We start from the raw sequence: 124,063 nt of genomic DNA on the forward strand, positions 1-124,063 counted from the left end.
CTATTTAGTAAACTAACAGCCATTTTTTGGGTGATACAAAAGGTTATCAGTAGAGGGTTTGCACCTATGGTTTGCACCAAGGGGCAACCTCCCGCTCTCTATTGAAACCTATGATTGAAACCAACACGGAAGTGTCTTAAAATGCAATTCATCGACTGGCCGCTAGAGACTGGCTGCAAAAGAGAGTCAGTCCCATCCATTGACTCCCCATGTTAAAATGGCCAACTTTACAGCAGAAAAAAGTATGTTTACTGCCTGGTTCAAAAAATGGTTTTGGTCTATATAGCTGGTTTTGCCCTTCATGTCAACTGTGAGGGGGGTGAATTTTTTTTATAACTCATCCGTTTAAGTTATATTAAGCCTTAAAATTCAGCATAATTAAGGGCGTGGCCAATTGAGTGACAGGGGGATTGCCGCTGCTGTCACCACTGTTGCGCTAGGCGGGCGTGGTTTCAGCAACCAGCTCCACCCACGTCCCGCCTTTTTGCCCATTTTTGATTATCCGGGAGTGACGCGATTCCAAGATGGCGACGGCCGAATCCCGCCCACTATAAGCTTCAAAAGAGCGCTTCAGAATCCTACGGGTGACGTCACGGATATACTACGTCCATATTTTTTACAGTCTATGGTTTGCACTTACATCATGATTTGGTCAGTTACCCGGATGCATGGCCATATTGGCTATACTCGGATGTAAACAACAGCATGGATTGCAGTTAATGTACTACTAAACACTTTGTTCTGCTAATTTATGCTGTCTAAACCATGGGAAAAAACGCATGGAAGCTGCTAAATCATATAGGGAAGTAAGCAGGAAAGGGCGCAATATTTTGACAAAGTAAAATTAATAGGTAGTAGTAAAGATACCTACAAGCAGTATTAATTAAAATATTAGCCTAATATTTCACCTACCTGACTGGAAATGATAGGAACAAACATGAATGTTGTACTCCAAGTACTCCACAAATGGTTTTTCTTGATCCGACCGATTAGTACAACCCAAAACATGACAATAATTGACCATTTTCAGCAGCAAAATTATGCAAGTTTTGTTCGGTTCAGTGGCATTGTTCACATCCAGTGCCATTGTAGCCAGAAGTTCTCCTGAGGGGAAGAAAGACACATGGGGAGACAGAGAGAAGCTTAGGATTTAAGGTTGTCTGAAGCTTTTGATGTACAATGTTAAGGTCTTTTCATGTTTGCGAATGTTCAGCGTGATGACGCTTTTGAATCGAAACAATAGAATCGAAAGAATTTATTGATATACTTGCTTTATTATATTTTCCTGCTACTGTAGTTATCTGGGAGTACTACACTGATATGAGAATCAGCAGATGCTCTCCATTGGAAGTATAAAAACCAGAAAACTGTTGTAGCTACATGAATTGCAGGCTCCTTTTTTCTGTCTACTTATAATCTGAACAATAATATATTGTAATGCTCCTGAGGCCTTGACACATCAGATTCACTTTTACAGGACTAGCAGTGAATTCCCAACAGATGTTTGCAGTGTGCAGATGTAATGTCATTAGGCAACTGCAACAAAAATACACACTCACTGAAAATTGTCATGGGAAACACAGTGTAGTACTATAGGATGATAAAAATACATGAACCATTGGAAAAGGTATTGGATGAAAATCCCTTGTGACTGTGATGAGGGTATGAAAGTCGAATCAATGTCACTTAGAGACAGTAACTGTGGATTCAGTCTTGTCTTAAATAGAAAATTAAAATATGATTATTGAGAAATTAGTCAAGTAAATCACACTCAGGACAGATTATGCTTTGGAAATTTTATTTACAATTATTACTGAGTACGCTGTTGTTGTTCTAGATTCATCTTTTCCCCCTGCAGAGAAATTGCTCAGATGCATAAAATAAATGTGAAGAGTATATAACTCATGAGTGCTGCTTACTAACCATGCCACATTTAAATAAATTCTTAATAGATTTTTCCTTAATCATCTTTTCCCATCAGAACACAAAAAAGGCACACAGATGAAGTGGAATAACAGGATATTTGAGTTAGCAAACCCTTACATAGAAAAGACTGCAGGAGAAACCTAAATAAGCAATAACAATAAAATAGCATATTTCTATTAATCACTATAAACACTTTCAGGACCATACAGATGTCAGTTAGCCAGCCAGAAGTCATCAGAAGATTCAATCAGTGATGATGAAAAAGACAGTGTATGAATTATCTTTTCAAATGTATAGTTCATATTTAGATACATGCACATCCCTTTTGTACAATTACTAATACTTTCAAATAAACATAGCCTTAGGAATCTCCCCCTCTCATAAGTAGAAAAAGAAGAATAGAAGCTCATTGAATAATCAAGGCTGGCTGTTCATCACATCTCCAACACACTCTTTGCGTTCACAGTTCCTTGTCTGTGATTGCTTCCTCCTCAATCTGCTGCAGACCTGCAAGATCACATGGATGTGGGCTGCCCAGCTGAAAAGAGCGAAAAATCATCATAAATGACATCAGAAATCTCTTGGTGAACTTTGTAACTGAACCACATATACTGCAGAGATGTGTGGCCTACTTTTGAGTCGCACATAGCAGGAGTTACAATAGAGCTGTTGGTTTCGTATTCTGACTTCTGCTCCTGCTTCTGAGCCTCCCAAATCAGACCTGCAGTTATAGCACTACAAACACAAGATGAAAGAACACATTGTTAGAAAGACGGAATCTCCCATGTAATGCCGTATCGTTCACTCACCTCCATGTAAGAGTGAGAGAGAGAATCCTAGCTTGAGGTTAATGGCAGCAGCATAAAAGGATATGAAACTGAAGTAATAACACCAGCCAAAAGACCAGAAATAACCCGACAACAAGATTAGCAGGAGGACAATGCAATATGAATGAGAGGATGAGCAGAAATACAAATGATTGGCATTTGGAGAATGAGGTATGTGCGAGGAATGAATAAGCTCTAGGTGAGTCACATACAGCTGCTCAGATAGTAAAGGCATTGGAATAAATTCAGGAGAAAATTCAGTAAGAATGGAATTACACCCACTGACAGTGTCATTTATTTACAAACACTTGTCTGGGCTGTTTAAGCACGCAATTCATTATAGAAATGTGCTAAATGCATTATGCACGGTGCAAGTTCCCAGTTTTGAGTGCAATTTACAGTTGAGGCCAAAAGTTTACATCCCTCTTTCAGAATCTGCAAAATGTTAATTATTTTCCCAATTAATAGGGATGAATAAGGTATTTCACATAAAAGATGTTTACATATAGTCCACAAGAGAAATTTATAAAAAATGACCCAGTTCAAAAGTTTACACCCCCTTGATTCTTAATACTGTGCTGTTACCTGAGTGATCCACAGCTGTGTTTTTTTTTGTTTGGAGATAGTCCCTCATGAGTCATGAGTCCCTTGTTTGTCCGGAACAGTTAAACTGCCCGCTGCTCTTCAGAAAATCCTTCAGGTCCCACAAATTCTTTGGTTTTTCAGCATTTTTGTGTATTTGAACCCTTTTCACCAATGACTGTATTATTTTGAGATCCCTCTTTTCACACTGAGACGAACGCTCACTGATGCTCCAGAAAGAAAAATTACGCATTAGGAGCCGGGGGTTAAAAACTTTTGAACTGAAGGGAGATGTGTACACTTTTCTTATTTTGCCTAAAAATAATATATTTTCATTTAGTACTGCCCTTTAGAGGCTACAGAAGAAACTTGTTTCCCAGAAGACAAAATGAGTTAAATTTACCCTGATCTTCAAATTAAAAAAACTTATTGCATTGTGTTTGCTTCTAAAGCATTAGTGAGCGTTTGAACCTTCTGTAATAGTTGTCCTCAGTGTGAAAAGTTGGATCTCAAAATCATACAGTCATTGTTGGAAAGGGTTCAAATACACAAAAATGCTAGAAAGCCAAAGAATTTGTGGGACCTGAAGGATTTTTCTGAAGAACAGCAGGAAGTTAGCTGTTCAAGACAAACAAGGGACTCAACTATCACTAAATAAAAAACACAGCCGTAAATCATTCAAGTAAGAACACAGTATTAAGAATCAAGGGGATGTAAACTTTTGAACGGGGTAATTTTTATAAATTTTCTTCTGAGGACTATATACATATTTTATGTGAAATTTCTTATTCAGGTCAGTACTAAATAAACAATAACATGCATTTTGTATGATCCCTCTTACATTGGTAAAATAATTCACATTTTGCAGATTCTGAAAGGGAGATGTAAACTTTTGACCTCAACTGTATGGAAGATACAGCAGATTACTTCAATTTGGAGTACTTAACTAGGATCCAGACACCGAAATTGCACATTAAAATGCAAAAAGTGTGCTTGATCATAGAACATTTTTAAATATATGTCTCATTTGAACACTATTCTCCGCTACTTGATCATCATTTGATAAATTACACTTGTATGTACAAAAAAACTTGAACAGAATGGAGATGTGTACATTTTTCTTATTTTGCCGAAATATATATTTTTAATTAGTACTGCCCTTTAGAGGCTACAGAACAAATTTACATGTATCCCAGAAGATAAAATAAGTTAAATAACTTAAATGCATCAGTGAGCATTTGAACCTTCTGTAATAGTTATATATGAGTTCTTTTGTTCTCAGTGTGAAAAGATGGATCTCAAAATCCATCTACAAAAACATCTTTTGAATACAACTCTGAAGGCAAATAGTACTTTGATCTCATTGAATAAGGTGCAATCTATCATTCTATTCTAATTTGCCTATAACTTACGCTAGTTTACGCTAAAACTGGCACAGTGCTAAACCAGCGTATACATGATAAGCTACCTGATCTCATGACAAAAACAGACCTGTGGGCAAACAGTGAGCAGTTGTAATCGTTTTCGTACCAATTTCGGTACGAATTCCACGAAAAGAAAGCTAAAACGGCATGGTTGCTATTGCGTTTTACGTCACATTCGCTTTTGTTCATACTATCTAGTAGGTTTAGGTGTAGTGCAGATGGTATGTTATTATTTAAAACGTCACGGAGCATTAGAGTTATAGCGCCACTCAATGGACATTTGAAGTCAGAACTGCTGTGACATTCAAAATCAACGTCACATAATACGTATTGCATGTACGTTCATCTGGGAAAAAGAGAGAAACTCATTTGAGAGAAACAAATGACAGTCTTTTAGGAAAGAAAGATAAGTCACAAGGTAGTGCTGTCAGTGCTGTTATCCATGAAGCAGCTAGAACTGGCATTTTGATTCTCTGGGTTGACATTTTGATTGAGTTTATACGAGCAAAGAACAACTGATTAGAATAATCAGAAAAGCAGAGCAGAGCACATTAGTCAGGTTAGTCACTGAATGAAGCCAGGCTGTACCTGACCTCCGAGTAGCTGAACGCTCACCTTGAAACAACTCAAATGATAACAGAGCCCCAGGGACTCGATGATCATGGCTGCTCCTTTGCCCAGTGGTGTATTACACAACGAACATATTTTCCTGCCACTCACTGACCTAGATTACAGAAAACATCATCTGAAGCCCAGCAACATACACTTGCACAGCCCAGGGCTCATGTGGGGTGCAAACACATATTGAAGACAACAAGAATATGGGAGACACATTGGAATGGATAGATGGTACGGTTTAGATCAGTGGTTCTCAAATGGTTTGGTTTCATGAGCCTAAGACAGTATCAAAACTGTTTAGAATACAAAATGTCAACAACAATGAATTAAGGTGCGGTCACAATAGTAAAAATTCTGTAAAATTATACACGCATAGAAAGTCCACTGTTCATTGACAATAGTTAATAATTTTGACAATTTTTTAGTGAAAACATCTACCTATCCTTAGTGATGGGTACATAATCTAAATCAGATTCAGATTGCTCTGAATTGTCAAAACATCTTTTAAAATGCTTCCTGCGAATGCGAAAAATGCTAAAAAATTTAACCCACTTCAATTTTTTTTTATGACAGATGAAACATGATTGTCAAGGTAGGATTTTTTTTGTTGTTGCACACATTAAAGAACACAGTCACAGCTAGATCATTTAAGAACCAGGCAAATTTTCACCTGCTTTAAGACATGCTTTTTTTGGCCATTAATAATGGCGCAAATACTAGTAATTTGACGAACGCAAATGTTAGTAAATCACGTTGGGTGATTCATTTTAATACTCTCCTCCTATAAATTTTTCGTCTAAAAGGGAAACTCCCAAAAATGGCAAATTTAACAAGGTCAGACGCAAATTCTTCCCTTTTCAGTGCTAATTCTTCACTGTGTATTTTTAGTAAATCCTGACAGTACTATTTTAACGGCAAAAGACGGTTTGCGCTGACACAACTGTTAGTAAATCTGGCCTTAAGATTTGTCATAGATTTTTGTTTTGTCAATATAAGTGATTTTTTATTAATGCACTGTCGGGTTTCTTCATTTACATTTAATTTGTCTTTAAAAAATCTAGCACATGGCCTTTGACGTTGACAACAAAAAATATGGAAGGTGATAAGGCCTGAGGTGTGCAATCCAGAATTAACTTCATTTTACTATTCTACTATTACTGACCAACCAGTTGAGAACCACTGTTTTTGAGTGCTTATAGAACAATGACAATTGCCTTTTAGTGAGAAATACCTATTCCGTGGTGGAGCGTGAGACTCTGGTTCTGGTGTAGTTGCAGATGGGGACCAGGACGGCCTGAGGGAGCTCATGGACTGAGATGACTGCATGATTGCAGACCCTGGACGTCCACTCTGATACAATGAGGAGGAGCCAGAGAGGGACGAATGAGGCCGACTGTAGTCTGGTATGGACGAGGTGCTGTTAGATGTACTCCAAGATGATCTCCAAGAGGAATGAGGCATATCAAGGTTGTCAAGAGACTCGCCTCTGCAAGCAAAGTGAGTTTGTTAGTGTTTATGTTTGAAGATTTTATAACTTTGTCACAAAGTAAGAATAATGTTGGTCAATACTGACCTCCTGATGGGCAGATCAGTCGGTTCTTTGGCGGTGACACTGGCAGAGCTCTGCTGGCGAATCCAGCTCTTGTCTGTGTTCAAGGGAGTCTTCTTTCTCATTTCTTGAAGGATCTGCTGCCTCTCCAGCTCAGCCTGAGACAGAGGCTCTTTCTTATAGTCTCTACTGTACTCACCCAGACCACCGCTCGCTGCTCAAACCAACAACAGACAAAAATTACAAATTAATAACAAAATGACAAGTAGTTAATAGACTTGGTAGAGCATCAAGAGCAATTCATTTCAGATCATCTTCATTCGATTATATATAGTGGGGCCTGAATGTTTGAGACCACATTGGATACACTCTGAAAAATAAAGGTTCCATAAAGAACCTTTAACATCTGAAGAACCTTTCTGTTTCACATGCACAGATAATTTCTTTGTGGCGAAAGAAGGTTTTTTTGATTATAAAAAGGTAAGAAAGAGATGGTTCTTTAAAGAAAAGGGACTGAATGGTTCTTTGTGAAACCAAAAATGGTTCTTCTATGGAATCGCTGTAAAGACCCTTTTAAAGCACCTTTATTTTTAAGAGTGTACCTGCGATTCAAAATATAATGTAAACCTAGAAATAAACAAACTGTGTCAAACGGTGTCAACATTCTTGAGCATGAAAATATGTAATATATACATATATAAATATGTATGTGAGAGTGTGTGTGTGACACCCTGGACCACAAAACCAATCATAAGTGTAGATTTTTTTCTTAAATTATTTATACATTATCTGAAAGCTAAATAAATAAGCTTTCCATTGATCTGGAATCTGAGGGTGCAAAAAGATCAAAATACTGAGAAAATCGCCTTTAAAGTTGTCCAAATGAAATATTTATCAATGCATATTACTAATCAAAAATTAAGGTTTGATATATTTACAATAGGAAATTTACAAAATATCTTAATGGAACATGATCTTTACTTAATATCCTAATGAGGTTTTGGAATAAAAGAAATCTCGATAATTTTGACCCATAAAGTTTATTTTTGGCTATTGCTATTAAATATACCCATGCTACCTAGGACTGGTTTTGTGGTCCAGGGTCACATATATATTTTTCTATGTTAAAAACAATTTGTGCTGCTTAATATTTTTGTGGAAACTGTGATACTTTTTTCAGGATTTTTTTGATGAATAGAAAGTTCAAAACAGCATTTCTTTGAAACAGAATATTTCTGCAACAAGGAAAAAGTCTTTCCTGGCACTTTTGATCAGTTTTATCCATTCTTGCTGAATAAAAGAATTAATCACTTTAAAAAAAATCTTACTGACACCAAATTATAAGAACAAAATTATTACCAGAAAAAAAAAAAAAAAAAAAGAAAAGAGGCATTTTCACTAGTGGCCTCAGACTTTTGGACCCCACTGTTTTTATATTACAGTTTTAAAATCAAATGCGCACTGATCACGTGGACACAATCTCGATTACAGTTGATTTTGCTGACTTTGCATCTGTCGAATTTGCATAAATCAGGCAGAGCTGATTGATTGGTTAGGCTGATTGATTGGCGTGGGTCGAGCCGCGCCCACCTCTCTCTGGTTCTCTGTATTTCATGGCATTGAGGATGCTCCTCCTTTCAAGCTCTAGCTCACTCGCTGCCTGCTTTTTCTGGATCTGAGGGTTTTTCTTTCGCCTCAGTTCCTCTTCTAGCAGCCATCCTGCCAAACCCCTGTGTCTGCCGTACACACCTGTAGAGAGCCGCAGACTCTACAGCACCGACCTAACTCCAGCTGTTACAATGTGTGGCACACTGACACACGCTCTTGACACAATCTTTTACATAGTGCTGTGTCAGCGGCTTCGTATTCATCAAACAAACAATAGACACACAAAGGATTAGGAGCAAAGGATAAAAGCTGCACTCACCTTTAATATCTGGTTTTGCAACCTCATCAAGTTCTGGAGTAGATTTGGAAATTGATCTGCAAACCAAATTGGATGAAATAAGATTGCTCAGTTTGAAAAAACACAGATGAAAGATCTTATCAATGTAAAAATCCTATATGGATGAATAGCCTGAAAGCATTGCATTCATCTATGACTTTATTAAATACAAGTGTGAGTGCAAATAGCTTAGTCCTATTACCTGTGTGAGTAGGATAATTGAGGGTAAACATTGGTATAGCCAAAGGAGTCCACCTTACTGTGGCCAAACAGCAGAATCAGCACAGACAAGCAGATGTTCACACAGTCATGATTGAACAACATTAATAGAAGACAAATTAGTGTGGTTAATAATGCATGAGTAAAATAGAAGACTAGGGCTGGGAAGTATGAGCAAAATCTTTTGTATCACAGAAGTGGCATGTATCATCATGAAGTTATTGTTGCTGCAAAATGATGAAAAATTGTTTTACAATAACAGTTAATACACTAATATATTACTAAACTAAATCTAAACTAGATTACAATTTTTTTAAAAGCTGTTCTTTTGAACTTCCTATGCATCAGAGAATCCTGAATTTTTTAAAAATATTGTTTAACATTGATTAGAAAATAAAATGTTTCTTAAGCACCAAATAATCATATTAGAAATTTAGCTAGTTTTAGTGCCGCGCTTGATACTATAGATCATGACATACTCATAGATCGAAAACTTTACGACTATACAGGTATTCAAGAGCAGGCTTTAAGATAGTTTAGATCCTACTTATCTGACCGTTATAACTTTAATATGTTTATTTTAATAGGGAATCACCTCAATTAATGCCAGTAAAGTACAGAGTGCCACAAGGATCTGTTTTAGGCCCTCTGCTATTTTGAATATACATGTTGCTGCTAAGTAATGTTATTAGATTTATTAGATTTTAATAATTATTACTATTAAATAACCTTTTTGGTAACTCAACTTAAAGGTATTTTATCTTATTTCTATTTAAAATTATATATTTTTTTCATAACAAATGGGTGATAGGCCTGTCATCAGTGCAATAACAAAGACTAGAGAGTAAAACTAATTAATATAATTATAAAATGAACATAACCAGCTATATACTGTCAGTCATTTATACTTTTTAACTCAAGATTTTTTAACTCAATTTCAGTCATAATTTAAAGGAGATTAATTTACTCACTCCCTTATCATCCAAGATGTTCATGTCTTTCTTTCTTCAGTCGTATATAAATTGTTTCTTGAGGAAAACATTTCAGGAACATTCTCCATATAGTGGACTTCTATGGTGCCCGCAATTTTGAACTTCCAAAATGCAGTTTAAATGCAGCTTCAAAGGGCTCTAAATGAAACGATTGGTTATTTTATAAAAAAAAAAAAAAAAAAAAAGACAATTTATGTACTTTTTAACCTTAAATGCCCATCTTGTCTAGCTCTGTGATGTGCATGCGTACTCGGTGTATTCTGGTTCAAGGCAGTTAGGGAATTAGCATTTTTGGAAGTTCAAACTCGTGGGCACCATAGATGTCCACTATATAGGGAACATTCCTGAAATGTTTTCCTCAAGAACTGAAGACCAAAAGACATAAAGAATGACAATGGGGTGATTCAATTATCTGTAATTTAAAGTTTTGATCTTGTAAAATGAAATTACAGTGTATTTTATTACTGCAAAGCAGTCCTGCTCACTGACATACATGCCGACGCATAGGTATTGCAAATTTATAGTGTCATGCTGCCCAGCCCTAACACAGACAATGTTAGTTTAGTCAGGTTACTGTGGTATTTAAAGCAGTATTTGTCAAGCATGATATTCAGTGCCATCCTTGTTATTGTTTTCAAAGTAATCAAAACTGAAATGCATGCCTGAGAAAATTATGCATTCATATCAGTATGACAGATAATGAGAGACGAGACATGAATTATAGTAACCCAAACCAGGTAACGACTATTGAAATTACAAAACTCACTCTTGATCCTGAAACCTTCTCTGCTCTTCCAGTCGCCTCCTCTCCTCTTCTCGCCGATTCCTCTCTTTTTCCTGAAGCAGGCGCTCTTCCTCTTCTCTCTTCCTCCTCTGTTCCTCAAGGCGCTCTTGTTCCTCCCTCTTCCTCCTCTCTTCCTCTAAACGGAGCCTCTCCTGTTCTCTTTTTTTCCACTCTTCTTCTTCCCTCTTCTTCTTTTCTTCCTCAAGGCGCACTTGTTCCTCTCGCTTTCTCCTCTCTTCCTCTAAACGCAGCCTCTCCTCTTCTCTTTTTTTCCGCTCTTCTTGTTCTCTTGTTCTCTTCTCTTCCTCAAGGCGCTCTTGTTCCTCTCTTCTTCGCCTTTCTTCCTCTAAACGCAGCTGCTGTTTAACGGCAATCAAAGGATTTTTTAGTGTTTGATAGTGACAGTGTGATACGTTTATATACCCCCAGCCGTATGTGCTTGATGTGTACCATCTTAAAAAATAAATAAATAATAAATTGTCTGCAGGCCCTGGTGAAGGTAAAGGTGAAATAACAGACAAACTGCTGTTCAAAAGTTTGATCAGTAAGGTTTTTAATGTTTTAAAAGAATTCTCTTATTCTCATCAAGGCTGCATTTACTTAGTCAAAAATACAGGAAAAACTGCAATATTGTTACAGTTTAAAATAATGGTTTTCTATTTGAATGAGTTTTAAAATATAATTTATTCATGTGATTCAAAGCTGAATTTTCATCAGCCATTACGCCAGTCTTTAGTGTCACATGATCCTTCAGAAATTCATTATCAATGTTGGAAACAGTTGTGCTGCTTACCCCTATTTTCAGGATTAATGAATAAAAAATTTAAAAGGACAGCATTTATTGAAAATATAAATCTTTGCTTTCACTTTTTATCAATTTAACACATCCTTGGTGAAAGTGGGAATATTAAGCAGCTCAACTGTTTTCAACATTGATAATATATCAGCATATCAGAATGATTTCTGAAGAATCATGGGACACTGAAGATTGGAGTAATGATGCTGAAAGTTAAGCTTTGCATTACAGGAATAAAGTACATTTATATTCACATATAAATATATTTACAAAATATATTCACATAGAAAACTGTCATTTTACATTGAAATAATATTTCAAAATATTACATTTTTTTTCTGTATTTTTGATCAAATAAATGGAGCCTTGATGAGCATGAGAAACTTCTTTAAAAAACATTAAAAATCTTACTGATCGCAAACTTTTAAACAGCAGTGTACATACTGTATAACCCACAAGATAAAATAAAAATTTGCTGCAAAATTATCAAAAAAATTATTATTCTTATATGAATTTTTGAATTGTTAATTTCCTTATTTTTTATTTTATGTTACAATATTAATTGTCTCGTGGATGTGATCAAAGTCAAAGTCAACTTTAATGTCAATTTTGCCACATGTACAGGACATACAGAGAATTGAAATTGCGTTACTCTCAGACCCATGGTGCATACAAGTAACATTAAATACAAAGGTAGAATTAAAAAAAATATGAATAAATACAAATAAACATATAATATATAAAATGAAAAATAGAATATACAAGTGATCTAATTATTGTTGAGGTGTCCGTAAAAAACTGATCTGCATACAACAATGGTTATATTATAATAAAGAAATAAATATTACATATACCTCCTCATGTTTTTTGAAGCTCTCTTTCTGAACCTCTTGCTGTGCCTTTTTCCATTCCTCATCAAGTTTTTCCTGGTCCTTCTTGTACTTTTCCTGCAGCAAGCAGAGCAAGGGTAAAACAAAAGGGAGAGAAGATGAAAACAAAAAGAAAAGACTATTGATTTTAGCTAAACAATGCTTCAGAATTGCAAAATGCATAATTGCACTGTGCTTTTGTCATTCATTAACAAAACAATGAATTATTTTGCAAGCAATCTTCAGCAATCAAAATACAAATGTGCTGGATATGTAATAAACACACACACAAACAGAGAATAACACTGTGTTTTGCTAAATTAAAATGTCTATATTGTGCATGTCTAGTTCTGTATTCAGAAAACACAAGAATTAATCTGTTTGTATGCTAAAATTAGTAGAATAAAATGTATACTAGTTGAATTTGTTTCTACAATCTACTCGAAATACTCACCACAATTCACTTAAACCCTATACATGTTTATTTCATAACAATTACATTTAGTTCAGTAGCGTATAAAGCCAAATTCATGAGCACAGATGCTGTAATATTCACCTGCAGCAAACGCTCCTGCTCTTTCTGCCATTTCTCATTTCGTCTGCGCTCTTCTTCTGGGTCCCAGGACCAGCGTGTATTGGATGTAGTGATGGAGGGAACGGGCAGCTGCAGACATAGAACACTTTTAATTATTGGAGCCAACCATTGGCCAAATAAAACATCACACAAATCTTTTCGAAAAATGTGCATGATCACAAGCCACAAAACATCATATGCAAGCTAACAAACATTTAAAACACAACTTACATTTGATATTGCTGTATCAGATCCACCTGTAAAAAACAGCTACAATTAGATTCTTCTCAATAGATACATACATTGTAGTCTATATTTTGGATAGTATGAAGGGAAGAGATGAACAGCATTCCATTCCAAATATCTCATAAAATCTGTTAAAATAAGAAACCCATAATCCAACAGTTCCATAAATAAATGTTAAATTAGAACCCACATGCAATGGCTTGAATAAACAAACACATGCAAAGTCTTCAATAAATGAACCAAATGAATAATGCATAAACACCTTTGGCCAGTCTTCAAATGCAATGTCACATGCAGAAGCACTGGTTGTTAGTAAAACCAAACCCCACATCCATATGCAGCACAGCATGCACTATTCACATTCACAACACAATACCAACACACGCAACACTGATTACTCTTTCTTTCTCTGAGCTGCTTCTATAATCAGGGATATACAGCAAGACTGACTTGAGTGTGAGAATGTGGCACAGCCACATATTCATATTGTCTCATCCTGAATTCTTTCATTTATGCCTATGGGAAAAATTCTCTGATATTATATTAATTAGAGTGCTTTGTATGTTGGTATGGTTCCTGACATGCTGTCTTTAAGTGGTCTTTAAAAACATGACTGCATAAGAGAAAACGGGGGAGAAAACATTTAAGGTTTGTTCGCACTGACAGTGAAAAAGCAACTTAAGGTCAGCAATTTTTCAATAAGTTATCATGATTTGAGGTGATATAAGCAAAACAATTTAAAAAAGATCCAGTATTATTTTAGCATTACAGTCGAAGTCAAAAGTTTACATACACCTTGCAGAATCTACAAAATGTTAATTATTTTACAAAAATAAGAGGGATCATACAAAACCCATGTTATTTTTTATTTAGTACTGACCTGCATAAGATATTTCACATGAAAGACGTTTACATATAGTCCACAAGAGAAAATAATAGTTGAATTTTATAAAAATGACTCTGTCCAAAAGTTTGCACTCAATGCATTAAGGGGGGTGTATACTTTTGAACAGAATGAAGATGTGTACATTTTTCTTATTTTGCCTAAATATCTTTTTTTTTCATTTAGTACTGCCAAAGCTACAGAAGATACTTACATGATTTCCAGAAGACAAAATAAATTGCATTTACCCTGATCCTTAATGCAATCTTAATGCACTGTATTTCCTTATGAAGCATCAGTGAACATCTGAACCTTCTGTAATAGTTGCATAGTGTGAAAAGATGGATCTCAAAAGCATGTCTTTCCTGGTATTCAAACACAAACAAATGCTGAAAAAACAAAGAATTTGTGGGACCTGAAGAAATTTTTTTCTGAAGAACAGCAGGCAGTTTAACTGTTCAGGACAAACAAGGGACTCATAAACAACTATCACTAAACGAAAACAAAACAGAGCTGTGGATTATTCAGGTAACAACACAGTATTAAGAATCAAGTGTATGTAAACTTCTGAACAGGGTCATTATTTTTTCAACTATTTTCTCTTGTGGACTAAATGTAAATGTCTTTTTTGTGAAATATCTTATTCAGGCCAGTACTCAATAAAAAAACAACATGCATTTTGTATGATCCCTCTTATTTTGGTAAATAATTAACATTTTGCAGATTCTGCACGGTGTATGTAAACATTTGACTTCAACAGTTTTTATATACTGTTAAAGTATTCATTAATATTTAGAATTAGGTTTTATGTTGTACTTTCAGTTTGTTTTAATTTAGTTTTATGTTTTAGTAATTTTGCTACTGCTACTGGCATTTTTATTAGTTATTTATTTATTTTCATTTATTTTTTATTTTAGGTTTAGTCATTTAGTACCAAAACTTATTTCAGTAGTTGCCAAGGCAATATTTTCATTCAATTTTTGTTTTTTTTAGTCTGCTGTTCACAGAAAACTGAACTTGGAATTTATTTGTATGGACCATTTTTACTGTGCTTTTTATGTCCACTCTGAAGCCTGATAGCTTCAGCTCACAATAACTGTAATCACACTGAAAAGAGCATTGAAAATCAGCCTTCAAATGTTCTCCTTCTGACATAGTAGCTTTGGAAGAACATGAGGGTGAGTAAATGAAGGTGAACTATTCTGTCAATTTTCCTCTACTTTTAAAAGTACTCAGACTTATAGACAGCATGTCAGTGCTTGAGATGGAAGTGGACACTGCAAACTCAACCCCCCTTTACCACAGAGGTAGACCAGAGAACTGACTCTGAGCCCTGCAGAGGGAAGAGCACAGAGGTTATGAGGGGCTTCTGCTAGAGGGAGGAGGAGGAGGAGGATGGAAGGATGAAGACTTAGCAGTTTACCCACAGCCCCCGAAACACAAAGCCTGAACGCACCAGCACTGAACTGATGCTGTTCTGTTACCTTGTTCAAAAAACTCTGATCTCCTTTTTAAGTTTTTCAAAGTAATGGATTCAGATTCTACATGGGAGATAAAAATGTTAGAAGAAGTTGAATTTGTACAAAGGAAGAACGTTCCAGGCGCCTTGGAAAACTAGATTTAGCAATTAATTCTTAATTCACACTGCTTTCTTGTAGAAATGGAGGTAGAACATTTTTAGTTATATAAACATGTATTGCACTTTTTTTTTTTTACTTTTGGCTATCACACAGTTTTAAGTTAATCAAAAACAAGCATTCGTCTCAAGCTATTAAACAAGACTCATTTCCCCACAAATTTTCCACACACCAAGCATTTAATAAAACAAGCATAAAAACAATCTACAAAAAAGCTTCACAGAATGTTTTCAAGCAAGTAGCCGAAAAACATAATTTACCTTTACTATTCATACTCTCTGAATCCTCATGGAAACCACCATTTATCCCATTCAAACCATAATTCTGAGAAAAAAAAAAAAAGGTCATTTGTTTAGTAAAATACATCGAAATACCAAAGTAATATATAAGTGATTAATAATACTTTGCTCACATTGGCGGGCTGTGAGCTGACGTTCACAGTTTTCACGACCGTATCCTTGGTTTGTCGGGATGTGAAATCCAGGTTGGTGCTGTGGTATGGCTCAGAGGGACCTAGAGGATCCAGACTGGTCAGATTGATGGTCTTATGGCTTTTAAATGGAAGGGAAGGTAGGTCTCTGCCCCAGTCTGATTGTGGCATGTCGACAAAACCAATTAGCAAACTACGAAAACAGATGTACAACTACAGACAAAATACTTCTAAATAGTGGGGATGAAAGACAGACCACCTTTCCCTGCCATGCAGTCAGAATGAGCTCCACACACAACAGGTTTACCAGCTAGCTTACAGATGCCCTCTGATCTGGTCACAAACCATAAGCCTGATGGACTACTGACATTATAAAAACCACAAACTTTAGAAACTAAGATAATGAGAAATAATGCACACTGTTTAGGAGGAAATAAAAGCATCTACTGTAGACACCAGGCCAAGAAAAAGTAGACATCAAAGGAATAAATCACCCAAAAACGATTACTGTTACTATTACTGGTAAAAGGTGTTATTTCTTTCACTGGAACACAGAACTAAAAGATGTGTGCCAAAAATCAAATCAAATTAAATCTAATAAATAAAACAAAACAAAAAGTTGGAATTTAGTGCACACAAGTCATATGGACTTGTATGGTGTAAATGTTTTTAAGCATTTTTCTGTTTCACAGAAAAAACTAAAATATGAATAAATAATGACAGTATTTCATGTTTTGAGTGAACTTCTCCTTTAAAAGGTAAAAAAAGTGAAAAGGAAAACCAGCAACCAGAAAGCCAAACACACAATTGACAAACATAAGATGATATACACTACTTTATGTGCATATTACTACTATTGTATATTCAGACTTTAAAGGGATAGTTCAAAACTGAAAATTCTGCCATTAATTACTCGCCCTCATGTTGTTCCAAACCTGGAAGACCTCAAGGCCCAGAAAGGTAGTAAGAACATCGTTAAAATAGTCCATGTGACATCTGTGGTGCAACCTTCATTTTGTGAAGCTACGAGAATACTTTTTGTGTAAAGAAAAAACAAAAAATTTCGAATAAAGTTATTTTAGTTTTCTTTGCGCACAAAAAGTATTATCATAGCTTCATAAAATTACGGTTGAACCACAGATGGACTATTTATATGATGTCCTTACTACCTTTCTGGGATTTGGAGAATAGTTGTATTAGTAGTTGCATTGCTGTCTGTGCTGTCTATTTCATTCAAAATATCTTAATTTATGTTCTAAAGGTGAACAAAGGTCTTACGGGTTGGAAACAACATGAGGGTGAGTAATTAATGACAGAATTATAATTTTTGGGTGAACTATCCCTTTAACTACAGGGTCAACCAAGAACACAGGAACTTAGTCTGCTATATGTAGCAAAGTGTCTGGTAATGTTATTCCTGCTGCTTTTGGTTAAATTTTTCCAAGGCCTCTTGTGGTCATTACTCAAGTCTGAGAATGCTGAACTCAATGAGATGGCGTAGACTTACTATTCTTGCCATGTCTGCGGATGTCCATAAGCAGACTACCCTGCTGCAAGGCTTCCTCCATACTGTTCTTCCACTCCATGTAGCTCATGTCTGCCACCCTGTGGCCGTTAACTGTAAGGATCTCATCTCCAACCATTACTTGACCGAGCTCCGCTGGGCTGCCTTCTCACAAACATCCGACATACATAATCAAACATACAGGCAAAAATAAATAAATAAATAAAGCATATTAATCAAACGTTGTACACAAAACAAAACTTAAAAATTCTCAAAGGTCAACTACAGGCTCATCAGAATCAACCTAGAAAAAATCTGCCCTATATACTGTAGCAGCACATTTGCGTTTTATCAGCAGCAGATGCTCTCTGAAGCTGCAGGTAGAGCCTGTACTTCATGCTTCATTAATTTACTCTGCAGCACATGAGATCACTTTTGACACCTTTTTCTGAGGATTTTTACGGTTCTTTTACCTGGCACCACCGATTTGACACGGACGCCTGTGGAGTCCCAGTCGCTCTGGAAGCCAAAGTCCTGGCTGCTGTTGGGTTTCTGGTTCAGGCTGATCCGCATCTGACTGTAGTCCACCTAAAAGACACAGACAGGTCAGTTCTACACAGAAAATACACTGATTTCTATGTTAAATTTGACCCTGGACCACAAAACCAGTCATAAGGGTTGATTTTCTGAAATTGAGTAATAAGCTTTGAATAAATAAGCTTTCCATTGATGTATGGTTTGTTAAGATAGGACAATATTTGGCTGAGATACAACTATTTGAAAATCTGGAATCAGAGGGTGCAAAAAAAATCTAAATACTAACAAAATATCTGTGTATGGAATTTACTTTTGCTTTAGAAAACTGAATGTAGTTAGAATTAAAGTGTGTAGTTGATATTTGTGAGTTCAGGAGAGTCTTACTGTACCTCATTAGGAGGGATGAGCGGGGACGGAGATTTGGCCAGGGGGGACACCCTTCTGACCAGTGGGACAGGAGATGGGGCTTTCTCCTCTTCCTCATCCTCATCAGTGCTTTGCACAGGACTTTCCTGGGATATATCTTCATCTCTCATATATTGAGCATAGCGGTTGGAAACTGCTGTCTTCCTAAGGCTGTCTGTCTCTCCATTTGTGCGCTTAAGAGGGTCATCCACCTAAAATGTTTTTTAATACCACATAAGTATGCAATTCTATTCAAGGTATATTCATTCCTTGCTGTTTTAGTGAATAAAGCAGAATACATCATGACTGATCATTTTAACCAAGAGACACGTTTGGGTTAAATACCAAATAGCTCAGAGGAAGAGAGTGCAACATTCCCCCATCTACTTTTTAGTGGCCTTGATTTCTGAAGTATTTTGCCCCACTCATTTCTCTCAAAAGAATTTTAAAAATATCTCTGTGAGAGTTATAAGCAATTAACTAAAACAAACAGCTATGAGGTAAAACACAACATTACAAACTTTGATTTGAAGTAAAAAAAAAAAAGCATTTGAAAATTGAATGAATCAATGGCTTTAGTAGTTTGACAGCGTCAAGAGATTAACTCGATTACATCATTCTCAGTACTTTATGGGAGTCGGTGGCAGTGTTTCCAAGTCTGTGTTTTCCCTGCAGAATTAGGCTAATTTAACACTGTACATGAGATACAACCTGTGGGTTGATGTGACCTGAATAACATGATATTACTTAGCCCCTGGAATGTAAATTTTACCAAGGGAACCCACCAAAAAACATGCATTTTACCCCCCAGAATACGATTTTTACCAAGGGGACCACCCAAAATGCGACTGGGTTAGATTTAGGCTAGTTTTGAGTAGCAATTGGGTGGGTTTTGCTATTGTGCGCAGGCAATAAAGCATGCTTTTGGTGTTATTTGCTTCTTTCGGTTCCCTGATTTGTGGATAAATGATAATGCAGTTTGTCTCCAGGATTTCTGCTGTTAAACATGGCTATAGTGAAAAAGAGCATGGTTTAAAAACTTAAAATAATGCTAGCTGACAACAAAAGTGTATTTTTTTTTAAATTGAGATTTATATAGCATCTGAAAGCTGAATGAATAAGCTTTCTATTGATGCATGGTTTGTTACAGGAATGGTTTGGACAGGACAGTATTTGGCAGAGATATCTGAGATAGCAAAAAATCTAAATATTGAGAAAATATCCTTTAATGTTGTCCAAATTAAAGGAGAACTCCGGTGTGATTTTGACCTAAAGTGTATTGAATCATGATACCGAGTGTGAACGTACCTTGCATATCTCATCTCGTCTTGTCCACTGCTGTCCAAAATCTGGGGTCAGTTAGCCGATGCTCACAACAGCTTGTCAATGAAAGTCAATCGGGCATCGAAGGAGCCATGTAAATAAATCACTGTTTTACGCCATTTACGAGGCACAAAGTAGCTCCACACTTCATTGGTAGACTTCCAAGGGCCCTGACATTTAAAACGAGACATTGAGAACTCAGAAAAAGCACCGGTAGTTTATTTACAAGTAGATTTATACAGACAGTACCTGCAAGAAGTTTAGCGCCCGCCGCCATCTTAAATGTAGGCACGATAAGTCGAGTGTCGAGCACCAAGGAATTTATCAGCTTATCAACGTATCAGGTTGTAGTTTCCGTGGTGTTCGACACTCGACTTAGCGTGCCTACATTTAAGATGGCGGCGGGCGCTAAACTTCTTGCAGGTACTGTCTGTATAAATCTACTTGTAAATAAACTACCGGTGCTTTTTCTGAGTTCTCAATGTCTCGTTTTAAATGTCAGGGCCCTTGGAAGTCTACCAATGAAGTGTGGAGCTACTTTGTGCCTCGTAAATGGCGTAAAACAGTGATTTATTTACATGGCTCCTTCGATGCCCGATTGACTTTCATTGACAAGCTGTTGTGAGCATCGGCTAACTGACCCCAGATTTCGGACAGCAGTGGACAAGACGAGATGAGATATGCAAGGTACGTTTACACTCGGTATCATGATTCAATACACTTTAGGTCAAAATCACACCGGAGTTCTCCTTTAAGTTCTTGGCAATGCACATTACCAATCAAAAAAGTTTTGATATATTTATGGTAATAAAATGTACAACATATCTTCATAAAACATGATCTTTACTTAATATCCTAATGATTTTTGGCATAAAAGAAAAATTGGTAATTTTGACCCATATAATGTATTGTTGGCTATTGCTACAAATATACCTGTGCTACCTTAAGATTGGTTTTGTGGTCCAGGGTCCCATATTCCTTTAAATAACAACCTTGTTACTCACATTTGTTGTGTTTAGTAGTTATCATTAAAAATCTATGGAGAAAATTTATGAATTTTTACTTCCAGGACCGGACTGTTGCACTCCATAATGACATATGCTTTCTCAAAAATCAGACTTTTATTTTATAGTTTTACTTTCAGGGGTGTAACTTAGTTATATGCTTTATAATTCATATGAGCTGTAATTACATCAGTATTTCATTGTAAACTGATCACACACTACGGTGAGCAGCACAACGATCTTACAGAATAAAAACAGGTCATGATGTTTGAGACCATCAGGCCCACTCACCGTGAATGCTCTGGGAAGAGAAGCGATTCGGTTGGACTGTGTGCCGAATGGCCTGGGCGTGACTACAGAGGTGATTCTTGCGCTATCTGATCTCTGGTAGCTCCTGGGGAGGGAGGCAGAAACATGATCCAGCCCAGACGGCTTTGTATCCATTGAATTGGGTTTATACAAAGAGCTAATGGGGCCGCTGGAGTTCTCGACTGGCTTAGTGTTGCTAATCAACTCCGAGCTGCTGGGTTTACTGACGATGGTGGGCTTGATCGTGCTGGTGGGCTTAATCAGGCTGGTTTTGCTGTAGGAGAACGAAGGAACTGGATCGTCCAGAAGGCTTCGGGTCGTTGTCTGGCTCTCCTCAATGTTGTTTTTCATTGTGAGTGGGATCTCCGGGCTGGAGCGATCATATTTGGTAGGAAAATCTGTCTGATCTGATGCCAGAGTGCCAGCGACAGGTTCCTTTTCTCTCAGAGATGGTATGGAGGGTACTGAAGGTTTGTCCTTGGGGGTGTAAGGGGTGTCAACAGTGTAGCTACGTGCTGGCAGAGTTCTTCTTCTGGGTACAGGTTCTTCGAAGACATCATCAGAGATGGAGTTAAAGCTGTCCCTGTAGTTGCTGTGCTCTCGGCTCTCTCTGAAAAGGGGCAGGAGCGAGAGAGGCAGGACAAGAACCGCGATTAGATTACACTTTTACACTGAGCAGACAACGGATCAGAGAAAGTAGAACAGACTTCACTCTCTGCGCTAACAGCAGGCAACACAATGACAAAAGCAACAGTGACAGTGACTTTTCATCATAGTAAATAAAAATTAAAGCATTCAGTTCAATTAAAAGCTGTTTAAGCTTCACACAACTATTTGATTTAATGGAATTTATGTTCACCTCTCATCCTGCATTTCCTTGAAGGTCTTTGATTTCCTGCTGCTGCTGCTGCTGATGCTGCTGCCTGAAGTGATCTGCTCGATCTGTTCCCTCTCCTCTTTCTTCTTCACAATTTCAGAATTCACACTCTTGCGCTTATTCTTCCACTTTGTAAGATCCTGCAGGGACGAGAAGAAAGAGGCTCAGCCTCCATAACTAGAGCACAGGTGCTTATTCATAAGCAGTAACGGTAGGAGGGACGGTTGAGGGGAAGGGTGGAGAGACACAAGGACAGATTGAGAAGTGAGGGAGGACTAGATTTTGCCGGTGTCCTATTTTGCCTGTTTGGCTCCACCCAACTCCTTTTCCCGTGTGATTTAGGGGCCTGTATATGACCTAAATGCTGTACTGAAGCTTGGTCCAACCACATCCACACTACAAAGTACCACTGAACAGTTCCAGACTACTTCTTATTGATGTGATTGTGTGACTTGAAGTAGTCAAGGCCCTTATGAGGAAATCTTAAGTTTTATTGAACCACTGGCCAAACAGCTGCAGCTATAAACACGATCAATAACAAAACCATGTGATCCGATACTCACATCTTGCCACCTATCCTCATTCTCCTTCAACCGAGCACGCATCTTCTGCATCTCTTCAACGCGCACCTCCAACGACATGTGGCTGAGGTTCAACTCGCCGTCAGTGATGTCGCTCACTGATTTGCTCCTGAAAACGGATGATTTTCAAAAAACATTAGTAGTCATATTAACTCCTTAAAGGAGTAGTTCACTTCCAGAACTTCCAGAAAATTTTCCGTTTACTCACCCCCATGTCATCCAATATGTTCATGTCTGTCTTTCTTCAGTCGAAAAAAAAAAGGTTTTTGAGGAAAACATTCCAGGATTTTTCTCCATATAGTGGACTTCAGTGGTGGCCACCGCGTTGAAGGTCCAAATTGCTTGTTTTAACGCAGCTTCAAAGAGCTCTACACAATCCCAGCCAAGGAATATGGGTCTTATCTAGCAAAACGATCAGCCATTTTCAAAGAAAAATTATATAATTATAATACTTTTTTACCACAAATGCTCACGTGACGTAGGCGAAAGTACCGACAAAGGCAAAAGAAAGTCAAACAGCCTTTACAAAAAGGTAAAACAATGATGCCAGGTGATTTTAAAGTTGGAGGATAAAATGACATTTTCTTTTAGTTTTTCGCCCCACCCCACTTTTTTGAACCAAAGTACAAAGGACAGATTTTTCCGACATGATTATGCAATGCGTGAAGATGTGCATCGCAGAGCTAGTGCAAGACATGCATTTGTGGCTAAAAAGCACAGATTTTTTTTTTTTCTTTAAAGAACATGACCAATCGTTTCACAAGATAAGACCTTTATTCTTTCGCTGGGATTGTGTAGACACCGCAAAAAAAGTCTTATCTTACATCGTTTTTTTTGTCTTGTTTTTAGTCAAAATATCTAAAAATTCTTAAATTAAGATGCACTAAATAAGCTAAATGATGTAAGATATTTAGTCTTGTTTCCAGGGGAAAAAAACTAAATTAATTTGTATTTGTAAAATTATCTGCCAGTGGGGTAAGTAAAATACTCTTGTTTTCAGAATATTTTATTTACCCAACTGGCAGATCATTTTACTTGTTTCCATGGAGAAAAAAAGCTAAATTAAGCGCATTTTGCTTAAAACAAGACTAAATATCTTACGTCATTTTGCTTATCTAGTAAGTTCATCTTAATTTAAGAATTTTCTATATATTCTGACAGGAAACAACACAAAAATACTTTGTAGTGGAGCTCTTTGAAGCTGCACTGAAACTGCAATTTGGAATTTAAACCTGTTGGCCACCATTGAAGTCCACTCTATGGAGAAAAATCCTAGAATGCTTTCCTCAAAAAACCTAACTTCTTTGCGACTGAAGAAAGAAAGTCATGAACATCTTGGATGACATGGGGGTGAGTAATTTATCAGGAAATTTTCATTCTGAAAGTGAAAAGCCATGCACCAGGATTTAATGAATTGTAGCCATTCAGCTTTGTGACATAAGCAAAAGTGTTACAGCTCTCATCAAGCAATCATACATGACAGAAATTTACAAGACAAAATATTAAAGGGTTAGTAAAACAGCAGGCATGTCCCGAATATCCTTCAAGCCACAATTAGTTGTCTTAATAGACAACTAATAAGTTGTCACATATGTTATGTAACAACTCAATGGGTTAAAATTCCATGAGTGACGTATTCAATCACTTCCACTCATGTGTCTTACCTCTGAGAGCATGATACTTCTGCATTACAGAAATACCTGTGCTTCTCATGCTCTAGATTTTTCCAGAACGACACGACTGAACACAGAATTGGGTTACATTAGCCAGCAGTGTGTTATCTGTAGTCTACACTGCTTTTGAAGTGAAAGTCTTTGGGCAGCAGCCCATGGGGATCAAAGCATTGTGAGTACATTGTGAGTGTCAGTGCTTAATATAGGGGAGAGCAGAGGAAACAAAGGCCTACGCAGCAGGCGTGACCACACACACATACAAACGTGCTGTTCCTGCACAAGGCCACAACTCACCCTTCACTATCAGAGTTTTTCTGGAGGATTCTAGGGAACCAAAGAGAACCACAACAACAAGTCATATATTGGTGTGATGATTGACAGTTTTTATTGACTGACCAATAAAGATCAGTAAAGTGTTGTACGCTCACCAAGTTTGCATTTTTTGATCAAAATACAGTAAAAAAATGTAGAAGTGTGACATTTTATACAACTGAAAAGAACTGTTTTCAACATTATAAATGTCTTCACTGTCACTTTTGATCAATTTAATGCAACCTTGCTGAATATAAGTATTACATTTTGACTGATCTTAAACTTTTAAAAAGTAGTGTTTACAGTATGTCAAGAGCTTAGCCACACCGCTTCAGTTATGATCAAGTGCATAATAGTTATTTATTTTACAGTACACAGTCATGCCTCAACATTCAGTTAATTCTCTGATTACAGATCTGGCTGTCTGACTTGGTTTAGGTATAGTTTAAGGTGGAATGACATCACTGGAAACTTGTAGAATTCCCCACCAATCCCAGTGTGGTTGCACTTTTTAATGCCCCAACATTACATGGACTCTGATCAAATGAAATGTTGTACTTGGGATTCAAGTGCTAGGTGTGTTTCCATGGTCACATAAGTGTAAGTTCCAGCTTTCACAGGATCACAAGGGTGTGGGGAATTTGGAGCTAAAGTGCATTGTAAGCTCCCTCGTAAAGAGTGAATGTGTCTGACTGGATTATTTATAGACATTGCTCAGGTTTTAAAATCCCACCACAGCTTAGCTGGATACACTCGCACCTTATAAAGCCTGTTAGGATCCTTTTACTTTAACGAAAGCCACAGTAGTGGAATCTGTACATGATGTTTCAGTTTCTTAGATGCATCAATCACCAGAACTTTTAGTCTTTTTATTGAACACAATCACAAATGCAATTCACAGGTAATTGGTCAGTCTCTCCAAAGACAAAAACAGTCTATTTAAGGGAAAAATAACTTTCTTTGGTGTTCCTGCAAAAAGCAAAGCTTATGCATCTTTATACAATTATGTTACAGCTGAGGTCAAAAGTTTACTCCCCCTTTCAGAATCTGCAAAATGTTAATTATTTTACCAAAATATGAGGAATCATTCAAAATGCATGTTATTGTTTGTTTAGTACTGACCTGAATAAGATATTTCAGATGATGTTTACATATAGTCCACAAGAGAAAATAATGTTCTTCAAAAAAAATCCCTCAGGTCTCACAAATTCTTTGATTTTTCAGATTTTTTTTGTGTATTTGGTAAAAAAAAAAAAGTACACATATCAATTCTGTTCAAAAGTTTTCACCCCCAGCTATTAATGCATAATTTTGCCTTCTGAAGCATCAGTGTCAGTTTGAACCTTCTGTAATCATACAGTAATTGTTGAAAAGGGTTCAAATACACAAAAACACTGGAAAACCAAAGAATTTGTGGGACCTGAAGGATTTTTCTGAAGAACAGCAGGCAGTTTAACTGTTCAGGACAAACAAGGGACTCATGAACAACTATCATTAAACAAAAACACACTTCAGGTAACATTTTTCAGGTAACAACACAGTATTAAGAATCAAGGGGATGATTCAGGTCACTACTAAATAAACAATAACATGCATTTGTATGATCCCTGTTATTTTGGTAAAATAATTAAGATTCTGAAGATTCTGAAACTTTTGACCTCAACTGTAATAGTTAAACAAATTATAAAAATCTCTAAAATGATTTTTGTAATTAAATAAAGGAAACTTAAAGTTATTTGAAATATGTACCAATGACCAAATAAATAAATAAACCATTTATCCACCTTATTTTTCTTCACAAAAGTAAGCGTTAATGTGCTAGACTTCCTTTGCTAAAGGTAAATAACCAGAAGAATAAGTGCATTAAACAGCAAAATTACTTGTACTAGAAAAAAAGTGTATTTATGATTACACTAATAAATTAAAATAATATGATAAAAAATATAAGAACTGTTCATGTACAGTTAAAACTACTGGAAGAGGCTGACGCCAGAAGCCTTGCATGTTCAAATTAAAAATGTCTGTATCCGCTCTTATATTAAAAGTAAGGTGGATAAAACACAGTATGGATCAAATTTCAATGCTGAGATCCATTTTGAGATCAAGACTTCAAAAATGAGTGCACATTTTGTAGCAAGTCCAACATAATTCAAGAGAAAAAACAAATATCTCCCTGTTACAATCATTCACCAAGTGGTAGGTCTCATGCAATCAAAGTCACACCCATATTAAACTCACAAACATCTGCCATTGCCAGTGTAAGATCATAGTTAACATGAGAATGGGAAAAGTACACCGCAGCTGAGATCACGATGACAAACGCACACAGGCATTTCTGCAGGCTCAGAAACCTAACCTCTCCACCATGAGCCTCTTCCGGTATCGCACACGGCTGGCCTCTCTGATGGCTTGCCATTTCTGCATATCTTCCTCACTGCAAGAGAAAGAAACACTAGGAGCTCCGCTTTCCTCCTTTCCTTGGGTATTTAAAGCTCTTAGCTTCCTAAGTAGCATATCATCTGTTTTCAGGTGCTGTTCTGCTCCGTCTTTAATCTCTGGCCTGGTATTGCGCTGTTTGGGTTCAACTGGGTCACACATCAGCTTGGCCTGCAGTTTTGGTGGCAAAGCCCATGCTTCTGGAATAGGAACAGGGTGGTAGTTATCAGGGGCCCCAGACAGAGGGCGATGAATGATTTGCTGTTGAGCCCTTCGAAAAACCACATCATCTTTTTCAATGTCAGGATAAATGGGTTCGCTCTCACGGCGGGGCTGAATTACCACCATGACGTCGGCCTCTGATCTGCGGCGAGGCACCAGGAAGTTGCCATACTTCAACTTGGCCAGGTCATCGCTCGAGTGGAAGGTTTTTGTACGTCGTGTGAACATATCGTCATTTTCCAAATCAGGCAGGATGTCGGCAGAAACGTTGTAAGGGTCGTTAGGGTGCTCACGCCCAAGGAGGGGACGCTTTTCGCATTTTATGAGTCTGGGGCCAGAGGCGGGATCCGGTCTGGGCCAAAAATCAGGGGGTTTTAACTTATGCAGCTCAGCACTCTGCTGAGCAACCGTGAGGGGTTGCGTTTGAGAACTGTGGTAAATGAAAGGAGAAAAGAGTAAAGAAATGATTCAGAACATGCAAGGGGACAGTAGGAAATGCAAGTGTAAAAATTAGTAAGCAAGAGTAGTGCATGCGGGAGGATGCAGCTAACCATGTGATATATAAATAACAGCAGCATTATGTGGACTCTATTTGCTCTGGATAACATTACTATAAAGTTATATTTGCTAAAAGTTACATACAAGTCAGTATTTTTAAGAATCTTGATACAGGCCATACTTAATTTCATAGTGATCACAACTGTTAAAGGGATAGTTCATCCAAAAATGAAAATTCTGTGAAAATTACTCACCCTCATGTAGTTCCAAACCCATAAGACTTTCGTTTACCTTCAGAAGACAAATTAAGGTATTTTTGACGAAATCCAAAAGCTTTTTGACCCTGCATTGACAGCAAAGCAATGCCCAGAAAGGTAGTAAGGACATCATTAAAATGTCCATGTAAAATATTATAAAATAGGTTTTTCCTGTCTATGCAGGGTCGGAAAACTTTTGGATTTTATTAAAAACATCTTAATTTGTGTTCTAAAGATGAATGAAAGTCTTACAGGTTTGGAACAACATAAGTAACTAATGATCGAATTTTTATTTTTGGGTGAACTATCCCTTTAAGGCAGACAAATGATTATAACTACAACAATAACTACTGTATAAAGTTTTAATAATTGTTCTAATTTCCACACCACAACTATAATGCTAATGACACAAAGGAATCACTTTCAAAAAAATTTTTTTTAAATAAAAACACTAAAAGCCAATTAGAATCCCTCTGACTCTAAAGTGCTCGAGCATTTAAAGCGGCAAAAAAGTAACTACTTTGTGTACTTAAAATAAACATAATGTTATCATGTGTTGGTGTTGATGCCAATATAGTTTTTATTATAGTTATCGTTTTTGGTGTAAACGGGCCTTGAAGCTCCAAAAAATGCACCAAAATAGATCCACAAAAGTGGTCCAGACAATGATTTCATACTATTCCACATCTTCTGAAGTCATATGATAGCTTTGTGTGAGGAACAGACTAAAATTTAAGTTATTATTTACTGACAGTCTTCCTCTTCAAGTCAGTTGTGACAAATCATTCAAGAGCTGCTTTAGCCAGATCGCTGTGTTTGTAAAGCAATTGATCAGTCAGATTTATAAACTGAATCAGCTGTATTCACTGAAACCCAAAGAAATGAATATTTTACTGATCTGGTTCTTGAATTCAACTCACTGACTCATTACATAATATAGGGCCAGCACAAACTGTCTTTTGGCATTAAAATAGTACTGTCAGGATTTACTAAAGATGCCAAGTGTAGAATTACCCCCGAAAAGGTGTGGACACAGTTATTTTTACACCTGACCTTATTGAATATGCATTTTGTACAGTAGGTGTTTCCCTTTCAGACACAAAATTTATGGGAGGAGAGTATTAAAATGAATCACGCAATGCGATTTACTAACATTTGCGCTTGTCAAATTACTGGTATTTGCAGCATTATTTAACGCCCAAAAAACAGAAGAAGGTGGTAATTTGTGCTGCTCTTGGTAGATTGCGCTGCTCATTACGGAAATTATCTGGCTGTGTCTGTGTTCTTTAATGTGTGCATTGTTAGTAAAACATGCATATAATGTTCCCCTCCCATTAGCGCTTTTAAGGAATTGCGCTCTTAATGCTAACTTGCCCTGTTTAGTAAAACTGGCCCAGAGTCTCAATTATCTTTAAAGGAACAGCTTAATGGTAGGCCTTATTGGATAGCTTTGTCCTCTTCTCACAAAAATCGTATGGCTACAGAAGACTTGTAAAGAGTTTCATAAACCATTTTCAGTGTCATTTTTTGGAGTTATGAACAGTGTTTGGTTGGGAAAGTGCAGCACGAAGATTAAACTTTTTAGGTAAACTGTCCTAAATTATGAATGTTGATATTATACTGATGAACCTTCTCACCATTTCCATTTGGATACAAATGCACTTAATTGGTGAGATCATTAAGATTCATGATGATGATTTTGAATAAAAAAACACTACATATTAGTAAGCACCAGTTCATACATTTATTAGAACATGAGGAGAAGCTGTTTGGGGGAAGTGAGTAGATGTCCAGTCCTAACGCATATGCGGCTGTGATAAGGACCTGAGTGTGGGAGTGAGGCAGGACTGAGCAAGGCCTTCAGGTGCATGGGAGTGAGAGGAAGGGGGTTCAGACTGAGTGCGAGAGAAAGTAGGCACAGAGAGCCAGGGGTTGACGTCACCGTCTGATTCTTCAGAGGACGAACCTGACTTCTTGTGGCTGGAAAATGTGAGGTGAAAGAGCACAGAGAAAGACGAGAAGAAAGGTTAGCAACCATCACCACAAAGAAGACAGAGAGGTAACAGAGAAGCTTTAGTGACATTAGAAGTAAATAAGCCAAAATGAAACCTCAGGGATTACAGTGCAACAAAAGTATTTGGACGTTTAAGCCACACTTTTAAAGGAATAGTTCAGCCAAAAATGAATTTTGCCATCATTTACTCACCCTCATGTCATTCCAAACCGAAGTTTCTATCTTATGTTGAACACAAAAGATATTTTGAAGAACCAAAGTGTTTTTGGTCACCATTGACTTCCATAGTAGGGAAAGAAATACTATGGTAATCAATGAGGACCAACTGTTTGATTACCATCATTCGTCAAAATATCTTCTTTTGTGTTCAACATAAGAAAGAAACTCAAACAGCTTTGGAGGACATGAGGGTGAGTAAATGACAACATTTTCAATTTCAATTCAATGTTCAAATTTCATTTTTTGGTCGAACTATCCCTTTAAAAATATATTAATGTATGATCAAAACTAGTTTTCTGCTCAAAATTAAGATTAAAACTAACTTGGTCAAAATTTGGTTGGTCGATTTTGTGGAACATGTCCATATAACAGGTCTAGGATCATTTGATTGCAGATGCCAAATCATTTTGTAATATTTTATCTATGCAATCTACAAATTTAAGTGTGACCTAAGTGGCCAAATACTGTACTTTTTTGGAGTCAGTGTATTGCCAGAAATGTCTTTACAGTGTATTAGAAATTAATATCTGAACACCTAATGGACTAATTGAGAGGGCTGGGAATTGAGAACAGTAAAAAATACTGTAACTCCAGTTTATTTTTTAATTTTCATGAACAGTTGCCAATTACAATGATATGAATTGATGATTTATTTTGACTTTATTCTGTTAATATCTGAAACTCTTACAAGTTACAAGACAACAGCGCCTTACTGGACTAAATGCAGTAAGAACTGTCATTTTCCAAATATTTTCCATTCTTTCTTTCCTCAAAATTTCTTCCATTCATTCCTCAAAAATGATGAAATATGGTCAGGAACCAGAGAATCTGAATCTCTGGAAAGAACCAGAATCATTAACGTTCTTTATGATTCCCTCTCTTTCTGCATTCACATGTTTATTCATTTTAATTATTTGCAGTACGTTTTTTCTGTTTTTTTGCCTCAGTACCGGACAGACCTGAAACCTTGGATCTTCCTGTACCAAGGCCTGCGCTGGGAGCCAAGTTTGATCTTCTTCACGTGTGCATCCTCCTCAGGTGTCCAGAACTTGGGCAGATATTTATCAAAAGGCACTGTTGCAGACGGTTGAGGCGTCAGGCCTACTTTACGGGTATAGAGATCATCTTGAACGGGATCAGCATAGCCAAACTCGTCATCCTCTTCTTCAGAGTCATCATAAATGCAGACACCAGCAGATGCAGGTCTCCTGTAAGCCTGTGACTGACTGCTGCTCAAAAGACAGCCATTTATGTTACATACTGCCAATGATCAATGCACAGCAAACCATCCATGATTAACAAGCACAGCAAACCAAATATAAGGAAAAACATTTGAAAAAGTCCACGCTATAGGTTGAAAATCAAGCGAAATAATGACATCACAGCAACAAAGAAAATCCAAAGTTAGCACTGATAAAATGGCAAACAGATGCATGTCAGTGATGCCAGTTCTGACCTGAGATGGGTCAATGCCTGTCGGGGCACATTACTGACAACCACCTGTGACCTGGTGGTACAAGGGACAGCAGCTCCCTCCAGCTGGGTCATGGGTATGGCAAAGTTGGTCGGAGCGACAGGAGAAGGGCTGTGAAATCTACGGCTAGCAAGGTCATCTAGAACCACGTCAGGGTCCGGTCGGTCTGCATCCGAATCACTGCTCTCATACACATAGGCCAAAGACGGGTGAGCAGCCGTCTGGGATTTCAACCCGGTGATAGATGAAGGGTCTGAACCTGCCCTCTCATGACTGGGACATACCACCAATGATTGTCACAAAAGCACAATGCCAGGAAATAGTGGGATAAATAAGCAAACAATGAGAACGTTTATATTCCAAAAGAAGGAATATAACGATAATGAATACTGAAAAAGTGACTGACCAAGAATTCTCTTGAGTTCTCTTTTAAAACTTTTTCTTACAAACTTCTGAAAATTCTGAAAAGCTATAGAGACTAAAGAAAAAGTTGCTCTCATTAAAATTTTCTATCCAATGGTCTCCTTAGAGAAAAACCAAACCTACAGACAAACATTTTCTGCAAGCATGGTCTGGATAACACTGTATATCATTGGTCACCTTTCACCAAAGTAGGTGAATATTTACCGTCCATTGAAAGCCCCACTATGATTTGTAAAGTGTAGACTTGCATTACCTAGTAAAAGTGCCATCATCTTCTGTGAACATAGGGCTGGCCCAGCTTCTTCGGTTGTCGTCATCTCGCTCTGCGCGTTTCTTGCGTAATGGTGCTGGAACGTAGCCTGACTGCTTGTCCTTTGTTGGTAGGAACTGATTAAACTGAGTAGGGGTCTTTGGTGCTATGACCAGTGAACGGCGGTATTCTTTATTTTCTGACATCGTGAAGCTCAGATCTGCTTCAGGGTCACTGCCACAATCTGGAGAAACAGCACAAAGAGCCAGAAGTTTGAGCATACAGTATAAACACACACACACACACACACACACACACACACACACCCATGATTGTTTTTCTATCTTGGTGGGGACTTTCCATCGACTTTCATTGTTTTCATACTGAGCTAATGATGTTTTCTAACCCATAACCCTTACTCTAACACTTACAGAATGTAATGGAATAACTTCTTTGGATTTTCATATGGTTTACATTCACCTTGCAGAATCTGCTAAATGTTATTTTGCCAAAACAAAAGGGCTCATACAAAATGCATGTTATTTTTTATTTAGTACTGACCTGAATAAGATATTTCACTGAACAGTTAAACTGTCCGCTGTTCTTCAGAAAAATCCTTTAGGTCCCACAAATTATTTGTTTGTTTTTTTCAGGATTTTTGTGTATTTGAACCCTTCCAACAATAACTGTATGATTTTGAGATCCATCTTTTTACACTGAGGACAACTGAGAGCAGTTCAAACACTCACCGATGCTCCAGAAGGACAAACAATACATTAAGAGCCAGGGGTGTAAACTTTTGAACAGAACAAAGATTTTTTTATTTTGCCTTAATATCATACTTTTTTCATGTAATATGGCCCTTTAGACGCTGCAGAAGATTCTTATGTGTTTCCAAGAAGACAGAATAAGTTACATTTAACCTGATTTTCAAATTCAAAAAATGTTCAACCCCTGGCTCTTAATGCATAAATTTCCCTTCTGAAGCATCAGTGAGCATTTGAACCTTCTGTAATAGCTACATATGAGTCCCTCAGTTGTCCTCAGTGTGAAAAGATGGATCATTCAGGTAACAACTTGCATATGTAAACTTTTGAACAGGGTCATTTTCATAAATTCAACTATTATTTTCTCTTGTGGACTATACGTATTTTATGTGAAATATCTTATTCAGGTCAGTAATAAATAAAAGTTAACATGCATTTTGTATGATCCCTCTTATTTTGGTCAAATAATTATCATGTTGCAGATTCTGCAAGGTGTATGTAAACATTTGAGCTCAACTGTATTTATGAAGCCATTTTTTTAATAGATGTTAGATGTAGATGAATTTACTTATTTATTCAATGTTTTACTATCCTTATGTGGACAAAATTTGATCCACACAAAATACACAGTGCAAAATTGAATTTTCTTCAACAGAATTTATTTTACACAGAAATCTAATTTCTTAAAGCAAGAAAAGATACCAGTATGATTCTAAAGAATCAACTGACACTGAAGACTGGAGCAATGGCTGCTGAAAATATATATTTGCCATCACAGGAATCAGTTACATTTTAAAATAGCAAAGTTATTTTACTGCTGTTATTATTGTTTTACTGCATTTTTGATTAAATAAATGCTTATTTAAAAAACATGTTAAAATCTTTACCAACCTCTAACTTTTAAAAAGGTAGTATTCTCAGAAAATGTCTCCATTGTCCAAAAATAGACAACAAGACAACTTTTTTCTTTTTTCTGTGTAGTAAACATGGCAGTGGGAAGCCACTGACTCATTGGCAGGTCAGTGGGGAAAAAAGAAAAAAAAGTCTCACTGGAGTGAACGTTTAGACAGCCCAGAACACTAATTATATCGGCTGCTAATTACATCGGCACCTTCCTCATGAGCTGCAATTGAGCCCCTGAGACCGTGACAGAGTAGAAAGATGCTAATGTCACTAAAATGCAACCATGTAGAAGAGTATGAGTGGATAGAAGTTTGCACTTTCCACCAAAACAGTATCTGCTGACTGTCACAGACAGTAAAATATAGCTCATGACAAAAAACTTAAACGTATCACTTGTGCACCACTAGAGGGCACCAAGCATTTGTTTTGACAGGCAAGAGTTAATTAATAAACTACATTGCAGCTCAAGCTCAAGCAGTTTTTATTTTATGTGGCCAAGCTCTTTAAACTTCACAACTTATTTCTCTTCCTCTGGTTGAGTGTTTTCTTGTCTGAAAAGACACAAAATTAAATATCCAACTTCACCTTTCATACTCATCTCTTCTCATCTCTTACTGCCTCAAAGTCAAGCTAGGACACACAAGAGAGACTTAAGAGATTGAAGAGTCTTACCCTCGCTGCCGCCTTTGAGTGTAGCGTCTGATGATGTGCTGTAAGTTCTGGAGCCCAGTGAGTCGAGGCTGTCTAGAGAGTCTTCTCTCCTGTGTCCGGCCCGTAAGGGAAAGAGCTCTTCTTTCTCTGAGTACCAGCTATCTCTACAAGAGCTGTTTCGAACACTGCCCCGCAGTGATGTGCAATCCTCTAGTGCCTGTCGAGCACAAGGGTGTGAGTGTGAGAGACCAACACACAGCGTGCACAAGGGAAAAACACAAACAACAAACACAGCATACAGCCTCCATCAGTGCATAAACGAAGTCTCTTCCATCGTAAGTCATGCCACTGAAGCATAAGTGTTCAAACTCATGTTCTGATATGGGTGTGTATTACAGTATATTATATAAGTGTATTAAATTTAAATGGCAGGTTTAATGACAAGAAATATTTTGTTGGCACTTCTTAAAAAATATAATACGCATGGTAAAATTCCATTCAAATTCCAATAAATGTTTTTTTTTCCATACATAAGAAAAGTCAATATCAAAGCAATTAATTACTTTTGGCCAACTGTTTTCTTCAATGTTTAACCATGAGACCAGTATGCTGCATTCTTTGGCAGATATTTTAAATACCAAAATGGATACAATATGCGATTTACACGGTCAGCTGATCTGGAAGAATCCACGGTATTCAAGCGCTACAATTTAACATCTAAAAGTAAATACTACAGTCAAATACTGCATGTCAATACATATCTTACCTTATATAGTGCTGTGCCAAGTAATCCCTCGAAAGCCTTTAGTTTTAGGTAAGGTCCATTATAAAAAGGATCAGCATGTGCCTTTCTGCCCAACCAATATATGGTGATCAGAACCTAGGACACAAATCAACTGTATTAGAACAACAAAAGATTGCAACAAAGATACAATTCATCCCTGGCTGCATGCCGAGATATCAACAAAACTAGTTAAATCACGTTGTAAGATTTAAAGCCATTATTTTTACCGGGCTCAAAAATATTAGGCTACTTTTTACATTTAGTTAAAAGTTTTGAATCACTCGATCAACGATGAACTGACTTTATCTGAAAAATAATGTGTCCTTTTGTATTATCCACACACTATTTTCTTATTAAATACTATAAAACTGCTTTGACACAATCTGTATTGTTAAAAGTGCTACATAAAATAAAGGTGACTGGACTTGAATTGAAAAGTTGCTTTTTGAGCCGTTTCCTTTCTTGAGCCATGTTCATTTTAAAGCATAAATAAAGTTAGTTCACTGATATTTGACTGATATTTCAATAGTTTTAAATATTTCAAGAATATACACCATTCAAAAGTTTGGGATCATGATTTTTTTTTTTTAAATGATGAAAAGTGACAGTTAAGACTTTTTTTTATTTTATTGATGCAAAAAATTATTATAATCACAAAAAATATAAATAATTTTAAAACAATTTCAAACAAATGCTGTTCCTTTGAACCTTCTATTCATCAAAGAATTCATAAAAAATCATGGTTTCCACAAAAAATATTACAGAGCACAACCATTTTCGACTGTGATGATAATGATAAATGTTTCTTGAACACCAACAGCATATTAGAATGATTTCTGAAGACTGGAGTAATGGCTGCTAAAAATTCAGCTTTGCATCACAGGAATAAATTACGTTATATGAAAATAGCTATTAACAAAAACAGCTATTTTATTTCACAAGATTACAGTCTTTTTTGGTTAAAAAATGCAGCCTTGGTGAGCATAAAATAATAATGACCCCGATCTTTTGCATTGCATTTCTTCTCTAGAGAGGTGAGGGATGTCTTGAGCATCGTATTTGAGTTTTATATAAAGCCTGTTGAAATGTAACTATGATATACTGCCACTGAGCTACTTTAAGAGATAAACAGACAACCACAAACCACAATGTGGAAGCTGTAAAGTGAGCATTTCATTTGGCACTGCAGGAATGAAGCCAGACTCCCAAAGCTCACAGCATATTTTAAATTAACAAATTAGGAGATAAACATGATTGACCCAAATAATTCAGCATTAGCACTTACATTTTTGAGCCTCCTGCTGCTCTCCTGGCGCCTGTAGAAGAGAAGAGGTGTTTGGTTAATCACTCACAGCCTGGGAAAAAGACAATAAAAAACAGTGGGCATGTTTTGGGTCTCTGTGTGCCCTGGTGAATGAGCTAGAAGGTGAAAGCACAATCCCATCAGGCCAGCTCTATACAAAAGGATATGCACTGGAAACATGCTCAACTCAAACAACAGCCAAACAACCCTATTAAAATAAACTGACAGTATATATTTTATTTCAGAAATGCAATAGAAATAATTAAACACTCACTCTCTTGTCCTTGACAGGTTATTTATGAGCACTGTCAGGTTAAGACCAAATAGAATCACTATAAAAATACCACCTCAATGGAATTTTGAACCTAAGAACCTTGACATCCTGTTGCTGTGAGGTATTTCCTTCTCTGATGTTTTGATCAAACAGATTATGTAATACTTAAGCCATTTGCTATGTGAATGTTTCTTGCAAAAAAAAAAAAAAAAAGTATTTACAGTATATACCTGCAACTTTTAAATGCAATTCCGTATATATATAGGTTATACAATTGTACAGAAGCGCATGTCTGGGCCATGCATTTTAGTAATTGGACTGCCCAGAGCGTTTAATGACACTGGGAGTGCCTGCACTGTAGGTACATACCATCCTGACAGTCTATAATGACACAACATCTATAGAGGACATTCCGTACTAACAATACACTCTCAAAGGGAATACAATGCAATTTAGCTGTAACAGCCATGATGCAAGATTTATGACACAACCTACAGAGTTCAACAGCTGAGTGGTTAGAGAGCGATTATGCTGTGTGTTTTTCAAGCTGGTGAACCTGTATGACATGTTCAACTAGCTGAATGAAGGCGTTCACTGCTCCCGATAACAACAATTTATTGCTCCAATAAAAGTCGTATGAGGATAAAAAAAAGGTATGTGCCTGACATCGGAACAAAGTCCACATTTACAAAGCTGCTGGAAAAAAAAATATCCAGAACATTCTACCTTAAACGCTTGTTAGCTAATGATAATTCATGAGCCCTGAAAAATCCAAAGGACTCTTTGTTGGGGTGAGAAAAAATAGGGAACCTCAAGGGTGTATTTTGGTTTCATGTGATCAGCTGTTCTCTCACATGAATCAGAAGCATTTATTTATCAGCAAATCCTTTATGAAAAAAAAGATTCTATCTAATGGATATTCGAAAGGGAAAGCTAAATCTGCAAAATCTGCATTTCTGATACAATCTGATTAAAGAGAAAGAAAAACAAAAGAGAAAGTTTGTAAAATTACAGTTTTAACAGTGTCCTTGGGAACATTTCAGTTATGTTGCTGTCTACGCAGGGTTAGAAAGCTCTCGGATTTCATCAAAAACATCCTAATTTTTGTTCCGAAGATGAACAAAGATCTTATGGGTTTGGAACGACATGAGGGTGAATAATAAATGACAGACTTTTCTTTTTTAGGTCAACCATCCCTCTCTCATGTTGTCTTGAACTCATATGACTTCCTGTCATCTGAGGAAGATTTTTTGAAAAATGTTATCAATTTTTTTGCAATTAAAGTGACTAAACTTTTCAAACATTAAAGAGAATGCAAACACACCATAAAACAATAAAAGCATCATAAAAGTAGTCAGTAATGCTAAATACATTTTGGTTCCGTCTTCACAAAGACGTACATGAGTAGACACCTTTTCTAATACCTTGTTTTGGTGTTTTTTTTATTATTTCAGGGCTTGACAGCTTGTTCTAATTCATTATATCAATATATTAAGAGTGACCAGTATATTGACAGTTTGAAAGCTGTTAACAATGGGTTATGTAAAAAAAAATCAAAACATAACAGCCGCTCTTGCCACTCTTAATTCTCCATCCTTTAGTAAGAGAACTCCGGCTGGAACATTCCATTTGCAACAGCTCATTTTTCTACTCAAAACACTGTCAGACATAATCAGACGACAAATGCTTTTCAATGGGGTCCCTATTCACACAACAGACTTAAATGCTTTGAACTAATGTGTCTAAACAAGTACAAGACTGCGTTAAATTGCTTATAATCACCCATCTGTTCCCAAGGCAAAAGAAATGTTTAGCACTAATGACTGTTTGTGAGAATATAATGTATGCACTGTTACATTCTCACAACAGACAAATTCAACCTGCTGCTTTTTAAAATACTTGTGTGTCAGAACTCAGAATCTAAGCTGTATTCACCAAAGGCTGTTTTTTGAGGCCTGAAGATAGAGCCAATGTCATAAACAAGAGCCGTACTTGTCCGTGGGAAAGTCACGATGACATTTAGGATGTGTCTCTGTTTAGAAACCTAACCATTTCTGTATGTGTGATTATTGTGTCGTTACAAAGTAGAACACAATGGAGGTTTCTTAATGGTACTTTGCTTTTTCACTCTAAACAATGTCCAAACCACAGAGGCTGTGAGTGAAAAAGTAGGATAGTCTATAACAGAGATAGGATATTGCCTACGCATAATCTAAAATACTTACACATGGACAAAGTCCAACCCTTAGTTACACAATATCCAAAGCATATTTCTGGAATTTTCGAGTCGTATTTCCGTCTTCAGTATGAAAATGATTCACGTCTATAAAAATGTGGTACAAACCTGCCAGTCCCTTTTGGGTAATGCAATATAATGACGCAGTGACAATGATCGGGCAGGTTTGTGACACATCAACACCCCTTATTTACAAAGCCTAATACTAGTGGGTGTGTGTGTGCATAGCTGGGATATTAAGACCTCACAGCCCAGTTCTGTAACATTCAGCAGCTAAAGAATGTTCCTGGTTTAATGAACAAATGCTAATAATGAGTCATGTCAGATTGCATCAATCATTCTTTGTGTCTTTACTTCTTTTTTCTATAAAGAATTCACTCACACCCCTATGATACAACATAAACATTTCAATGGAAGCATCAGCTGTGACAGATTTGATGTCCCCAAAAGACTTGTTACATTCTTATCCAAATCACCAGCTATAATCCACAAGTAAACATTATAAAGATATCATTTGCACTAGTCTGATGAGCCCGTCGAACACACGCAGCTCTTGTTTGTCCGCTTACGACGTGGACAACTGAGCAATTCACAGTGAGAGCCAGTGTCCCTGTCACAGACACCACCGATGCCATCCAGTGCCACACGCCATTGAAAAAATAACTTATTCATTCTCTCACAATTCTTCTAATGAAAATGTTACATTACAATTCACAACACAGTGAATCTAAAAGGGTCTTCACACTTTCAGCATACAATAGTGCACCAAAAGTACTTATTTACTGGTCTAAACGGACTTACAATATTGATTTTTAAAGAAGTCTCTTATGCTTACTGAGGCTGCAGTTATGTATTATAATTTAAAATAACATTTTTATTACTTTAATATATTTTAAAATCTAATTTAATCCTGTAATGTCACACTTTCAGCAGCCATTACTCTAGTATTCAGTGTCACATGATCCTTCAGAAATAAATCTATGCTGATTTGGTACTCAAGAAACATTTTTTTATTATTATCAAAATCTATGCTGCTTAACATTTCAGCAATATTCTTTCCAAGTTTGGTTTTATGAATTGAAACTGCAAAAGAACAGCGTTTATTTGCAACATTATAAATGTCTTTACTGTCCTATTCAGTCTTTTTTTACTTAAAAAAAACTATACTGACTCTAAACTTTTGAAGGGTAGTATCCCAGCAAGCATTTTTTGGTCTAAAAGACGTCTATTAGCCGTGAAAACACAGCCCAGACGTCTAGGCTAAAACAAATTTGTATTTGGGCTGTCAGTGAAAATTTAATAGACGTCTACAAATATCCCAGTATTAGACTAGTCACCAATTTAAAAATGACAAATTAAAATTACAAAAATTAAACCATAAAACCTTGTAAACGCTGCTGAGTTTGCTTACAGGATGGAATATCACACATCTAACTAGTTATTTTGCCAAAAAATGGCATGCAACCAAATTCAAGATTATTTGGGCTGGAAGTGGGTTACACATAGCCGGACTATATCGGGTTTATAGTTAACCCAGATGGTGAAATGACGACTATTGCTTGCTGGGATATTTAAATCTAATAAAAAAGAATACTAAACTCAGCACGTCCATTTTCCAATATTTTCCCACTTAAATACAGCTAAAAATATCCAGTGGCCAACCTCAAACAAAGCATCTGTATATACTAAGAGAAGAGAAATGGTTTATCTGGGAATCAGTTCGGCACTGGAGCATAAGATGATAATATCTGCGGTTAACAATAACAATATTGGTAATGCTACACAACCTCTGAAACATTTGTGATCACATTTCTGTTATGCTATGTATGACTTCTCTTAAAGTCAGTGACTGATGATTGTCCATGTCCATGATTCTGATTCTGATGTCTGAAATCAAAATGTGAGGCTTTATCAACACTCTAAACCACTAAAATGCACACCACTATAAACTACTGGAATGCAGGAAGAGTTATAATTCTTTATCATTAACTTTATGTAATCGCTAGTAACATGGCAATACATTCACTGGCGAAGACAATAATAAAAAGCAGAGACAAAGTTCACCCAGCAACAAAAAGGCAAGTTATCAAACCTTCTGAACCATGATTCACCACTAGTCATTAGTGTTGGGCGATATGCTCAATTTTCACATCATCCTATCGTCAGCCTGTGAGATCGCCGATACACGATACTATCGTGCTAATTTATTTGATAATCTCTATGTACTAAATTCCTTATTGGTTTTGTAAGACGCAGTTGTGCGTGTACAGAGCGCTGACTGTAGTTTTGCCGGAGAAGTTCAAGTTTACTTTCGGTTTGATTCTCTGCTATCTTCAGTGAGTAGTAAATGTGCGTGCTTGAATGTAAATGAATGTATCTATACCCGTCATATTGCAATAATGTTACCGCTGTATGTCTGATTGTTGTCATCAGTTCATGTTGTAGTTCAGTTCATATAGAATGAGGAGAAACGGTGCCCATGTAATTCACGTGGTATGTTTAGCGTCATTTTATTGCATCGTAATTCTAGTTAACGCATATAGATGTTACTGAGGTGAGGTGAATGTTTATGTTTCCTATATACAGACGGATTCTGATATATGTATTTAATTCAGCCTAAACCACATTTTACTACCTTTATCCTAATGGCTGTGCAATGCTGGATAATATAATCCTTACATCATCTTAAAAAGCAGCTACAAATAACAAGCAAAGAACATTTACATTATCAAAGAACTTCATCACTAACTAGTGTAGCCTTGTCTAGTGCGAAGTGCACTTTAAAAAACACTCCCGTTATAATCAGTTTATCTATCTACTGTATGATGAATAAATCTCTTACCCATACGGCGCGTTAAGGCGACGACGTGGCCACTCTATGTGTGTTTATATCACGGCAAGTTTCTGAAGCATCCTAGAAGCGACTCTCTGCGCTGCATCGCTAAAGTTAGGCGCCTTTTTGATGGATAATAATAATAATCGTCTTGCTATCGTCAAAGGCATCAGCAACTGGTGATATCTCTAACTATCGTCGATACATGATACTATCGTCTGATTGGTACAACCCTACTAGTCATAGCTATACCATCAAATGTTTGTCCATTTGATGATACATTTTTAATCTAAGAATACCTATTTATAAAAAAAGATCCATGTCTGTATGTTCAATACATCCGACATTTACGCAGCACCACCAGTAGCAGGACAAAACAGTCATGAAAACAGTTTTCCAGAATCCTGTTCATCATCATTTAAGTTAATTTTTGAGTCTGTTAGGATAGGACCACTGATCTATATAATGACTGGATTGCTCATTGCGTTCTAAAATGCCGTTAGGCAGTGAAGCCACCGGAAGTGTTCGATCCGCCATCTTACTATTCCCTACCGGCAGAGTGCGCCATTGAATTCGCATGTAAACCACTGACCTAAAATCACCCGATTTGAAGCGTTTCATTCACACATCATTAGTTTTGAGGATATGTGTATGTAAATAAATTATACTTAAGATGTTATCTGGAATGTTTATGGTCTTTTCGGGCTGGATAAGCGATATATATTGAAATCGTTTAGGTGGGTGTGTCAGCCGCGCACTTGCAGACACAGGTGAGTTAACTGAACCAAAACGAAAATATATTTATGTACCCAATTATGCAGGAAATTATAAACAAAACCGTGTATATGGTATTAGTAGCCTACCTGAAATTGTTTCGATTGTACAATATTGCTCTTGTACTATAAATTAAAATCTTTGAAATAAAGCTTAATGTCTTTAAGTAGTCAGCGCGGTATGGTGCGTTTTTTTTTAATGAGCAGCATCTATTTCAGTCTCTTCAAATCACCAAATTCTGTAATGATTTACTAACATTACTGTTTCCATGTGAGTAAAATGCTGCGTATATATGTTGAATTAATTATTAATTTAACGAACAAATCATTACCTGCTTCAAAATTAATAATGTTATTAATGAATATATAATAATATAACATACAATAAACGAATTAATAACAAAAGTATTGTTGAAACATGCAGTTAGCCTACTGTACGAATAAATACAACAAAATGACATAAACAGTGATTATTCAGATTTATGAGCACATTTTCTTTTGTAAACATATGTTGAACGCCCGATGTTTATGCTTATCTGATGTACATGACTGTAATGTAGGCTTTATGAACGTACATTTTTAATAAGCAGAGGGAATTCCCGACAATAAACAAATAACCGTTTACATGCTTAGGACGTTTGCGTTGTAAAAATGCACAGTGAGACTTCAGATATAAAAACGCTGACTTGTTATGTGATGTTTTCTCAATGAAATCGTATGATCTCCTATTCATTCAATGGAATGTATGCGAATAGTAGGGAATACTAATATGGCGGCGCGGTGGCTTCACTTTTATGACGTCATGAGCAATCCAGTTCTCTATTATAGATCAGTGGATAGGACACTATTCAGCTGAGATACATTTTGAAAAAAAAAAAATCCAAATTAAGTTCTTAGCAATTTTAGAAATTTACAAAATATTTTCATGGAACATGATCTCTACTTAATATCCTAATGATTTTTGGCATAAAAAAATAATCGATCATTTTGACACATACACTGCATTGTATTATGACTGGTCCAGGGTCACAAATGTTACTTGAAATAAAGTATTAAAAACTTTTTAGGCAAGGCAACATGTCTAATTTCCATTGAGGTTAACTTGATGTAGTAAAATAACTAAAACTGAAATTAAAAATAATAACTACGCACTGGTGACTGGTATAATTTGCATAATTAATGTAAATAATTTTGATTGTATGGTACAATGGGGCTAAAGGCACACCCTAAGATAAATGTGCTTTTCGCTGCGCCCACAGTGTACGATTGCAGAGAAATATATACGTTTATATTAAACATTTATGAAATAACAGATTTTGTGTGAAAATAAATCATACAAGTTGTCTATTTTGTTTAAAAATCTTATAAATGTATGAGGTGATAAGGGGGGTAAAAGGCTCACCAGCATGGGATAAAAGGCTTTAGCTAAAATAATGTTTTTTTTGTTTTTTTTAAATAATGTCTAAGTTAATACTTGTTAAAAACAATCAGTTTACAAATTACTATTTCTTGCCTTTTTTTAAATAAATAGAATAATTAATTTTGTTCAATAAATATACTGTCATTAAATTATTTTAATATGAAACATATACACAAATCATTTTAAAATGTAAAGATTCTGAAAGCATTGAATGAGATCCCATGGAAATTTAATATAGATTTACAGTAGTAACAACAAATTATATTTTTAATATGATATGATTAATAGCATGTTTTAAATATGATGGTTTCATTCTAAACATGGTGATTATCTTTAAGATGGACACCCAACATAATATATGATATTTAGTACCATCTGAATCTAGCAATGTCATGTTAACAAATAGAAAAGTCAGCCTTCTATAAATTGTCATGTTAATCATTGTGCCTCTAGCCCCAACAGCACGGTCACTTTTTACCTAAAATAACATCAAACGTTAGATCAAGTAAGCACAGAATTGACTGTGCGCTGCTGCCCATGATCGCGTCAAGGATCAGCCACATTTGCACGTGTATCTTGAAAAGCGGATGTTTTGGAAAGTGCTACGCCACATTTTTCTGCCATCTAGGCAGGAAAATAATATCAAAGGCACCTTTTGCCCCATTGTACCCTATAATGAACTTTTTGTTCACTTTACCACAGCATTTAAAATACAATAAAATAAATTATATTTTAGCAATTCAACTTTTATATACATAAACTAACCCCAAACAGGAAAGTGTTTGATCGGAAGTGTATATTGAGCACTGCTAACATGTTTATTTGCAGACATAAACAGGCCATGAAATGAACAGCTGTCATGCTGGAAAAGTCTGCCTGAGGGACAGATGACCTAGAGTTGTTTCCCTCTCTGAGACACTTGCTTTTCATGGCCTGATGAGTAATAATAAATGCAGGCCCCGCTTATCTCAGTCCTGTTGGCAATAAGCTGCAATATCTCCTCACGTTGCCTTCTGTGTGACTATGAACACTCTGCGTCAAACTCCACAAGGGCTATAAACCGCAGATCAGTGTGAGAGATCTTAGACTTTAATGTAGCATGCAAACTATGCCCTCGCATTGCAAAAAGTTGACCCAGGCTGTATTAGCAGTTGTTGAGAGAGCATTGAAACAGGAAAGTAGCATCGCTTCAAAACACAAAAAAAATGCATGGCATTTGCTCAAATGTTTTGGCAAGAGTCGGGTACAAAAACTTACCAAATATCACTGCCGGACAGTGTTGAGCGGGTCTAGTCTAATACTTGACCAGCTTACAGTTAGTATATGCAAACCACACGGCCAACACAAACCCACAACAGAGAACACACGCCAAAACAGTAGAGTTCTGGATGTAAACACAAACATGCTCCTGAAGAATGTAAAGTTACACCAGGAGAATGTAGAAGAAAACAAACTATCATATCACTGCTGCACTTCATCTAGTGTCAAAAACTGACCTTTCAATTCTAAAATTAGGACCCCTGGAACTCTTCCGCCAAATGGCTGTCAGTGGACACAGATAAACCCTCACTTCACGCTCACTTTACGCTCACACACACCCTCAGACATATACAAGTGGAGTAAGTGATTATAATTACAGCCTATAGGGCTTGGACGAGTCCTGTTGTTGCCAAGACAGTGAGGGTGTGGCGTGGTAACCGTCATGCAGCCAGGCTCGCTTTGTTTAATCTCAGCGTCGGCCAGGGCTGTCACTTCTGCTGAGGTAACAATGACAGGACGGGCAGAAACGCCCAGTCCTCCCTTGGCATATTCAAAGCAGCCTTATCAACATGGGCAAGCTAATTTTACATATTTGAATCATTACTAATTTGTTTGTGACGTGATATAGCTTTGATAGGTCACAATGCTCCAAACACACTAATAATTTCTGCCTGACCAGTTCAAGCCAGAGCGGAACACACCTTAGTCAAATGAAGCAGTTCACAAAAGGATCAACTATCAGAAAACAAAGAGACATGATCACAATCGATCACAGACAGACAGTAAAATAAATAGTTTACTCATAAATGGTCAGTTTTTTCTTATTTAAAACACATGAGTTTACTTTTTTTTGAAGAATTATCATTAACTCTTTTTTAAACTAATGGAAGCTGAGGCCGCCAAGCTCCAAAATGACAAATAAGCACCATAAAGTTAGGATTAATGTGATTCAGACTGTGCCTTGTGTGGTGCATTTCTCTATAAATTGACTAAATTTAAGTCGTTACTGACTGAAAAACAAGATATTCGATATATTATCCTTGGAAGAGCTTAAGAGAGTAGTAGTGTCTCTCAATTCATGAATGAATGTTTTCAGTGAAACTGATGAATCAGGTTCTAAAACTGTCTGAGTGATTCATTCACAAATTGAACAAATCCATTTTCAAGATCAACTCACTGATGGAGAGGATTGTCAGACAATGACAGATCTGTTATAGTCACAGCTATCATATAACTTCGCAAGACTTGGAAAATAGTGCACAAGTCAAGCAAACTACATTTATGGTCCTTTTACTGGTCTTTTTGGAAACATGAAAGCTTTAGTTCTCATTCACTGTAACCACATGGAAAGAAAAACAACAACTAGCACATTATTCTCCGTTTTTGTTTAATAGAATGACATGAGGGTAAGTAAATGATGACAGAATTATTAGTTTTTCTGAACTGTTGAACCTGAATAACAGATTTTCTAGTTGATCTAGCGTGGTATTTTTGTGTTTTTGTTTGCAAATATCAAAGTGCTATTACGGTGATGAACATGTCAGAGCTGTTCTGACAGATCTCACGACGTAACATATACAAGACACACCTGTGAGAATATGAACAGGTTGATCAACATGCCATGTTTTTCCACCCTGGTCACAGGTATGGGCTGAGCCAAAACACTGAAACTTCAACAATATAGCATGATTACAGCTAGCAGTTGACATAAACACCTGCGAGTGGCAAAAACACCCATAGCGCACACGTAGAAAGTCCTTAATCTCTCTTCATCTTGCATTACACATCAACTGTCAGCTTGTGTTTCAGCGATAGTAGGAGTTTATGCTTCACAGATGAGGGCGATTCTGCCGTTTTAAGATCAGATTATGGTTTCATTGCGACTCACCTCTACTCTGGTTGATTTATTGGCTCTTGGCTAACTTTCATTTTTTTCACTTGACAAAAGGCCATAACTAATTCATGACTTTCATTTAATATTCAATTCACTTTCGCGAGCAAAAACAAGCTCAAACATGATTGTATGATAAATGTTACAAAGCTGTTATGTCAACAACCACAACACGTCCCGTAAGTGTATTAAAAATAGTCATTCACTTTGAGCTTTGTATATTGAATTTAAATAACTGCCTTGGTAATACAAGCCTGTTTTACAAAAGTATGTGGATATGAGACCAGAGGACAATAAGATCTACCAAAATCACCATCCAGTGAGCCATAAACAGTGGTTGGACTCATTCTGTCTCTTAAACGCTGCTATTTTCACATTGGCGAAGAGTCAAGCGTATTACCGAACATTGTAAGTTGAGAAAAGCAAAACTTACTTGACAGTCACACGTGTGGATAAGTCTTGCAGGTCTCCTGGGTGAAAAAGCTGGGCCTCTTTTAGTCCAAGCTTTGCACAGGCTTTCAAGAAGAGGCTGATGTTGTCCTGTCGACAGAGAATATGTGTCCACCTTGTGAGATAGAAGTCATATGAGAGCTGTCTGGCACACGCAGTTCAGAAATCATTGCATCCAAAGTTCAGTCCAGTGAGCTGAAGCAGTGGGAGGAGACGAAAGAAGGCAGGTGGCAAATAAAAAGTGATACCACAGGAGCAAAGAATGAAGGCAGGGACGTCACTGACTGACCTGTCACGGTACCTGTGAGAACAGGAGTTTGGCCTTGGGGCGGTGCAAAAACATGACAGAGAGTGTCAACGCCACTAGTCCCCTCCCCCGCACATGTACTCCAGTCACACAAACACACGCACATGCACGCTCTCCCTTTTCACTCACTCTAGACTAACCCAGACGCATACCTACATGTGCACAAACATATAAACTCAAGCATACTCTCCCTTTTCACACCCAGAAACCGCCACTCAAACCTCTCAGCACAGTATTTGAGGAATCTTCAGGGCGGTGGATTATTTTGGCGACGGGGTTGCCATGAAAACACAGGTGACTAAAACGACAAACTATTTCCCCCAAGCAAGTGTTAAAATCACTTGGTGGGTGGGTAGGGAAATGCTTCAATGTAAAGGAAACTTGAGCGTCTGTGTGCATTCTCTTAGGCGTCCGGTATGTTGATGAATGCGGTCTATCGTGGTATTGATGTCGTGTTATAACATCATTTCAATTAGATTTGATCAACCATCTGGTTGAGATGTACAGAGCGTGCAGCCCACCCTTTCCTGCTTTTTGCCGCTCGCTCTAAAATAATCACAGGGTGCTCTGGTCTATATTTAAACAGCAAACATGCTTATTAGCAGATGGCAATGAGCAGCTCCACTTTTGAATCAACTCTTTGCTTAAACTGTTAAATCTAGGGTCAAAGGTCTTACCCTGAGTCCCTGACCCTGTGTGAGGGTCAAAGTATCTGTTGAAGTACGTCTCATCTGTGTTTAAAAGGTCAAAATGTGTCTGAAATGCAGTGCATAGAAAATAGATGTCAACAAGATGTCTCTACGCTCTTAAAAATAAAGGTTCCTTATTGGCATCAATGGTTCTATGAAGAACCTTGAACATCTTGAACACTTTTCAAAAGCAGAAAAGGTTCTTTAGATTTTTAAAATGTTCTTCAAAGTGGTTCTTTTAGAAACTTTTCACTGAAAGGTTCGTTGGGGAACCAAAATGGTTCTTCTATGGCATCACTGCAAAAACAACATATTTTTAAGAGTGTAGCGTTCTGTTCTTCAAACAAATCCTCACACTCCAACAGCTTGATCAGTGTCCTTAACCCTTAACCTAGACTTATGCAAAATATCTAAGACATGAAAGAGTTCCGCTAGTCACCTGTTTACCTGAATACCTGAATGCTAAATGTCTCGGAGCAGGTGGCTAGGAACAAACAGACTTTTACATGTTTAACCTTTACATGGAATTTAGAATGACCTTAATAGGAGACGTTAATCAAAGCATTATGTGTTAATGATTTTGCACAGATAGTTTCGGGACTATATAATGACATAATCACTGACTTAAGTGTGTCAGATACCTCTACCTATAACAATATCACCTTGCCACAGCAGAATGCTTCAAATGTATTAAATTTTAGTTTAGTTATTAGGTTTCAATGCAACACAACAGTTACAGGTTCTGTCCCAGCTATATGCGACACTGGATCTATAACTTTTGTGTCCTTGAACAAGGCGCCTAAACAAGGTTGCTACAATTCCTTTAAATCACTTAAGCAAGTTTTAACATTCATTAGTTAGCATATCAGAATTCATCTCAAGAACCAAATCATGCAGACATAATGATGCAGAAAGGATCTTTACAGTCAATGCACATAATCCTGTCAGAAATTCTGATTTAGTGATTACAATCCCCTGACAAAACCAACAAGCCGTCTGTCAAACACTTTGTATGAAAGCCCATTTTCACCATATAATAAAAAAAGGTTATTGCAACTTCTTTAAAATCTCATAATTCTGACTTTTGTTGAATTGCAATTGACATTTTTTCTTGCAAATGTGAGTATCTCGCAATTCAGCATTTTTTCTCGCAATTACGAATTTATATCTCACAGTTCTGACTTTTTTCTCAGAATTGTGAGATATAAACACAAATGTGAGTTAAAGTCATAATTGTGAGATATAAACTCACTATTAAGAGAAAAAAAATCACAAATTGGAGATATAAACTCGCAATTCTAAGAAAAAAGTTTAGAATTGTGAGTTCATATCTCACAATTCTGACTATATAACTGCCAATTGCGACTTTTTATCTCATAATTCTGGCTTTTTTCTCAGAATTGCATGATATAAAGTCACAATTCTGAATTGTTTCTCAGAATTGCATGATATAAAATCACAATTCTAAATTGTTCTCCAGAATTGTGATATAAACTCACAATTGTGAGAAATAAAGTCAGAACTGCAAGATAAAAACTTGCAATTATGACTTTTGTCTCAGAATTGTGAGATATAAACTTGCAATTGCAAGTTATAAAGTCCAATTTTGAGGGTAAAAAAGACTGATATGTTCTCAGAATTGCGTGTTTATATCTAAAAATTCTTACTTAACTTGCAATTCCGAGAAAAAAAGCAATTCTCGCAATTCTGACCTTTTTTCTTGCAATCTCAAAACTTTATTTATCAAAATTGCAAGTTTATGTCTTGCAATTCTGACTATAACAGTTTCATGTTTATATCTCACAAATCTGAGAAAAAAAGTCAGAATTACAAGATGTGAACTCATAACTGAAAAAATTAGATAAAAAGTCACAATTACCTTTTTTATTTTTTATTCAGAAACAGAAACGTGCTTCTACAGTTTAGCGACTGCTTGTTGATTGATTGATTATGATTTAGAAATTTAGAGGTGTTATATACCATACATTCATATATTATTCATATAAAGTAAATTCTTGTGATAAAGTGTGTCAGCGCACATCAAATTCTTATATGAAAACTATTAGAGGGAATAGGGAATAACAGCCAGTTCCTTAAAAATTGAACACTTACACATAATAGGTTTAATAAAAGTAAATAATAAAATATAAATGCTTAAATACCCACTTTTAAGAGCAAACAAGCCTGGTGGCCTGTGGAAAATTCGATTCAAATAATCAGTTCTGCCAATTCCCCTTTCACAGTGGTGAGACTCGCTGCAAATATACCCATCCAGCCCAATTATGGGGGGTTTATGAAGGGCTACGCTCATCTCTCTGCTAAACCTCAGGCCAAAGCCCTGCCAGAATAACTTTTCTAATGTGGGCGACCAGCGTGCCACACAAGTGTAGGCTTCCTCTCTTCAAATTGTTAAAAGGAGGATCGGCTATCCAGGGAAACACAAGGGTAAACCACGGCTCTGGGTTTGATGGAACTATGGGAAAGTGATCCAGAGATCAGTCAAAGCCAAACCCTGAGTAGAGTTTAGCGATCCAAAGCCAGAGTCGCTACACAGTCCACAAAACCAAAGATTTCCGCTCTTGCGCTAATGAGCCTTGATTTAACAAAATATAAAACCTCTGTATTAGAATCAAACTGTGTCGAACAAAAGCAAAGCAGCCAGAAGGAACAATAATGCTGCTGGTGAGATTTCAGAGCCTTTCATTCTGTGGAAAAATATCTTTCATCGGTCATATAGTTGGATAAGAGCATTGTGTTCTTTCGCATCTGGTAGCTCAGAAACTGCTCTCTTACGGACAAACTTTACAGGCTCAGCAGTATTTAGCAAAACTAAAATACACTCCAAACTCTGTGTTTTTCTTTGCATGCCTTTGCTTAGCCCTTGCCATGTAAGCCCTCAATTGTGAGTTTAGGCTGTGCTCGGTAGGTTTCGGGGTTGGAAGCATTTTATGGAAATACCACTGTGATGCTGTTGGACATGGAGATGCTTATCTAAGCTTACCTGGGTCAAGAGTTTTAAAGGGCAATGGGAACTAAATGAGCATGTTTTGCATAGATTAGACCAAAACAGCTTCAATAAAAACAGCTCAATCAGGCCCATATGCCTCTTGTCTGTGCTCTTGAATTAGAAAGTCCTCAAAAAGATTTGCTTTAGGGTTTTCGTCATGAGAATGTGCTGGATGATCCAGCTACTCTTCTCTACATAAATATGGATTGTTCACATTAACAATGGAAAAATCACAATGCGTATTATTTGGAAATACTGTACGGTGGCAAATGATTCCTATTAAATACCAAGTAAAAGTAAATGATCAAGCCTGTGCAATTCGCAGTTTACATGTACACGTAAACTGTTTAGTAAATGATTCAAACTTCTTAGCCAAGGTGGAATACTACAGCTCAAATAATATATGCATGTCAAAGTACAAATAATAATCATTTTAAAACTTACCAGGCCAGCAATAGGTGTGGATAATCTGTTTAGTTTCTTGATGACGCCAGGTCTGATCTTGTTGATCAAACTAGAAGGAGTAAACCAGAACAAAAGTCAACACAAACAATTATATTGCGTGTCAGTTGCCAGTTTATGGCTTCCTTTAATTCTGACCATCTGGCTTCGGTTTACAAAGCCATCTAATGCCCTGAAGAAAATACAAACAACTCTCTGTGGAAACAGACATCAGTCAGTAGCGTCTAAGTCAGTCTAGTTTTGTGTGAAAAACTGGTTTGGAAAAATACACATTAAACATATCAAAGGTGTGCAGCTGATACCTAAAAAGGAGTGATGAGCATGAAATATAATATGTGAGAAACTTGATTTCTGCCTGTTCTGGTTATGTGTAATAAAGGGAGAGGCAGCTATGAACATTTTAATATATTGTCTCATACTGTGTATTCTCATTTAGTAATGTAAACTGATTTGACTTTCTTTCTTTAACCACAGAAGGAAGTAAGTCATATAGGTTTGGAACGACATGTGGGTGAGTAAATGATGAGACTCAGAGCTGGGTAGGCTGCTTACAAATTGTAATCCGTTACTGATTCCAAATTACATGACATAAACTGTAGCAAAAATTGTGTAGTTACATTACACATTTTAGGTAAAGTAATCAGACTACTTTTAGATTGCGTTTGACCTAATTTATTAATCACATTGATTTAAATAGGATAATCTTAAAAGTACCATGTTAACATAAAAATACAGAGAATAAGAAAATATATTCCATTTTTTGTTATTAGTGCATATTAGTGTTGTAAGTAGGGCTGGGCGATAAAACGATAACGATATATATCGCGATAGACAAGAGATCGATATCAATATAAAATGTGTTCGATAAAACGTTCGATATTTTGTATTCTTCGTCGGCCCGCCTAGCCCCCCTTTAACGTTCAGTTCATAGCGCCAGACCACAATAGAAGTTAAGGTTATCTTTCCTACAGAACGGGTCCATGTTGTTGTATTAAACAAACTAAATAGCCTTGTGTTATTTATCTTATTTACACGACGGCATTTGATTTCTGTCTCTACATGATCGCGCGTTTACAATGTCTCCTCACAGACGGGATCACGGACTCCATTCATAAAAACGGACTTTACTATAGGGCGGAATGCCGCGGAATTCGTCGATTTTTGGACCAATAAATCAAAAGTTGGTCTGTTAATTAATTCAGATCGCGATATGGACTAGTGTCTGTGAAAACTGAAATGCAAAAAGACCGTTTCAATATGAATCCTGCATGTTCCCGTTTGCCTCTATATCTCTATGCTCTATATGTATGAATGGAGGAGACGCGTTTTATTTTCACTACACGCATACTGCACACGTGACGCTCCCGCTAATTTTTGGCCTTTGCATCTCACATGAACAGACAAAAATCTCCAAAGCTGCTCTGAGTGTCACTTTTTATCAATTTTACCGTTTCATTAGTGAAACTAGCATCATTCATACTGTATTACACACTGAAACTTCAAGGCAACCTGTCAAAATATAAGTACGGTTTAAAATGTGACAGAACCATATTAGTCTTGTATTGCTGTACAGTATAATGTAGGTGTTTATATGTTCACATTTAAATAATTTACATAAAACAATATATATGATAAAAAATAAAATAAAGAGTCACCACTTAATTGTTGAAAAAATACTATTATTATTAAACCTTTTTTTAACTGAATATAATTTTTCTTCTATGTATTAATTTTAACAGTAAAGCTCTGTTTATTTTTATTTTTAATTTGCTTTCATTTGATTATCAGAAAAATTAAAACAAGAATTTCTGAAAAAAAAAAAAAAAGATTGTAAGGCCCTATTGTTCAAAATGTTGTAAGTTTTGGACTTATTTTTTCACTTAAATAAATATTTTTGTTATTACACAAAGTATAGGCTAAAGTACCGGGAAAGAAGTAATGTTGGCTACTGGCAACCAGCAATCTGTGCAGAAATATTATCAGCCAAGTACAACTACTTACCTGTGGTCAAGCCGTAATTCTGGGCCACACATTACCTAAACCATTCACTTTATCGACAATGAATGGGGTTTGAATTGAGGATTAAGAGATAATTAAGTGTATATTGTGACTTTAGACTTATGTTTACATTTTAATTATTTAAAATTTTCCATGGTTGTTGACATTTCTGTCTTGATCAGAGGCAGGTTAAGTTTAAAATAAAAATGCTTGAGTGTAATTTATTTTTCTCCTGGTCCTTATTTTAAATGGGTCATAAAAATATCAATAATTATCGATATCGACCGATATGAATCACTGATATCGTGATATAGTTTTCAGCCATATCGCCCAGCCCTAGTTGTAAGCACATTAAACATTATATTACCTCAAGGTTTCCCAAACTGGTGGCTGTGAGGGAACTGCAGGTGGTTTATGAGTTTAATGAAAAGCTAATAATTAAATCATAAAAAATATGAAATTAAAATTAATTATTTTAAAATCAATCAAAATAAAAAAAAGTACTAAGAAATGAAATATTTTGTTTACTTGCATGTCATGTGACCATAACTAACATCAGAGAACCAATGAACATGCAAATTTGATACTTAATTCTAAAATAAATATTTATTTTATCTATTATTTATATATTTATTTTAAGTAAATACATTAGCCGAAAGAGGACCAGATGACAAAAAAAGTTTGTGAATTTGTGCATTTCAATATGTTCGAATGACAAAAGCCTTCCAAGACACATGGTTAAATAACGAAATACTAAGTGATAATTTAAAAAAATGAATGTGTTCATCAGCAGTTGATGCAACGTTGAAACACTTCGCCAACTGACTAATGACTGATCTTTGTCTGAGTGTCCACAAAACTTGAAGACTTTCTTAATGTATATAACCAGTAGGCCATTTTAGAAAGGTAAACTTAAAAGACTAGGGAGAAATAATTTAGTACAGGGATAATCAACGGTTTGCCGTGCATTAAAAGATTTAAAATGCACGACGTGGAGGCTAATAACTGCCCAATTAATTAAAAAACAGCAGTTTTACCACCTCGTTGCTGAGGAATATAATGTAGCGATCTAGTATCTAGGCTATTTTATTAACCCTTGTGCGTCAAAACAGAAAAGTTACACATAGGTGCAAAATGGACAAAACTGTCCATGTCCAAAAACTGTCATAAAAATATGATTTATTAATATTTTCCACTTTCACTGATGTTGATGTTTTAACCAGCATCTGTTCTATCCATAGATACCAAACATTCATTAATTTTCAGAAATGTAACCCTTTAAATGCTGGTTTGTTTATAATGCCACAGGTGTTTTTTTATGAAAAAATGAAAAATAGTAGTTAATTCCGATATACTAAATGCTAAGCAGATTTTTTTTTTCTTTGCTTATTAGATTCTTGGGTGTGTCAGTGTGTCAGTAAAAAATGGTAAAAATGTAAAATCTGAAGCCTTGCCGATAGAATGAATGCCTATTAGCAAATATTGCATCATTTTATAGTCAAATGGCCCTGGGTTAAAAAATTGCAGTTTTAATGTGTTTCAATGTGGACATTTTTGTCCTTAAGGTCCTGAGTGTGAGTATTTTTTGTACGGAGGGTAAAATAGATTTTTTTTTTAAGGAAATGAGGGTGAAATATAAACATTTCAATAAAAATGAACACCTGAGCCAAAATGTATGCAGTTGGCATTAACACAGGCACACTTCTAACAAAAAACAAAACTGAAATGGACAAAAATGTCCATAAGGTTGCACAAGGGTTAATAAGAAGCGCTGACAACAAGTTTGTGTATGTGCACAGCACAATGCGATCTCTGACATCTCTCTCTGTGTGCGCTAGTGTGCATCAATTAAAGCAGCGTATTAATATAGAACAGTAATTAAACTGACTTGGAACTACCTGTGCATTAAACGGTTTCACTGCATACCTGCCAGCCAATCAGAATCCAGTATCCAGATATTCCATGGAATAATTATGAATAATTTATTTCTGTTGTGTAAATAATAACCATGTAATTCAATGTAGTCTAATTACGAGTATTTTAAAATGTTATTTAATCTAATTATAAGTAATTAATTTTTGGAATCTGATTACATAATGTAATCAGTTACTACCCAGCTCTGCTGGCAATATCTTCCCTGTTTGTAATTGTTAAAACATCCTGCACAACCACACTGAAAAACCTGTTCACACATCTATGAAGCAATTGTACACTCTTTAAGTTCAAGTCAAGACTTTGCTGTTCCGACCCCGGAGGTAGTTTCACAGGAGTCTTTGTTTAGACGTGAGTTCCAGAGTGACAGTATCCTTGGGTAATGTGTGCCTTTGTTCGCTCATGTGGAAATGGCAAAGCTAATAGCTAAGTACAGACTGCAAGAAAGCAGAATGAGAGTGCGGGAGCAGAAGGACGGTGAGATTCTGCACTGGACTGTGGTAATTAGTCTGCTGAGTCACTCGACTGACACCAGCATGTCAGACCGGCCCACGCACTGCCCCAGAACCATCCAGTCAGGTTCAGAAATGTGTTGAAATCCCTGAGCTTGCAGCATGTCACGCCCAGTCCACCGACCCAACGCTCTCTCTACATAAACAGCACAACAGAACTGCTGTAGTAGAGGCCCGAGTGCCGCCTTTCCCCGTGTGCCTGCACTCTGCCCTGCTCGGGTTTCTGAACCCCGGCTAGAGTAGCTAGCACTATGGATCACCTCTACCCAGCTGTCCTTTTAAATGCTCTGCCATCCGTGTTGTTTTTCTCTGCTGGGCTCACTAATGCTTCCTGGGATGGAACTGAGTCTCTAACTGTGGCAGTCGGGTACAAATTATGTGTTTTAAAAATAGCTGCATGACATACTCCGCATTAAATGACACACAGATTAGATGCAAATTCCAAAAGAAAAAAATCAGGTTAGCTTCCATTACATTTCAGCCAACAGGTAAAATATTGTTACAGTGCATAATAGATAAGTAGTTAAAAGGATAGGTCCAATATACAGTAAGCCTAATGGAAAAATGTGCTGTACCTATTTTTGCAAATCAAAACAACAACAAAACACATACCTAGACATACAACTCACTGCAGTTTACAGCTGAAATAAAACTAGTGGCAGTGAAACACCAACACTTTTGATTCCTTCTTACACACATTATGATTACTGGGGCAGATTATCAATTCATAAAGACTTAAAGGGTTTGTTCACCCAGATATTAAAATTAGCCCATTATTTACTCATCCTCAAGGCATCCTAGGTGTATTTAACCTCCTTCTTTCAGACAAATGCAATCAGAGTTATATTAAAAATTCTTCTGGCTCCTTCAAGCTTTATAATAAAATGGGCAGGTATTTCTCTTCATCAGTCCAAAACAAGTCCAATAAAGCGCATCCATCCATAATAAAAACTGTCTCAAATGGCTTCAGATGGTGAATCTATGCATTTTTGTAAAAAAAAAAATCCATATTTAAAACAGGATAATCACTTCAATCTAACTTGCGCTAAAACGGAAGCAGCTCCAGACGAATGACGTAGAACGTCGGTGTTGCATATGCACCTGTGAGTCTCGTGAAAACCAGCATTTGTTTACAGGAGCAAAGGAAGCAATGTTTCTTGTCTCCTCTTGGCTTATATCGAAATCCACCAACATTTTTCTTTACAAATTCACATTTAGTATTTCTAATTTGTGACCGTTGTTTTGTTTTGATCTCTCCATTGCGCGTCCGCATTCATCACTTCTGAGCAGCACATGCGCAAAGCCTATGTCATCTGCCATCTGCCCGGAGCTGTCTTCATGTACAACAGTTGCTCTTTTTTTAAATATGGATATTCTTCTTACAAAAATGCATCGATTCGCTTCATTCACCGCCCGGAGCCGTGTGAGGCACTTTTTTATTATGGATGGACGCGCTTCATTGGACTTATTTTGGACTGATGAAGAGAAACACCTGCCCATTGCATTATATAGCTTGAAGGAGCCAGAACATTTTTTTGATATAACTCTGATTGCATTCGTCCAAAAGAAGGAAGTCATATACACCTAGAATGCCTTAAGGGTGAATAAATAATGGGCTAATTTTCATTTTTGGGTGAACTAACCCTTTAAGCCTGGAATACACTACACAATTTCTGCACTGATTTTTACAGTCTGGAGAAGTTGGCGCTAGATACTGAAAGTCAGAACTAGTCTGCAGTTTTAAAATCGCGTAGTGTATAATAGTCACAGACCCTGATTTTTTAGCTTCAGACTATGATTCCATCCAGTCAGGCATATCAAACATGATATTTTCAGATGATTTTAGAATCCATATTGTTTTCATTTGTCAAGCATCTCTTAGAAACAAAGCACACATATCTGCATGTGTTTGTCGTGATCAGAACAACTTTAAAGTTACACTTTAAAGTGTATGATGGCCAGTTTTCCTTTTCCTTCACTATTTACAAAGTCGGTAAGTGTTTGCCTACAGTGTTTTAAAAATCTGTTCAGATCATGTAGTGTATTCCAGCCTTTAATTTCACTCAGTTCCTTGTACAATATTATGTTATGACCTCAAAGACTGCATAATTTGCAAACAAGTTCATTTTGACATTTACATCTCCGTTTTTCTGGCATAGTAAACTTGCTCAGTAGCTCCCCTGGTACAGCACTGATACATACATTTTAATGAAACACAAGTCATGCTAAAAAGCTCAAAGACTTGTAGGAGCGAGTTAAAATGGTATGGTTTGTTTAGCAAATGTGTTTTTATCTTACACTTGCTTTTATTAACATTATCGATTAGTTTAAATGTTGAGTTTAGTGTACAGTAGATTGTGCATTATTTTTAAAAGTGATACAGTATTAACTATTTAGTGTCTCTAAGCAGAAATTTCATTTCTGAATTCCCAAAATAAACAACAACAAACACCATAAAATGTTGCCAGATTTCACCTTTATCTGCCTGAGTTGAACAGTTTAAAAGGCCAATTTCAATAATTAAGGTCCAAATTTATAAGACTGTTTTCTTCTATAAAACAAAAAAAGATTTTAAACGGTTTTTAACTGTTTTTATTCATACAATGAAAGTCAATGGGGACCTAAAGAAACCGTAAAATGTTATTTATTACAGAACATTATTACTTAACACAAGCACCATTAAGGTGTTATTGTTGATTTTATATTAGATTTAGGCACTTTTGCTCTTTACATCATATAATCTGATCTTTTTGATCCATCACACTTGAACTAAACCACTAGAGTTGTGTAGATTACATTTGTTACATATGACCCTGGACCACAAAACCAGTCGTAAGATTACACCTGAGATACACCTATTTGAAAATCAGGAATCTGAGGGTGCAAAAAATCTAAATATTGAGAAAATCGCCTTTAAAGTTGTCCAAATTAAGTTCTTAGCAATGCATATTACTAATCAAAAATTAAGTTAATAAAAATTTACAAAATATTGTAATGGAACATGATCTTTACTTAATATCCTATAGATTTTTGGCATAAAAGAAAAATAATGATTTTGACCCATACAATGTATTTTTGGCTATTGCTACAAATTTTTCTGTGCTCCTTAAGACTGGTTTTGTGGTCCAGGGTCACATATATGGACTTTATGGAGCTCAAAACATTTGTACCCCATTGACTTGTATTGTATGGACACAAAAACAGCCGAAACATTCCTCAAAACTAATTTTTTGTTCTGTAGAAGAAAGTAGTTCTATAGGTTTGGAACAAAATGAGGATGAGAAAATGAAATAATTTGCATTTATGGATTAACTGTCCATTTAAGACTATTAATACTATATTATGCATGAAGGAGTTATGCAATAGTTTTTATTATAAGCAATTTTAAAAGGTATAGCCACAACGTTATAGCAGAAATCTTTTCATGCATTAAGCAAGAAAACCACAGTAAAAATTAAGAGAAGTGCAAGTAAAAACAGCTTTACTTACTCACACAACAGCAGTCCATTCTCCAGAGAACTCCGGAAATTACTGCTCCCAAACTTCTTCTTAGTGACTGCCTGCGAGACGGGGACAAACACAGGAAGCACTAAGAACCAGTGAGTGGGAATGTTAAGACGTCCAGGGAAAGGAGAGGAAAGTTGTTCTTCCAAGCTGCAAGTCCAAACGACTAGCACACCAGTACAACAACACAGCCTCTTTTGGAGAATCGTGGGTTATTCAGTAATCAGGGCTGGAGCCCAGCGGCCAAACCACAGAGAACGAGAGCATCTGGAGGAATGTCACAGTTCTACACACAGTTTCATGCCTTTCCAATGATCTCAAGCTACTCCTGCAGGACACATAGGGTAGGCAGCCCATTGTTTTTGCTCACACACAGGGAAGCATTTATGTTGTGTTTATACCCTCAGACGACACCGTTACAATGTGAGCCCTGTTGCTCCACACCTCATATAACATAATCTACGAGTAAAGCCCCTTTTTCCGAATACAAATGTTTTCAATTTCCAAGTCTGAACGCCAGTAAAAACAAATTTGCTCATTTAGCTTTCATGAGACAATGTCATTATGAGTAATACTTTAAGTATGTTTCATAACACGCTACTGGTCTACAAAACATCACATTAAAAAAACCCTCAGCTAAACACAAGGGAAAAAAAAATCAGGCCATACAGATATCTTTAGACGTGTAACCGCTTATTGATAACATGAAGTCTGCTGTTTTGAATAGCACACTCTTAAGCTGCTTTTGCTTGGCTGTCGCTCAGAAACATGGCATGTATTCAGAGGGTGTGGAGAGCCTTACATGTAAAAGGACACTTGTTATGCCGAGATCAGTATTGACTGTGAGATTTGAACCGCAATTGTTCTCTTTTAGAAGCAGAACTTCAAAGGACACTTTCTATGTCTGCTGAACAAAACAAGGACAAAAATAATGTGTGGACAAATACTATGCTCCTCATAGTAGATCGGGTTACACTGCAAATTACAGTAGATTATTTCCACAGGAATTCTGTAGCCCCTGTCACACTGATCTAAATCTTTCAGAGTTGAGATAACTAGTAACAGCCAAAAATGTTCATTATGTGTTAGAATACATAATAAAGATTAAATTATTTGGCACAGAATGACAAATAACTTCCCACTTCCCGTACCTTTCATGTAGATGTACTGTATGTAACCATTATAAAACCCTCACAGATATGAGGTGTGAAGAGATAAGAGGTTAATCATATGGAGCACATTCACACAGCATGGCGGAGTAAACATTAGAGTTCAATGACATATGAAATCCTGACCCCTGCTGTTCCTGTCATTGTAATGTCTGTGATAGTTTAAAAATCTCACTATAGCAGGTGAAGAACTATTTTACAAATCATTTACATAGCCAATAAACAAATTAAAATAAATAAATAAATACTATTAAAATTATTTATTTACAATAACAATTGTTTATTCAGCAATAATGCATTAAATATCACGGCTTTCACATAATCATGCAAAAAGCAGCATAACGGTTTTCAACATTGATAATAATAAGAAATGTTTCCTGAGCACTAAATCACCATATTGCAATGATTTATGAAGGATTATGTGACACTGAAAAATGGCTAATGAAAATTTAGCTTTGTCATCATTGGACTATATTACATTTTTACATTTATTAGAATATATTAGAAAATGTTAATAATATTTCACTATATTATTGATTTTACTGTATTTTGATCAAATAAATGCAGCCTTTAAAAGGTAAAACCACACAGTTAAAGGTCCACTGAAGTGTTTTGAATTTGTTATTCTATGTGTTGACGTAATTTCAACTGAAACAGGAAGACATATCCAGCAGTTCCACCCCCTTTTTTAAATAGGTAATAGCATTTTGTTTATATCTTATCTATATAATTTGGTCCAGAGCCATTGAGCTTGATAAAGCCCAGTGTTGCCAAGAACGCAGTTTTCCCATGGATTTTTGCTACTTTAACGCTGTTGCCGCGGATTGCTTTTCATGTCCGTGGGTAGAAGTGACCCCAATAACGTGATATTTGGCATACGTAGATGCCTCGTTAGCAACTGTTTCTATGGGCCGTTATACGTAAGCCATCCACCATAATGGTCAACTTGACATCGTCCACCATAGTAATTAATGAATATTTGAAGATGCCACAATCCTGCACAGCTGATGGTCTGCGAACCCATATATGGTGAATGAAGTCAAGTTGACTGTTACAAGATGGAGGACACGACTACGTGCTTGGAGCGGTCGACCCTGCAGAAAAAAACAGCTAAAACCAGTCTAGGCTGGTTGGCTGGTCTTAGTTGGTTTAAGCTGGCCAGGCTGGGAAAGTGGCCAAAACCCCTCTAAAACCAGCTATGACCAACTAAAACCAGCCAATCAGCCTGTTTTTCAGCAGGGGATTGGGGAATCTATACATATGATGTTTTGCCCCTGGAACATGACTTTTAACTGGGTAACCCCACCATAAAATGTGTATTTTACCCCCAGGAACACGATTTTTGCCGCGATTGGGCTAGTTTTATGTAGTAATTGAGCGGGTTTTGTTGTGAAAATCTGGCAACCCTGGTAAAGGCGCATTTGACAGTGTATGATAGCCACAATCTTATCCATATCGCAATATCTATAGAAAAAAAAATCATTCTGTGAATCGTTCCCTATCCCCTATATAGTGCACTACGTGCCATTAACCTTACAGAAAATACTAATTCTGTGAACAAATGACCGATCTCAGCAGCAGCTTTATAATGTAGGGGACAGAACGTGTCAAATTCTATAGAGCATTTGATTGGACAGAAAGTTTGATGAGAAGCTAAAGTGCAGGGTGACGTCATCAAAATCACTGATCCATATTGGCGGAAGTTAGAGACTGTAAGTTTTGAATCTTGTAAATGGGAATTTTGTCACTGTTTTGGAGCACACTAACTTATAGATAATCTTAAAGGAACACTCCACTTTTTTTGGAAATAGGCTCATTCTCCAACTCCCCCCGAGTTAATAAGTTGAGTTTTACCGTTTTGAAATCCATTCAGCCGTTCTCCTAGCCTGGCAAGCCAGACCCACATAAATGTAGGGTCTGGGCACTCTCCATAGACAGGGCTCAACCGGAGGGGTGGGATAAACGGTTGTCTTTCAAACTCCTCTCCACGCAATAGGATAGCGCTACAACCAATCAGAGACGTAGTCGGTCAGGTGACGTAGTCAGAGCGACGAAAATTTTTAACAAAAATCAGTGCACTGTGCAGTCTGTCAGCTAAATAATAGACATAGATGGGCACTAAACCTTTAAAAGTAAACAAAAACATGCACAGACAAATCCAAATTACACCCTGCGGCTCGTGACGATACATTGATGTCCTAAGACACGAAACGATCGGTTTTTGCAAGAAAATGAACAGTATTTATATAATTTTCTTTTTACCTTTGATACACACCCACGTCCATCTGTCATGAGCACGAGTTTAGCATATCTATGATTCGACTCGTCACATGTGAACGCGCTTTGATGTAGTATACGCAAACACCGAAAGGGGAAATATGTAAAAAAAAAAGTCCAGGATGAGTTTGCGCAAGCAAACGTAATCTTTTTCAGCTTTAAATGGGTTTGAACAACCAGGAAAAGCGCAAGTAATTACCATTTTGAATAGCCGCTATATCCACAATCTCTTGTGCTGTGTAAACAATGAGTGTCGTATACACGCCACAGATCGCTTCCGGTGTTTGCGTATTCTACACCACAGCGCGTTCAGATGTAACGAGCTCCTGCTCAGGACACATGGACGTGGCTGTGTATCAAAAGTAAAAAAATATATAAATACTGTTCAGTTTTCCACGCTTAATTCACGGAACCAGGAATTCATGTCTGACGGAACTTATGGTCGCAGGTCAGTCGTCATCATGTTAAGCCCGCCCACCGACTCGTGATTGGCCCGGTACATCTTGGATTTTACGGAAATTTAAGTGAATTGAGAGTAACTAGACTGACCTTGGAAGCAAATGTAATTTGCTGCCGCTAGGGGCGCGTCTAGATTCTAGGCTACCGTTCTCCTGTTCTGGCGATATCACTTTTAGCATAGCTTAGCATAGATCATTGAATCCTATTAGACCAGTAGCATCACATTCAAAAATGACCAACAAGTTTCGATATTTGTCCTATTTAAAACTTGACTCTTCTGTAGTTATATTGGGTACTAAGACTGGCGGAAAATGTAAAGCTGCGATTTCCTAGACTGATAAGATTAGGAACTACACTCCCATTCCGGTGTAATAGTCAAGGAAGTTTGCTGCTGTAATAAGGCTGAAGCAGGCGCAGTAATATCACGCAGCGCCTGAAATTAGTTCCCAGCTATGTTAGCATTTGCACATGTGCTGTGTGTATTACTCCGCCTGCTTCGGCCATATTACGGCAGCAAACTTCCTTGACTATTACGCCGGAGTGTAGTTCCTAATCTTATCGACCCAGAAAATCGCAGCTTTACATTTTTCGCTGGTATTAGTACACGATATAACTACAGAAGAGTCAAGTTTTAAATAGGACAAATATCTAAACTCGTTGGTCATTTCTGAACGTGATGCTATTGGTCTAATAGGATTCAATGATCTATGCTAAGCTATGCTAAAAGTCATATCGCCAGAACAGGAGAACGGCTGAATGGATTTCAAAACAGTAAAACTCAACTTATTAACTCTGGGGGAGTTGGAGAATGAGCCTATTTCCAAAAAAAGTGGAGTGTTCCTTTAAGGCTAACATATTCATACTGAAAGTAAAAAAAAAAATTGATTTCATGGGGACTTTAAGATTCTAAATGTTAAAAATTAAACTATTTCACATCCTTACCTCCAGATATCCCCATTCTAACATCAACAAATACGGACCAAAAAAAAGAATTTAATACAAACAATTTGTTCCTTAACATTCCTTAACGTTACACTGTGATCACACTGATTTAAATAGCAGGTTTCGATGATTTAGTACATGATGATTTATATTCAGCTGCACATTTGCACAAAGCTATAGTTCATTCTTGAAGGAGCAATGAGGCATTCCAAGCTGTTTGGACACACGGAATGCTGCACATCGTTAATTGTGCCAAACTGCTTTAATCCCTTTGACCAAACAGGGTCTGCTTAACATGAAGAAATATTGGGAAGGAAAAGTTCAACAACACACCTCTGGGGTCATTTCAGGCTAAAAAGAACAAACGGGATAGCTAATAGATGTTTCATTCAAGTCTGTAAACAAATGCTTATTATTTAAAAAAAAAAAAAAAACTTAATGTACAACAACAAATTTAAACTTCAAATTAGATGACCCACATTCACCTCAACAATAATAACCATTCAATGATCATCATTGAAATGAAGTGAGATACTTTCCAATATGATTTCACTACAATAATGATTTCGCCACAGTGACAAATGACAACTTCTTAAAACTTTCTACTCACCAATATACCAAACAAATTCAGAAGGGTGGCTAATTTTGGGTTTGAATTTAACAAGCTGAGAACTACCCTGGAGGAAAAGCAGGAATGTCTCTGCCCACAGACCGGGTGCCTGGTGCAAAAATGAGCACATGTGACAAACTCCAGATCATTCAGCGGACTATAACACCCTACACACTCAAACACTTAGTCTTCAGAACTTCTCAGTGCCCCCTCACGCCTGACAACCCATTAAGCGCTTCAGATGGGACGCTAAGCGGCACATCACCTTTCTTTGCAGGGGAGCAATCGGGGCTGAAACTGCCCTGCCAAGGTCCACTGCCTGTGACAATGAACCAGTGTGCATGTGTGAGAGACTGATGTCACACTGAAAGTATTCAGATTCACCCCTCATGAATTAAGAACAATATTTGTTCAGTTACAGCCACTGCTTTGGCTCTGCCATCTCCTGCTGAGAAGGGAATTCACAAGGATAGGAAATTTCTAATCATTTGTGCCTTAGACTAAGAGCGTTCCAGAGGGTTTAGTGGAATAAACCGAGTAAAGCGTGTGAAAATTGTTGCCAAAGTGATCTTGACGGAAAAAGAAAATAGATCAGGTTTTTGAGTATTTTAAAGGGGTACTCCCCACTTTCTTTCTTCTGTGGAACACAAAAAAAGATATTTTGACAGAATGTTTGTAACTAAAGAGTTTCGGGTCCCACTGACTTCCATTGTATGGACAAAATAATATCTTCTTTTGTGTCCCACAGCAGAACATGTGTTGCTTTGGAACAACATGAGAGGGAGTATAAATAAACAGTTTACATTTTAGGTTAACTATTCCTTCAATGCTTTGTTATTGGGATAAGATTAAACAATGCATTTTACTGTCCTCCTGACAATCACAAATGTGTTAATTGTGGACAGGAAGATAATAATAAATATTAATCTACTAAAAATATAAAACGAATAAATATAAAGTTAATTATTATTAACAAAGAAACAAATAATCAAACTTAAAAAGTATCCATGTTTTGTCGTTTTGACAGTGGTATAAAGTGCAACAGAGTACTAGAAATGTTACAATAAATGTAACCTTTATTTTGGTTAAAGACATATCCATATAAATATACACTCATTCATATTTACTGCAAAGACAAAACACTACCAATGCAGCGTTTAGCAAAAGTAAAAGACAAAGCTGAACGTAGCTATGAGATAAACATACTAATGATAATGATCAAAACATTTGCCAAGGTTTTATAAATTCTCATAAACATGAATTCAACAGGTCTGGGAGATCAGCACGTGTTAATGAATCGAATCAGTGCAGTTTTATTTTGGTTACCTCAAAATTTTGCAGTATCAGGTGTCATTTCCCTGAACTGATCTTTATCTAAATGAGAGTAGGTGTGAAAGTTCTTACCTCAATCCATCTTTGTGCTTCGGAGTAAGCAGCCTCATAACCCACCGCAGACTGCGGTCGCCACTCCATCACCGGCCTAAAGTGCGCTTCTTGGTGAGGAAACGGGCGTCTACACTACAAGAACGCGAGCAAGACGCGCGTATAGTTAAAACGCGAGCGTTTTGTTCTGCCGCGTCTCGTGAATAATTTTAAAACTACTAGAATCGCAACGTCAACGAGCAAAGATCTTACAACAGCCGTAAAGGACGCACGGTAAAAACTTAAATCTCCTCTTGATCTTTAGCTTTCTCCTGAGAAACTTTAGAGTCGAGTTGTGTACTTTATACGCCCCCTAGTGCGTCAAGATACGCACCTAAACTACTGTCAGATTACATTACAGGTGCCGAGGGCACAATAAAGCGCCTTTGGGGGGGGGGACACTAATGTTTGTAGATTAAGTTAAATACTTGTTTACGAGTAGGCTACACAGACAGGTCAAATTATATAATAAAGATTGACGACTTTTAAAGTTAAAAACAACACAGCTTTGATTTGATGTTTTCAGTTAGGCTGTACAATCTAAACACTTCCTTTTTTTTTTTTTAGAGTTGTAGAGTGTACAAGTAGCTAACTATTGTAAACATGTTTAAGGGATATATTTCGGTCAGCTGGTTATTATGGCTAAATGATTTGAACAAAATTATTTTATTTTCGTGAGAATACAAATACTATAGAGTGCCCAGGAACACTAAACCAACCTATCAGCATTTAATTTGCAATAATAACCAGCTGACGTAGCCTATACAGTATCTACATATTATTAGGTTATTTATCAAATATAAACAAACAAAAAAAAAAAAAAAAAATCACAGATACAGCAAGCAACACTTTCCTAATTTTCCTTGGACAACAGCCATTACTCATTCTGCAACTGACTAAACAGATTAGTGTTCAAGAAGAGGCATGTACTGTAAGTAATAAATAAATATAAATATTCACCTATCAACACTGAAGACGCTGTAGGGAAATAACAAGAATAATAACAATGTGCAGTAAAACTGTTTGCCCTACAAACCATTGTGTTTACAGTTCATATAATACATAAAAATAATATGGTAAGACACACCAATTTGCAATATCAAGCAGCAAAAGGAGCTGGACGTGAATGAGACCAGAAGTCATAATTTTTACAAATGGCCATGCCCCACTCTAAGCTAAAAAATAAGATGGAAACTCAATACCTTAAAATCAAATATAAATCAGAACAAATTATTTTTGTTAACAATCTGAATGTATTGAATGTGTAAAGAAAACATTGCTGTTTCGAAGGAAAAAATAAGGATGTAAACAAAAGATGCATAAATCACTACTTAAGTATTCAGGGAGCAAACTGTTTTCACTCATAATACAGCAATGAGGTCACCACGAGATGAAAACACTGGAAATTTGTTCTTTATTGTTTTAGTCTAATCTGATTTTCTGTTTCTTGAAAAAACTGTATTGAGAACAAGTAGGCCACCATTGGCACACTGACACACCTGTTAAAAGAGCATTTTGTGTCAAAACATGGTAAGTCTACATATTCATCAGGAGAACTTTTATTTTAAATGGATTTTTTCTGGCAGAAAAAAACACCATAAGGTGAATTAATATCATTAACATCAAGAAAACTTTTTATAATTTTGGAGAAATGAACAAATTATTTTCAATCAGAGAGTGTAAACTTTCAGATACAACATTTTATGTGCATGTACATTTTTTTTGATATTAGCTAATTTGCTTTGTTGGTTATGGTCAAACCTTTAACAAACTTTTCTTTATTCAAAGTCAAAACTGAACCTATAAAGGTTTAAAGTATTCAGCACTTCTGAATGATTGGCAGTTTTTCTCTTAGGTAAAATAACAAGAAGATTTATGCTTTGGAAAGAGCCACCACAGTGAAACGGAGCTCCTGGGGATCACGTGCCATGAACTTCTTGCAGACCTCTGCAGAATCCTGTAGATCAAGGGGAAAACATATTGCCAAATGCATAAAACTAGACCCCCAGTCCACACCTATTTAAACAAGTTCTACAAACAAAACAAGTTGCAAATATACATTCCTTACTAGAGAGAGTCTATGCATCTATATGAATGAGAAATATCCTACCTCAAGAAATGTGTCCTCTGTGGTTTTCCCATGAACAATTGGAAAAGGTTTGCGCCCATCTGAAACACATGAACAAAATATGAACACCTGTAATATCTCCGTTCACAATGTTCTTTAAAATAGTTTTTTTTTTTTTTTTTACTGTACATCTCTAAATTGTGTAGAACTGACAAGCACCTAAAACAACAACAAAATTCATCATGTAAAACTAAATATACCTACCCAGTTCATATAAATGTCCCTCAACGTTCACAAAGGCGATAAAATGCAAATCCACTTTTTCATCTAAACTTGGAGCCTATAAAAGAATGAGCAGAGTAAACAGTAAGCGTGTTAAATTTTTCAGACACTGGAAAAGCAATAAAAAAGCAGAACTGAGATCCAACACAATGACAATACTAAAGCTCTCAAAGTCCACTAAAAAGAAGGTGATTAAGAATTAACAGAGCATCTCAGTCCTGTGGAATGAGGTAAAACCAGATTGGAAGGGTCTTAAAGGTTATACTGTAAGTAGATGTGACTGCAGCAACAATTCTCACAAGACTATAGAAAAAAAAGTAGGACTCAATTAGAAATGATAGGTTTTTTTATCTCATGAAAGTGACAGGTTGCAGGAGGCAAGGTGTAATTGTTTTTGAATAAAGGTTACAAGAGTACATAAAATGCACATGGATAAATAATTTATAATAATAACACTGCACATTTTTTTTTCTTGTTTGAATAAGAATTGTTAGGTTAAGGCATCAGATGACCCAGATATGCAAAATCTTTGAATATATGGGTCCAGAATTAATTATACAATAAAGCAGCTGGGCCACTTTGCCTCTACTCTTTTAAATGGAATCCTGGGTATTAAGACTTGTATGGCTTAATATAATGTAAAGGATGGCTCTTACTGAAATATGTAGCAGTAAACTCATGAAAAACTTCATTCAAAAATCCACATAGTTTTATACATACTTTGCACTATGGGGGGTGGTATTATTTTGATGACTTCAAATGGTTGCACGTGGTGAGCTACTGCTGCTACCTCTTGCTGTTTTTACCGCAACACAAAAAAAAAAAAAAACTGAGAAAACAAAATACTAATACAACAGTTTTTAATCTAAGGGCAACAGGAGAAGCGATGTAAGTCTTCACTACTTTCCTAGAGATAAGAAGAGAAGAAACGAATGGGAAGATTCCTGTGGATGAATAAAACTTCCTTAAGACCTGCGTCTTTGTTCTCTCCACTTCACCCCTGACATCTTTTGAAGCTTTTGACAGACCACCAGGGGTGTTTAGACTATGTTAGGTATGGTATTTGGTTTAATCCTACGTTTATACCTGTAAGCTCTTTCAGTAGCTGTGGTCATAGTATTAGTATTTCATTTTCCGAGTTGTGTTGTGGTACAAATAGCAACAGGTAGCACCAGTAACTCACCAAGTGCACCGTTTCATGTCATAGAAATGATTTAACCCCCATAGTGCAAAATATGGGTTTTTTAATAAATAACGTAAATCTTTTACAGGTTTTCTACTACATATTTAAGTAAGAGTTATATTATGTTATATTAGGCCATACAAGTCTTAATATCGGTTTTCCTTTAAAGAAATTGTGAATTAAAGGAGTAGTTCACTTTCAGAACAAAAATTTACAGACAATGTACTCACCCCCTTGTCATCCAAGATGTTCATGCCTTTCTTTCTTCAGTCGTAAAGAAATGGTGTTTGACAAAAACATTTCAGGACAAAAACATTTCTCCATATAATGGACTTCTATGGTGCCCCCAAGTTTGAACTTCCAAAATGCAGTTTAAATGCAGCTTCAAAGGGCTCTAAATGATCCCAGCCGAGGAAGAAGAGTCTTATCTAGCAAAACGATCGGTTATTTTCTAAAAACTTTTACAACTTATATACTTTTTAATCTCAAACGCTCGTCTTGCCGAGCTAGACAAGACAAGCCTTTGAGGTTAAAAAGTATATAAATTGTAATTTTGTTTTTAAATAACCCATTGTTTCACCAGATAAGACATTTCTTTCCTTGGCTGTGATTGTTTAGAGCCCTTTGAAGCTGCATTTTGGAAGTTCAAACTCGGGGGTACCATTGAAGACCATTATATGGAGAGAAATCCTGAAATGTTTTACTCAAAAAAACAATTTCTTTATGACTGAAGAAAGAAAGACGAACATCTTGGATGACAAGGGGGTGAGTACATTATCAGTAAATTTTTGTTCTGAAAGTGAACTACTCCTTTAAGGTCTAACAAATTTTCAAAATTCTGCTACTTCAACATCAACAAAACAACATTACATGGAAAATTCATCAATGGGATAAAACTTCAAAATGTGTGCAAATACTCAGTACTGTTTTGAATAGTGTTTTAACAACTACTTTGTATTTAGCAAATACCAACCTCTGTTTGTCCTTCTTGAGCGCTTGACTCATGTGTTACTCGGATACTCTGAAAACACAAAAACATCAGCACCATGAATAAAAGTCCCATTCTGTTAATTCCCTCAGGGCCATTCAGTTGCACCAAAAAGCATAATATGTTATCACCTCATCTTTTTCAAGGAAAGCTGCCTTTTCTTCTGGGCTCAACTTTGTAGACTGCAGTAAAAATGCCTTAAGCGGTGAATTGGGCTCTATATAAAAAAAGAACATAAAACACAGGAGTACATTGATTATACAAATGAACTACTATTTTTTTCATAACAGGGGAAGTCACTCAAAAAAAAATTACCAACATTGATACTTACCAAACTCCAGATGCCTTTGATTGTTTGCCACAGCATGAATTAGCCCTATTGTACCACATGCATTGCCGATGGTTTGCTTCATGAAGTACACATCCGAGGACACCTCTTGTCCTTGTGCCTTAATTTTTGCCTCCTCCTCCTGTCTAAAGGTTTCATACTACATTGAGGAAAAGAATGAAACTAAAATGTAATCTTCAGTAATTATCACACAATGTAAAAATAATAATAAAAATAAGCAAAAATGACAAACCTAATTCATTCATCTGACTTATCTAATTATACATATAAAATCAACTCCTTTAGGATATAGTGGAACAGGACTTGCGATCACACAAATGGCACAAATATTTTAAGCTAGTTACATAAAAACATAGAATTGGTCTAATTTAATGCCAAAAAAACAACCAAGTAACCCTAATGCATAAAATTTAGGCTAAATTTATGCAATTGGATGTGCATCATAAATATCATTACAAGTGTCAATGCTGCGTTATTCAGTTAAATGAAAATTCTCATTAATTAGTCAATACTCACCCTCATGTCGTTTCAAACCCTTAAGACCTTTGTTCATCTTTTGAACATAAATTAAGATATTTTTGATGAAATCCAAGAGCTCTCTGACTCTGCATAGACAGCAAAGCAACTGACACTATCAAGGCCCAGAAAGGTAGTAAAGGTAGTAAAGGTTAAAATAGTTCATGTGACATCAGTGGTTCAACTGTAATGTTATGAAGCTACGCCTTGAACGTGTCAGTTGCATTTCTGTCTATGCAGTGTGAGAAAGCTTTGGAATTTTATCGAAAAATAAGGTCTTACGGGTTTAGAACAACATGAGGGTGAGTAGTTAATGATAGAATTTTCATTTTTGGGTGAACTATCTCTCATTTCATTTTAGTTCATGGTAAAGAGAGAAACTCAAGATGAGACTTCTGTTCCATTTTATTTAAACCAAGTCTTAAGTAAATCAATACACGCCTTTATCATACATATTAAAATTAATATCATGTCAAACAGAGAAAGTGCCTTGCATCTAAAAAACAAAACGTATACAACTATGATCTGATATAATTGGCAAGCATAGCTGATGCCAGCAACAACCGTATCCAGTTGCAACTATAAAGGCATCTATAAATACAGAGTTTGTTTGCTGACATAGAGTCAATATGGGTAAAAACTGCAGTCATACCTTCTCTGTTATAGGGAAGAGCAAAAGCACAGCACACACAGGCCTTGGCACCAAACTGAGAACTTCAGCTTCCAAACCGTACACATCCCCAAACTGCCAGGTAGGTACCAAGCCAAGCTGCCGTAAAAACTTAAAGGTATGACACAACACATATTTATTAAAAACAAATCAAATATCATAAAACTAGTAAAGGGGTTAGAAGTGTATAGTGAGAGACACACAAGGGCCTACACAATCCAGAAGCGTTTCTATTTAAACATATCAATGATAAACTAATGTGGAACAAAATACATTTCACATTAGTACAAATACAATAAAGTTAAACAAGATATCAAGCGCAGTATTGCTGATAAACATAATAACTCAAAGTTAAAGCAATTAGCTTATCACAAACGTGCTTTAATAAACCTGATTCATTCATTTGGCACAAGTTTTGATTCCTAGACACACCCAGATAGTCGAGACCTCTACTCACTTGGTTCATAACCTGAAAAGCAGACACAGAACACAAAACAGTATCATATAAAATATGATGGCAAAGACATGAGCTGCAGCTTACCGTTCCTGCTAAAAGCTGCCTATGAAAAAATGAACCGATGAACGATATAAAATTCAATTAATGACAAAAAATCGTTCGATCGTGGGAAATTCATACCTCTGGGTTGGCTTCCAGTGGTAACCAGCGCTGGCCCTCCATCTCAGATTTAGCCCTGTCTGATATCCTAAATAAAAAAGATGATATTGCTACCTCGAGCAATGGTGAGCAGACGCTTTGACAGCTGAGGAGGAAGTTCAATGGAAGATGTGTGCGCGGGTGTGTGAATTCAGCCACACCGGAAATGAATGCTCAAATTACAAAATAAAGGTATGCGGCATCATTCGTACTGTTTAGTGTCACCAAGGTCTTTCGCGATCTTACTACGGTTATATGCACATAATGTTTCTATTAAAGTTTATGGATTTAATGGTTTGGCCTTTATTCTGAAATACATATACACTACAGGCAAAATGTTTAAATAGTAAGACTTCACAAAGCCTGAGCAGAACTTGCATTTATTTGATCCAAAGTAGCATACAGCAAAATCAGTAACATTTTGAAATATTTATTAGCATTATATTATATATTAGCATTTAAAATAACCGTTTTCTATTTTAATATATTTTAAAATGTTATTTATTCTTGTGATTTCAACGCTGAATTTTAGCATCATTACTCCAGTCACATGATGATCCTTCAGAAATCATTCTAAGATCTGATTTGCTGCTCAAAAAACATTCAGTAGTGTTATGCTGAAAACAGCTGAGTAGATTTTTTTCAGGTTTCTTTGATGAATAGAAAGTTCAGAAGAACAGCATTTATCTCAAATAAAAATGTGTAACAATACAATTTAAATGTTTTCATCATCACTTTGGTCAATTTAAAGCAGCCTTGCTTAATACAAGTATTAATTCCTATAACTTATATATATGATAATGACTCCAATAAATGATACTGACTCCAAGCTTTTGAGTGGTATAGTGTGTAATGTTACAAAAGCTTTTTATTTCAGATTAATGCTGATCTTTGGATCTTTCTATTCATCAAAAAAGCCTGAAAAAATGTACTCTGTTTATTATTATTATTATTATTATTATTATTAATTATTATTATTATTATTAATAATAATATTTAAAACAGAGTACATATACTTTACTAGCAAATCAGCATATTAGAATTGCAGGATCATGTGACACTGAAGACTGGAGTAATGATGCTGAAAATTTAGTTTTGATCATAGGAATGCATTTTAAAAATTTTCAAATGGAAAGCAGTTATTTTAAATAGTAAAAATATTTCTAAATATTATTTATTTTCTGTGTTTTGGATCAAATAATGCAAAAAATGCAGGCTTGGTAAGCAGAAGAGAATTCTTTAAAAAACATTTAAAATCTTTGTGCTATGTAATTATTTTATACTTAATTGGTTTCTTCTTCTTATTCTTTACAACGTCACTAAATGTTGTCACGGTACAGATTTAGTCCAGCAGGTGGCGATACTTAAACAGTTGATTCTACAACCGCCATTGACAGCAAGAGAAGAAGAACTTTAAAGATTCCGCGGCTGTGTTTGGTTTTAAATAAGTATAAACCGATTTCATTTATATGCTCATTGTTCGTTACCTGAGTAGAAATGCATTTTAACAAGTATAAAGATAAACCTCATCCAGAGTCGAGTTTGTCGTCTTCTTTTATTATTGGTGAGAAGTCGGAATATAGATTCTTATTGTTAACGGTTTTGTTCTTCCGTGGTATATCAGTCATCATGTCTTTTCTTCAGCTTCCAGTGATAAAACGCTGATAATGGCGTCTAAAGAGAAGAAGGAAAACACAAGAATGGGCAAACAGACAGCAGCTGTCTACGCAGCAAAGATCAAGACCAAAACACACAGTAAGAAATGCTGTTCATCTGTCTGTGTTACTAGTGTAGTTTAGTGGTGTGAGTTGATGATGACAATAACTGGACCTTTATTATCGCTCAGATACCTCATCATTCTTCAAGCTTTCTTTGAAAAGCAACAACAAGGCTCTGGCTCTTGCTCTGGTTGCTCAGAAGCAAAAAAACAGAGAGCTGGAGGCAGAGGTGGTGCGACTGAGGAAAGATGCACTGACAACTAATTTTGATCTTGCTTATCAGCGTCATAAAAACAAACAACTGGTAAGTCTGGCTATATAAAAGTTGAATATTTTCACACAAAGGTCACATTTATTTACTGTACCCTTACATTTGTGTACACATGTATTTGCTGTACAGATATACAGCTGTACAAGTCAAAACCAGTCTTAGATTTATTTAACACATTAAGCAAGAACATACATTATTATTAATAACAATGTGTTGTTTTTTTCTGACTGTAGTTTGGCATTATACGAGAGTTTTATGACTCTTCCCTTAACTGGATGACAAAGGCAGCGGACATTTTTAGTAGTGATGAGGTAAGCAGTATATTTTTTGAATAATAATATTATGTATTATTATTGTCAGGACTTTAGCCAAGCGTTGTTAATTGTTCACAAATAGCTAATTGTTAAATAGACAACATTAACTGTTTTCATTAAAATGAATTAACACTTATTAATTTTAAAGGAGCCAGACAGTATGGATTCAGAACACAACACCAGTAAAGGTAAGAAAACACATAGTAAACTGTTCATTGATTACATGGTTTCTTGAAGGATTAGTTCACTTCCAAACTAAAAAAAAAATCCTGATAATTTACTCACCCTCATGTCATCCAAGATGTTCATGTCTTTCTTTCTTTAGTCGAAAGGAAATGAAGGTTTTTGAGAAAAACATTCCAGGATTTTTCTCCATATAGTGGACTTCAGGGGTGGGCAATGGGTCCAAATTGCCGTTTCAATGCGGCTTCATAGGGCTCTACTCTATCCCAGCTGGAGAATAAAGGTCTTATCTAGTGAAGCGACCTGTCTAAAAAAAAAAAAAAAAACAACTTTATGTACTTTTTAATCACAGAAGCTTGTCTTGCACTAGCTCTGCAATGCACATGCACAACTTCAGATGTTATGCAATGACATTGGAAAGGTCACACACAGTTAGTTTTTTTATCTGGGCACTCCATTTCAAAAAGGTGTGGTAGGGCAAAAAACTCAAGCAAGATAAGAATTTATTTATTTATTTATTTATTTATTTATTTTAGAAAATGACTGATTGTTTCACTAGATACAACCCTTATTTCTCTACTGGGATCATGTAGAGCCCTTTGAAGCGGCACTGAAACTGCAATTTGAACCTTCAACCCGTTGGCCACCATTTGAAGTCCACTATATGGAGAAAAATCCTGGAATGTTGTCCTCAAAAAAACTTAATTTCTTTGCGACTGACAAAAGAAAGACCAACATTTTGGTGACATAGTGGTGAGTAAATTATCAGGAAATCTTTGTTCTGGAAGTGAACTTATCCTATAAGATTGATTGGCACTGTTATGTCAACAATTAGGCTGATGAATTTCCTCATACTTTAAAGCACAAAAAATACGTCTTGATGCTGTTTTTATAATTTGTCATTTATTTTTCAGACCAGATGTTTGAAATGGAGAAAGAGGTTGGGAGTCAACCAGACAAACCATTGTATCCACAGCCGGACTATGATAAGTCTGAACCTGTGAATACAGTCGGTGATAATCCCAGAAAAGAGAAAGATAGTTCAGCACAGCAAAACACCATATATGACTCTGAAATGGAGATGACCATTAGTGACAGTGCTGCTGAAATAGTAACAGTTGAAACAAATGCAAGAAGAACCTCAGCAAAAGTTATAGAAGAACATCAGCAAAAGAAGGATTTGTGTTTGTCAGGAAAAGGTACTGAGGTTATATCTGCAAAGGAAACCTCGCTAATTGAATTTAGAATATCAGATTATACATTAGCTGTGCCAAAAGAGACGACCGCTGTCACACAGCAGTGCTCCAACACTGTTCACGAGGAGAATAGGGAACAAATGGAGTCAATGGCTGCACGCAGGAAGACTCACATCACCTCTCGATGTGCTAAAAGTAGCAGACGCACATGTAAACGGAAAGAACCAAACCCAGATCCAACAAAAACATACCTAATCTCCCAAGATCCTCCTAATGATGTTATCTCTAGTGATCTCGAGCTTCAGAATTCTGTACAAAGCAAGGCAGTTTCTTCAGATGGAAATACTTCAACTAAAGCTGTTAAAAACAAGACTAAAGAGTCCAATGCTATCCAGGAACCCAGGAGAACGTTTATAGTTCAAGATGAGCTAAGACCTCAGAAGAGGAGGAAGACCAAAGTTCTGTCCCTCATGATGGATCACAGTTTATCGGATGTGAATGAAAATGTTCAGTCTGCCAGTACTTTATGCTTGGAGTCTGCTGGTGCTGATGTGCATGTTGGTGAGAACACAGTTCGAAAACATAAAGACAAAACTCCAGCACACCCACTTCCTCAGTCTGAAAAGTGCAAGACACAGAAAAACAGAGGAACATTTGTGATACAGGCGAGTCAATCATTCATCAACAGAAATTCATTTTTGAATGAAACTGATATATTAGAGGATCCCAACAGACCGGAAGGTTTACATGAAGTAACGTCAGAAACTCAAACAACACCTCTTGATGTTGGTTCAGATCATGTTGCACAACAGCACAAGGAACCAGAGCATGATTTTCACAAGACATTGACAGAAAACACCTATCATCCAGAATCTTCACAAGATTTAAATACCAGCCTTGCACAGGAAATCTCTGAATTTATATCATCAGTGGCTGGCAAAGCCAAAAAACACAGAAAAGAGGGGGTAGATAAAATAAAAAAGAAGAATGCTGCGACAAGAGAAAAAGCCAAAGCAATAACAAAGAAACAAAACATTGTGGATGAAACTGTGTTGGCTGAAAGACAAGATGAGACTGATCTTCAGAATGGAGCAGGATACAGGTCTTTGTCTAATACTTCACAGCTACCAGTAATATCTCATTGCTCAGCCTCAGAGGAGGACATCAGGGATGCCCATAATGCTGAAACCCTTGAAATAAGCTTCCTTTCCTCTGTTGACAAGCTTGATCAGACTGACCATATCAACATGGACTCTCTTAGTATAAATCTAGATCAAACCAACCAAGCTCTTGAGAGCAGGTGCAGGAAAACATACTTTGTTTCATCGTCTCAGAAATCACCAATTAAGGAAAAGACTGACAGTGGGGCTTCCAGCGACATTTCTGATCTTGATCTTTTTCCTGATGAAACGGATAATGTTTCACCTGTAGTGAACAGAAGCATGTTTGTCATGGAAGAATATAATGTGACGTCAGATTGCTTTAGTGGGCACACAAAAGACCTTCAATTTACAGAGGAAAGACCTCCGTGGGAGACCCTTGATGGTTACACTGAAACACTTTCAGAGGAAAGCCCTGCCCACAGCCCTCAGCCAGTGACCCGCTGTCAAAGTATGAACATCTACGAGGACCAGGATTCAGACTTGAGACCCCAAGATACAGGTAATCCTAAGAAACAAGTATAAATGCTTTGCCAATGTTTTTTTTTTTTTTTTTAAATGAGAAACAATCAGACATATTAGTACACTTTTAATAGAGATTAGTTTTTGAGACTCTTTAATTATCATTTTCCCCTTTTTTGCATTTACACATCTTATATATTTATTTTTATTCTGTGAACAGAAGAAAGCAGGGTTATGAAGAGTCTAACAAATACAGAGCATAACTCTGATTTAGGGAGAACACGAAGAAGAGCAGCACCAGTGTCCTACAAAGAACCAACTCTCAACTGGTGAGTTACACTTGAATGATATAACACAATCTACAGTCAATGTACAGTATGTCAAAAGTTTATATACACCTAGCAGAATCTGCAAAATGTTAATTATTTGAACAAAATAAGAGAAGTCATACAAAATGCATGTTCTTTTATTTAGTACTGACCTGAATTAGATATTTCACATAAAATGTTTACATATAGTCCACAAGAAAAATGAATAGTTGAATTTATAAAAATGACCCTGTTCAAAAGTTTGCATGTGCTTGATTCTTAATACTGTGTTGTTACCTGAATGATCCACAGTTGTTGTTTTTTTTTTTTTTGTTTATTGATAGTTGTTCATGAGTGCCTTGTTTGTCCTGAACAGTTAAACTGCCTGCTGTTCTTCAGAAAAATCCTTCAGGTCCAACAAATTCTGTTTTTTCAGCATTTGGTGTATTTAAACCCTTTCCAACAATGACTGTATGATTTTGAGATCCATTTTTTCATATTCAACTAAATTACCTAAGTCTTAAACGCTTACTGAGTTTGAACCTTCTGTAAAAGTTGCATATAAGTCCCTCAGTTGTCCTCCGTTTAGATACACAAAAATGCTGATAAACCACAGAATTTGTGGGACCTGAAGTATTTTTCTGAAGAACAGCCAGCAGTTTAACTGTTCAGGACAAACAAAGGACTCATGAACAACTATCACTAAACAAAACAAAACAATTATGTGAATTATTCAGGTAGCATCACAGTATTAAGAATCAAGGGGATGTAAACTATTATTTTCTCTTGTGGACTATATGTAAACATCTTTTATGTGAGATATCTTATTCAGGTCAGTACTAAATAAAAAGTAACATGCATTTTGCATGATCCCTCTTATTTTGGTAAAATAATTAACATTTTGCAGATTCTGCTAGGTGTATATAAACTTTTGACTTAAACTATAATGTAATGCAATAAAATATAATGTATTTCTGCTATAATACAGATTTTAAAAATAATTTTGGATCATTTAGAACTAATTGATTTGATATTTTTATTTTTTACAGCAAGATGAGGCGTGGGGACAAATACTCTGATACAACATTTTTAAACTCTCCGGTGTTCAAAGACAAAAAGAGGAAGAAACGAGTTTAGGAGTGATTTTCCCATTTTATTAATTTCAGACTTTTATTTGGTTTTTCTTTTTATTTGATTTGATTTTGTCTTTTCTATGTTATACTAATGTTTAATAGGATGATATTAAAGTAATTGTTTTTAATCACAGCTGTTGAGTTTCTTTCTTGTAAATATAAGAAGTATTGTTTAAGTTTTATTTATTTTAGGGTTAATAAAGAGAACCTGTTCTATTCTAATTTATTATTAACTTGATTCTGTTTTCCATTCCTCTGTGGCATTCATACTGGTTATATGGAAGTGAGCTGTGTTCATTTCCTCATCTCTTTCCTATGAAGATATATATAGGAAAGTTGAGTCTGTGTGTTATGTAACCAGGCACTGGCCGACAATGTTAAAGTGATTGAAGGAATGAATGAATAATTTAGACCAGTGTTCACCTGAGACGACCACAATCCTGGGAGCGAGTAGGAGTGTCTGTTAAACCAGTTTATATTGTCTGAAAGCAGACTAAAACTTCTGATACATAGTTATCTTATTGTGCTGTCAGGACGTGTTAGTATCCGAGTTTTAGGTAGGTTTCAGTTAGTTTTTGTGATGTTTTAATGAAAAATGATTTGCATTGTCTATTTGTAGAGGTGGTCAGTTTTGAGAAAATGCATTGCTATGGGCTTAGAGCCACAGGCTTTTTTTTCTTTTTCTTTTTTAAGAGAATCCTCAATAGTAATTTCTTTTAAATGTTAGTCTCATCGGATGCCTTGGGTAACCTAACACTTGTGTTAGACATCCTGTCAAATGTTCCTCTCACTTTTCCTGTTCATAGGAAGCCAAAATATAGTTTGCTTCCTTTGTTTAGTGTTGCCCCTGGCAGAGGATTAACTACTAGGTAAAGTTATATTGGTGTGTGTCTTTTTACTTGTAATGTTTCTTTTTTTCTAATGCTGTTTTTATGGAATTTCTACTATTGTTCCAGACAAAAAATTTTAATAAATACGTTTACAATTAAGTGTTTCAACTGAGTGTCTGAGACATGGAGGCCAAGCGAGTGAAGAGAGATGTTAAAACTTTGCTGTAAGTAATGTGAAATCAAGTCACTGTACTGCATCAGGATAAACGCAATCATAAATTGTTTGCATGTGAGGACACTTTCAGAACAAAGCTTTTTAAAAACCTTTTTAGTGGTGAATATATTGGAAAGCGACTCAGAGAAAATGGTTTTGATCCGAAGGGGAAAAGCACTTCTACAATGTTAGATGATTTGGTAAGTGATCAATATTAAAGTGAAAGGTTAGGGTTGTCCTACCGAGAGAGTATGTTAGTTGTTATAATAACAAATGTTATGGAAGCAAAATTTCAATAGGCTTGAATTGCTAAATATGTTTTAAATACAGCTCTGCACATTCATATAGGCCCATTATGACTTGGCTATAAGTGTGGCTTTGTGGTGGCTCAATAAAGAAAATGGGAAGAATGCAGTCAAGAATGACTACATGTGAGTAATTTGCATAAATGGCATTTATGTATTTGTTCAACAGATTTTTGATTTATGATTGCAGTGTTTTGACATTTATAGTAGATTTACACTATGATCTGTTGTTTGTAGAGGAGTTGGCAGTTTAAGACATATTAGCCAGTATCCTAATCACTTGGAAAGAGAAGCAATGATCCTTTCTTCCTTTGCTGGAATGCTTCTGGTAAGGATAAGTAACTGGTTGCAAGTCTATTTGTGTTTTTGTCCACAATTTGTATCACTGTGCTCTCATTTTCAGAGCAGCTTACCTATAGAAGATATTCTATCTCTGTACAATTGCAAACCAGTGGCATCTTACCCTGATAATCATGCTAAGGTATGTTAAAGTATTTATTATAAAATGCTTGTCATGTGAGTGAACAAATGTCGTGCTGGATGAGAATTGGAGTAATATACAGCTGATATGCAGCAGAATCTGCAAAATGTTCATTATTTTACTAAAATAAGAGGGATCATACTAAAATGCATGTTGTTTTTTATTTAGTACTGACCTGAGATTTTGAGATCCATCTTTTCACACTGAAAACTACTGAGGGACTCATATACAACTATTACAAAAGGTCAATGCTCACTGATGCTCTGGAGCCAGGGGTGTAAACTTTTGAACAGAATGAAGATGTCCATTTTGCCTAAATATCATATTTTTTTCATCTAGTACTGCCATTTAGAAGCTACAGAAGATACTTACATGCTTGCCAGAAGACAAAATAAGTTAGATTTACCCTGATATACTAATTCAAATCTTGTCACCCCCTGGCTCTTAATGCTTTGTGTTTCCTTCTGGAGCGTCAGTGAGTGTTTGAACCTTCTGTAATAGTTGCATATGGGTCCCTCAGTTGTCCTCAGTGTGAAAAGATGCATCTCAAAATCATACAGTCATTGTTGGAAAGGGTTTAAAGGGATAGTTCACCCAAAAATGAAAATTTGATGTTTATCTGCTTACCCCCAGGGCATCCAAGATGTAGGTGACTTTGTTTCCTCAGAAAAACACAAACGAAGATTTTTAATGAAAACCGGTGCAGTCGGCCAGCCTTATCATGGGCTTGGATGGGCACCAAACCTTTAAAAGTAAACAAAAACATGCACAGACAAATCCAAATTACACCCTGCGGCTCGTGATGATACATTGATGTCTTAAGACACGAAACGATCGGTTTTTGTGAGAAACTGAACAGTATTTATATCATTTTTTACCTTTGATACACAGCCACTTCCATCTGTCATGAGCACGAGTTTGGCATCAGTCACGTCACATGTGCACGCGCTCTGGCGTAGTATACGCAAACGCCGGAAGCGATCTGTTGCATTTATATGACACTCATTGTTTACACAGAGCACAGAGATTGTGTGTATAGCGGCTATTCAAAATGGTAATTACTTGCGCGTATCCTGATTGTTTAAACCGATTTAAAGCTAAAAGATTACGTTTGCTTGCGCAAACTCATCCGGGACTTTTCACTGATTTCCCCTTACGGCGTTTGCGTATTCTATGTTAGAGCGCGTGCACATGTGACGTGACTGATGCCAAACTCGTGCTCATGACAGATGGACGTGGCTGTGTATCAAAGGTAAAAAATGACATAAATACTGTTCATTTTCTCGCAAAAACCGATCGTTTCGTGTCTTAAGACGTCAATGTATCATCACGAGCTGCAGGGTGTAATTTGGATTTGTCTGTGCATGTTTTTGTTTACTTTTAAAGGTTTGGTGCCCATCCACGTCCATGATAAGGCTGGCAGACTGCACCGGTTTTCATTAAAAATCTTCGTTTGTGTTTTTCTGAGGAAACAAAGTCACCTACATCTTGGATGCCCTGGGGGTAAGCAGATAAATATTAAATTTTCATTTTTGGGTGAACTATCCCTTTAAGTACAAAAAAATGTTGAAAAACCAAAGAATTTGTGGGATCTGAAGGATTTTTTTTTTTGAAGAACAGCAGGCAGTTTATCACTAAACTAAGAAAAAAACACAACTGTGGATCATTCAGGTAACAACACAGTACTAAGAATCATGGGGATGTAAACTTTTGAATGGGGTCATTTTTAACTATTATTTTCTCTTAAAAATGTATGTGAAATTTCTTATTCAGGTCAGTACTAAATAAAAAATAGCATGCATTTTAAATGATCCCTCTTATTTTGGTAAAATAATTAACATTTTGCTATGAACGGTTAACACAGTAGCAGTTCTTAACCAAGAGGGACCCACTAGGGACCTCAATAAATTTAATCTATTTATTTATTAATGGAAAAGATGCAATAGTACTAAATTGAGTTTGAATAGCTATCATCACTCCCAGTTAATAAAAACAAGCAGCTTTTTCATAATTATCATACCTTATCACTGATTTTGAGATGACCGCAATCTTTTTTTTTACTCAACAGGGCAACATTGTTCACCCTTTCTCCCTTTCTTATCATCCATTTGCTATGCTCAGTTCATTCAAAGCAGTAGACCACTCAAGAAAACACAGTATGTGACCTTTATAGCAGTCAATTCCATTAATATGCATATACACTATTAAAAGTGATAATTAAAAACAGAACAAATGCTTTCTTTTCCTATTAACATAATACTTTTTTTCTCTTCACTAGCCCAAGTACTGAAACGCTGGATCAAGGAACACAGTAAACAGGATGTCTCTCCAGTAACAGAAACATTGGAGTCCTCCTCCTCTTCCAGCTCCTCATTTAGTGTGAGTATCAGTCAGCTGTTCCTTACATACATTCTACCACAGTCTGTTATGACCCATGTATTATGTATCATAACATGATACACTCAATAATTTCCACCTTATTCTTCAATCTAGAAGTAAGCTTATAGACGAGACTTTTGGTTCATTAGCTGCTATAGGGAAATAACGAGAAGAAGAATAATGGGCAGTGAACTGTTAAAATTAGATCGGAAGCCAGACCCACAAAATTTACAAATGGCACCAGCTCTTATGGGAAAAATATGGTGGACAATGCACTGATAAAGTTGAAAATTACTGCCATCATGTGCTCAGATTGTGTACTTTATTTTATGTCAATTACAGGATAGTGAGGACTCCTTAAAAGATGAAACCGCTCCCTATGAGGGCTCACAAGAATCTCTGCAGGACTGAAAATAACAACTGTACAACAAGCAAATATCCATTTTCATGGTTTAATAAACTTTGCTGTCATTACTTATTTTAAGACTTTGTTCACAGCCAGGTAGTAATAAAGAGGGCAGATTAATAGAGAAGGTTTATGTTCTAAATACCAATATATTTTTACTGAATTTCTCAATTGAGATAGTTTACCCAAAGATGAAAATTCTTACATTAATTTATCTTCAGAACACAAATTACGATATTTCTCATGAAATCCGAGAGCTTTCTGACCCTGCATAGACGATGACGGTACTGCCACGTTCAAGGCCTAGAAAGGTAGTAAGGACATTGTTAAAATAGTTCATGTGACATCAGTGGTTCAACCGTAATTTTATGAAGCTACGGGAATACTTTTCGTGCACAAATAAAACAAAAATAACGACTTTATTCAACAATTTCTTCTCTCCCGTGACAGTCCTCCGCCATTACAGAGAGTAACACAATGCGTGTGTGATGCTGCTGATGTAGAACAATCATGCATAGCTTCATAAAAAGATGGTTGAACCACTGATGTCAAATGGACTATTTTAACAATGTCCTTGATATGTTTCTGTGCCTTGATCGTGGTAGGACCCTTGCTATATATGAAGCGACAGAGAACTCTCAGATTTCATAAAGAATATCTTAATTTGTGTTCCAAAGATGAACGAAGGTCTTATAGGTTTGGAACGTCATGAGGGTGAGTAATTAATGACAGAATTTTCATTGTAGGGTGATCTAACTAATATTTGTCCAAAATTTTGTTTAATAATTAATTTGCCCATGCATTCTAATTTTACATGTGAATGAAGATGCAATGTTAAGTGTACAGTAATCAATAAAGCTCTTCAACTATTACAGTCTGAACTCTGCAACATGTGGTGTGCTACAGACATTTTTGATTTTTGGATGTGTTGATGCATCCCATGTCATAAGCAATAAATCCATCACATAAAGCACCTCACTAGTGTCTGGATCAAAACAGAGGAGGCCAGCTGAGGTCAGTAATTTGCCAGCTAGGAATTTTGATTTGATGAATCAGGGCTTTTAAATCTATGGATAGGATTAAGAGGTTGGCACCACCATCAGAGTGCCAAATCCCAGTCATTGAAAGGACAAATAAAGTTTGATCCACCATGTTGATGGTGGTTTATAAAGCAGACCTCGTGCCCTAGCTTGTTTGACTGTTTCTCATGTTTAGGACTGTTCCCAGAGGCTCACGTCAAAATGAGTAAGGTAAATGAGACCTTCCCTTTTTTAAAGGAAATGTTCAGTAGAATTAATGCTACTATGACTATAAACAGAACTGTTACAGCTGTCTGCTTAACTTGGTTTAATCTGTGACATCTCTTGATTTCAGATTATCTTTTATGAGGAAAGAAACTTCCAGGGTCGCTCCTATGAGTGCGACACTGACTGCCCAGACATGCACCCTCATTTCAGTCGATGCAATTCTATCAGAGTGCAAAGTGGCTGCTGGGTCCTGTATGAAAGACCCAATTACTCTGGTTACCAGTATGTCCTAACTAGAGGGGAATATCCTGAATACCAGCGTTGGATGGGCTACAATGACTCCATTCGCTCATGCCGTACATTTTCCTATGTGAGTAATATACAAGTTAATGATTCCATAGTATTTGTTTTGACGTCTGTTTCTAGATCTACATTTATTATTTTATTCTGTTTTATTATTCCATCTTTGTTGTTCACTGTTCTGCCACACAGAAAACTCTTCTTCTCAGTATCCACATTTTATAAATCTATTGTATTTTGTATGGTTGCAGACATTCAATCTATAGGCCATTTAAACCTTCATTTAAAAAATCTTTCGAAATGTTTTGCAGCAAAGTGATGGCTCCTACCGCATGCGGATCTACGATCGGCCAGATTTCCAAGGTCAGATGATGGAATTCAGTGATGACTGTGAGTCCATTCATGAAAGTTTCCAGTGCCGCAGCGTTCACTCTTGCAACGTCATGGAGGGCTACTGGACCTTCTATGAGCACCCCAGTTATCGAGGACATCAGTATTTCATGCCTCCTGGGGAGTATCGCAAATTCAGTGACTGGGGTGCCGCGTGTGCCACCATTGGCTCCTTCCGCAGAATCACTGATTTTTAGAGTTCACAATTATGAAAATAATTGTGCCTTTTCTGGCATTGACTTGTCAATAAAATGTCACAAAACCAAATTCTTGGCAGTGTATGTATTCATGCTGAAGGTGTGTTGATTACCACAGCTGTCCATGATCAAACATATATAGATTTATATAGATAGATTAGTTTATATATAGATTAGTATTTAGATATGTTTGCCAGTGTAACTGATTTAAAAATACACTGTAGGCATTACTTAGCTATACTGCTATCAATTTATAACATGTTTTAGAAGTCAAGCAAGTTATATACAGTATGAACAGTAGGAAGCCATAGGTCTTGGTGGTAGATTGTAACAAAGGTTTTGGTCCTTGACGGTGCCGATAGCCTTGTGGGCAGCCTTGCACTCCGGGCGTCCCGTGTTCGAATCCCGACTCGAGGACCTTTCCCGATCCCGCCCCCTATCTCTCTCCCACTTCACTTCCTGTCATTACTGATCTGTCCAATTAGCCTAGAATCTAGACGCGCCCCTAGCGGCAGCAAATTACATTTGCTTCTAAGGTCAGTCTAGTTACTCTCAATTCACTTAAATTTCCGAAAAATCCAAGATGTACCGGGCCAATCACGAGTCGGTGGGCGGGCTTAACATGATGACGTCTGACCTGCGACCATAAGTTCAGTCAGACATGAATTCCTGGTTCCGTGAATTAAGCGTGGAAAACTGAACAGTATTTATATATTTTTTTACTTTTGATACACAGCCACGTCCATGTGTCCTGAGCAGGAGCTCGTTACATCTGAACGCGCTGTGGTGTAGAATACGCAAACACCGGAAGCGATCTGTGGCGTGGATACGACACTCAGTGTTTACACAGCACAAGAGATTGTGGATATAGCGGCTATTCAAAACGGTAATTACTTGCGCTTGTCCTGGTTGTTCAAACCCATTTAAAGCTGAAAAAGATTACGTTTGCTTGCGCAAACTCATCCTGTACTTTTTTTTACATATTTCCCCTTTCGGTGTTTGCGTATACTACATCAAAGCGCGTTCACATGTGACGAGTCGAATCATAGATATGCTAAACTCGTGCTCATGAAAGATGGACGTGGGTGTGTATCAAAGGTAAAAAGAAAATTATATAAATACTGTTCATTTTCTTGCAAAAACCGATCGTTTCGTGTCTTAGCACATCAATGTATCGTCACGAGCCGCAGGGTGTAATTTGGATTTGTCTGTGCATATTTTTGTTTACTTTTAAAGGTTTAGTGCCCATCTATGTCTATTATTTAGCTGACAGACTGCACAGTGCACTGATTTTTGTTAAAAATCTTCGTCGCTCTGACTACGTCACCTGACCGACTAAGTCTCTGATTGGTTGTACTGCTATCCTATTGCGTGGCGAGGAGTTTGAAAGACAACCGTTTATCCCACCCCTCCGGTTGAGCCCTGTCTATGGAGAGTGCCCAGACCCTACATTTATGTGGGTCTGGCTTGCCAGGCTACTGTCCAATCACAATAAAGGCAAAAATGGCAAAAGGTTTGGATCCTTACAAACTCAACAAACTAATGGCAATCACATAGAACGTTTCATTCTGGTAAAGTATTCAGTCACTGACAAAGCTATGATGTCTGGTGTCAGGCCTTATTTTTGATTAGGTAGCCATTTTACATTGACAGCTTCCTCCAAAAAGTTAGAAATAGAAAAAGTTAGATGACATTCGTTGACAAAACTGTATATACAAAGACGTCTTGAACAGATTTCCTCATAAATATCCACTATCGGCTATATACTCAGTGTTGGGGAGTAACTAGTTACATGTATAAGTCTTACGTAATTTAATTACAAAATAAATGTAACCTGTTACAGTTACTGAGAAAAATTTGTATTTTAATTAGTTACTTATGAAAATGTTAACGGTTACAGAGGGGGTCACATTTTTCATCTTTCATCTTCACACACACACACACATAAAAATGTAACAGATTTCGTTCCTAAAATGCACTGTCTGCTCTAAAATATGAGACACCAATGTTTCAAGAGTTCAGGACGCAGAATAAAACAGGATTATTTGATGACTGTTTTATTTCCGTCTTGGCTTTATGTATATGCTTTCTTTTTTAAGATAACCTTTTATTTCTAAGGCATGTGTTTCCTGAAGAAAAAAAAAATTCATAAACTATATCATAGCAATTAAACTATTTCTTGTTGTGATTTTAAATCTGTGTTTAACCTCAGAATAACCTTGAAGTAAAAAGAGGTGCTAAATTTTATTTTAAAAAATAAAATTTTTATAATCTTAATTCAAGTGATGATTTTGAAAGTCTTAAAGTAATCAGTTAAAACACAACAGTTGAAAACATTTGTTAGAAATTTAGAAAAGTAATCGAATGTAATCAGTTTGGTTACTTTAATAAAGTAACTGAAATAGTTACACTACTTATTACATTTAAATAACTTGTATTCTGTAGCCTATAACATTTTCGTATACTAAAGGCAATTTCAAGAACAAATAATTTTAGTTACAATTAAATTTTCTTATTTAAACGGACAAACAGACCTGAAATATGTAATGCTAAAATAAATGCAGACAAATAACACTATTGTCATATTGTTTCCCCCAGACCTTTCCAGCAGCTTTCACCAGAGCAGCTTTTGCTGGAAAAACTAATGTTACGGAGGCAATCAAAGTGATTGTTTAGGGTAAAACTGTCTGTGTTTGCAATATTCCTGTACAGTTTCTGCTGACATGAGTATGCTGTGATTTAAATGACAACACCAACAGTAGTACCATTATTTTCTTGCATATATATTTATAGTTCCAGCAGCATTTGGCACCTGCACAGGAAAAAGTTCTACGCAAGCCTACACAAACATGGGAAAGGTCTGTACGAATTAGATTAATGCATTATCCATGTATGAAATATTATTGTGCTGCTTTCATTATCTAAAATGTTTCTTCTAGATTATCTTTTACGAGGATAGAAACTTCGGCGGACGTTACCATGAGTGCATGAGTGACTGCGATGACCTACATTCCTACTTCAATCGCTGTCACTCCATCCGAGTGGAAAGCGGTTGCTTTATGGTCCACGACAGAACCAATTTCATGGGTCGCCAGCACTTTCTGAGAAGGGGCGAGTACCCTGATTACATGCGTTCGATGGGAATGAATGATTGCGTCAAATCCTGTCGCATGATCCCAGTGGTAAATTCAGAAGCTATTTGTTGTCTAAAGTATAAAAGTTCTTGTTTTAATTAAGCACTCAGCCTGAACTGTTCTTTACCCTTTAGCATCGAGGGGCCTTCAAAATGAGGCTCTATGAGCGCCAGGGCATGGGTGGAAGGATGATGGAGCTTGAGGATGATTGCCCCAACCTCATGGACCGCTTCAACATGTCCGACTTCCATTCCTGCCATGTGATGGATGGTTACTGGCTTGTTTATGAGCAGCCCAACTACACGGGAAGACACTTCTACTTGAAGCCTGGAGAGTACAGGAGGTACAGTGACTGGGGCGGCACGAGTTCAAGGATGGGCTCCGTCAGACGAATCATGGATCTCTAATGAAAGGAGTCCTTGTGAAATGTCTGCTGTATGCCCTTTTTCACACGCTAAATAAAATGGTGTCTGTGCTCAAGTGTCTTGAGTTTTGTTCTTGCACCCTCTACCTGGAGGGGTCACTGACTGAAGACGACACTTGCTATAGGCTGCCAGACTGCCTGACAATGTTCGGAGAACTGAATAAAAGTGTAGAGACATTTTACTCTATGAGACAGGTTTCGAGTGTTCTCTCTGCTTGTGTTGTATATTAACACTCACACGTGGTAAATAATAACGTGGCTTATATTCAATACAATGTTCATATAGATAAACATTAAAAGTAGGACAGCTACTGAATGAATTTGGTTTAGGTAAACCCTGTTGTAAGTGAATTATAAATTGCTGTGGATTAGAGTAATCAACTATATTTATTAGTGTGACGTATAGAGTATATATAAAAATATAGTCAAACATATACAGTTCAAACATATATATGTAAATTTTAATAATACCAGATTTTATACAAATTTTAACTGCCCAGCCGCTATATAAAGAAAAAAAAAGAAATATAATACATATAAAATACATATCCATAAGAAATAGTGGCATGAATATAAGAGTTAAAATAGTTAAATTAAATAATCAATAAAGGAATTAATTAATAAATACATATATGCATACATTTACCTTTAAAAATATTAATAATTTCTATGCAAATGCCACATAACTTGCTATTTTAAATTCATATATTTAAGTTAATATGGAACATACAAACAATTTATCATGACTGTATATTTGGGTATAGATATTCATGATTTTCCGTGTGTTTCTGTTCATTATGTGATTACAGAACCATGCTTTGCTGCATTTATTCACAAAATGGCAGTACTGGCAATATTTTTAACAAAAGAATTATAACAAAACTTTTTTAGGCCAAATGGCAAAAAAGCATTTTTTGTGTGTGGAATTATAATATGAATGACACATACAGTGTCGGCACATCGTGCCTATATATACCAAAGAGTGTCATGCTCACATGGCTCAACTGCTGTCAAAAATGGGGAAGGTAAAGCAATACTGTAAGGAAAGTGAGAAAATTCATGCAAAAGTATTGTTTACCTAGTCAAGATATTTTTTGAACTGTGCGTGCATATGGACTTCTCTTTTTTTAACAGATCATTTTCTATGAAGACAAGAATTTTAAAGGTCATCAGTATGAATGCAGTGGGGATTGTGCAGATATGCTCTCATATCTTAGCTGCTGTAACTCCATCATGGTGGAGAGTGGATGCTTTATGATCTATGAACAACCAAATTACAAAGGCCAGCAGTTCTTGGTTCGTAAAGGAGAGTATCCAGGCTTTGAAAGCTGGGTGGGCAAAAATGACTGTGTCTGCTCATGCCGTGAAATTCCCATGGTGATTATCCACCTTTTTTTTTCTGTAAAAGTGGGTGCTGCCATTTGTACATTTTATGGGTCTGGCTTCCGGTCTCAAACGTGTTTAGCTGTTTTTAGCTGTACAAAACAGCTCGATTTGCTGCTTGATATTGCAGATTGGTGTGTCTTACCCTATTATCTTGATGTATTATGTTAATTATGAACACACTGGTTTGTAGTGCAAACAGTTTTACCGTTTATTGCACGTTGTGGTTATTCTTGTTGTTTCCCTAAAGTGGCTAATGAGCCCGGAAGTCTCACCCATAGGCTTACTTTCATGTTGAAGAATAAGGTGAATACTATTGAGTGAGCTACATTGAAAGTAATGATAAAGTTAACTTTTTTTTTTTCATTTTTTAAATTTTTATTTCAGGAATGAGTTCAAAATGAGTGAAAAGTGTTATGATGTGAAGATGTTTTGTTCTTCTCTCTATCAGACACAGGGATCTTCTCATGAGATGAAACTGTTTGAGAGAATGGAGTATGGAGGTCAAATGATGGATCTTGTGGATGACTGTCCAAACGTCATGGGCGTGTTCCAAACAAACCACATATTCTCCTGCAAGGTGATTGGTGGAAACTGGCTCTTCTTTGAACAGTCCAACTACAAAGGCAGGATGTTCCTCATAAGGCCTGGAGAATACACAAGATTCACTGAATGGGGAGGCTTGAGCGCCCGTGTGGGTTCCATCAAACGAATCATGGATTACTAGAACTAACATTCACGCAGGCTGCTCAGCAGTTTTTTTTTAATTATTATTTGTTTATTTTATTGTAATTACATTGTTGTAAACATACAAAACTTAAAATCAAAAATATTTGCTTCTAACTTACCATGGATCTGCCATTTTAAAGATTAGTTCACTCAGAAATAAAAATTCTGTCATTACTAGAATAATTACCCTTATGTCGTTCCAATCCGCAATCATATTAAATAACAACTTACTGTATGCAGCCTTTATGCTTTAAATGCTCTTATATGTTGCCTCGGAAATAAATGTTTATTTATTTTTAATCTATAAATGTGTTTATTTTTGACTGATAGAATGTTTTACTTAATATTTAACAGTATATTTTTCATTGTGTATCTGTGTTTATACTAATGGCAGACTAAATACCATTGCTTATAAATGAGTGCTTTCATGTTAGTTTATTGGTATTTTCAGTTCAGTCATTATATAAGATGAATCATATTATAAGCTTTATCCAAGCTTAAATGAACTATCCATTACTCACGTGATTTAGCATAAGACCTGTTGCTTTTGCATTGATTCATTGTGCTGATTGCGGTCAGACTGAAGCTTCTGCTAGCAGGACGGGACGGGCATTTTGATGAATATGGAAAAACTCCACCAGGGCCAATCCAAACATAATCAAATTGTTTCATTGACCTCCCCCATTACTATCTCCCTGGGCTAGATTTATTTGAATGACAATACTTTATGCTGCGCAATCACAGAGCAGCTTCTAGGTTTTATAAAAGACTGTGATAAACTGGATGCCAGTGTCGAGCAGTAGCCCTGCCAGATGCCAACATGACAATCGGAAAGGTAAGATGGCATCATTTACTCTCACAGACTAATAGACTTATCATGGATTTCAGCTCTATAAGATATAAGATATATACCTTCTATCTTTAACAGATCATCTTCTACGAGGACAGAAACTTTCAGGGCCGCTATCATGAGTGCAACAGCGACTGTGCAGACCTGCACCCCTATTTTACCCAATGCAACTCCATCAGGGTAGAGAGTGGGTGCTTCATGGTGTATGAACACCCAAATTATATGGGACAGCAGTACTTCCTGCGGAAGGGAGAGTATTCTGACTGTCAACGTATGATTGGGTTCAATAACTGTATCAGATCATGCCGTATGATCCCCATGGTAAGTGATTTATGGGAATCAGCAAATAAACATTATTAAAAAAACAACAACTATGCACTAGTTCATCATTTCAAACACATAGAATGCTTTTGACTGCTTCTTATCTTAAATCCTTGTGTTCTTGCAGTACACTGGTAACTACAGAATGAGGCTATATGACCGGGCTGATATGGGAGGTCAGATGGTAGAACTGACGGAAGACTGCCCTAATATCATGGAGCGCTTCCATACATCTGACATCCACTCCTGTCACGTGATGGATGGTCACTGGCTTCTATACGAGCAGCCCAACTACAGGGGACGAATGTACTACCTTGGACCAGGTGAATACAGGAAGTACAGTGACTGGGGAGGAACAGCCCCAAGAATTGGATCCCTCAGAAGAATAACCTCTTTCAAATAGACAACATGAATTGTTCAATGACATCTGCATTAAATAAAATCTCTTGACTGAAACCTTTGCTTGTATGTTTATTATTTCTGTTCAAGTGTTTTTAATGTCAAATGAACAGCTGAAATAGTCAGTTAATCTATAAATGTACTGTTGTACATGTAATTGACCTATCAGTGACATTTTCTATTGCAAATATGTTAACCAGACTGGAAAACATTCATTGAAAATTTAGTAAAAAGCAAAACTGAGAACGAACTGTCTCTCACACAGCTTATGCTTTTGGCTGAACAATGTAAGGATCAATCTGGATTAACCATCCTCATTGTAGTTAAATCAATCACTACCATGACTGGCAAAAAACAGAAACAGCCCTGGTATTTAAAGGCACATTGACCTCAGAGAAATTAGAGGATGTTTTTAATCCAGTTTTAGTGGTACAAAATTGCAGGCAAATACCAAATTACAAAAAAGGTGAAAAGACAAACTTATAGCTCCTAAACACATAATTAGTGATGGACGTGATGTGAAGAAGATTGATTAAGACAACTAAATGAATTTTAATTAGGTCATTTGGATTTGTTGTGGTATAAGCTGGATACAGGTAAATTTTCTTATAATTTGTCATGGCTGTTGCTTTTTTAAACAGATTTTTGCTAATGAAAATTGATAGATACATAATTTCAGATAGTGTACTTTATCTGTATTCACCCATGTATGGATTTACAATTAAGCAGTAATTTTTCTTTCTGAAATACTGATTTTTTTAGGCTAAAAAATATCACTTGCCATTTTGTGTAAATGATGAATACTATGAATACTGGTGCTTTATGATATCACAAAAACATGATATACTCATCGCATGCTTTTTATGGTATACCTACAGTAAGAGGCCTTCTTATAAAGAGATGGTTGAATTTATCTTCATCATTTTCCATTTAAAAGGTTTTACTGTAGTATTTTTGCCATTTTAAGTACTACACATTTATATCTAAGACATTTACAAAAAAGCTTATAAATAATACTTATGTCATTGTTACAGAAATATGTTGGACAAACTTACTGCAAATAGAATGTTTCTACAATGAAAGTAACTTCTGATTTTGCTGTCATATAGGTAAACAAAACCATTTTTTACACCTTTTAGATGCCATAAAATATCAAAAACTGCACCTGGGCCTTTAGCTTGTTGCTAATACTGCACTAGCCTGACTAAGAGCTGAAAAAAAACTAATACAAACAAATATCTATGGTTTTTCTAGAGCATGAAGCACATAAGACATAGACAATGTTCATGATACATACTCAACAGGATTTTCTCTTTAAATCTTTCTTTTAAACTTTGTGAAATTCAGTATGTCAGTGCAGTTGACAATGTTGTTGAGAATGGCATCTCAGTAACTGCTCCCTCTGTTGAACAACTTCTTTAATGCGAAAGGGATGTTCCATATTGTTCTGTGTGCATTGTGTTGTGAACGTGTGGGTGCCGTACCAGTCCTTTCCCTGGACCATGCAAGAGAAAACACCCAAACATGTAATTATATATCCTTTTTCAAGTAAAATCCATATTTTTGAACCCAATATTGTGCTCTAACAAAAAGGTAAACATGTGCCAGTACCCTGACATATTCCTGCATTCATTTGAATAACAATACATTGTTTGTCAAGAGTCAGTATAAAAAGCTTGGGAAGCATATGGAATCTCTCCAACGGAGACCATGGGCAAGGTAGGATTTTTGGCACCACTTTCATGACATTTACATTGAATTGCACCTCCCCTACGTATGCTAAGCTTTGACGCAGATGGATTATTCTCCTGATCTCCGCACTAAAACACAAAGTGTTGATTTTGTTGGTTTTTCAGATTGTTTTTTACGAGGACAAAAATTTTCAAGGTCGTAGTTATGAGTGCAGTAACGACTGCACAGACCTGCACACTTACTTCAGTCGCTGCAACTCCATCAGAGTAGAAAGTGGTTGTTTCATGATCTACGAACGTCCAAATTACATGGGCCACCAGTATTTTATGAAACGAGGCGAGTATTCTGACTACCAGAGATGGATGGGCTTCAGTAGCAGCATTCGATCCTGTCGCCAGATTCCAATGGTGAGGTTCACTGAATGATACTTACAGTTTCTTTGACACCAGTGTGCTGAATTATTCATTTGCGTCTTGACGTCAACAGTACAGGGGGCCATACAGACTGAGGATCTATGAGAAGGCAGACTACGGAGGTCACATGATGGAATTCACAGACGACTGCCCCTGTGTGTCCGATCGTTTCCACCACCGACATGTGTACTCCTGTAACGTGATGAATGGCTACTGGATCTTCTATGAATATCCCAACTACAGAGGGAGGCAGTACTTCCTGAAATCTGGAGAATACAGGAGATACCGAGACTGGTGTGCTACCTGTGCCATTGTGGGCTCCTTCAGACGAGTCACTGATTATTAGCCATTCTGCTTGCACTTATTTATATGAACTGTTCATTGCCTGTTTATAAGCATAACTGTTTATAAACATTTAGATTTTTTTTCACTTCTTGTGCCTGGGCATAAAAAACAAACAGATAAGAATAAAATGATATTTGTAATAATAAAATACTCTGATTTTACTGCATTCTCAACTCACTAAATCAGCCTCTGAAAACAAAATGAATTGACTTTTTTCACTTTCTCACTTTGGTTTTTACACATTTACAAATCTTACAATTACAAAACTGTATTTATGTCAATATATAGCATATAGCAACAGAAAAATATTTACCTGGATATTTCATAAACTAGTCATAAAATCTGATCTAATCTAAAGCCACTTTATCTAAATATGCATGAAAAACATAATAATGGCAGAATAAGATTATATTTCAACCCAAGCACAATATTAGAAGTATATAAATAATGGATAATACCTTAATTGCTTTGAGAATAATATTTATTATTTTGATAAAATGCATTATTTTTACATGGAAAAAAACTGTTTTTGCATGCTGAATCTACCAGGTAAATTGAATAACTCCCTACAGTAGAAATCCTGCTTGAAATGTACATGTAGAGGAATAGAGGAAACAGAAAACTTAATTCTCCAGTTCAACATATAAATAAGACAATATATATAGTATGTAATTCAAAATAGCACATGCATAATTACAAGACACTGCTAATGCAAAGACACTGAAATGTTGTCAGTTACACATTTCTGATAATGTGCACTTGATGTTATACTTTTGCATGAAGAACATTTATGTCACTTTGTTGAAAGAACATTCGTTCTGTACGTGGCTGAAGTTTTGTCTATACTGTAAAAGACAATACACAAACAGCTGCCAGAGATGTATGGATAAAAACTATTGTTTCAGTTTACTGGACCACTTCAGCAGAAGTCATACTGCTTGATCATCAGCTTTAGGCATTTGAATAACAACAAAATGTGGGCCCCTGGTTTTTGTATAAAAACCACCACCCAAGGCCATCAAAGTACAGCTGGTACATTGAGCTGAAGCACTGAGATAAACAACATACTACCACCATGGGCAAGGTAATTGAAAAATAAGTATGTTTAATATTTGATAGAACGCTTTAGGTTGCATCCAGTTTGTATTTAACTCTTTTAATGGCTAAACATGATGCAGTTCAGATCTAAAAGAAAAGTCATTTTTTTAAATCAGCTAATTTTTTTAACCCATCAACAGATCATCTTCTACGAGGACAGGAACTTCCAGGGGCGCCACTATGAGTGCATGAGCGACTGCTCTGATATCTCCTCATACCTGAGCCGTGTTGGTTCCATCAAGGTGGAGAGCGGTTGTTTCATGGTTTATGAGCGCAACAGCTTCATGGGGAGCCAGTTCTTCCTGAGGAGGGGCGAGTACCATGACATGCAGCGCATGGGCATAATGTTCGACGCTATCAGATCCTGCCGCATGATTCCTTCAGTATGGCTCTCACTTTGTTAACAGTGTCGTTGATTTAGTAATTCACTTTTTTCTTTTTTCTTAAAAAACAAACAAACAAATAAGAGAATCTGCTAAGTAATGAAGACATTCTAATAAATCTTTCTTTGTTTTACAGTACAGAGGTTCCTACAGAATGAAGATCTACGAGAGGGATAATTTCGGAGGACAGATGTACGAGCTAATGGATGACTGTGAGAGCATCATGGACCGTTACCGTATGTCTGACTGCCAGTCCTGTCACGTGATGGACGGCCATTGGCTCTTCTATGAGCAGCCCCACTACAGAGGGAAGATGGTCTACTTCAGACCTGGAGAGTACAGGAGCTTCAGAGATATGGGATACAGCAACATGAGATTCATGAGCATGAGACGTATCACCGAAATGTGTTAAATTACTAGAATATAGAAGGAAATAAAGTGTTATTTTCAGAACTAGCTGTGATGTCTTGTCTTATTGGTCATATTGGTCATTAGATTTAATGACTTTTTTAACATATAACATATAGCCTAAATAGGTCATTTACATATGTTAGACTAAAACATTCAGAATCTATTTTTGGACTGTTTTCCACCATCTCTCTGAGCTTTAAAATTAAAAAAGCCTTTAAAGGCACAATATGTAAGATTATTTGATTAAAATATCCAAAAACCTCTAATGTTATATATTTTGCTGACTTGCGTACTTACATTTCCCTAAATGTTTCGAAGAATGTTAAGGCGTCATCAGATGCAATGTTCACTTTTACATGTTGTTTGAACATAAATGTGTGTTGGCAGTGTGTGTACACATCCTATAATGATAAAATACATCCTATAATGATAAAAATACATCCAGTTGTTTTTATTTAATTTGTAATAATAATTTCCCCTTTTTTAAATCAAGCCATTCTCAGCATGTTGTCTGTGTGACGTCACACTGACAGAGGCCGCTCCCACGATAGATTGATTGACACGGACATCTTACCTTAGACCCGCTTTGAATGAATTGTAATAGTCCGATTGCCATTGTTTTGATGCCAGAGCAGGAACGTAGACAAGAATGGCTCCTAAGCGATTGAGGTGTTCTGTTGTTGGATGTAATAAAGAACATAATAATTGTCATTTACTCCTGAATTTTGTTTGTGAAGGGAATGCACCTCCTGATCAAAATAAATGCGCCTATGTTCGCACGATTCATTTGTGATCCAATCTCACTTACAGCAGAATAATCGCCTTTCCTAATAACATGCTAGTTAACAGGTTTCATGGCTAACTGCGGCTAAAGTAAACAGGTTCGTCACTCCACAGAGAGAAGAGAGGGAAGGGGCGAGCAGAGCTCATTAGCATTTAAAGCAACATCTACTAGAATAGGTTGATTTTTGCAGAACTGATTTTAAGAAGTTAAAAAGGGTGTTTTTTACACTACCATTGAGAAATTTTAACCAAAGCATGTTACAGACTTTTCATTCAACTTGTGGAAAATTTGATGACCCCTTTAAATCCAGAGAAATTGGCAGTTTTAACTAGTGTAATGGTCCATGTAATTGTGTCGCCTGCATGACGTCATACACCCTTCGATTTTCCGTTTTTATAGAAAACATGGAAACCCCAAAGACACTTTAATATGTTATGCATTTGGTAACACTTTACCCACTAAACATTGGACGTCGGATAGACGTGCAGATCATGTCTATATTGGGTCCGTCGGTCCATGACCAATTCTGGATATCTATTCGACGTCCAAACTAGGTCCACTATTCGGACGTCCAACCATGACCCAACTTGGACGTCACTTTGACGTTCAACATTTGACCTAATCTGGCTTATTTTTTTGGACGTCATTTGGACGTCTATGGCAGTTGTGATATACACATTGGACGTCGGATAGACGTGCAGATCATGTCCATATTGGGTCCGTCGGTCAGACCAATTCTGGACATCTATTCAACGTCCAAACTAGGTCCACTATTTGGACGTCTATCCATGACCCAATTTAGACGTCATTTTGACGTTCAACATTTGATCTGGGTTTTTTTGGACGTCATTTGGACGTCTATGGCAGTTGCAGTAAATGTGTTTTACAAAATAGAACCTATTAACATGATTATACATATGAATACAGATTATTTATAAACAAACAAGATTTATTATCTGTATGACTATTTATTTATTTGGTAGTCCATATGTTTTTTTATTATTATTTTTATTTTTTTTACATTTTCCTGTTTTCCTTTAACAGTTTTTATTTTATTTAAAGTAGCCTATAATCAAGTTATTATTTTTTTATGTTATATATAACGGAGGCCATCTAGTAAGTGATGAATAGGTAAACCGCACTTCCTGATCTCAAGAGATGCAATAGCCTCATGGAGAGGGCGTCCGCCTCCCGTCCCGGAGACCCGGGTTCGAGACCTGCGCGGAGCAAGTGCGGAAGGACCTGTGTGTGAGGGGTTACATATACAGTGTATATATATATAAATTTATTTATTTTATATAAAAAAAAAATCACTTTTGGAGTAGCCCTTATAAGGAGGTCCCACCAACGTCAACATTAGACGTGCGGTAGACGTCGAAAAAAGACGTCGCCTGGCGTCACAGAACAACCCCATCAATGGACGGAAATTGGACGTCCAAAAATGACATGGAAAAGACGTCACTACGACGTCACATTGCGCAGTGGGTATTTTGATAGTCCACTTTAGACATTCTACTAACAGTAAGTAACTTAACTTAAGTAAGTAACTACTTGTCAACTAGCAATTATTAGAGTAGACTGTCTGCTTAATATCTTCAAACACTGTATTTTGATGGATCCACAACATACAACATATTGACTATATGAAACTTTGCAAGTATACAGTACTGTCACGATCCAGGCGGGGTTGAGGAGTGTAGAATGATGAGGAGAACCGGAGTAAATGAAACGTAAACAGTTTATTAAATGAAACACTGAAACTAACATAAACAAACAAAAACCGGGAGCATAAGAAGCACATGAAACCAGGCAAACAGCAGTAACAGAAATCATTGACGGACAAATGGGGAGTGAACACACAGACTCTTAAATACACTGAAACGGGGTCACTAACAAGATAACAAGGGGGAAATACAAATATGGGCAAGACTGAACTAACTAAACATAGCCAAAAGGGGGAGACAAGGACTAAACCATATAAGCTAGAAACATGGGGGGGAAAACACTTGGAAAACATGACAGAACAGGACAATACACAGACATGACTCTGACAAGTACAGACCAAAAGTTTGGACACACCTTCTCATTCAGGTGTGTCCAAACTTTTGGTCTGTACTGTAGATATGAATTCAACTGAAAAAACTTGTGAAAAAATATCTTTCAGGTGGTCAAAAAGCAAATAGTAAATAGTGGAGCTCTGCACCCACCTACTGGTAAAAGTTATTTGTAGTTTTTTTTTTTTTTACTTTTAAAACTGGATTTTCCAAAATATGGGCAAAAATCTTACACTAAACCATGTGAAATTATCCATGTTATCCCCATGAATTAAAGTTAGAAATGTGGGTCTTTTATAAAGTGAATTTTACATAAAAAAGCAGTTTTTGTATAAAAACCCATTTAAAAATATTTATTTATTAATTTATATATATTTAAAAAATATCACTAACCCACTGAAAACTGCACAAATGTAGAGTATAAACTTTAATAAACAGAAAAATATACAGTACAGACCAAAAGTTTGGACACACTCTCTCATTCATTGAATGAGAAGGTGTGTCCAAACTTTTGGTCTGTACTGTATGTCAACTTATTCTACTAACCCCAAACCTAACCTAATAGTCTACTCTGAGAGTTAGTAGACATGTAGTTTCAAATTAATGAGAATTAGTTGACGTAGTTGAAAAGTTACTTATAGTTAGTAGAATGTCTAAAGTGCACAAACAAAATAAAGTGTAACCATGCATTTTATTAGACAGGTGACGAACGAGTAGCATTATAACAGAACTTTCGACACACTCTTATGTGTCTTGTATGATAAAACAGCACTGCTATTCCTACATACGCACGACCAGAAGAAGCGAAAGTGGTCGACTGTGGCATAATAAAAGCACTGATGCTTTCAAGCTGTGTATCGTGCTCATCCTTCATTAGCAATCACCCCAGCATTTCGCTTCCACTAGCCCTACTCTGCTTCATACTACAGTGACATTAATAAATCTGTAATACATCCAGCTCATCCATGGACATAATTTCAGCCCGAGTCCTGACAGATTATTCAAAAATGTACATATTGTGCCATGTACGTTGTGTTGTGAGTTTAGAAAATTACATATTACATTTGGAATTTCCCTGGGTTTATGACTTTGCTGTCAGATCCAATGGGTCCACCCATTTCACAAAATCTATTTTATAATATATTTTATGTTATCCATTATTTTCCCTTCTCTTTTCAGATCAAGGCGGACATTTTAAAAACAATTACCTATATAGTACACAAATTTTGTTTGATGTAAAAGATTAAGGTAAATTTGGTGGACCACTCTTTTTGTGATGCCATTAACAAACTTTTTTTTTTCAACATTTTTTTGTAATATTGTAGTTTTCCCTGTAAACCACCAACTAGAGTTGCAATATTATAATTTCCCAGGGAGCAAAAAGCCTTGTGAATAAAAACTGTATTTATGAGTGTTAAATAAATGCAACAGTTAGAAATCTGACATTCAAACTTTAATTTAAAATTTTAATTATTTTATTTATGCCTAGAGCATTGGGCGTGCTGATAGGAGACAAAACACACTGACAGACAGCTTTGTTGACCAAATATGAAGACCTTTCTCCACGCCCTTACCTTTCAGCACACACTAACCTTTTGCCTTGCCCATTGCTCCAGCCTGTAGTTATCCCTACTTGCAAATAGAAGGCAATGAGTAAACAAGATCCTTATTAATTATTCTAACAGAAAATAAAAAGAGTAGTATTCATCTTAAACGTCTGGTTGGTTTTAATTATATTATTATGCCTACAGTCAAGATGGTTGATACTAAGTTGCTTTCATGGCAAGTCTGACATCTGCGATACAGAACAGCCGTTTTTCAGCTCCGACAGTGAAAAGTTGTACAGGAATTGTGTGGAATTCCAATTACAGGTGTTTGCAGAAATTTCAGATCTGTTTCAGATGCATTTGAACTTCTTGGGGTATGATTCTCACTTGGGGTGCGAGAGGTCCCGGATTCAAATCCCGGACGAGCCCCCAATTATGTTACGCTCCCTGATATAAATGTCTGGGAGTCAGGAGGGGCACATAACATAACAGATGGACAACAGCTAGAGTTTCCCAAATAAATTATTAATTTAAACAGACATTACTTACAAAAGTAACCATAAATGAAAGACGGGGAGCCTAGCAACAAAAGAGGGGATAACTAAACTAATAACAGAATCAAACTGGGACTCCCTGTTCCAAAATAGATAAAACAAATAAGGTGAGAAAAAACAGGATGTGGTAATCTGGCCATGGAGAAGCCTGTGGCTGGAAATGAGAGAGTCCGCTTTCTTCCACTTTATTGCCTCGCTTCCCCAGATTGGCCAATAGGAAACTAGAGAAATCAAAAAATAAAATAATGTTAATACAAATAAATATTTGAGGGCTCGTTACAGCGGCTAAACCATATGAGACTGCCTGACCAGATGTGATGTTTTCTAAACAAAACTACATGCATAAGACTAGAACTACCAATACTTTTAACATTTTAACGATATTCTGTAAAAACACTACAAACAATTCTAACAACAATTATTAAATTAATCACATTGATTAGCCTTAAAAAATCTATTTGATTCAAAATCAAATTCATTTGCAAGTAGTTGCATAAAAGTTTCAGCTTGTCTCTATAGTGAATCTTTGGTGTAAACTTGCCTTAAACAAACACTCCCCCCTTTCACAAGGGCGTCGGACAGGGGGTAATAGTGGAACGGAGTAACAGGGGCCCTTGGCGAGGGGGGGCCCATCGCGACACCCCCTCCACACTGAACATGTTATTGCGATTGCGACCTCCCGCCACTGAACGTGATATTACGATCACCCCTTGAGAGATGCTGATCTAAATCCATAATTGCTAAATATTGTTTCCTTTCAGTTGATCACTTTTAACAAAACGTTGTGACCGACAACTTGGAAATCTCCCCAGAAAAACCAATCTACTTAGAGTGTAAACTAAACAAATCAATACACATTGGCATGCGATATTTAGCTGCCACACCCTGCAGCGTGGGTATAAATACGCAGCAGGTGAGCCGAGATAATCAATGCCATTGTTGTGGTGGCCATTTCCCCTGTGCGAATCTGATAAAAGAGTGATTACGCTAAAAGAGCATTACACAGGTTCGATGTTGTGTCTTTCTAAAGATGACATTCCACCTGTGGTCGATCATTACCTGCTGCCAAAAGATAGTCACGATCACTGCCTCGCATGCTGAAGTGGCGTTTGTTGAGTCATGTACCCACTGCGGGAAGATGACCATCTCGGAGCTGCGATTGAGACTTCACTACCTCAAAAGGGTAGAGAACCTCAGAGTCCCTTCGCCTCTGCCTCGATCTAGGTCTGCTTCAGGTAGTCGCTTGAGTGGTCTGAGGAACCAACCTCCCAGGGCCCCTCACTGTTCTAACACTTCACAGCCAGTGGAGTTGCCTGGGGAATGTGAGCCCACTTTTAGTAGCGTTGTCAGAATCAGACCCAGACAAGATGCTTGCCTGGCCCGCAGAGAGTGTCGGGCTTAAGTGAAAAACCTCAACTGTATCCCGAGACCTCATGGTTGGATGATTTGTTTTTTAGGGTGGTTTAAGCTGGTTCTCAGCATCCTGCCCTGGTCTTATTCTTTCCAGAGGTGCATGAGGAGATTATTAGGATGTGGGCAGCACCTTTTACTTACAAGAAATGGACCTAGTGTCTCCTAATCCCTCACTATCCTTGATGGTGGGGCAGCCAAGGGGAGATCCCCCTAGTTGAGTGTTTGGTTGCGATGCAATTGTGTCCAAGCACTGTTGCCATCTGATGGGGTAAACTGTGTCTCCCCCCAAAAGCCTGTAAGAATTTGTTCAGTCTAACTGGAGGTGCTTATGCCTGCGGTGCCTCTATGGCAGTGGTTCCCAACCTGGGGTCCACGCTCCCCTTGGGGGGGTGCCAGAGTTCACAGAGGGGATTGCGGGACCTGATATGCTTTGAGGTAGAGACCTGCACGGGAGAGATTTTTTAGTCTTGCTCCTGCAAGATTCACTCCCGCGGAAATATGTTCTCTCGTCCCATTCCCGCCTGCAAGATTCATGTTTTGTCTCGCTCCTGCTTGCAAAAGCCCACATAGAAGTAACATGCATTCAATGTGCATGCAAGTATGGAGGAAACGCAACATTTAAAAATGTAACAATAAATAAACTGTTTAGCACATTTATGAAAAAAATTGTTAATAGTCAGTTATACATTTTTAATAATAATTTAGTGATTTACTTATTTAGTCTGTAGCTGGAGTCGCATAAACTGAATGTTATACTGTATATCTTTTTATGAGACATGTTATACTGTTACATAAAAACATTTATTTCCATGGTTCTGACACTCAACTCTTATTTGCTTTATTTTAGTATAAAATTATATTTATAACTCCCATGTTTAGCTGAATTATATTATTTTTACCTCATAAACATGAAATATAGTTCGACATGATTTGGTCTACAGTAATAAGAGCAAATCTGCCATATTTTATCTCTGTCATGTGAATATGGTCATAATGTCCCTTGTGATATTGAAAGAACATTCGTTCTGGATGTGACTAAAGTTTTGTCTATACTGTAAAAGACAATGCACTAAAAGCTGCCAGAGATGTATAGATAAAAACTATTGTTTCAGTTTACTGAACCATTTCAGCAGAAGTCATACTGCTTGATCATCAGCTTTTGGCATTTGAATAACAAAAAAATGTGGGTCAGTGGTTTTTGTATAAAGACCACCACCAAAGGCCATCAAAGTACAGCTGGTACATTGAGCTGAAGCACTGAGATAAGCAACACACTACCACCATGGGCAAGGTAATAGTGTTTGAAATAAGTATGCTTAATATTTCTTTAGGTTCTTCTTAAGCTTTTCATGTTGCATCCAGTTTGTATTTGCTTAAAGGGATAGTTCACACATAAATAAAAATTTTGTCATCATTTACTAACCCTCAAGTTGTTCCAAAACTGTACAAGTGTCTAAAGATATTTTGAATAATTGTGTAGTTCACTGTAGCCATTGACTTTCATAGTCATTTTTCCACACTATGGAAGTCAATGGCTACCATAAACAGTTTGGTTACTGTTTGGAGCTTTCATTTTAGGGTGAACTATCGCTTTAATTCTTCTTTTCTTCTAAATACAGGAATTCAGATCTTAAAGACAAGTAGTTTATTTAAAATCAGGTGAATTTTTTAATCCCATCAACAGATCATCTTCTACGAGGACAGGAACTTCCAGGGGCGCAACTATGAGTGCATGAGCGACTGCACTGATATCTCCTCAAACCTGAGCCGTGTTGGTTCCATCAGGGTGGAGAGCGGTTGTTTCATGGTTTATGAGCGCAACAGCTTCATGGGGAGCCAGTTCTTCCTGAGAAGGGGCGAGTACCATGATATACAGCGCATGATGAGCATGGGCATGATGTTCGACACTATCAGATCCTGCCGCATGATTCCTCCAGTACGGCTCTCACTTTGTTTACAGTGCTGTGTAGATTTACTAATACACTCCACTTTTTCATTCCATTACATTATGCATGCATTGCTGAGAAACTGCTGTATAATGAAGATAATTTCTTTGTATTACAGTACAGAGGTTCCTTCAGAATAAGGATCTACGAGAGGGATAATTTCGGAGGACAGATGTACGAGCTAATGGATGACTGTGATAGCATCATGGAACGTTATCGTATGTCTGACTGCCAGTCCTGTCACGTGATGGACGGCCACTGGCTCATGTATGAGCAGCCCCACTACAGAGGCAGGATGGTCTACTTTAGACCTGGAGAGTACAGGAGCTTCAGAGATATGGGATACAGCAACATGAGACTCATGAGCATGAGACGCATCACTGATATGTGTTAAACTGCTAGAATATAGAAGGAAATAAAGTATTATTTTCAGAACTGTGGTGTCTATTGTTTCATTTGATTACTGAATGGCTAACTTTTTAAAATTGTAGATGCATTTAAAAAAATAATTTAATACTTAATTTTTACCTTTTTTAACATTTAAGTAAAGCACTTGGATTTGTTAGACTAAAACATGTTTTCACCCTCGCTTTAAAATTAAACCAGGCATTTTTGCTTCTTTTTGCTTTTGTTTTTATAAGGTGTAAATGAAATTTTCACATTCAGTAAGCTCTTCCTGGGTTACATGTTACTTGAATTTAGTTTGATCCAATCAAAATCCAATTTAAGTAGGCGGAGTCTACTGTTCACACAGAGGCATAGCGCGAATTCCATTTCCGAGAACCGAGAAGTGTAGTCTTGAAAAAAAATGAGGTAAGAATAAAGTAGCCAAATATTTGAGAACTGTTTTTATGATTAAAAAAAGTTTAACGACCGAAAGTAATATCCAGCGATGCAAACTACTCGACTTCTTCTTAAATATGGGCGCTTTGTTATCATTTCCGTGATTCGTGTTCCTTAATTGCTAACTGAATGTGAACAGACGAGAAACGTTTTATGCGTTCGACTTATAAGGCAATAAGATAAGAATGTTTGCATATTTTAAAGTATTATTTGCAAATAGTTAAAAGTTACTTCTTTGAGTCCCTCTTTGATTAGACCTAAAATTCCCATCACCATTCTATTCCTTTCTATTGCAAAAAAAGCCCCTCACCCCAATGTTCAAGACATGACTAAACCTTTAAAGTGGGATATTCATATTCATTGGGTTATAAATTGAATAGAGATAGAATATGATATATAACTCTGGTAATGTACATATTAGCCTAGCTAGCACGTTGTTCGTTTGTCATTTACGTAATGTTACTTTTTGGCAGCTACCAACATACTTCCTACTATATTGTAGGTGAAAAGAGTATTATGTCCAAATGTAATTTTATGTAATTTTAATAACGATACAAATAGCTTTTAAAATGACATGAACTCCTCTTATTAAACACTTTGTTTTTATATGCTGTCAGGTTTACATTTATTTTGTGTATTTTAAAGATGATATTACATATTTAGTGGCTTTTATGTTAAATAGTGATTAAAGAAAAACAAAACTTTTGCTTACCGGATCTCTGTTCTCCTTAGCCATTACAGTATGGTAAGTTATTTGTATTTTTCTCAGAATTTCTGAAACTTACTTATTTCTATTATTTGTCTGTTATGTTGCTTTTTGATAGAGGATTACACAATTCCTCACGCCATTAGTTATTTTACAGAAATAATGAGCATGCACATTTGAAAAAGAAATTGGTAAAAATAAATGTTGCTCAACTTGTTTAGGTCTGTGCTCTTTTTCCTTCAGAGATTAAATTGATTCATGCTTAACACTGATCATGCAATAAAAGGCAACTATTTACAGCAAATGGACTTTCACATTGCTGATATTCTGTTACATTTGCGTTTATGCATATAGCAGGTGATTTTATTCAAAGTGACTTATAAAAGAAGTTAGTCGAAGCCAGCAATATTCATAATATACAATGCCAGGTTTATTAGACAACTGCTTTAGGTAGCAAATTTGGGAAGAGGAGAAATCAAGAGAAGAGTGTTGTGTGTGTGTGTGTGTGTGTTTAATTATTTATTGTAATTGCAAGTTATGTATGCATACATCTGCCACTTCAGTTAAGTTTTTTTTATTGCTTCTAAAACTGTTTTTTTTTTTTTAAATGGAACAAAAAGTGTTCATTAAATAGCAAAATAAGTTTTCACATAAGAGATAGTACTCCCTCTGGTGTTCAAACATTTTGTTGCTCAAAGACATATGGATATCATTATCCATTTTTGCTTATGCAGAGTGTTAATTATCAGTTTAAAAAAAAGAACATTGATATATCGTGACACTCGTGTTTTTAATGTAATCACCAAATAAGTGTGCTGATACTTTTCTCAGCACCTTTTTCAGATAGATAGTTAAGAAATATGATAGTGTTGGCTTTTCATTTTGATGTACTGTGTTTTAAAACAGGTAAGCAGGCAAACTGTAAAACTGATCCAGCAAAAACAGTTAAAAGAAAAGGTGAAGAGGAAGACAACTATTCTTTACAAGGAGCTTGAGAGCGCTGTAATTGGTGAGTGTTTTTATGTGTAATTTCTAATGAAATCACAAAAAATGTAGAAATAGTTTGTAGTGTGCATTTTTCAGGATTTATGAGTGAGTGTGTTGTTAAGATACAGAATGAAGAGTTTTTGTAATATACAGAAAGAAAATCAAATATATATTAATTGCCCCTGTTTTATTTTTTGTGATGGACTTATGCTGTCATCTAAAGGAATGTCTGTTCAGTGTTAATTTACTGCTCCAGTAAATTAAAACAGTTCACAAATTTGCTACTACATGAACCTAGAGTTGCAGATGTGTATACAGACTGTAGTTCTACACATAGTTCTTCACATTAAAGTTACCTCAGATAAAATATATAAGAAAGAATGCATGACTGCACTGATGCCTTCTACTTAGTTATTACTTAGTTTACATTTATCCAAAGCTTTCATGTTCCCCCGTATCTTGTCTTAGTGTCCTTGGTTTTGTGGTAGGAAAACTTTAAAGCTTTAAGCTAATTTATTTGAACTTTAAAACAGGCTGTTTTAACTAGTCAACACACCCAAATACCCATATGTAAAGTTCACATTTATTATAATCAAAAATGATTTGCAGTTTCTTGACATCAACTATAGGCAGAGTGAAAGTGCATTCTGACAAAACATAACATGGGGGCAAAGTACAATAGAATGTCTGTGTTAATATAGAGGACAGAAACTAATATCAGCCTATATAATTGGGGTCAAATTGGTCTTAAAATAAGTAGATTTGAGTAAGAGCCAACTGACACTGCAGCAGGAGGTAATTAGAAACATAAATATTTCCATTCATTTTCTAATAGTAATGTCAGAAAAGGTTTATTGCATAGTTTCTTTCATTCCAGATCTACTTCTTGCCTTTTAGTTTTAGAAGGTAATACGTCTAATAGAACCAACTCTTGAGCTCATGGCCCCCCAGTCGCTATACCTCCTGTATTCACCAGGTCTCAGAAGGTATTGTCTGCCTCTGTAATTAGGGTGCTCATAGAAGATCCAGTATCCATCTTGAACATTGCAAGAATGGATATCATTGTAATGGAATCGATCATGAAGTGATGGACAGTCATCAGTGAACTCCATCTTCTGACCACCAAAGTCTGAACGCTCATAGATCATCATTTTGTAGGATCCCTGGTGCTACAGGTTGAAAACACATTTATTTAGACATCACAGTAAGCTGTAATGCCAAAAGACATGTATAGACAAAACATACGATAAGATTTGGAATTGTACACTCTTAAAAATAAGGGTGCTTCATGATGCCATAGAAGAACCTTTTTTGTCTAAATGGTTCCATAAAGAACCTTAAATATTCTGTTTCACAAAAGGTTCTTTGTGGCGAAAGAAGGTTCTTCAGATTATAAAAAAGTAAGAAAGAGATGGTTCTTTAAAGAACCTTTGACTGAATGGTTCATTGTGGAACCAAAAATGGTTCTTCTATGGCATCGTTTAAAGAACCTTTTAAAGCACCTTTATTTTTAAAAGTGTAGGTAAAAGAAGAGGGCTTACTTGAGGTATCATTCGACAAGATCTGACACAATCATTGAAACCCATCCACCGTTGGTAGTCAGCATATTCACCTTGGCGCAGAAAGTACTGGTAACCCATAAAGTGTGGACGCTCGTATACCATCCAGTGTCCACTTTCAACCTGAATAGAGTTACAGCGACTGAAATGAGAGTGCAGGTCAGCACAGTCGCTAGTGCACTCATAGGAGCGGCCCTGGAAGTTCTTGTCTTCGTAGAAGATGATCTGTAACAGTTTTTTTTTTTTATTGTATGTTATACATTCACAAATAAATAACCATGTCCCCTTCCAGAAGTTGTGCAGATGAACTTACAAATATTTAATGAGACAAAGATTAGATAAAAGCCTTACCTTTCCCATTGTGTTAAATCAGTTTTGCCCTACACTGAGAGAGCACTGCTGGGATCCTTTTATATACTTTAGGAAAAGAGACATTGTCAGTGGCATCAATTAACTTCAGATGTCAGCTTTTCGCTTTATTGAAAAAGTGGTCAGCTGCTGAACAACAATAGGAAGTTGTATCATTTGGCAGCAGACCGAATGATTTTTTTTGTTGTCTTGTGAATGAAAACAGTGCTGCATATTAACCTCTTGTGTTCATGAGTGTTTTAATTGTTATTTTAATTAGGGCTGCAACGATTCGTCGACGTTGTCGACAAAAATCGATAATAGAAATAGTCGACAATGAATTTCATTGTCGATGTTGTCGCCAGACAACCGAGTGAGGCATCTTTCTGCCGAGAGTCGCACATACGCAGCTTCTATGCTGAGCGATAACATACAGAAATGGCGGCGTCCAACGCAGCAGCTGCGCGTACCAAAACACGCCCGTTTCACACATACTCCGTCTGCAGTACGTTTTTTTTTCCACACCCATGTTAACGGATTAGAACGTTCACAGTGTACGGACTGCAAATGCGTTCTGTGTGAAAGCAAAACGAGTCTGTGCTTCTTCTGCACCGCATACGTAACGCACACGGACTGTAGACGCACTGCAGACTGAGTATGTATGAAACAGGCGTAAAGTTTGGGAGCATTTTAGCCTGCTACGGCGAATTAAAATATTACCTGCATGGTTTGTAAAGCAGTCCTTGCGCATCACGGCAGCACCTCTGTGATGCACGAACATTTAAAGAGAAAGCACGTCGGACAGTTGAATGAAACGGAGTTTGGCTGGCCTCGGTAAGATTTAAATAACATGGAAGCCAATACGTTTTGTTTTGGATATACATTTTTGTTTACTGTTTTATTGCTGCTGATGGTTTACAGGAAGAAAATGTTTACTTGATTTTAATTTATTGTTTCTTATAAAACAAATGTGCCTGTCCATTAAAAAATTATAGAGTTTCTTAATTTATGCATTTATGTCTGTACTGACCGAGCACTGTGCCTAATTGGTTTTAGACAGGGCATTTTTATTTACTTTTAGTATGAATTGGCCTATCAGCAGCAAAATATGCATTTTTCATTGAAGTACCCCCTTCTTTCTTGTGTTTACTATAATTTTCCACATAATTAAAGCAATCTCATGCTAAATTTGAGAAAAATTGAATAATTATCCGATTAGTCGACTAATCGTTTCAATAGTCGGTGACTAGTCGACTATTAAAATAGTCGTTAGTTGCAGCCCTAATTTTAATGTAGTGCAGGATAAGTACCAAATGATGCCATAGTGTTAATATACATTTTCTCTACTTTAGATGATGTAACAGACATTGATACTGAAACCAAAAGGAGTTTGTATTTTTTAATTGAAATATCAAATACATTACAACACTAGTACCAAGGATTGTAATGCGCCTTATGCTCTTAAATTTTATGCCACACATTTCTCTGTGAGACATGGACTACACAAGACCTCTGAACGGATTGGATTTGTTGGTCAAGCATATCCCACAGATGTTCAATTAGTTTTAAGATCTGTTAAATTTGGAGGCCAAGGCAACACCTTAGTCTCTTTGTCATGTTCCTCACCCCTTCCTGGACAAGTTTTGCATTATGTTGCTAAAAGGGTCCACTGTCATCAGGAAACACCATTGCCATGAATGATGTACAGGGTCTGCAGCAATCTTTAGGTAGGTAGTATGTGTCAAAGTAATATCCACATACCAGGACCTAAGGTTACCCAGTAGAATATTCCCTATAGCATTGCCCCATCCTGCTGCCATCCATTCCCCAGCTGAACGACGCACCTGGCCATCCACCTGATCCAAAAGTATATGTGATTTATGCGGACCAGGCAACCACCTTCTTTTGCCCCATGGCCCAGTTTTAGTGCTTGCTTACATTCTCATTGTAGTTGCTTTCGACACTAGACGGGGTTCATCATGGCCACTCTAAGTCTGACCCCTTCCTGCGTATATTAAGTTTTTCAGCAGTTTGAGCTACAGTAGCTCGGCTACAGTAAGGTCTATTGTCTGATCAGACCAGACAGGCTAGCTTCACTCCCTATTTGCATCAGCAAGCCCTTGGTGCCCATGACCCTGATGCTGGTTCACTGGTTGTCCTTCCTTCCTTGCACTTTTGATTGGTGCTAACCTATCAGACAATGAACATCCCGCAATGAACATATGCTCAACGCATATGTCCTACGTCATCCACCCTCAATGGCTTCCATGTACAACAGTTAGTGAAGCTAGAGAAAAGTGATTATTACGTGTTAAATATAAATATTTTACTTACAAAAATGCATCGATTCGCTACAGGAAGCCTTTATTCACCCCCCGGAGCCATGTGGAGCACTTTTTATTATGGATGGATGCACTTTATCGGACTTCTTGTGGACTGTTGAACAGAAACTCCCGTCCACTGCCATTATAAAGCTTAGAGCCAGGACAACTTTTAATATAACTCAGATTGGATTCGACTGAAAGAATTAAGTCATATACACCTAGAATGCCTTGAGGGTGAGTAAATCATGGGGTAATTTTTATTATTGGGTGAAAAACTTTTTAACTCCATGTTTTTAAGATGCTCTGACCGAGTCATCTAGCCATCACTATTCGGCCCTTGACGAAGTCACTCAGATTTTTTTCACGTGGCCATTTTTCCTGCTTCCAACACGTGAGATTCAAGAACTGACTGTTTACTTGCTGCATAAGACATCCTACCTCTTGACAGGTGCCGTCAGTGTCTTTAGAAATTTTAGATTATAGTTTCTTTTCATCTTGCCTCTGTGAAATGCATGTTAAAGTAGTATTTATAAGCTGCTTTATTTACAGTGGTAAACAAGAAAATGCTGTATAACTGCTGTTTCAGAGGCACCATCTGCTGCCAGAAAGTAATGCAGAATGCAGGCTGCATTCTCATGCAGCCTGTCTGCAGTTTTTGTGTCGTACAGATATATTTAAGCATAGAATAATTTTAAAAGGCTGAAGTCAAAGCATTGTTTTTAATTCAGATTTTGAAATTATAATCTAATTTAAATCAGAATCTGCTCATATGTAGCATCTTTGTTTGGATTGTGATCACAATGCAGTGATTGCCTCTAATTTTAAATGGCTACAGTAGATGTCTCTTGTTAAAAAAAATAGGCTATTTTTTTTTTTTTTTTTTTTTTTTTTGAAGTCGGTGCATCACAAAAAGGAAATGCTGGGACAAGTGTGTGGCAAAAAATTCAGGATCAATTCAGGTTCAATTGTTGAAGCTTTTAATTGTCACGATGTTGTTGACCATTTTGTTCGATTGCCAGTTGTTGTTCTCCTTAATTTTCAGTGGGTGCTCATAACATTTTTAAAGTTGGGAGCACAAGTGCTACCAAGTAAAAAAGTTTACTTTGAACCCTGAATTTGGTAAAAGGAAACTTGAGGCACTTTTGGACTTCCACAAGAACATGGGTGTGAGCTGGTTTCAAATATTTGTGTTAAAGTATGTTAAAAACAAAAAAGTGTAGAGAAATTATTTTATTGATACTTTGGTACATTAGTACCAGGAATCCATGATACGCCTCATGCTCATGAATCTCATGCTACCCATATTGCTGAAGCTCTTGTACTCTCCAGGCCTGAAGTACCACATCCTGCCTCTGTATTGGGGCTGCTCATAGAAGAGCCAGTGGCCGTCCATAACGTGGCAGGACTGGCAGTGAGACATGCGGTAACGGTCCATGATGTTGTCACAGTCATCAGTCAGCTCGTACATCTGACCCATGAAGTTCTCCCTCTCGTAGATCCTTGTTCTGTAGGATCCCCTGTACTGTAGTAAAAAAGTTGTCATTTAGTTTTAGTAATTTATAGTGTCTATACTGAATTTGGATTTTAAAAAATAAAATAGTCAATTTATTACAAATGCAAAAGGTTCGTGGAACTCACCATAGGGATCATACGGCAGGACCTGATGCATTCGTTCATTCCAAACATAGACATGTAATCAGCATATTCTCCCCTCCTGAAGAAATACTGATTTCCCATGTAGTTGGGACGGTCATACATCATCCAACATCCGCTCTCCACTCTGCAAGAGTGACAGCGGCTCATGTAGGAGGAGAAGTCACCACAGTCGCTCATGCACTCATAAGAGCGACCCTGGAAGTTCTTGTCCTCGTAGAAGATGACCTGGGACCAATATGAAATGTTCAACATTGACTAAATTACTATTTATTAACACTATCTCCAACTAAATCTTCAAAAACAATTTGTTGTATTGACATTGCAATGTTTATGTTCTATATCAGTTAACAGAAAAGCAAGAGAATTGTTGAAAATGTGTCATTCTTTGGTCTTTGCTTACCTTTCCGGGCATGGTTGCAGTTGTGGTTATTCCAAATTGGTACTGTAATGACAGCCTGCTGCCTTATTTATACTATATGGACTCTGAAAGAATTTGTATTCCTATTGTTTAAAATGGCCTTAGTCAGCTGCATGGTGTAGTGAGTTGTACAGTTTGCTACTACAGACCTGAAAGGGTTATTATTTCAAGCCTTGTGGTGGAGAATATTAGAAATTTCTGCTTGTAAAGCAATTCCAGTGGCAAGACCGCACTCTAAACAGCTTTTGTAACCCGGGCCTGTGGAGGATTTAACAAACCTATATTTTTATTATTATGTTTCTTTTTAATGTCAGGTTTAATAGGATTTTTAAAAAATTTATTTTGCTTGTTTGAGTGTTAGGAACGGAGTGACTCTTAGCAGATACCAGTGTTCTGATATTGCTTTTATGAGAATTTTATTTTTTATGAGCAATAAATTGTTTATGCTTTGTCAGTAGAATTTAAAGATTTTAGCTTCTATAAAGTAGAACAATTGATCATTTGTAGTTCTGGGAATTGATTGTTGATGGTCATTTTGTTTTTAAAAAAGGCTAACCTAAAGTTAGTGGAGAAGTGTAGGGACACATAACATGGTAGAGCAGAGAATGCCAATAACAGTGTGCAAGCACTGATACAGTCAAACTAAAATTGATTCAGACACCAGATTTAATTTCTGATGTTTTTTACTAGTGGGTACAGGACACTATAGTTCATTTATGTAAGTGAGGATAGCAATATAAAGTGGACTAGCACTAAAATTGAGAATCAAAAATTGGGTTCAAAAATTTGATTTGACATTTTGACCTGACAATGTTTTGTTACATACCTTTCTATTAGGGGTGGGAGGTACACCAGTGTCATAGTCATCACCGGTGTGATATTGCGCCACGACATGGATTTTCTAATACCGTCAATACCGTAATAAATCAATTATGTGCCTTGAACGGCTGCATTTACATCAATAATAGCTAATTCTAAATAATAAGGCATTACATTTTCTTCAAACGTTCAGTTGTGGTCTGAATACCTGTCCTTATACTATATATCTTGTTGTAAATAAAAAAGAAAAACATATTCGTATCAGCTTTGCAGGTGGTTGGTAAAAGGGGAGTGGCCATTAAACGACTGGTGAAACATCGTGAAGAAAGGTCTGGTTCTGTAGCCTATACCAGGGGCGGAGTGGCAATCGGGACGACCAGGACTTTGGATTTACACAGCGGATCACAAATTGAGTGGGCGCGAGGCAAACGCGACCGGCCTGAGCTTATTAGAATCATTGACGTTACTAAATTCTCTGCGAATAGCGGCCAAATACTCCCACATACTCCCCCCTAAACGTCCAACCAATATTTATATCAGTTGCATGTCCTTGCATGATGCTTGAAATTTCCATCCAATCACAAAGCTCTTTCTAGAATGCTCTTAGTTCTATAGTTCCTTACAGGCCCGGCTCCACGGCCACCCAATCAGAAGCTTGGCCCACCCGACCCGAGCCCCACACTACATAGCCAATCACAAAATTGACACGATATTTAGTTGAGCTCAATATTTTTTTCTTATCGGCGCACCCGCAAATATTCTAATATTGTATATAATTTTTGCACTTTCAATATGCAGGGTATAGAAATCGCTTTTAAATGAGTGCTCGAGCTGTTTACTTTTACTTTCGATTTTGCGATAACGCACACTCTGTGTAAAGAGAGCAGCGCATTTTATAATAGATATTTGTCAGTGAGTACAAGATATCAGCAAATCCTCCAGTCTATTTTTGTCATCTCTCTTTACTTTTGACCCATGATCATTCAAATCTAAAGGTCATTGTACACTGAGTCTGATTTTCGTATGTGTTTTTTTTTTTTTCCTGCGGAAATAAATGTTATCTCGTCCCGCTCCCGCCCGCGACATTCATGTTTTGTCCTGCTCCCGCCTGCAAAAGCCCGATAAAATTAACCTATATAGATTTTTTCAGTACATCGGTTGAATTTACATGAAAAAGTTCTGTAACATCTCGTAAGTTCCACTAGACCCCAGCATAAATGCTCTGGATAAAATATTTGTTATTTAGGCTAAGCATCAGCATTCACAAACCACTGTTATTCTTAATAAAAAAGCAAACATGAGCTACTGCGTGCATCCACGGCAGAATGCAAACAAACAAAGCGTCTCGGGTTACGTATGTAACCTTAGTTCCCTGAGGGAACGAGACGCCGCGTCATGGAACGCTATGGGGAACGCCATTGGCGGGCAGCACTCTGAATCATGTCTACAACCAATGAATGACGGGGGTGACGTCACAGGCGCGGTGACGTCATCGACCAGGAAGTATAAAGCACGTGCGTTTGACGCCCGCGGCAGCTCTTTAGGAATGAAGCGAGCGCCGCAGGGTGCGGGAATTATGGTCCGAGACGCGGCGTCTCGTTCCCTCAGGGAACTAAGGTTACATACGTAACCCGAGACGTTCCCTTCCGGGAACTCGAGCCGCGTCATGGAACGCTATGGGGAACGAGACTACCAACGCCCCCATAATTTCTAAGCCCTGCGCAGTGTCTGTTCAACCAGGGTGGAAAAGAGAGAGCCCTTGTCTAGCATTCCGCGGGCTCACGAGGAGTCTTAGTCCTTTGTCTGGGATTCTGCCAGAACAAGAGGGACTGAAGAGCTCGGTCTGGTAAAGAAACAGAACGCGAGAGTAAGGCTTTTGTCTAGTTTTCCACGGACAAAAAGGTTGAGGATGGAGATCTCTTAGTGGCGAAAGTGACTTCTCTTCTTTCCGCAGAAAGAATGCGCCTTGAGAAGTCTCCTCCTGGCTAGGGAGGTGGCTGACTCTGTGGACCTAGTCTCGCTAAGTCGAGAGGACAGCGGAGCCTGGAGCGGCTCTGAGGTCGAGTTCGTAGTACCTGACGAAGGTCAGGGGCGAGGACCAACCCGCAGCATTGCAGATGTCCTGGATGGGGACACCTGCTGTCAGAGCTTTCGAGGCAGATAGACCTCGAGTGGAGTGAGCCTTGAGTCCCAGGGGAGATGGGATACCAGAGGACTCGTAAGCAGTAGATATGGCATCGATGATCCATCTACTAATAGTAGGCTTTGCAGCCGGGCCCCCCCTCTTTGGAGGGCCGTAACAGACGAACAGTTGTTCTGTTCTACGCCATGTGGCAGCTCTGTGGACGTAGGCATCTAAGGCTCTGACTGGGCACATGCAATTGAACTTCCTGTGATTCGGCTCCACGAATGGAGGAGGATAAAACGCTTGTAGCGTTACAGGCTGTGGCACTAGGGAGGGGACCTTCGGGATGTACCCGACTCTAGGGTAAAGAAAGGCCTTGGCCATCCCTGGAGCAAACTCTAAATGAGAAGGGGCCACCGAAAGGGCCTGCAGGTCCCCAACTCTCTTGAGAGAGGTGAGAGCTAACAGAAGCGCTGTCTTAATGGTAAGCATGCGATCCGTAATCTCCTCTATTGGCTCAAATGGAGGCTTACATAGAGCTTCTAGCACCACAGCTAGGTCCCATGTAGGAACCCTCGGTTTCACTCGAGGCCTCAACCTGAGTGCACCGCGGAGGAAACGAATGACCAAGGGATCTCGGCCCACTGAGAGACCACCTTGAGGGGCGTGGTAGGCACTTATAGCCGCCACGTAAACCTTCAGGGTGGAGTGAGCTAGCCCTGCGGAAAGGCGAGATTGTAGAAACTCCAGGACTGTACCAACCGGGCAGTTAACTGGGTCTAAGTGGTGCTCGTGGCACCATCTCACAAACAAGTTCCACTTAAGGCCGTACAGTTTCCTCGTAGAGGGAGCTCTGGATTGGAGAAGGGTCTCAACAACCTCGGTTGAGAGACCCACTCCTATGAGTTGTGCCCCCTCAGGGGCCACACCCATAACCTCCACTTCTCTGGGTGGGGAAGGCAAATTGCGCCCCCGGCCTGAGATAGGAGGTCCCTCCTGACGGGAATCTCCCATGGAGAGCCGTCGAGGAGAGATATTAGGTCCGAAAACCACACTCGGGCCGGCCAGTACGGGGCTACTAGCAACAGCCATACTTGAAACCGGCGGACCCTTTCCAGAACTCCCGGGAGCAGAGTGATCGGGGGAAAGGCGTACAGACGAAGCCTCGGCCACGTCTGTACCATGGCATCCAGCCCCAGTGGAGCTGGAGGAACTAGAGAGTACCAGAGGGGACATTGCGATGTCTCTCGAGTCGCGAAAAGGTCCACCTGTGCCTGGCCAAACACTCTCCAGATCTGCTTCACCACCTCTGGGTGAAGCATCCATTCCCCGGGCCTCGGCCCCTGCCTCGACAGGACGTCTGCTCCCACATTCAGATGTCCAGGAATATGGACTGCTCTCAGGGAGAGGAGTTTTCCTTGAGACCAAAGGAGTATCCGGTACGCCAGCTTGTACAAGGGGTGTGAGCGGAGTCCCCCTTGATGGTTTATGTAGTAAACCACCGCGGTGCTGTCTGTACGGACCAGCACATGACGGTTTCTTAGGTCTGGGAGAAAACTCTTCAGAGCCTGGAATACGGCCAGCATCTCTTGGTGATTTATGTGCCAGGAGAGATGGTGATCGCTCCACAGGCCTTAGGCTAAGCGGCCACTCATGACCGCCCCCCATTCGGTGAGGGACGCATCTGTTGCTAGCGAGACGCGGCGACAGGGAGCCCCCAATACCGGACCCTGAGAGAGGAACCAGGGTTTCTTCCACATGGCCAAGGCACGTAGGCAGCGCCGCGTGACCTTGATCTTGCGGAACGGGTTTCTCCTCGGGGAGAACCCCCTGGTCCTGAGCCACCACTGTAGTGGCCTCATGTGCAGCAGTCCAAAAGGTATCACGTTGGAAGCGGCTGCCATAAGACCTAACAGTACTTGGAACTGTTTGACAGTGAGTGACTGGCCTAGCTTGACCGCATTTACTGCAGTAAGTATGGAATCGATCCGAGCAGGAGACATTCGTGCCTGCATCGTGGTCGATTCCCACACTACGCCTAAGTAGGTGGTCCTCTGTAATGGAGAGAGCACACTCTTCTTGGCGTTGAGTCTCAACCCCAACTTTTGCATGTAAGCGAGAATAACACCTCGATGTTGAACCGCTAACTGCTCTGAACTGGCTAGGATAAGCCAGTCGTCTATGTAGTTGAGTATGCGGATGCCCTGGAGTCGCAGTGGAGCCAGCGCAGCATCCACACACTTCGTGAAAGTTCGGGGTGAGAGAGCTAGGCCGAAAGGAAGTACTCTGTATTGATAAGCTTTGCCCCTGAAAGCGAACCTGAGAAACTTCCTGTGTTGAAGAAGGATGGAGACGTGGAAATACGCGTCTTTTAGATCTATCGTGACAAACCAGTCCTCGGACCTGATTTGTGACACGACCTGCTTGACTGTGAGCATTCTGAACTTCAGTTTTCTGACTGAGCGGTTTAGAAGCCTGAGATCTAAGATGGGCCGAAGCCCCCCATCCTTCTTCGGAACAATGAAGTACCGGCTGTAGAACCCGGATTCCCTGTCTTGAGGAGGGACCACCTCGATGGCCTCCTTCCTCAGAAGAGTTTCTACTTCCTGTTCCATTACCAGACCCTGCTCGGGGCTTACTGAGGTTGGAAATACCCCGCTGAAAGGTGGCGGCTTGGTGCCGAACTGAATAGCGTAACCTTTCTCTACAGTACGCAGGACCCACATAGAAACATTTGGCAGTAGTTTCCACGCTGCCAGAAAGTTTACTAAGGGAACCAGCCTCTCGAGACTGGTGTCTGGATTTATTTGAGGAACTAATTCGGAGACCTGTAACAGCGAGCTGGCAGGAAGTTCCTGAACTAGCTCCTCTGAAGACCCCCGCGGGGGTTGCGAACTCTCCAGAGCCGCTACGTTTCCGGGCGGAACAGCTAGAGAATGACGTTCGCGGGAGATCGCCGCGCCCTGTAACACTGGCAGGGTTAGCTGACAAATCTCCTGAGGGCCCCGAGGGGATTTGAAACCCGCACCCTTGGGTACGGTGCAAACCCCCTCGAGAGGGGCTGCCCTCAACGACCCTGAGCCACAACCGTCAGGGCCGCTTGGTCGAGGACCTCCTCGATTGGAGGACGACCCTCAGGTCGGGCCTCTTCTTCGAGGAAGCCCCCGACTTAGAGCGTTGCTTTCCGGGTCCTCTAGGTTTGGCCGGAGGAGCACGGGCGGCAACGCTCTGTTTCTGCGCCTCTCTATGGGAGCTCGTGCACGGCTGAGGCTGTCCCCGTCCAGCAGCCTCAGAGGAGAACACGCGGCGAGGAAGAAATGTCCTGAACGCCGCCGCCTGCTTGCGGGCCTCCTGGTGCCTGGCAACAACGGTGTCGACCGAAGCACCAAAGAGGCCAGATGGTTGCAGGGGGGCGTCCAGGAGCGTGACCCTGTCCTTCTCTTTGACTTCGGACAGGGTCAGCCAGAGATGCCTCTCCGCGGCCACCAGGGCTGCCATAGACCGCCCCACAGCGCGGGCGGTCTCCTTGGTGGCGCGGAGAGCGAGATCTGCAGTTTTTTGCATCTCTGTGATGTTAACGTCGCTGAACTCCTTCAGCAGGTCAGCCTGGTACACTTGGAGAATTGCCATGGTGTGTAGGCACGTACCGGCTTGACCTGCTGCCGTGTAAGCCTTGCCCATCAAGCCAGATGTAACTTTAAGCGGCTTTGTGGGCAAGGACGGAGCCTTCAAGGACGACGCCGAGCCGGGTGACAGATAGCCCGCAAGCGTCTGTTCAACCCGTGGCATCGTCCTGTAGCCGCTCTCCTCCGCGCCCCCCACATTACCATAGTTTTCAGCGGGGGAGAAAAGGCGGAAGGAGTACGGCTTTTCCCACGATCTCGTTAGCTCTTTATGGAGATCGGGGAAAAATGGAAGGCTCCGTTTGTGGGGTGCTGACTTGGTCCGCAAGAAGCGATCATCTAATCGGCTTCTCTGCGGCTCATGATATACTTCCGCGGGCCAGGAGATGTTTAATTTGGCCACCGCGTTTGTCAGCACCTCCACGAGCTCCTCATAGTGTGGCGAGCGTGGTGGTGGCGGTTGTGACTCTTCCAGGCTCTCCATCTCAACCTCCTCGGAGGAAGAGAGGAGAAACTCTGGAGCCTCCTCCCGGGGGGAAGAAACCGCAGTGCGGGCTTCCGCATCCAGGAGGAGGTCACTCGATCCACTGAGTGAGGGCGGAGATAGGGGGTTACCCGTCTCCAAACCCTCCAGCAGATCGAGCTGTGAACCCCACGAGTGCAGCTGCCGCTCCGCCTCGGCGGAAGCGGGGCCAGACCCGCGGGGAACGCTGGTGAAAGCCCCCTCCTCGAAGAGGGCTTTCCGGGAGCGAAGCACCCGCACTGGAAGGCGTTCACAGTGCGGACAGTCAGCCTTTTCGAGGGCTGACTGTGCGTGCCCCGCTCCCAAGCAAACCACACATAGGCTGTGTGTATCCCCACCAACAATGTAGCGTTGGCAGGGAGGGACACACTGCCTATGTGGGCGCTTCGCCACCAAACTCCTTTTTAATGGTTGTTTTGAAGCCATTAACTCAAGTAAAAGTGTGTCAAACTGGACACAAAAACAGCAATGGCAAGACAGAGACAGACACAGAGCGCTCTCGCTGAATGACAAAAGCTGCCGCGGGCGTCAAACGCACGTGCTTTATACTTCCTGGTCGATGACGTCACCGCGCCTGTGACGTCACCCCCGTC

The 124,063-nt window shown here is 37.5% G+C and overlaps 13 protein-coding genes across 21 annotated transcripts; 9 read left to right on the forward strand and 4 right to left on the reverse strand.

The window, feature by feature from the left end:
* Positions 1 to 1,781: 1,781 nt before the first annotated feature.
* Positions 1,782 to 67,592, reverse strand: lmo7a (LIM domain 7a). Of its 8 annotated transcripts, none has more exons than XM_073846068.1 (34): positions 67,437 to 67,592; positions 60,561 to 60,631; positions 52,612 to 52,681; positions 48,148 to 48,254; positions 37,010 to 37,040; positions 35,707 to 35,820; positions 34,962 to 35,157; positions 32,623 to 32,863; positions 31,929 to 32,219; positions 31,432 to 31,701; positions 30,064 to 30,219; positions 27,183 to 27,914; positions 24,809 to 24,838; positions 22,824 to 22,950; positions 22,243 to 22,400; positions 21,366 to 21,993; positions 18,732 to 18,959; positions 18,279 to 18,393; positions 17,809 to 17,970; positions 16,284 to 16,459; positions 16,132 to 16,195; positions 15,719 to 15,775; positions 13,337 to 13,362; positions 13,088 to 13,195; positions 12,517 to 12,609; positions 10,849 to 11,225; positions 9,074 to 9,130; positions 8,854 to 8,909; positions 8,517 to 8,675; positions 6,951 to 7,140; positions 6,609 to 6,863; positions 5,375 to 5,483; positions 2,559 to 2,661; positions 1,782 to 2,464 (listed from the first exon to the last, which is right to left on the reverse strand). In XM_073846068.1, the coding sequence occupies exons 1-34, from the start codon at positions 67,503 to 67,505 to the stop codon at positions 2,442 to 2,444; spliced, it is 5,649 nt and encodes a 1,882-aa protein (XP_073702169.1). In that variant the 5' UTR covers positions 67,506 to 67,592; the 3' UTR covers positions 1,782 to 2,441. The 8 variants fall into 8 exon arrangements, with proteins under 8 accessions (XP_073702169.1, XP_073702172.1, XP_073702171.1 ...); XM_073846071.1 differs by having other exon boundaries at positions 16,284 to 16,384; positions 67,437 to 67,589; XM_073846070.1 differs by lacking the exon at positions 15,719 to 15,775.
* Positions 67,593 to 68,851: 1,259 nt separating this feature from the next.
* On the reverse strand, positions 68,852 to 74,288 carry uchl3 (ubiquitin carboxyl-terminal esterase L3 (ubiquitin thiolesterase)). The gene is made up of 9 exons (XM_073845815.1): positions 74,148 to 74,288; positions 73,968 to 73,979; positions 73,493 to 73,621; positions 72,307 to 72,463; positions 72,107 to 72,192; positions 71,961 to 72,008; positions 69,787 to 69,862; positions 69,565 to 69,623; positions 68,852 to 69,411 (listed from the first exon to the last, which is right to left on the reverse strand). The coding sequence occupies exons 1-9, from the start codon at positions 74,187 to 74,189 to the stop codon at positions 69,328 to 69,330; spliced, it is 693 nt and encodes a 230-aa protein (XP_073701916.1). The 5' UTR covers positions 74,190 to 74,288; the 3' UTR covers positions 68,852 to 69,327.
* Positions 74,289 to 75,662: 1,374 nt separating this feature from the next.
* On the forward strand, positions 75,663 to 80,914 carry sgo2 (shugoshin 2). The gene is made up of 8 exons (XM_073845045.1): positions 75,663 to 75,712; positions 75,817 to 75,920; positions 76,012 to 76,187; positions 76,388 to 76,465; positions 76,617 to 76,656; positions 77,566 to 79,509; positions 79,690 to 79,798; positions 80,827 to 80,914. Exons 1-8 carry the CDS (start codon positions 75,663 to 75,665, stop codon positions 80,912 to 80,914), a joined length of 2,589 nt encoding a protein of 862 aa, XP_073701146.1.
* Positions 80,915 to 81,923: 1,009 nt separating this feature from the next.
* LOC141340437 (uncharacterized protein C2orf80) lies at positions 81,924 to 85,530 on the forward strand. The gene is made up of 8 exons (XM_073845397.1): positions 81,924 to 81,964; positions 82,073 to 82,154; positions 82,303 to 82,385; positions 82,497 to 82,587; positions 82,663 to 82,740; positions 84,809 to 84,896; positions 85,019 to 85,119; positions 85,462 to 85,530. Exons 1-8 carry the CDS (start codon positions 81,924 to 81,926, stop codon positions 85,528 to 85,530), a joined length of 633 nt encoding a protein of 210 aa, XP_073701498.1.
* A 1,090-nt stretch (positions 85,531 to 86,620) lies between these two features.
* LOC141341111 (gamma-crystallin M2-like) lies at positions 86,621 to 87,729 on the forward strand. Its single transcript, XM_073846256.1, has 3 exons — positions 86,621 to 86,775; positions 86,900 to 87,142; positions 87,384 to 87,729. Exons 1-3 carry the CDS (start codon positions 86,767 to 86,769, stop codon positions 87,657 to 87,659), a joined length of 528 nt encoding a protein of 175 aa, XP_073702357.1. The 5' UTR covers positions 86,621 to 86,766; the 3' UTR covers positions 87,660 to 87,729.
* Positions 87,730 to 90,453: 2,724 nt separating this feature from the next.
* Positions 90,454 to 91,273, forward strand: crygm7 (crystallin, gamma M7). Its single transcript, XM_073846257.1, has 3 exons — positions 90,454 to 90,517; positions 90,599 to 90,841; positions 90,928 to 91,273. Exons 1-3 carry the CDS (start codon positions 90,509 to 90,511, stop codon positions 91,198 to 91,200), a joined length of 525 nt encoding a protein of 174 aa, XP_073702358.1. The 5' UTR covers positions 90,454 to 90,508; the 3' UTR covers positions 91,201 to 91,273.
* Positions 91,274 to 92,196: 923 nt separating this feature from the next.
* On the forward strand, positions 92,197 to 93,868 carry LOC141340332 (gamma-crystallin 2). The gene is made up of 3 exons (XM_073845262.1): positions 92,197 to 92,255; positions 92,352 to 92,594; positions 93,052 to 93,868. Exons 2-3 carry the CDS (start codon positions 92,418 to 92,420, stop codon positions 93,325 to 93,327), a joined length of 453 nt encoding a protein of 150 aa, XP_073701363.1. The 5' UTR covers positions 92,197 to 92,255; positions 92,352 to 92,417; the 3' UTR covers positions 93,328 to 93,868.
* Positions 93,869 to 94,018: 150 nt separating this feature from the next.
* Positions 94,019 to 94,956, forward strand: crygm6 (crystallin, gamma M6). Its single transcript, XM_073845261.1, has 3 exons — positions 94,019 to 94,164; positions 94,258 to 94,500; positions 94,628 to 94,956. Exons 1-3 carry the CDS (start codon positions 94,150 to 94,152, stop codon positions 94,901 to 94,903), a joined length of 534 nt encoding a protein of 177 aa, XP_073701362.1. The 5' UTR covers positions 94,019 to 94,149; the 3' UTR covers positions 94,904 to 94,956.
* Positions 94,957 to 96,471: 1,515 nt separating this feature from the next.
* Positions 96,472 to 97,527, forward strand: LOC141341189 (gamma-crystallin M2). The gene is made up of 3 exons (XM_073846329.1): positions 96,472 to 96,618; positions 96,756 to 96,998; positions 97,078 to 97,527. Exons 1-3 carry the CDS (start codon positions 96,610 to 96,612, stop codon positions 97,348 to 97,350), a joined length of 525 nt encoding a protein of 174 aa, XP_073702430.1. The 5' UTR covers positions 96,472 to 96,609; the 3' UTR covers positions 97,351 to 97,527.
* An 820-nt stretch (positions 97,528 to 98,347) lies between these two features.
* On the forward strand, positions 98,348 to 99,286 carry LOC141341187 (gamma-crystallin M1-like). Its single transcript, XM_073846328.1, has 3 exons — positions 98,348 to 98,433; positions 98,588 to 98,830; positions 98,967 to 99,286. Exons 1-3 carry the CDS (start codon positions 98,425 to 98,427, stop codon positions 99,240 to 99,242), a joined length of 528 nt encoding a protein of 175 aa, XP_073702429.1. The 5' UTR covers positions 98,348 to 98,424; the 3' UTR covers positions 99,243 to 99,286.
* Positions 99,287 to 106,817: 7,531 nt separating this feature from the next.
* LOC141341070 (gamma-crystallin M1) lies at positions 106,818 to 107,974 on the forward strand. The gene is made up of 3 exons (XM_073846213.1): positions 106,818 to 106,884; positions 107,278 to 107,529; positions 107,658 to 107,974. Exons 1-3 carry the CDS (start codon positions 106,876 to 106,878, stop codon positions 107,931 to 107,933), a joined length of 537 nt encoding a protein of 178 aa, XP_073702314.1. The 5' UTR covers positions 106,818 to 106,875; the 3' UTR covers positions 107,934 to 107,974.
* A 2,670-nt stretch (positions 107,975 to 110,644) lies between these two features.
* On the reverse strand, positions 110,645 to 112,029 carry LOC141341074 (gamma-crystallin S-1-like). Its single transcript, XM_073846216.1, has 3 exons — positions 111,986 to 112,029; positions 111,617 to 111,859; positions 110,645 to 111,244 (listed from the first exon to the last, which is right to left on the reverse strand). Exons 1-3 carry the CDS (start codon positions 111,992 to 111,994, stop codon positions 110,975 to 110,977), a joined length of 522 nt encoding a protein of 173 aa, XP_073702317.1. The 5' UTR covers positions 111,995 to 112,029; the 3' UTR covers positions 110,645 to 110,974.
* Positions 112,030 to 115,521: 3,492 nt separating this feature from the next.
* LOC141341069 (gamma-crystallin M2-like) lies at positions 115,522 to 116,400 on the reverse strand. Of its 2 annotated transcripts, XM_073846212.1 has the most exons (3): positions 116,363 to 116,400; positions 115,945 to 116,187; positions 115,522 to 115,828 (listed from the first exon to the last, which is right to left on the reverse strand). In XM_073846212.1, the coding sequence occupies exons 1-3, from the start codon at positions 116,372 to 116,374 to the stop codon at positions 115,556 to 115,558; spliced, it is 528 nt and encodes a 175-aa protein (XP_073702313.1). In that variant the 5' UTR covers positions 116,375 to 116,400; the 3' UTR covers positions 115,522 to 115,555. The 2 variants fall into 2 exon arrangements, with proteins under 2 accessions (XP_073702313.1, XP_073702312.1); XM_073846211.1 differs by lacking the exon at positions 116,363 to 116,400 and having other exon boundaries at positions 115,945 to 116,229.
* Positions 116,401 to 124,063: the final 7,663 nt, after the last annotated feature.

This window comes from Garra rufa, chromosome 8, assembly GCF_049309525.1.
Source record: "Garra rufa chromosome 8, GarRuf1.0, whole genome shotgun sequence".
NCBI classification, from domain to species: domain Eukaryota; kingdom Metazoa; phylum Chordata; class Actinopteri; order Cypriniformes; family Cyprinidae; genus Garra; species Garra rufa.

What these genes read in the sequence shown, in the direction of transcription:
- lmo7a (XM_073846068.1), bottom strand. Translation starts at nt 67,505, where the DNA reads ATGGAGTGGCGACCGCAGTCTGCGGTGGGTTATGAGGCTGCTTACTCC. An exon ending in TGTCAAATCGGTGGTGCCAG is followed by an intron (nt 17,971 to 18,278) that starts GTAAAAGAACCG and finishes GTTTGTGAGAAG; the next exon opens with GCAGCCCAGCGGAGCTCGGT. An exon ending in ACTGATCTGCCCATCAGGAG is followed by an intron (nt 6,864 to 6,950) that starts GTCAGTATTGAC and finishes CTTTGCTTGCAG; the next exon opens with AGGCGAGTCTCTTGACAACC.
- uchl3 (XM_073845815.1), bottom strand. Translation starts at nt 74,189, where the DNA reads ATGGAGGGCCAGCGCTGGTTACCACTGGAAGCCAACCCAGAG. An exon ending in CTTTCCTTGAAAAAGATGAG is followed by an intron (nt 72,009 to 72,106) that starts GTGATAACATAT and finishes TTGTGTTTTCAG; the next exon opens with AGTATCCGAGTAACACATGA. An exon ending in CTCAAGAAGGACAAACAGAG is followed by an intron (nt 69,863 to 71,960) that starts GTTGGTATTTGC and finishes ATTCTTTTATAG; the next exon opens with GCTCCAAGTTTAGATGAAAA.
- sgo2 (XM_073845045.1), top strand. Translation starts at nt 75,663, where the DNA reads ATGCATTTTAACAAGTATAAAGATAAACCTCATCCAGAGTCGAGTTTG. An exon ending in GATCAAGACCAAAACACACA is followed by an intron (nt 75,921 to 76,011) that starts GTAAGAAATGCT and finishes ATTATCGCTCAG; the next exon opens with ATACCTCATCATTCTTCAAG. An exon ending in AAAGAACCAACTCTCAACTG is followed by an intron (nt 79,799 to 80,826) that starts GTGAGTTACACT and finishes TATTTTTTACAG; the next exon opens with CAAGATGAGGCGTGGGGACA.
- LOC141340437 (XM_073845397.1), top strand. Translation starts at nt 81,924, where the DNA reads ATGGAGGCCAAGCGAGTGAAGAGAGATGTTAAAACTTTGCT. An exon ending in AGAGATGTTAAAACTTTGCT is followed by an intron (nt 81,965 to 82,072) that starts GTAAGTAATGTG and finishes AAACCTTTTTAG; the next exon opens with TGGTGAATATATTGGAAAGC. An exon ending in AGACCACTCAAGAAAACACA is followed by an intron (nt 84,897 to 85,018) that starts GTATGTGACCTT and finishes TCTCTTCACTAG; the next exon opens with CCCAAGTACTGAAACGCTGG.
- LOC141341111 (XM_073846256.1), top strand. An exon ending in CATGCCGTACATTTTCCTAT is followed by an intron (nt 87,143 to 87,383) that starts GTGAGTAATATA and finishes AATGTTTTGCAG; the next exon opens with CAAAGTGATGGCTCCTACCG.
- crygm7 (XM_073846257.1), top strand. An exon ending in CCTGTCGCATGATCCCAGTG is followed by an intron (nt 90,842 to 90,927) that starts GTAAATTCAGAA and finishes TTTACCCTTTAG; the next exon opens with CATCGAGGGGCCTTCAAAAT.
- LOC141340332 (XM_073845262.1), top strand. Translation starts at nt 92,418, where the DNA reads ATGCTCTCATATCTTAGCTGCTGTAACTCCATCATGGTGGAGAGTGGA. An exon ending in CATGCCGTGAAATTCCCATG is followed by an intron (nt 92,595 to 93,051) that starts GTGATTATCCAC and finishes TCTCTCTATCAG; the next exon opens with ACACAGGGATCTTCTCATGA.
- crygm6 (XM_073845261.1), top strand. An exon ending in CATGCCGTATGATCCCCATG is followed by an intron (nt 94,501 to 94,627) that starts GTAAGTGATTTA and finishes GTGTTCTTGCAG; the next exon opens with TACACTGGTAACTACAGAAT.
- LOC141341189 (XM_073846329.1), top strand. An exon ending in CCTGTCGCCAGATTCCAATG is followed by an intron (nt 96,999 to 97,077) that starts GTGAGGTTCACT and finishes TGACGTCAACAG; the next exon opens with TACAGGGGGCCATACAGACT.
- LOC141341187 (XM_073846328.1), top strand. An exon ending in CCTGCCGCATGATTCCTTCA is followed by an intron (nt 98,831 to 98,966) that starts GTATGGCTCTCA and finishes TTTGTTTTACAG; the next exon opens with TACAGAGGTTCCTACAGAAT.
- LOC141341070 (XM_073846213.1), top strand. An exon ending in CCTGCCGCATGATTCCTCCA is followed by an intron (nt 107,530 to 107,657) that starts GTACGGCTCTCA and finishes TTTGTATTACAG; the next exon opens with TACAGAGGTTCCTTCAGAAT.
- LOC141341074 (XM_073846216.1), bottom strand. An exon ending in CTTGTCGAATGATACCTCAA is followed by an intron (nt 111,245 to 111,616) that starts GTAAGCCCTCTT and finishes TTCAACCTGTAG; the next exon opens with CACCAGGGATCCTACAAAAT.
- LOC141341069 (XM_073846211.1), bottom strand. Translation starts at nt 116,214, where the DNA reads ATGTTGAACATTTCATATTGGTCCCAGGTCATCTTCTACGAGGACAAG. An exon ending in CCTGCCGTATGATCCCTATG is followed by an intron (nt 115,829 to 115,944) that starts GTGAGTTCCACG and finishes TTTTTACTACAG; the next exon opens with TACAGGGGATCCTACAGAAC.